This window comes from Numenius arquata, chromosome 10 (genome assembly GCF_964106895.1).
Source record: "Numenius arquata chromosome 10, bNumArq3.hap1.1, whole genome shotgun sequence".
Classification (NCBI taxonomy): Eukaryota; Metazoa; Chordata; class Aves; order Charadriiformes; family Scolopacidae; genus Numenius; species Numenius arquata.
This window is the reverse complement of record NC_133585.1, coordinates 51645176-51788831: the sequence shown is the minus strand read 5'-3', so window position 1 is coordinate 51788831 and position 143656 is coordinate 51645176. Positions and strand designations below refer to the sequence as shown.

The 143656-nt window shown below is 44.2% G+C and overlaps 1 protein-coding gene across 1 annotated transcript; it reads left to right on the top strand.

Moving 5' to 3' along the window:
* The first annotated feature begins 59669 nt into the window (after positions 1 to 59669).
* On the top strand, positions 59670 to 127312 carry STOX2 (storkhead box 2). The gene is made up of 4 exons (XM_074154739.1): positions 59670 to 59835; positions 113152 to 113304; positions 120223 to 122488; positions 127026 to 127312. Exons 1-4 carry the CDS (start codon positions 59670 to 59672, stop codon positions 127219 to 127221), a joined length of 2781 nt encoding a protein of 926 aa, XP_074010840.1. The 3' UTR covers positions 127222 to 127312.
* The last annotated feature ends 16344 nt before the right edge of the window (positions 127313 to 143656 follow it).

The following is a 143656-nucleotide window of genomic DNA, read 5'->3' as shown; positions in this document are numbered from 1 at the left end:
GGCTGGTCAGCAGATTTGGGGGTCCACACCGCAGCGGAGCTGGAAAGGGACTAGTTAAAGGAAGAAGCCAAGTAGGTGGATGACACTATGGGTTGTTTTTTAATCATTACAGGGTCTTCAAGAAGAAGGACAAGAGGAAATGGGCACAAACTGGAACATAAGAAGTTCCACCTAAACATGAGGAGGAACTTCTTTCCTGTGAGAGTGGCAGAGCCCTGGAACAGGCTGCCCAGAGAGGTGGTGGAGTCTCCGTCTCTGGAGACATTCCAAACCCACCTGGACACGTTCCTGTGGGACCTGCTCTGGGTGGACCTGCTTTGGCAGGGGGGTTGGACTAGATGATCTCCAGAGGTCCCTTCCAACCCCATATCGTTCTGTGATTCTGTGATTCTGTGACCCTCGTGCATGTAGGAGCTGTTACCAAACCCCTGGTGGGCTCCTGGAGGAGGCAACCTTGGTAACTCTAGAGCTTCCCATCCCATCTTACATAAAAGTTCCAACTTTTATTTGCATCAGTGGGGATTTTGCAGAGGCAGTAGGAATTAGATTGTGTTTCCAGTGAAATAAGAAATAGAGATGCCTCAAGCTAAAGGGAACACAGGAGAGAAAGAATATATGAAAACACAGACTTCATGATTTGTCTGACTTTCTTCTAATATCCATTTCCTCTCTTCTTGCCCAAGAAAATACGTTTTGCTGTTGAATTGCTAACAGATCAGCTTCTGAGGGTCCAGCCAGGAAATACTTTCTCCGTCTCCAGAAATGAGAGTGCTCTTTCAGAAACAATTTGCAGCTTTCATCGGGGCTGTGAAGATAACGTGAATAATGGCAGCTGGGTAAAACGGTTCTGTAAGTGCTGGAGCCAGACTCACCCTGGGCTCAGCAAAGAGGGGAGGTCACACTTTTCCATGTTTTTCTAGGCGAACTATGAAAGCTGCTGGTAAAGTTGAATATTCATGTTATTTAGTTGCTTGGCAAGAGTAAATACATTTTTCTATTATCTTCTGGACAAACTGCAGCTTTCTTTTTAGTGCTGTTAAGTGACTGGTTTCAGGTGAATTGTAGAAGATGTGGTGGGATAAAATCAAGCAATTCTCTGCTCATGTGTTCCAGTTATTCTGCTGGACACTTAAACAGTTCAGAAGTGTGTGTGTCTTAGCAATGTTTTGCTGCCGGTTGAGCGAGATTGTGTACCTTTCCCGATGGTATAACTCACACAAAATATGCTGCCCAAAGCATCGCTAGAAATACGGTATAGTGGCATTTGCAAGCCCAGGCAATTATATACAAGATTTTCTATATGTAGAAACTAGAGCTGGCTGGCTGACTAATACATTGGTAAGGGCATGCCTGACTTTATTAGATAGGAGTCTATTCTTTGGCTTTATTAGATAAGAGTCTATTCTTTGATCAAATCACTAAAGCTATTTTATTTTTTTTTTTCTGAGGAGCTGGCAGTGTCTGGGCAAGCTGTCTCACACTGTTAGCTTCTGACCCCTTCAAAGTAAAAGCATCATCCTTTTTCTTCGGAAGTTTCTGAAATTTGTTACTGTACATCCTAAACAGGGAAGGGGGAAATATAGACAGTGTGTTAAAAGGATTATTGCTGGTTCTGTTTGTATTTCCTTCTCTCGGTCCACTTGCCACTCATTTAAATGAAATCTCTCTTTCCCGTGCCATGTTTGTGTTGGGTGTCAGCCTGTGTTTACGGTGGTGGCCTTGGGCATCCCACCCTGGCAGTCATGACTGGACAACGATGAGAATGCAGGTGCACAACAAACGCAATTAAAATGTCTTTGTTCCTTTGAAGAACTTGTTGTTAGGTATGTTTAAATGCAATTTAATTACCTTTCTAACTGGGGTTGGGGATTTTTTTTTTTTTTTGGAAGGTCACAGCTTTTCCATTGGAGGAATTCTTGTGTATTTTTTCTGGCTGAGAAGACAACTGGACCAAAGGTTTTTGCTCAGCCTGCTTTAGGCAGCAGCCCAAATACTCAGGCATTTTATCTCTAAAGGATAGAAAAACATTTCAGAAACATACTTGAGTTGATAGCAGAAAGGTAAATAGAAATTGCAGGAACAAAGGCAGGAACTTAGGCTTCTTCTTTGATTTTTTTGAAACTTACAGTGTTTACCAGTTTGTTTCAGATTCAATGTATGATTTTTTTTCTTTCTGTAAACTTATGGTTTAAGATATAGAAAAACACCCTGAAGATGATGAAGATGAAGCTCTGGGGCCCCAATGTAAGAAGGACATGGACCTGTTGGAGCAGGTCCAGAGGAGGCCACAAAGTCCCTTCCAACCTAAACCATTCCCTGATTCTGCGATAGGATACCAACGTGTAACCACTGTAGTGCAGACGTATATTGAATACTGTGTGAAGTTTGTTTCCCAAAGCTGAAAAAATCCACCAGGAAAAAAAAAAAAAAAAAGAGGCATGAAAAAAGCCAGAGAACTAGAAAAGATGCTGGGAAAGGTAACAAGAATGCTCCAAAGCATGGAGCAATTATTTTGTGGAAGCTGGTTGAATTATGAGCCCTGTGGAGAAAATGAGTAGAGAAATGATGTCTTTTTGTCTTGCCTGATGTAAGGAAGCATGAAATTAAATTATTAGGAGGTAAGCGTGAAACAAATAAAATAAAAAAAAAAAAGGGCTACCTTTTCAGAAAACATAATAAACGCATGAGAAAGTAATGTTTTAAACTTTTAGCGTCCTCTGCATCTTAAATGAAGGATTTCTGTTAAAGCAAACCAAACAAAAAAACCCTAACGAAACAAAACTTCTCCCCCAAACCTGAAAGTTTCTCTGTTCAGAAGTGAAGTACTACATGAGAAGTACTTTGCCTGTGGTCTCGGAGCCGTGAGGGTTTGCCGTCCGCGGTTTGGCCTGGCTGAGGAGGTGGGCAGTCGGCACTGGAGAGAGGGAGCCCATCTCGCTGAAACCCAAGGCACGGGGTACATTGAGCGGGAGATCCCAGCCTGGAAACGCTGCCTTCGAATTCCTCGGCGTGGGTTGAAGGGGGTCAGCGCACTGGTATGCCGCCTATTGTACGATCTTCCTTCTATTCTTACAGACACATCATTTTTCTCATCTGATAATTTGCTTCGAGGACCAGAAAAGTGAGTCTGTGGTATTTGCCCCCGCCGCTGAAAGAAAAACCTGGGGACCTCCCAAGAGCTTATTACAGAGTTGTAAGGACCTACGTGAAGCCAGGAGTTCTTGGTGTCAGGGGCCCCTTACAAAAGGAGATATTTACTACAGTGCTCATTTAAAAACGGACTTTTTTACTTAAAAATGCTGAGCTTGTAACAAACTGATTGCAGCACGTTAGTGGTTTTTGGGTCCCGATCTCTGTAAATGCCCGAAGAGGAGATTAAATGTTTCTTCACAGGAGTAGTTAGAATGACTTCTGTGTGATTACTCATGTGAATATTTTCCATAGCGTGACAGCAAAGTACAAACATTTGGGATAACATGTAATCTAGGGAGGTCGGGGGAATTCTTTTGTCGCCTCTATTGAACAGCACCAGCAGAGAGCAAAGGTAACATAGTCCATTAATACCTCCAATAAAAGAGAAAAAAATATTTATTTGCTACCCTTGCCATGTGAAGCTATTTGACAAGTAAGAATGTACCTGCTGAATTCATAGGGTCACACATTTAGTATTTTTGCTCATTTCTGATTGTTGCTTAGTGTTTGGTGGTTTTGTTTTGTTTTTTTTTTTAATGTTCCTGGTGGAATAATTCAGTGTGTTGGATGCTTATGGTATCATCATTAAGACATCATTAAGATGGTATCACTTAAGACTGGGTCCGCCAATGTGAATGATTTCCCAATTTTGGCTTATTGTGTTGGGCTATAAGTAACAGGTAGTAAGAAGGAAAGCATCAAAAGCAGGTTGGCCAGCAGGTTGAGGGAGGGAATTCTGCCCCTCTGCTCCACCAGCTCTGGAGCCTCCAACATCAGAAGGACATGGACCTGTTGGAGTGGCTCCAGAGGAGGCCATGAAGAAGCTCAGAGGGCTGGAGCCCCTCTGCTGTGAGGACAGGCTGAGAGAGTTGGGGGTGTTCAGCCTGGAGAAGAAAAGGCTCCGGGGAGACATTATTGAGGCCTTTCAGTACTTAAAGGGGGCTTAGAAGAAAGATGGAGACAAACTTTTTAGCGGGCCCTATTGCAACAGGATGAGGGAAAATGGCTTTAAACCAAAAAAGGGAAGATTTAGGCTAGGCATACGGAAGAAATTTTTTATGCTGAGGGTAGTGAAGCACTGGTCCAGATTGCCCAGAGAGGTGGTAGATGCCCCATCCCTGAAACATTCCAGGTCAGGTTGGACTGGGCTCTGAGCAACTGGTCTAGTTGAAGATGTCCCTGCTCATTGCAGGGGGTTGGACCTGATGGCCTTTAAAGGTGCCTTCCAACCCATTCTATGAGTCCGTGAGCTGGGTCCTCTATCAGTACTGTAGGGAACACCAAGAAGCAAGATGCTCATTTGAGAGAGGCCTTTCTTACACCATCTTATGTGGTGGTTTGAGAAGTTGTTACTTCGAAATCTTTCTCTGCACAGATCTCCTCAAGGGGTGGTTTCACAGGATGCAGTGGACTGAATGAAGAGCTCATCAGCGTGCTCCCATGGCTTACCTTGCGTTGACATGAGCTGTTACGGGGTGTCCCCCAGGACTGCTGAGCCATGCATGTCCTTAATGTGGCAAAAATGCCAGGAGCAGTGGGGACAGAGGAAGGACTTGCTCCTGTAGATCGGGTTGTAAGGTCCAACCCACGTGGAGCGTTGACAATTTGTTGGGATAGTGAGTGGAAGCTGAGCAGAGAGCCCTTGGCTGCTGTACTTGTGTGCCAGACAGGTTGAGGACAGAACAAGTCATGCTGATGTTGGGGTGGCAGACTGAGCAGAAGGAAGAAATTTTTGAATAATTAGTCCTTTGCAACAGCTTTTCCTTGCTGTGGCGGCTTCAGCGTCATTGAGTGTCATCCTCAAAAGTCACATCCTTGTTTCTTCTCTCGCATCTTCAGCGTGGCTCAGCCAGGTCACCTCCTACAGCGGCAACGCGCCTTGTGAAATGCCACGTCCTAGGAGAAGGCTTTTGTATCAAAAGGAGGCGTTTTGGGATAACTGCTCCCATATGCTTCAGTCTGCTGGCCTACACTCAAACCCAGATGTTTGGCAGAGCATTTATTGCACTGATACCTGCAAAAGCAAAGTAGGGTTGTGTATTCAGGAGGATTTCTGCAAGGGAATCAGGCCTTTGAGATTAAGAAAACTAAAACTTTTGGAAACAAATCATAATGTTTTTTTCTAAACTATAATCAGAGTTTAGTCCTTTGCGTGACCCATCTGGCCCAGCCAGCCAGATCGGTGGCAGAGAGACAGCATCTCTATATGGGGACATGTCTAGAATCAACTCAGTGCTATGGAGAACAGAGGGAGGAGAGACTGGAAAGAAAGGACAGAAATAGTAAAAATGAAAAGAACAGTTGGGATATACCTTCATTTGGAGAGGAAAGCCAGTGTAAGTCATCCTATGGGTCTTGCACACGTATGTGTGTATATTGTGCTGTGGCGGTGACCGTGTGCCCTGACGTGGCTGAGGTTTCAGTGCTTTGACTTTCATGTCAGCAGTGTCTTGGAAAGACCCTCTGCCTTGAAGGTTTAGAAGTAATTTGTAAGCTTAATGTAATTTTGAATATAGAGTATTTAATGGTCAAAACTTGAACAGAGTAGGCAAGGAGTGGCTTCTTGAGGAGCTGGGTTTTATCGCTGGATTTAGGGTTCCCAGTATATCACTGGGTTCCTTGCCTTCCCAACTATTCTTCCCCACTAAGAAGCTCAGATGAGGTAAGATGTATGAGCGTGGCATCCGGTGGCTTTCCTTGCCATCAGGTAGGGTTGCTCTGCTGAGTATTTTGGAGGATTTATCCCCGTGTGGTTCTGTTGGCGTTATGGGTACTCGCCCTCCGCTTCTAAAATAGTGCCAGAGCTTTATAAAATAGGGCCTTTTGTGTTTGCTTTGGGTGAGCTTTTGTTTTTTTTTTTATTACAGGGCAGCAGTCCAGCAAAGCGCATCTCCCCTTGCACCAGTCTATAAAACGTAACTGGTTTTGCCCTCTCTCTTCTTTCTGTCTTTGTCCAGCCGCGTTGCCTTGTGGAAGCGAAGGTAGGTGCGCCTTGCTGGCTGACTGGTAAAGCCCAACTCGTTTTGCTCTGAGCCATTTCTGGAGTTTACGTTACAAAGGGTAAAGCCCTTTGACGCAGCACTATTACGGGTGTAATTATCTCTGCGAGGAATGCGGGGTGGTTAAGTGCTGCTGTCAAGCTGCTTTAGACCTCTCTGACAGGTGAAGAAGGCTAAGAAATAGCCATATTTTGCTCCCACGACCTCGTTTAAAGATGATACAGGACCTTCCTCCTCCTGCTTTTTTTTCCTCCTGCAGAATACACAGTTTTTGGGTAAGAAATGAGCTCACCAACATCTTCCCCCCCCTGCCCCCCGGTGCTGCGAGCAGTTTCAGCTCGAGGAGGAATGCTTGATGTAATCTTCGGAAATTAGGCATGTAGGTGTGTTGTCATTATTAACCTGCTAGTGGCCGTTTAGCTATTTTATCTCAGTTATAATTAAAAGCGTGTTACCTGGAAGGGAGCGAGAGGAGGTGGGTCGGGAAGCTGGAGCCGGAGCTGGATCCAAGGCGGGATGTGTTCGGACCTGCGGATGGGAAGTGTCTGGCAAAGATGGTGCCTGTAAGTGTCTTCTAGCTATCAAGCTACCTTTATACTGAAAAAGGAGATTTCTGGTCCCAAAATGTCCAGTTTACACTGTTGCTTGAAGAGGTTTTTTTGCCACTTGGTGCAAACTTCTGCATAGCTCTCCTCAAATTGCCCCCATCAACATATGGGGTGTTTCTGTCTAACCAAGATGAAGCATTTTCCTCCTGTAAAACTATTTATTTCCCCCTACAGAGGGGTGAGAAGCTGCGTGGAGTTTAAATGTGACCTGCAAGGCGCGTCTGTGTGGTTTGAAGTATTTTGTTTCAGGGTCTCCCACAACCCACAGCTTTCCTTGTGAGCTGTGACCTTGTGAGCTCCTCACGCCCCAGGGGAACGAACCGTGACTTCGTTTCAACCTCTTCCACCTACAAAATGAAAACAAAGTTGAAATCTTTGTTGCGTGCCCTTCTTCTGTTATGGTTTTCCCATGGAGTGAACTTGACAGGGACGTTGATGGAGAGCTCTTGAAAATGGCTGGTGTTCTCTGGCTCCCTGTTAATACATCCCTGGAAGATCTATGGATAGAGGATGCTAAGCAAGAGCAAAATCTCATTAAGATGTTGGGAAATCCCTTGTGTCTAATTCAGTGCATTTGAAATGGTGGAAATTTATTTGTAGGGGTAAAATGAGTAAAAAATTTAAGAGTAACTGGTAGAGTCATCAAGGGAGTGGTAAATGTTGCAGCATCCTGAAGTGACGAGGAAGGTAAACCAAAGCCTTCCTTGCCGAAGGCGTGCAGGAGAACGATGCCCTTTGCTTCGCAGAAAAACACCCAACCTTGTGGCTGCTTGTGATGGGCCAGATGTGACCTTCTGCCAGGAATCAGTAACGATTTAGGGGAGAACCAAAGTTTCTAACCAAATTTTGGTGCTGGAGCGGGTCCAGAGAAGAGCAACAAGGCTGGTGAGGGGTCTGGAGCACAAGTCTTATGAGGAGAGGCTGAGGGAACTAGGGTTATTCAGCCTGGAGAAAAGGAGGCTGAGGGGAGACCTTCTCGCTCTCTACAACCCCCTGAAAGGAGGGTGTAGAGAGGCGGGGGTCGGTCTCTTCTCCCAAGTCATGGGCGACAGGACTAGAGGAAACGGCCTCAAGTTGTGCCAGGGGAGGTTCAGGCTGAATATTAGGAAAAATTTTTTCACTGAAAGGGTTATCAGACATTGGAATGGGCTGCCCAGGGAGGTGGTTGAGGCACCATCCCTGGAAATGTTTAAAAGACAGGTTGACGTGGTGCTGGGAGACATGGTTTAGTGATGGTGTTGCATTTTGTTGTTTTGTGGGTGTTTATTTTTGTCAGTTAGGTTGATGGTTGGACAAGATGATCTTGAAGGTCCCTTCCAACCTAGAAGATTCTGTGATTCTGTTTGCCTCTGAATGGGGCAATAATGGGGTAAATGAGATTTTTGGATTTTTTGGGTTGGTTTTTTTTTTGACATGTTTTTATAGATTATTTTATAAGCGCCAAGTGAATTCTTCAAATAAAATCATGGACTGAGTTGTTTCTGGTAGAAAATGAAACCCCGTGTCTCTAGCGAGGGGGAAGGGAGCTGGGACAGTAGTGACAAACCCAGAAAGACACCAAACATCTGCAGGTTGGTCTCCGGTGAGGAAGGAAACCGGCTGTAGCTGTTGTCGAGGAAGGGGTGCCGCTTCTCATAACCCAGAGGAAAGGGTGTGAAACGCGGTAATAATTGTAGGAAACAATTGTCATCGTTGTTCTGCCCGGACTGCGCCCTACACAGCCTACGGGAATAAACACGGATCTCTCTGCGCCTGCGCTGGTTCGGCCTCGTGCTGCAACGAGAAAGGAAATCATGAAGTAAAAAGGATCTTGGCAGGCTTTGGTGTTCCTCTGCAGATGGGGTGGGAAGGCGAGCAGAGTTTCAATGTACCTTGCAAAATGGGTCTGTGTGGTTTGAAGTGTTTCAGGGCCAGGCAGAAGGCAAAACACATGTAAAAACTCCTGGCTTCTTGTGCCTGTGGGCTGCCTCTCCTTGGGGTTCTGGTATTAACACTATAGAAAAGTTTGAGTTTTTTTTTCCTCTATCTTCCCTATATTCTTTCTCCTGAGCATGAGGAAACTTCTCCTTGAACACTGATTTACCATCACATTTCTTCTGTTTCAAGATCCTTTCTTGGTCAGGTCAGTACCTTTCACCATCCACGTTTGGCTGCTTTGCTTTCAGCTCTCCTCTTTTCATATCCCCTGATCTTCCTTGACCTCTCTGGCTGTCCTGCAGGCATCTCTTTAGTTCAGTTCTCACCACCCCATTCCTGGGCTGTCCTACACATTCCTGTTGGCTCTGTTGTTAGTCAGACCCCTTACCTGCTGTACATCAGCTTCCTCCAGGGTCTCAGCTACTGTTGCTTCTCTCTTCTCCCTTGTTCATCTCTTTCCATTTAGCCTTTCATTGCCTTTCTCGTGACGTTCTTCTCTGCGTAGCTTACTGGTGGTGTGAACCATCTCCTTCGCCTCCCTCTCAGACACCCTTTCTTGATCATAGAATCATAGAATGCCAGATTGGAAGGGACCTCAAGGATCATCTGGTCCAACCTTTCTTGGCAAAAAGATGGTCTAGACAAGGTCTGGGCCATCTTGTCTAGACCGTGCTTTTGCTAAGAACGGTTGGACTAGATGATCCTTGAGGTTCCTTCCAACCTGGGACTCTATGATTCTATGTTTTTTGCCAGTCCCATGCCATTTGGGCACGTAATGAGTAGTTCTACAGTCCCTGCCTCTTGCTCATCCCGTGCATCTGGACTACGTACATGATCTTGGGCTACGAAATTTTGAGGAAATCTAATTCAGTCTTTACGAGCTCAGTCCTTTGCAGGCTGTAATTACCTCTCACCGTCATCGCCGAGACCTCCTTCCTGCTGGCTTACCTGACGCAGGAACGCACACACACGCCTACATATACAGCATCCCTCTTCCACAAGGTCTCTTTAGCCTGGGCAACCGTCGGATCACCTGCGCTGGATCTTTGCTGTTGCTGCCTCTTGGGCACGTCGCCTTCAGCCGCCCCGGGCTCTGCCCAATTTTCCTCCCATCTGCTGAGCCAGGTATCGTTCCCCACATTACCCATCCCCATCGAGCTGGCGAGGAAGAACTCATGTGTCTGCAGCATCTTAAACTGAAAGAGGGGAGATTTAGATGAGATATTAGGAAGAAATTCTTTACTGTGAGGGTGGTGGGACACTGGCCCAGGTTGCCCAGAGAAGCTGTGGCTGCCTCATCCCTGGAGGGGTTCAAGGCCAGGCTGGATGGGGCTTTGAGCAACCTGGTCTGGTGGGAGGTGTCCCTGCCCATGGCAGGGGGTTGGAACTGGGTGATCTTTAAGGTCCCTTGCAACCCAAACCATTCTATGATTCTATGATCTTTCTGGGTTGGCCAGGCCATATTGAAGTACCCTCAGTGGTTGCCTTCTTTGAATGCCTTCATAATCTTTGCATGAAGTTCTTTTTTCTTCAGCATCTCTTGCTCCTTATTAACACCCACTCTCACAATAACTGCTGTTTTTGTTGTTCCCTTAGTTCTCCTGTGGTCTCAGGCAGGCAGGCACCCTTCTAGATAAGGGTGCTTTCACGTTTCAGTCTGTCCTGAGAAGTGCACAGCATCCTATTTGGTACTGAATTATTTATTAACAGCTCTGGTGAACTCATCCCTAGTGTGACGTTGCCTGTCAGTGAGGTTAAATTCTTATACTGACCTTTGTAAGGAAAAAAAACCAGAAAAAGCGCTTTGGAAATAAATTGCGGGGGCGTCTGTGAGGGCATAAGAAGAAAGTAGGCTTTCTTGGAGAAACATCCTTTTGTCAATGTACCTACTAAACGCAGGGTGAACAGGCTGACCTGACCAGCTTTTAGTTTTGTTCTCTCTGAATGGGCTCGCTTGCCGCTGTTTCTTGGGTTAAATGCTTGAATCGTTAAAGTACAGAGGAGGAGAAGCCCCTGGATGTGCGGTATGAAGTGGGGTTGCTGAGTTCCCCCTGGCTTGGACGTGCTTGGCTGATTTCAGAGCCATCGGAGCAATCGTGGTACCACCCTCTGCTTTCTCCCTGCTTCTCCTCGGAGGCCCTCTGGCAGGTCTCCAAAGGCAGAGTTTGCAATCCAGGGTGCGTTGATCCTACGTTTGAGAGCAGAAACCTGGGGAAGTGTCATTTTAAATGTACAAAAGACCTCTGCGGATCCAACCTGTCAGCACGGGGCTCCCAGGTGAAGGCTCCCCTCTCCTGTCCTTCGTCCCTTGGTTCATTTTCCCTGTTTCACAAGAGCTTGGTAGACGTGAGGTCATGTTCTTCCAGCAGCGGGGCAGCAGAACAAAGCAGTTTTCTGAGGAAATAAAGACAGTTTATAGCTGGTTTTCATTTGTTGTTTTTGTTTTCCTTCTATTCGGTAAGCTGTACAATACTTCCTAATAAAAGGCTTGCTAGTTCTTGTATCGCAGACGCCGAATTATTAAATCTTAGAATCTCTGATTTTGCTAGAGAATAATTAGTGTGGGCAGTACCTTCCTGACACGTGCTGGAGATGTAATCGGGAATGAAGATGCTCATAACAAGAGCTTTGTTAAAGCGTACTTTAAAATATCGTCTTACCAGGGATGGAGGGAGCCTGTAGTCATATAAAAAAAACCAACAAGCTGAGAGGTTTGGGAAGGTGGGATCAGGTCTATGTAGTGTTAGAGACTGTGCTCATCTTGGTTAAATTTTCAGCATAGATCCTCATAACGTAGCGTCAGCAGAAACGCAGGCAGAGCTCAAAGGATTACTCCATTTAATGCGAGGATGCGAGTTTTGGGGTTGGTTTGTTGCATTAGAGCTGAAGGAGTCGTTTTGGGTGCTTAGCTTGGACTCGTGCCCACGTCTAACCATATGGTACAGCAGGGCGATGGAATGCAGATAATAACTTCATTTTCTTCGCTATTTAGGTTCAAACTTGTGCTAACAGGTCCCCCCTCCCAAGCTTTGTTGCAACCCACTGTTGTGAACGTAAGTCAGGAAATTCATCTCTCCCTGCCTCAGTTTCCCCGTACGGCAAAACAGCAATAATAACAAACTTCTCTTGTAATGCGTTTGGAGCGTACGGAAGAAAAGCACCAAACGTGAGCTTGCTGTTTAATTGTTGGGCTTATTGCTTGTACTCAATTTGCCTGACCGTGCCATGGGAACACCCGGGATTGGGAAATCAACTGAGACGATTGAAGAAACCTTCCCGCGTCTGTCTGGCCAGCATCCGGGCATTGGTGGCTCGCCTGCCCGGCTGGGCTGTGACCCACAGGGCTGGCAAACACAGCTGGCATTAGCCACCTGGCCACTTCAAAGGGCGAGGGTGGCGAGAAGGGAGTGAAAACTCAGGCGGGAGAAAGCATGCTTCCAACCTGAATAAAGCCAAATTTTTTCCTCTTCTGACCAGGGAGCCTGAGTACACGGCGGCTTCCGAGAGAATTTGAAGGGGTGTTAATATTTCAAAAGAGGAGCAGAAGTGAGTCAAACCAGCTAGCTAATCCACGTAAACTGGTGTCGTAGGTTATGTGGTGAAATCCACGTCCGTCAGCCCCGAGAAGCTGCTTCGTGGCGTTGGGCCAAGCCGTGTTGGGAGTCCCAAGTCCTACGGGAGCAACGGGAGTAGTAATTTCTCTTTCCCTAACGAACGGCTGATGAACGACCCTTCAGATTTGGGGGTCCTAAGGCACGCTCTGTGAAGGGGGAGAGCATGTCTTTACTGCTTTTTACAGGATTAAAATTAACGCGGGCGGAATCTGCTTTGGAAGGGACTTTGAAGTTTTGGAGGCAGGTTAAACCGACCCCTGGAGCACTGATGGTAACGTGCGTGCTCTCCAGACGCGTCGTGATCTTCTGGGGATAGGTACAGGTATTGTATGTATACGACATATTACACGTCTATTTTAAATCTTTCCGTTTAAAAGTAAATGTTTAAACCCTACGAATAAACCGGTAGCTTAGAAAAAAGGTAATGTGGAGCAATTGTACAAAGGATTGCGTCGTGCTGTAGCGTTACCCCAACTGTACCGAGGCTTATGCCTTGGCTTTAAGGAGTATATGGTGTGTCCTGGTCTCGCTGTAGAAACTGCGTGTAGGAGGAGGCAGTTTCAAGATGCAAGACCTGTTGTTATTAGTGATCCCTCAGTCTCCTCACTCTAAGGCCGCTCGACCTGAGAGCTTCAGGCCATCCATGAGGTCATTTTAAGGGGTTTGGAGCTGGTCTTCCAAGTCACGTCGTTTTTATGATGGCTTCAAGGAGAAGTTCTGATTGTGGGGTCAGATGTTACTCCATGAAAAGTTTGGGGAGCTGATAGCAGTCCAGAAGGTTTGCATAGATATAAATATGAGAGCAGTTAGGTAAAATGAATATTAAGTATAAATAGTCCAGAGTCCCCCTACCTTTTATAGGTGCTTTGCCAGCCAGCAGCTGATGAAATCTTCACACTCTCTTTCATTTTCTTCTCCTGTTGCCATCTTTTATTTGATTTCACTGTGCTTATCCGGTTTATGCCAAGAGTCATATCTTCTACTAACAAAGTTATGTCCTTCAGGTAAAACGGAGAGCCCTGATTTCTCCTTTAGGTAGGTGAGATACAAATTCATTGATGTGGTCTGAGAAAAATCTCAGTATCGGAGTATTCCTGGTGTCTGCGAGCCTGTTTCAGTCTAGCCACTTCCCTGCGTAGTGTGACCCACCAGACATACTATTTGCTTCCCTCTCCTCCCTGTTTTTCTCCTTTTCTGGTTTCATTGCTGTTTGGCTTTCCTGTTGTGTGGAGGTGATGCTGATGATATTTTCTTTCCTGCATGTGTAAGCAGCTTTCTTCCCTCCTCCCTCCCCGTATCGCTGCTGTTGTCTCTTCCAGCTGACTGTCCTCCAATGTGAAATGGAAGTTATTAAATGGTATCCCAACAGCACTTAAAAATTTAAGTACATGTAATGAAATTGTTTTAGCTGTAAAAGAGCAAGGGGAAAGCGTCCCCGTACTTGATTTTGATGCCATAAGCGATTGCTTGTTTGTCTGAATGGCCTGAGTAAGATCCTGCTAATGTGTATAGCCTGCAAATACCTACGTGCGGAGAATTATTTGTGCACCAAGTAGTTCACGATGACAACAAAAGTTTTTGCAGGAATGGTGTTAGAGTATCTCGCAACAACTTCTTCACGCGCCTAGCCTACACACACAGTGATTATTATTTTTTTTTTTTTTTCCAGTTATGCTTAAAACCCAACCCCAGGACTTGTTTTTCAATATTAGTTAAATATTTTCTTGGTGTGCAAGCTGTCTTTCTAATTCAGACTGAAGTCACTGTAGCATAAAATCACAGCGCAGAAAGCCAGAAATATGCAGGATCCAGGCCATTAGTTGTACCTGGTGAGGGAGGAAAACCCTGCAGCATCCCACACTAAAAACTCCCATTCAGCAAGCCCTTCAATTTAATACCCGATGTCCTCGTTTGGGTTGTGTGGGACACAGTTTATATGCCAAAAAAGTGGATGAACTTGCTCCCGACTTATTATTTGGAGGTTGAAAAGACATTATCACGTCTGGTTCCTCTGGATATGTTTCTCCCAATGAAGCAAGGGGTTATAGGCTGGTGGGGTGAGTGAGAAGTGGGACCGAAAGCTGCATCCCCAGCTGGTGGGCAGCTCCGTGCCTTGCTGTGGTCTAGACCAGATGTTTTTTTGGCAGATGCTTCCCACTGGTGTTAGCAGAGATGACGGTGAGAATGTGAGGCATACGAACTCATTAGTCATGTCACTTAGGTCACTACCGCTGGCCTCAGGAGCCCTCCTTTCTTGGCCCTGCCGGCCACCTCCACCTCATGGGAGAGGTATGTTGGGAAGTGCTCAGCTGTAAAATGGTAGGGTAGAGGCAGTCTAGGCATGTACTGTTTGTTGGGTTTTTTTTAAGAAATTTCTTTTATTTTTATTTTTTCCCCGTGCTTAATACCTCTTCCAATATTTTCCGAAGGTCAGGAGCTGCAGAAGGCTGGCTGTCAAGCTTGCACTTGTTCTGCTGCTTTTGAAATTGGAGCTAATTTTGCCGTCTTCCAGACTTCCCGAATGACTGCAGGTCTTGGAGGTTTTGGTGCCTCAGATCACTGAATAACTTACTGCTACTTGTGATGTATGACCCTGACTTTTGGGCATGATTCTGCAGGCTCGTTTCAATGTCTGCTCTGTTGCTGAGGGACGCAGGTTCAGGAGGCAGCTTTGGTCCTTCTCCTGTAGGAAACATCTCACGTGGCTCTCGGCGATGCTGTGAGGGGCTTGACGTGGCCAGCTCGGTGTTCCTCTACGGGGAGAATGAGTGAGGAGGTGAGAATTTGCCTTGTAGCATCTGTAATGGTTTGGAGCTGCTTGAACACGTCCCAAGACTCGCTGCCTTTTCAGGCCCTGAGATCCTGGGAATGGTTGCACGCTGGGAGTCCTATGGCATCGTACGGCAAACACCATAGTCTCTGAGAATCAGATCTAATAACGTTTGCAGCTCCTGCCTGGTTGGATGGGACACAACGTCTTTACAACTCTGGCTAAGTGCTGTGATAGCTGCTGGCAGCAAGGAGCTCTCTCAACTTGGGGAAAGAAAATCAAGTGCTGCTGTGAGAAGTTCTTTGTGGGTCTCCTCAGCCTGGTTGTGCCTGACCCTCTCTGAAGGACCAGCCCAGAAAAAGCATTGGGCTGCGAAGGATGTTGGAATGGGAGTTTCACCTCAACCTGGGAGCTTCCATGTTTGGGGCTGCCTGGGACAGCCGCTCAGGTTGACCATCTCATGGATGGACCACCTCTGAGCAGGCTTGGCCCAAGCCGCTGTTGTCACAAGGCCATTTTGCTGATCTTCACCTTCCATGGTGCCAACTACCTGAAGGCCATCCCTTGCAGACTGCTTTTGCTGAGGATGGATTTTGCTGGTGCTCGGAAAACCAAATGGGGAGTGTGATGGGATAAAAACACCCCCCTGAGAATGGAGCTGGAGCATGGATTTTGCACCGATTTGTATGGGTGGTGCTATCACCATGACCCTTAAACACTGCTGTTTCCCTGCTGCTGGATGTCATTACCTACCAGGAAACAGGTGGAAAAAATGTCCAGGAATAATGGAACAGTTTTTTTGCAATAGGCAGTTTGGGTTTTGGCAGCTGAGGTGAGCAGGGAAGTTTCCGTTCAGCGTTTTGTTTCTCCGTGCAAAATGGCAGGAAATCTGGTCTTTCAATCCCTTTGGCGCTTATCTGTGCATTAACTCAAATGCCCCAAATATTTCACAGATGAGATAACAACATCAATAACAAAATAAAGTTTAATTTCAGTATTGCAAAAATCTGAAGCAATGTTTTTTTGAGTGTTGCTCCCATCCAGACCGACCGTTGCCAAACCGGCACTCCGTGTAGCCCTGCATCCCCTGAAGTTGGAAAGACGCTTTGCCTCCTGCGGCCCTGTTTGGGTTTGGACACCCCTCGCGTTTCCCCGTAACAAATCTTTCTGGTTCCCTTAATGACGGGGGGGATGCAAGGGAGCTGAAGGGTAATGGCCTTTCCCTCAAATTTGTGCTAACTTAAGCCTGCTTTGTGTAACTGGCAGATGGGTAAGTTCCTATGGAGTCAGGAGTAAGAGGAGCGTGGGGAAGCTCTTGAGTTATGAAGACTGGTGGAACTTCTCAAGCTCTGCTCTCTGCTTCTGGATCGGGACGATCGGAGAGCGCTATCATTAGTGCTTAAGGCTCCTTGATCAAGATGAAGGTTAGGACTGCGCAGCAATGAGCCCCGTCTCATTTTAGGTATGGAAGGATGAAGCGGGCCCCTGGAGAGCAGGAGGGAGAAGGCTGGTCACCATCTGCCCTGCTTCCATTCTGTTGAGTATCTTCATCGATGACATGGACAGTGGGATGGAGTGCACCCTCAGCAAGTTTGCCGATGACACCAAGAGAGTTGGGGTTGTTCAGCCTGGAGAAGAGGAGGCTCTGGGGAGACCTTACAGCCCCCTCCAGTACCTAAAGGGGGCCTTCAGGAAAGATGGGGACAAACTTTTTGGCAGGGCCCATTGCGATAGGACAAGGGGTAATGGTTTTAGCCTACAATAAGGTAGTTTTAGGCTAGATATAAGGAAGAAATTGCTATTGTGAACTGAAAAGATTACCCCCTTTCTTTTTTTTTTTTTTTTCCTTTTTTTTTTTTAACCTGGTTGAACTGCCCTGGAGCGGAGATAAAAACTAAAATGACAACATGACAGAAGTACTCGGCAAGTGAGCAATTTAGAATTTCTTTTCATTTGTTTTTCCTTTTCTTTTTTTTTTTTTTTTCTCCTCATTGACTGCCTAATCTGTAAAACCAGCTGGAATGAAAAGCATCCAGCTTCACGCTTGGAGAAAAGAACTCTTTGGGTATTTTGCTGAGGAACTGCAGCAGCTGAGATTTGGAGCTGGCTGTAGGGCCCCTTTGCTGGTCCTGGGGACCTGCTGGCCAGTCTGGATTGACCTCAGTATTTATGGCATGGGCTGAAGGAAGAGGCTGGTGCAGAAACTGCAGGTGCTTGCTAAGCCTTCCTTCTCCTCCTCCTCCTCCTCCTCCTCCTCCTCCTCCTCCTCCTCCTCTCGTCTGGTGCTGCAGCTGAGCTCGCTGATCCTGGTGATCTACATGGCTCGCAAACGAGGGACCACTCCTCTCCAAAGAATGCGCTCAGGAACACTGGCCCTATTAATTTATTTTATTTGGCATTATTAGAAAAAAAACCAAACCCAACCCCAAACCCTGTGTTGTCAGGATTTTCTTTAAATAGCCAGTTCTGGCAACAGGAAATTCCTTTACCTCTGGAACGAGGAAACAGAGCTGACTATTACATATTTGTTTTAAATCTTTCAACGATCCGCTGCAGCCCCTCACCTCTGACTTTCTTTCCCCTGCTCAGCAAAATTCACTATTTTTGATGAGCCAGTATAAGACTCAAGGGTATGCTGCCACGGAATAATTCAGTGTATTTTGTTATAAAGCTGGCAGGGCTGACGTTTTCTTGTATCCACCATGTCCATTATATGTACGAACATAAGAAATTCTGTTCACTGAGGTTTGATACAGGGGTATGGTCTGATGACTCAATAAAATAATAAAAAAAGAAGGGAGAAATGAGAATTGTCGTCACAGAACTAAATGAAGGACAAGATTTTTATTTTTTAAATTATATTTTTAAGGCTAATAATCAGAGCCTACTGACAAGAAAAGGCATACCAGTGGAACTGGAGTACTTTTAGAAATCCAGGGCCAGAAGGGACTTCAAGGTATCTTCTAATCCATCTCCTTGCCCCCAAGAAGGATAGATGTTTATCTTCAAAACCTCTGATGAGGGTGATTTCACAACCTGTCAACAAATCCTCTGCCAGGCCTCGACTCTCCGTATACTCAGAAAGATTTTTCATAATACCCTTGAAACTTATTAGGTGTAGAGTAGGGTTTCGTTTGTCTTCATGCAGTAGAGCAGCTGATGACCGTCCTTTTCGTACAATTATCTGGTCTCAGGGCTGTATGTTCTCAGGAGGTGTTTGCCATCTCTGTAACCTTCTGAGCTTTTACTGATAGACCATGTTTCCAGATGTCTTATGGCTCCTGTTACTTGCTTTCTTGGACCCTATCCCAAATGTGCCTGACTTTTTCTTTCAGAAAGGGTTATTTCCCAGGCTGGGAGAAGTCTCCATCTGACGCCTGAGACAGCTGCTGAGCAGAGAGGAATAGCGGGAGAGGAATATCTCTGGCTGTGCCTGTGATATCCCCTCAGTCCTTGGTCTTTTGCCAAAGAAAGAGTGTGTCGTTGACCCCTAATCTGTGTGCAATCCTCTAATTTTGGTGCTTTGGTGGTACTGCTGCCTCCTTGCTTATTCTATTTATTCCACTTTTGTGGAATTTTTTTTTCTAAGCAGAGCACGGTGCTATTAACTGTCCTGGGAACGTGTTGGCTCTGAAGTAATCATAAGCGGGGGCCACTGTGCCAAGTTTTGGTTTAGGGGTAACTGTTTTTTCTGCTTCCAGGCCTTGATGTAGCTCCAGAAAAATCAAGGTGTTTACGGATGCTTTATGAACTAGCACCCTGGTTGCCAGCCCTTTGTAGCCGGCTCCCGGCTCCCGCAGGGTGCCGTGAACGTGCTCGTGCTGGCGGGAGAGTCCCTCTCTTGATCCCGTGGCCTTTGTGTCCAGACCTTCTCCCTGCCATGGTGGGGTGGGTTATTCTCAATGCCTTTTGGTAGCCTTTTGGTAGCCTTCTCTTGTGCACAGGGTGGGACTCATCCCACTGCAGCTCATCCCGCAGTCCCAGCAGACAATGTCGGCATCCATCTCATCTTCTCCCTGTTTGTAACCTTCCTTCATGCTTGGCTGGCTTTTCCCATAAGAGTCTTGGGAACAGGGATAGATGGGTAGTGGTTAACACTGATTTAGGCACAACTATTAATCTCTATACACCCTACTGGGCAGCCAAGCAGAAAGTAGCGTATCAAGCAGCCTTTAAATCCTTTAAAGCCTTTAAATTTACTGGTCGTCTTCAGTAAGCGACACCCACCCCACCCCACCCCAAAAAAAAAAAAAAAAAAAAAGTATCTAAGAGTTTTAATTCACTGCTGGTTAGTATAGAATGTATAGTATCTCGTTCATACTTTAACCAGATGGGCACTGCTCAGCCCTGCAGCTCCCACCGGGTCCCCGGCATCGGTCCCCTCCAGGACACCACCGCTTTTGATGTTATTATTAGCTCTCAGCAAAGGGTGGCTGCTCTCGGCAAAAGGATCCTAGAACAGTCGCCACCTTAGCAAGGAAATAAAACAAAACAGGAATAACTCTTTGTTTTAATTCCAGCGTAACGTGTCGGAGCAGTTTGAGTACGCTTTGGCACGCTGAGTGGTAATGGAGATTTTTTTTTTTTCGGTGGTGGTTAGTTTGAAGAATAGGGATCGATCGCAGCTGAAAGAAGAGAAACGTGTGTGATTCCCAGAGCAACAGCTTTGTAGCTCATGGAGAGTCTGCACAGCCCCCTGACCGTTCTGATACCTCCTTGTTCTGAATTAGCGTGATGCTTTTCCCTTTGAAACATAACCAATGGGAAAAAAAATAAGTTATTAGCCGCTAGTTGAAGATAAGGTTCCAGATGATGTCCCCAGAAATGTAAGGAAAAAGAACAAGAAATAACTTTTACTTTTTTTTAACATCCAAAATGGTAGAGTTACTAATTTTTGTCTCTGTCAAGTTTCTTTGGAGCCTCTCACGGTGTGCGGTTGAGTTTACCTGAGGTCGATGGGAGCCTTGCTGAGGATTTCATCATGTCTCGCTGCAGCTCAGTCATGGTGACAACTCATCTTTCCAGCTTGCTTGGGGAGCAAGTTGGGAATCCCGATTCCGATGCGGAGGAGTGGAGTAGCCAGCGAACCGGTCTGGCTGGGTGGCTTTGGTGCCGTCTTCCCGGATTGCAGAAAGGCAGCTGAATCCTTGAGTTTTATTCCGTGCCCCTGAGGCAGGGTGCCCTGTTTGTGCCTACAGTGGGGTGGCAGCTCTTGGCGGTGTCACCTCAATGGGTCTGCCGAAGTCATTTTGCGCAGAGGCTGAATTTACTACTTCTACAGCAATGATTTGCAGGGCACCTGACCATGTACGTGAGCTGGACTTGGGTGCTGTGCTTGCCCCGGCTGGCATTTCTTAGCAGCTCTGCCCGAGGATGTGGCTTGTAGCCATAGCCAAGGAGGAGAGCTGCTGCCAGACTCACCTCCCAGGCTGGCCAGACAGGCCTCTTGTGCTTCCTTCACCTGGGAGTTTTATTCAGGCCTCCTAATATTTAATTATTGCCATTACGGTGGTGGGACACTGGCCCAGGTTGCCCAGAGAAGCTGTGGCTGCCCCATCCCTGGAGGTGTTCAAGGCCAGGCTGGATGGGGCTTTGAGCAACCTGGTCTGGTGGGAGGTGTCCCTGCCCAGGGCAGGGAGGTTGGAACTGGATGGTCTTTAAGGTCCCTGCCAACCCAAACCATCCTATGATTCCCATCAATGTATACAAAGGTGCTGATCATTCTTCTCGTTTTCCCCAGGTGCTGGGCACTGAGCACAGCCTCTCGTGGCTGCAGCATGTGTTTTCCTAACGTGACATTTGTCTTGCTACAAATGATTTACCTGCATCAGATCATCATTATACTCCTGTTTGGTGGGTGAATCAGAGGACTCCTTCGGTATAAAGCATGCTAGCATTTTGCAGCATGACTCATATTGAAGGCATTAAGTTTTCAAGGAGTTATGTATATTCATGTGTGTTTGACAGTGAGGCATGTGAAAAATGGTAAGCAGGTTCCCTCTGCTGCCTTGAAGGAGACTTGCCTCTTTATTAAACCATGGATGCTCTCTACTGTCTGTCTTTTGCTTAAACAAACGCACAGCTGGTAAGCTTGGTGCTATTTGATTAGAAAACTATCTAATCTTTGGCCTGTGGCTTCATATATATGCATTTTAGCATTTACGTTAGTTTCTACAAAATAGGAGCAGCACATCATGCAAAACAGTCAAACTGCTGGATTTTGTGGAGCACGCTCTATGGGAGAGGGTGAGGGACAGGGGCTTTTTCAGCCTAGAGGAGAGATGGCTTTGGGAGGGACCTTATAGCAACCTGCCCCTACCTATGGGGAAGTTAATGAGAAGATGGAGCCAGGCTCCAAGGGACAATGGTTGCAAACTGGAATGGGGTTCTCTGACCAAGTTTTAAAAAATAAAATAAAAAAATCTTCATGAGGATAATTAAGCATTGACATCTTGCCCAGAGGTGCTCTAGGAACTCTGTCCGTGGAGCTTTTCAAGGCCCAACTGGACCAAGCCTATGTGACCTCTTGTGAAGTCAGGGTTCTCCTGCTTTGAGCAGGAGACTGGAGACTTCCCAAGGTCCCTTCCCACCTGAACAACCTCATTTAGTGATGTTACCCATAACACGTCACCTTTGGAGGTGAGCAAAATGCAGCGTGGCCTGAGCTTGCACTCCCTTTGTTAGTCCACTTCTAAATGGGAGTAAAAAAGGGATTCTGCTGTGATTGTGCTAAACTTGGTGTCAGCGGGAAATTCTGTCGCAGCAAGTGTTTCCGTAAGTGATTGATTGCTGCCTGCCTAATTGCATTCCCATGGAAGGGAACACCGGGAGGGCGAGTGGGGTGGTTATCTGTGATGCAGCAAATACAGCCCTGAAGTCATCCTAGCCTTCAGCCTCGCCGTTATCCCCCTCTTCCAAACTGATGGGCGAACATCGACAGACCGTTATGACTTGACCGAGATCGTGTTGCAAATTCAGGTTTTGTTGCAGGAAATTGGAAGAAAAATAAGATAAAGTCCTCCATGCTGGCTGTAGCTTGCTCGCCCCAAGCGTGCTGGTCCTCCAGTTTTTGGGGCTCTTTTTCCAGTGGTCAGGGGTTGGGCCATCCATGGGGATATGGCAAGCCCGTGGCAAGCAGGCTGTGGAAGGAAGCTGGTGTCTGGTGGTCCTGGGACCGGTGTCAGCAGCGTGGGTGGCAGCCGTGGGTTGATCCGCATCCTGGCCAGCACTGACTGGTTTTGCAGTTGGGTTTTCACCAGCTCCAGGGGCCAGTTCTGGAAAGTGAAGTCTGTGGAGTGCGTGGGGGACCCTGCGAATTTGTACCCTGTAGGGGTGAATATGGATGGCGTTCAAAAAGCCAGCAGCAGCAGCTCCTACATCCTTGGCATCTAGTTAAAAACTGCAGGGTCTCACAGTCAGATCCGTTTGGGGTTTCTCTTAAAGTTAAAATCATCTCAGCAGAAGGGGAGAGGGAGGTGATGGCATTGTGGTGCTCTGTTTTTGTAGGACCTTTGGCACCGGCAGGACTCCCTGGGATGAGCCCCACGTAAGTAGAGCTGGAACAGAGGTGATGGGTGTCCGTCCCACCCCAACCGGGGACGGAGGCAGAGCCCTTTCCAAATCTGATCTGTGGCTCAGCCTCAATAGATCCCATGTTTTGCACCGTTTTCTGTGAGCATTGGTCTTCCACAACATGAAAGATTTCATATATATATATATATTTATATATATTCATCTATAATTGAAAGTATTACCTCTGCCTTTTAACTCTAGATCATTTTATTCTGCCTCTGCTTGTCATGTTCTCCGGGAAATCTGCACCCCTTTAGGTCACTGGTACTTAATGTTATTCCCTGTTTTCATCTTTCTTGCCCTGTCCCTGTTGCCTTTTTGAGTCATGAGGGTTTTAAGGCAGAAATTGCTGGTGGTCTGAAAACTTCAGCTGCGTAAATTTATCATAGGGATTGTGTTTGGCCATTGCAAAGTATATTTGACAGCGCGAAGCTAAGTGGCTAAATGCCTCCCTGATTTATAGTTCCACTTAGGGCACGAACGTAGTTATTCATTTACCTCATCAAAACAAAGGAGTCCACCGTTAATGAGGATAGTTCATCACGGCTGGAGATGCCAGGATGGCGGCTGAGCTCTGGGAGCGGAGCCGGGATGCTCGGTGTGTGTGGGGATGGTGTCCCTGGGGGCTTGTCCTCTCCTCGTGACCTGCCCCATCGGGGCTTGGAGTAATTTCAAGGGAAAGGGAAGGGAAATACTTCTTTTTTTTCTAATATGAATATCCCTGGATATATTTTTACAGTTGTTGGGCACTGTCCTGTCAAGTATAGTGTACTTATAATGTATATTGTATATGTAACAGCAAGCATTATGCATTTAAAAAACTGTCCAAAGCTGTTTTTCAATACCAACAGTATTGAGGTACTCCTTCACATTGAGAAATTTTATTGAATTTTGGGCAAACACTTTTGTGAAAATGATAGATATGTAATCAGTTAAAACCATGATCGATTAAAACCGTGACGAAAAGCACGTTTTAGACTGTTCTTCCCTTTTTTACCTCCCCAAAATGGTATCAGTTTTGGGGTTTTTGTACGTTTAGAAAATCGTATTTTTCAATATAGATGCATTATTTTTAGACTATTAAGTACAACGGCGCCAGGATTGTAGTTTTGAGCTGAAGCTCGAGCTCCCAACTTTCTGCCTCACACTGAGACTTTGTATTTGCATTTTTAAGCTCGTAAAAATACCGGGGAGTTAGAAGTTCTGGCAAGCCCTGCTTCGGCATGTGGCAGTAACACTCGGGCTGCAGCGCCTGTCTGCACAGCTCCCCACCATCTGCCCGGCTCTTCCCCTCCGCTTTTTTTTTTTTCCCTTCTCTTTATATTGTTTAGGTTTGAATGGCTGTGCCTAAACAACAGGCGTTCCTGTACACAGTATCGTCTGCCGTTTTAAAGTCAAAGTTTACAGAGCAGCAGGAAAAAATGTTTCGGGGATGAGACGACTGGTGAAAAGGGAAGCAGAGCCTTCTTGATCCATAGTTTTTAAGGGATAAAAGATACATTTCTACTAGCTCTGGTTCCTGAGGGTTTTGACCCATCCTTTTACATCTTCTGATGATGATGGGAGGTGGAGAGAAACTGAACTCCTGTCCATCAGCAGTAGCCTGGTTGCTGCTTCTCCCATCCTAATTCCTTGGTCTTCAGCAGATGGGTTGTTCTTCCACAGCCTTTTTTGTTCTTTTTTCATTTTTTTAAGGGGCCAACTTCTGTTCCTGCCATATCTCTTCCTTCAAAGCTGCTCCTCCGGCTTTTCACAGAGCTGTCTCACACCGGTCTCCATCTCATAGAATTGTCTAGGTTGGAAGGGACCTTTCAGATCAAGTCCAACCATTAACCTAGCACTGTCGTGTCCACCACTAAACCATGTCCCTCAGCACCACATCTACCTGTCTTTTAAATACCTCCAGGGATGGTGACTCCACCACTTCCCTGGGCAGCCTCTTCCAATGCTTGACCACCCTTTTGGGAAAGAAATTGTTCCTAATATCCAATCTAAACCTCCCCTGGAGCAATTTGAGGCCGTTTCCTCTTTTCCCATTGCCTGTTCCTTGGGAGAAGAGACCTTTCCCCCCCCGGCTACACCCTCCTTTCAGGGAGTTGTAGAGAGTGAGCAGGTCCCCCCTCAGCCTCCTTTTCTCCAGGCTGAACACCCCCAGCTCCCTCAGCCACTCCTCAGAAGACTTGTGCTCCAGACCCCTCACCAGCTCCGTTGCCCTTCTCTGGACCCGCTCCAGCACCTCAATGTCTTTGCTGTGGTAAGGGGCCCAAAACTGGACACAGCACTCGAGGTGGAGCCTCACCAGTGCCCGGTACAGGGGGACCATCACTTCCCTAGTCCTGCTGGCCACACTGTTCCTGATGCAGGCCAGGATGCTGTTGGCCTTCTTGGCCACCTGCGCACGCTGCTGGCTCATATTCAGCCGGCTGTAGACTCATCTGTGACTATTCAGCACTCCAGGCTGTGGCACTGGTGCTTCTCTGGGCCTTGAACTCTTGTGGGAGCTTCAGCGTAGTGGGCTGAGACATAAATGTCCCAGTCCCACAAAGTGGGGGTAAAAAAAGCCATTTTGAGAAGTTTTTCACTGATTATCCAGCAGCAAGTTGGAGCAGACTGAGGCTGGGGCTCAGCTCTGATCTCCCCAGTGATGTCTACTTTCTAAAGCGCTAAGATAATAAACACAGAAAAACGTGCAAGAAAGAACCAGGCAAAGAACATCTCGCCTCCATTTCCATCTCTATGTCTAGCATGCTGGTAAGGTTCCTCTTTGACTGAAGAGCCTATAAATGATGAGATTTCACTTCTGAGCAGCCTGTGGAATAGCCCAGGGCAAGTCATTCCTAGAGGGTGCTTTCCCCTTCTTAAATGGGCCATTGAAGTTTGGAGCGAAGTGCTGCAGGCAGGGAGAGGAGAGAAACAAGTGGGGAAATCGTTTCCTGAAAGGAGGAAGAAAGAGCTGTTATTCGTATTCACTCATCTGTTCAGGGTATTATTAGATCTGCGTGGGAACAGCCTAACAAAGGGAGGAAGCTTGAGGGAAGCAAGCCAGGTGACAGTGATGTGCCTGGGGACAGTCCCGAGGGAGCCGGAGCCATGTCATCCTTGGGCAGAGATTTGGTCATTCTTCCCAAAGGAGGTTTCTTCCCCGTTTCCCATCTCCGTTCCCTGCCCCCTGGTCTTTAAAAAGAACCTCAACAGCTTTGATTGCCTCTGTGTAAGCGTCGGTCACGATGTTTGGAAGGAGCTCAAGGGAGGTATAGTGACGCAGAGCTGATCTTGGATTGCTCTCCAGGAGATCCCAAAGCCTTCACCTGCTCCGATGCCCTCTTCCAGGGTGGTGGGATTGAGCCAGTGGAGCAGGGGGGGCAGGTCTTGGCAAAGTGATGGGGAAAAAATGCAGCTCGTAGAGAGCTGGACAACCGCTCTGAACAAGGAGTCTGCAGGAGAATGAGCTCCCGCGGGGTCTGGTTTGAGGCAGGTTTGGAGAATATCAGAGGATTAGAGCTTGCCACCTCTTTTGACCTCAGTCAGATTTAATTACTTCAGATAGGTAATTAACAGGCACTCTTACGCAGTAATTAGGGGTGTGTATCTTTATATTCCCGTGGGGGGGAGAAAGTTGTGGCTGAAAAGTCCAGCTGGCAGCACTGCTTTCATCTGCCTGCTGCGTCCAGCAGCACGAGGTCCTCAGCATGAGAACCATGAGGTCCTCCCTGTAGGTCTTCGCTCCCTGTGGCAGCAGCTCTGGGAGGTATTGCTATAGACCACTTGTGGCTGGACTTGGGTTCTGTTGGTTTTTTTCCTGGTCACCTGAAATAAAAGAGTGATGAAATAGATCTTAAAAGATGATAGAGAGGTGGTGGATGCCCCATCCCTGGAAACATTCAAGGCCAGGTTGGACGGGGCTCCGAGCAACCTCATCTAGTTGAAGATGTCCCTGCTTATTGCAGAGTGGTTGGACTAGATGGCCTTTAAAGGTCCCTTCCAACCCAAACTATTCTTATATACAAAAAGGGCAGTTTCTCTATGGAATTTTGGAAATGCTGGTATTGCTTTAGCTAGCTGGCAAGGCTTGGGGAGGTGGGAAGGGTGTGCTGAACTTCTGTGGCAGGAGAACATAGTCAGTTTGATGGACATCTCTCCAAGCTTTCGTAAAATACTTGATCTCGGATATAACGACTGCATCAGGATGTAAATGCTACGTCTCTTGTGCTGTAGCTAAAAGGAGACAAAGTATATTAACGGGCAGCATGGTTTTGCACCTGCTTAACCAAATTATCCTTCCTTGTCATATTTCACTCCTGGAGATGCTTCTAATAGGTGCTGATGGATATACTGCAGCAGAAGAAAATAACATTTGCGTTGCCTGTTACGTTAGTTCCTCTGATAAAATGAGGCTACCAGGATGACCCATCTGACTCCCGTGATATTTTTATGAAGAACAAAATTGAGTACCGCTGTTATGGTTAGCGTATTAAAAGTATTAGGTTTGTTGTCTTAGCGGCGCTGTGTTTTCTCACGCTCGCTCTCCGGCTGATTGCTAATGACAGGCTTTGGCAGGAGCTGGCCTCGGCAAAGTCTTCCCTGTGATGGGAACCAGATGGATGGTTTTGCTCTGGCTGCTCCCTCCCCTGCATTATACACCAGGAATAGGAGAAGGGGGAGCCCTTTTTTGGGGGGGAAGAAAAGTAAATGAATGGCGGGGGACCAGTTCTTCTCCCCCCTCCGGCTTCTCTTCCCTTGAGGCTCCTGGTTTTGCCACTTTCAGCCTCACCCTTGGCTTTGACTTCTTGGCTTTCAAGGGATTGTGCTCTCTGCTACGTTTTCATTATTGGTACAATTGATGGAAAATCACATTTTATTATGTGAAAAATGCAGTGTTCTTGACTGTCAGAGCTCCATTCAGCTGGAAAAAATCTATGTGAGGCACTCTTTTATATTTCATGTATTTTGTGCATTGGTTGGAATGAAAAAATAATGAAAGGCTGTATTTTGTCAACTTTTGCATCTGCCTGACTGGCAGCACTGACTGATTTGTTTTTTAAATGTATTTATTTCTTGTGCTAAGCACTATTATTCTCCACCCTTTCACGATAAATGCAAATAATATGTGGAATGTTGGGAAAAGATAGATGCAAATTATTCGGTCCCCCCAGGTAGGTCTGCGAAGGAACTGGAAATGTGACTGCAGTGTGGAAAAGTACTGTCTTTAAAGGAGCTGCAGCAGCGATAACAGGGCTGCTGTCTGTCTGCTTTTCAGGTTTCTGTGGACACATCTCTTTGGTTTTATTTTTTAAAAAATATTTTTTCTTCTTCGCTTTTCCACTTTCTTAGAATCCTATAATGGTTCGGGTTGGAAGGGACCTTAAAGATCACCCAGTTCCAAGCCCCCTGCCCTGGGCAGGGACACCTCCCACCAGACCAGGTTGCTCAAAGCCCCGTCCAGCCTGGCCTTGAACCCCTCCAGGGATGGGGCAGCCACAGCTTCTTTTGCTTTGAATGGGAAATGGGGACTTTGAACATTTGAGGGACATCACTCTGTCTGTAAATTCATCCTCATGGGACCGCTGTGGCTCAGGAGTGATGTGCCCAAACTGCCGAGGTTCTTGGGTTGGGCGCTGGGAGGGAGCGAAACAACCTTGGTGTCAGGGAGAACAGGCAGATATCTCTCCCGAGAGCTGGACTGGCAGAGCTTTTAGCATGAATCAAGCTTTCCCTCAGGGGAGAAATGTGGCTTCCCTCCCTGCTCAGCCATGCGCCAGCTGCCTCGGTACATGGGCATGAGTCAGATGGACTTGGCGTTGAGAGATGCTGCAACTCTTGGGATGTCTTTGCAGCAGGACTAGCTTTTGTTCCTACCTTGACATCGCCTCACCGTGCTCGTGTCCACATGATATCAAACCATTCTGGGCGGTGGGATGTGGTCCCGGGCATCTTGGCCACGCTCAGGATGCTGGGGAGGACTATGCGGTGCGGGTGGCTGATCCATCCTACCAGCCACCGGGCTGTACTCCATGGTTCAGGCATACCGGTGATTCAGGATCTCTCCCCAAACTGAAACCAGCATTTTCTTTTATTAAAACAACAACTTTTTTTCGGTCTTCCTACCTGGATTGCTGTAATTGCAATTTAACGTGCGGAGCCTGTGAAAAGAGGTGTCAGGGTGCTCCTTCGCAGCGTAGTTTCATTATTGCCACTTGCAAAAATTCGCTCCCGATTCCAGTTAAGGTTTTAACGTGACACAAATTTTCACCTACTCTGCATACTAAAAAAAGTGACGTCTTTCCTCCTCCTAGATCCATACAGATTTTCTCTCAATGCAAAAAAAAAAAAAGTAAACCGAGCAGTAAAAGCTTAGAGAGAGAGCGGTAAAAGTAAGAGCTGACGGAGAAATCTAGAAAATCCTTCTTTATAGCTGAGACATTGTTTATTTCTGCACTTCTTGACTCCCGACCCTGTGTATGTTAGGAGCTCTTCAGTGGGGCTCATTAGGAGAACCTTGGTCTGGAGACCTTCCTGGCCGGAGGAGGGTACCTCTCTGTGCCTTTGTGGTGAATTGGCCACAAAATTCTTGTGAAGGTGCTGGGCTTGTGAGGACTCGCTGGCCTGGAGAGTAAATGGTCAGCAGCGTGTTGGTTTGAAGTGGTGAAACACCAGATGACCTGGGAGAAGGAAGCCAGAAATGAATGAGAAGGTCAAACAGAAGAGGATCCCAGGAGAAGTCAGGTGGGAAGGCACCTCAGGAGTTGTCTCTGGTCCAACCTCCTGCTCTCAGGCCAGAGCCAGCTGTGAGATCAGACCAGGTTGCTCAGGGCTCGATCCGGTGAGGTCTTTGAGAGCCTCCAGGGACATGGACAGCAAAGCCCCAGTGGACACTCTTGGTAATTTGCTGTTCATTATCATCCGGTGCTTTGAGCAATCAGAGGTGGTCAGAGGTAATTACGTGCTGCCATTCCCTCACTGTGTAGATGTTCCTGAGACTCTTTTTGTTTAGGAGACAGTGATGACCCCACGAGCCTGGGACGCCTCTCCTGCATGGTGCTCCCTGCCACAAGGGGATGTGTGGGAGGGATGAGGACCCGCTTTGTCCTCTTCTGGTGGTAGGTGTGGGGCAAGCAAGGCCATCCTGCCCATCTGGGGGGCGAGAACCAATCCAACCCCTTCCGTCCTTGGTTTTCCCTGACCTTTTTGCCATCTAATTGATGGGGTTGGGGACGTTGTAGCACCTCACCCGGTGCCCGAGATCCCCAGTGTAAGCCTTCAGAGAGGTGGGCACCCCCCGAAGCCTCAGTTGGGGACGGAAAGCCAAGCCTCACCGGGTAGGACGCAGCCCAGGAGGTGCCTATTGGACTCCCTGCACATTTGCAGTTTCTAATCTGCTGCCTCAAGCATTATCTTGCTTGCTTAGACAAGTCATTCACCACATCAGGAGCGTGTGGGAAAATAACCCAGTGAGTATAACCAGAGGAAAATAAATGGGTGTGTGGTTGGCCATTTGGAGCTGAACTAGCTTGGGATTTTTTTTTTTTCTTTTTTTTCTTTTTTTTTCTTTTTTCTTTTAGCAACACCCTCAAAAAAATGCAGCGTGAATGGGTGTGAAATATAAAGAGAGTTTGCTTCCTTCTCACATAGGCACGCATCCAAAAAAAAGGCAAAAGTAAATATACAGACAGCTACTCCTAAAGGCTTTGGTAGGGCTTTAGAGGATCCAGAGGCTGAGTGTGTTTGACTGGTAGGTAGGACACCGGATCTTCTCCACTCGAATTAGCTTTGAATAGAAGGGAAGTCTCTGACAGGGCAGAGAGGAGAAGCCGTGGTGATCACCTGGGGTGTTTCCCTTCTGATGCTCCGTCACCCGGGCTCCACTTCTCTTGATTCTCCACCTGTGTCTGAAGAGAGGACCCCAGGCGTGATGTGAGTACGGAGGGGCAGACCACGTCCCACGGTGGGGGCAGAAATATGTGGCTGCAGTGGGTCAGATCTGAAAAAGGGGCTGATGGTTGTTACCGGGGCGGGGAAAGAATAGAAAACGTGTCCAGGCAAAAATTCTCAATTCCTGCCTATTAAAAACGGGGTTATTTTGCTCCTGCAAGATGTAAACTGGATTTCACGGCTACTGTTTGCTGTTGCTGCTTAAGGGATGGCAGTGAAACAAAAAGGATAAATGCCTTCTGCTGCAATAGAAATGCCGGTGTAAATAATTTATTTGCTAATTGGTAGACATTGCTCTAATGACAGCCCTCTTTAACAACAGGTTATTTGTAGCGTAACAAGCCCTGTGTTCCAGAGGTGGCTTTTCCTCCCCCCCCAACAACCAATAACCAATAAATTGGGTGTTAATGCAGTTGTGTGGGTTAATCACACTGTAATACAGCCCTACTGCTCATGTCCCTGCTTGACTCTCGGGGAGCGGAGGCTTTTGGGCTTGATATTTGCAGGAGAAAAATCACATCCAAGTTTTACAAAGTATATTTTGGAAATAAAGGCTGAAGTTTAATTAAAAAAAAAAAAAAAAACAAACGAAACACTTTCTCCCCCCCCCCCTTAAATGAGGTCATGCAGCCTGATTGCCTGGCCCATCTGTTGCCGTTCATAAGTATGTTATTTTTTTAAAGGGCAATACTAAATGGTATTATGTAGTTATCTACTTTTGTCTGCCTCTTGGCTTGTCAAGCACTGTCATTATATCGACCGCTGTTCTTAAAACAGGATTTTGGTTAAAATAGTATATATACCTGCCATCTGGTTGAAAAATGTAAGCTTCCTACACAACTAAGTGGAGTTGTACTGCGGTATTAGGAATAGCTCGTGTTCTCTTGAAAATAGCAGCTGATGGCAGATTGCAGAAATCAGCCAGTTATCAGTTGTCATTAAGCTATTTGATATCTGACACACATGGAAAACATTCTATTTATAAGTATGCAATTATGTTATAGAACTATTCCTCTCTTTTTTCTTTTTTCTTTTTTTTTTCCTTCCCTTTACTCATTTGAAAGCGTTGATTTGGCTGGATGGGAAAGCAAAGTCCCCCTTAATACCCAGAGAATAGACGTGCTGCAGACCGAAGGTGTGCCAGACTCCTTGTAACATCAAAAAGCGGTCTGAGAGGGGGGTAGAAATAAATTTGGTGTTCCCTTGCTATAGAGCTATAGGTAGCTCTACCTATAGAGAGAAATATCAGCTGCTGGAGAAGGCAGTGGGGTGCGGTGATGCTGTGACCTGTTCCCTTGTAATGCCTTTGGAGGTAAATTACAGTCACAGAAAACAAGCCAGCCACAGTCTGCTGAAAAAGAGGATTAAGTCTTACTTCTACCAGTGGAAACGTGAACAAAAAGAGCAGTCAAAATAGGATGGGGTGCTCGAAAGGCTATTAATTTGGCTCAGAGGTGGTATGAGGAGGTATTATTTCCATGTGGGCTGGGGCTTAGACCATGATTAATCTGCTTCGGTGACATTGAAATCTTGTGAGCACATCCTGCAAGATTTTTTGCAAGATTTTTGTGAGCACATCCTGCAAGATGAGCCCTTTGCTCAAAAGGGCTATAAATAAAGGCTCACAAGATTTTGATTATATTAAACCAGAAATGTTTTGAGAACTATGAGGAGTTTGTTGTCCCCACTGGCAACCCCCCAGATCTCTTCTCCTATATGAGGGTTGACTGGAAAATTAAGTCTTTGCTATTTTGGCTTCAGCACAATGTAGATCAGGTTTGAATCTGTTGGTTTAAATCTGAAATCTTCTGGCTTTTCAAATGACATCTGAGATTCTGGTTGCGAAAGGTCTTTAGTAATTTTGCTTTTAAAAGTTACTTCACCCACAACCATCCATCCACAGTGAAAATGCATCCAGCTTCATAATTATAAGTTTTAGCGTGTTACAGTCATCAGAGGTATGTTCTAACAGAAAACTGGGTAGCAAAGGTGTAGGTAAGAGGTTGTGGTTTTCTTTTTGTTCGTTGAATTTTCCTCGCCAGAGGAGTATTTGGAAATTTTATTAGGGAGACTAATCGTGTCTCCCTCGCTTCAGGCTTTTGGAGACCTTCTTAGGCAATCAAAGCAACTTCAGCAATCTCAGCATTTTGGCAATGTTGTAGCTACTTTGACCATAAAAAGACTTGAAGCTGGTGCAGAGGGTACTCCCTGCAGAGGGAGGTTTGTGGGAGCGAGTGGTGCCCAGGAGTGGTTCTTGTGAGACCCCCTTCCAGTGCTGCCTCCAGCTTTGGAGCCCCCAACATAAGAAGGACATGGACCTGTTGGAGCAGTTCCAGAGGAGGCCACAGAGATGCTGTGAGGGCTGGAGCCCCTCTGCTGTGAGGACAGGCTGAGAGAGTTGGGGGGTTCAGCCTGGAGAAGAGAAGGCTCCGGGGAGACCTTAGAGCCCCTTCCAGTCCCTAAAGGCGCTCCAGGAGAGATGGGGAGGGACTCTTGATCAGGGAGTGGAGCCGTAGGACGAGGGGGAACGGTTTTAAACTGGAAGAGGGGAGATTTAGGTGAGATGTAAGGAAGAAATTCTTTCCTGTGAGGGTGGCGAGACCCTGGCCCAGGTTGCCCAGAGAAGCCGTGGCTGCCCCATCCCTGGAGGTGTTCAAGGCCAGGCTGGATGGGGCTTTGAGCAACCTGGTCTGGTGGGAGGTGTCCCTGCGCAAGGCAGGGGGACTGGATCTTGATGATCTTTAAGATCTTCTCCAACCCAAACCATTCTGTGATTCTGTGACTGTGGCTCTGGAGCACTCCATCCCAGGTGTGCACACACACCAGCTCCCTGCGCTTCCCTGCGACCAGAGCTGGTTTTCCCAAGGAAAAGCCATGGTTTGCAGGTGCTGTGGGGAAGCCTTCTGCTGGCACCCAGGGAAGGCTGGCAGAGGAGGGAGGGCAGAGACCTTTGCAGAAGTGAAAAATGCAGGCGTTTGACAGTTCCGGGGCAGTTTGGCAGAAAATCGCTCTTCCTCTCCGCTTCCCAGAGGGCGTACAGTTATTTGCAATTCCCAGCTGCTTATTCTCTGCCCGGGTAACGCTCCTCCTCCCCTCCCGGCCACCACCTCGCCCTCCTCCCTCACGTCTCACCAGCCGACGGGAGCAAATTTGCTGCCTTGGTTTGGTTCCCCTTTGGCTCGACCTTCGCAGCCCGTTCCACCTTCCCCACCCCGGCAAAAGGTTAGTGAAAGCCCATTTATACGCCTCTCTTTGGTCGGTTTGTAACTTTTTCTCGTGTTTATCTGCGCTAATACAGGTCCAGCAGATGGCTAATAAAAAAAAAAAAAAAAAAAAGAAAAAAAAATCAAGTAATTGAAGTTTTTCGCGCGCGTGTGGGGGGGGGTTTGCAGAGAAAATTGGGAGGGAGAACGAGCACTCGTAGGTCAAAAGTAGCAGCTGCATGTAGGCAATTTTACTGAAGGACACAACACAGTATGGTGTTTTACTTCTCACATATAAGAAAAGTTTTAAAACCACCGATTATGGTTGAAGAAGGCATTTTTAAGCATATCAAAACCCTGTAGAGACGGTCAGGAGTGGTGCGTGGTAAGTAGGTATCGGTGCGAGAAGCAGGCGGCATCCTGGAAGACAAGGATGTTTCTCCAAGGAGCTCAGTGGCTTTGCAAGAGCGTAATAAAGTTTTCCTTTCTCTCTGCTGATGCCGCTAATGCTGGATGTGGTGGCGCGTTACTCCCAGCATCTGTGCAAAGAGGTTAGGAAATGATGTAAGAACGCAGTAGCAAAAAGCAGGGTTTTTTTTAGATGGGTTCTGAGAATATTGCCTGTCCAAAGGAATTCATTGTGTCAGGTGCAAATGTGAGAACTTACTCTCCTGCAGTCCTGAACTGCTAAACTTTTCCCAGTAGAAACTTGTCTTGGAAATGAGCTTTTCTGGGACATCGTCCTGGTGACGTTCTCGGGTTAATTGTTCCAGGTCGATTTTTCTTGTGGCAGCTTAAGTCATTTTCTCACCTTCTCAAATTCTGACCTCTTTGCGTCAGTGGGGCATCTGGTAACACCCATATTTAGGCCACCAAATGCACTGTGTTATGAACAAATTTATTTTTTTTTTAACCTTTTTTTTAGGGGAAGCGGGGGGTGGGGGGTGAGGAACTCTAAAACTGGTTTTGTTTGCAGCAGCATTATGACTTGCCTTTGGCTTAGGGCAGCAGCTTGTCTTTGACTTGGGAAGTTCTGCTCTTACCGAGAGAGAGTAAGAAAGTGAAAATTTCCTTACCACGGCCTACGTCTCTTGAGAAAATTTTCGGTGTGCCAGAAAATACGTACTCTGTCTGACCACGCAGCCTCCAAAGCGGCAGCAGCCAGAAGGGTGCTGAGATTGCCTAGGAAATTGGGAGGCGACAAAGAGCTTCCCAGCACCCATCGTATACCCCGAGTACCTTGCTGAAGGGCACCAGGTGATGATAAAAGAGTCTCTCATCTTCCAGCTGGGATTTGCCCGGGAGCACCCTCCGGGCCAGCATTTAGTGCTGGGGAGGCAGCTGGCTCTTGTTCCTGCTTCCTGATGGAGCAACCACAGCCTTTCCCTACCATCTGAGGTTGCCCAAGAGCGGAACATGTGTGATGAAGTTCAGGATCAAGCCCGACAGGCAGTTGAGCTCAACAGTCCGACATAACCTGTCTAATCTGAAGATTTTTTTGGTATAGTTTAATTTTTTGATGGGCGTCGTGTAGTAGTTGCTGGTGCCAACAAGTATTCTGCATATATATTGCTGAGTATATTGCACAGAAAACCAGTGTTTTGGCTTAAGATGAAAAAAAAAAAAAAGAAGGAATAGCTTTTAAAGTCACTAAACTTGGCAGAAAATACTCTCGGGGGCAGCAGCGGTAGAGGCAACACGAGATCAGCCTTCAGGAATGAGGCCCATCCTGGCAGTATGTTCTGGAATAACGGCTTTCCACAAGGTAAGAAAGCAGATATATAGGGTTGTACGCTTATAGTGTAGGGCGCGCATATGCATGTAATTAGCAGCCTTTCTATTTTCCTTAAGACACCTTAGGAATTTATGTGCTAAAATCTAAAATTGAAAGCTCTGAAGGAGAGCGCTCGCAGCTTAAGAAATGGCAGATTTATAATTTCTGGCGCAACCTTGAGTTTTTGTATTCTGCTGCATCTGGGTTATGATGGACAAAGACTCTTTCAGGGCATGTGTATGGACCTTGCTCTCTCTGTACCGGAACATATATGACATTTTTCTGTCTCAGAGATCACAGAAGCCCTTTGAGGGAAGGTTCTGTTGCTGTTGTTGTTTTACAGCTGAGAACAGGAGAGAATATACGAGCAGGAGAGAATATATGGGGTATTTTTCCCCAGGATTTCTGCTTCGTATTAGCAATGCAGTAGGTGGATGGGGGAAAACACAGTGAGGGCCACTTGAATCTGGGCTGTTACCGTGGGAAGGGTGTCCTATGGCAATGCATTTGTGGCATTATTGCCTCGCCTCCAGTGTTCACACATCTTCTCACCAAGCGGGTATCTTCATGAGAAGATAGGGGGAGAGCTGGGAACTAACATGCTTTACCTGAAATTATGCAAAGATCCTTGTTAAACACTTCATTTTTGCTGTAGGGGAAACTCGTTTCGTGACAGTGATTATTATGTGCAAAAATAATGGTTGTGAAGTACTCGTCGTGCTCTGCTGAAGGGGATGGTTCTGGTGCGTGGGGTTCCCGTGGGCTCTGGAGGCAATGGGCTCATGTCTTTGTGCTCCCGTACCGTTCTTTGTGAGAGAGGGGTATTTCTCTCTCGATAGGATGACAGATAGCGGTTTCAAACTGGAAGAAGGGAGATTTAGACGAGATATTAGGAAGAAATTCTTTTCTGTGAGGGTGGTGAGACCCTGGCCCAGGTTGTCCAGAGAAGCTGTGGCTGCCCCATCCCTGGAGGGGTTCAAGGCCAGGTTGGATGGGGCTTTGAGCAACCTGGTCTGGTGGGAGGTGTGCCTGCCCATGGCAGGGGGTTGGAACTGGGTGATCTTCAAGGTCCCTTCCAACCCAAACCATTCTGTGATTCTGCATTAGATAATGCAAAGAATTAATATAGAGCTTCAAAAGAGCGATGTCCTTTGGATTTTTTCATCATGAAAATAGAATTAAAATTTTTCGTTGACTCCAGGAAGGAGGCAGATGTTCGCACGTACAAGTGGTGCATTGCGTTACCTTCTCGGAAGCCCACGCAGTGCTCTCCTTGGGGACTGACTTGGCTTGCCCTTGTATCAAGGTCTTGTCTAGATTAAAGGCTCAGACTGAGTTACGTGAGGTGCTGCGACTGCGTGCACACTCTTGGCTCATGACAAATGCAAGGTTATTTGACTTATTTTTACATCTTCGGTAAAAGCCCTGGGGCTAATAGCGTGGAGATAATGTTGAGATGATGCCTGGGAGCTTCATTATGAATCGGCTACTGCATTCTGAATCGACTAAAGCAGCTTCTGCTTTATTCTCAATGTATGTGCTGCTGGGTTGGTTTCATCGCGCTGACCTCTCCTCGCTGAAGCCCTGCTCGGTGAGGAGATGCAGGTTGGCTCCTTTCAAACAGGAACGGGCTGAATTCAACCAGCCGACGCAGATCGGAAGCAAGACCTGCCAGAGGCTTGATGGTTGCCCGACGTGCGAGGACTCTCAGCCCTGCTTTAAATGGGGATCTGGCATCGCACGTGGCGTTATTCCCGCAGCCCAGCAGAGATGCCGCGCGCTCACCAGGGCTGCAGGAGGAGCCGGCCTGGGGGGGCTCGTGACCACGGGGCAGAGCCCCAAGCAGCTCGTCTCACTTTGGATGGTAGGAGGAAGGAGAGATGGCAGAGGTCTTCCTCCTCCTCCACTGTAGTGCCTACCGTGCTCTTCTTTCTTCAGATAGACCCTGCTGGAGCCCACGGATTTCTAGGCGAAAACATATGGAAGACTTCAGGCTGGGCTATCTGATTTCCAGCTTAGCTTATGGGCAGAAATGAAAGAACCGGGAAGGAGGGCTCCCTCGCTTTTCCCCGGGGGAGGGAAGCCGGCAGCAGTGAGCCGCCTGGCTGGGCTTCCCTTTCCTTGCCACTTTATTTAAATGAAAAATGAAGGAGAAGCCTGAAACTTGGCCGGTTACAAAGATTCATAGGGCAGAGCCAAGCACAGCGATGATATTAGCTGTCTGCCTTGTACTCGGGCTGGGTAAGACAGAAAAAAGGATGCACGTATGAATTCTTCCCTCTTTTCCAGAATATCTCCTTCCGTTCCAGGCTAGAGCAGAGATTATCAAGTTTGGGAAAACTTCTTTTCTTTGAAAGAACTTTTCTACCGTAACATCTTCGTGCCAGTTTTTTGTTTGTGGAGACCTTGAATGTTTCGTGTCTCATCATGTTTTGCGTGTGACATGGCTGTTTCATGCAACACATATGCATGCAAATAACTTTTTTTTTTTAATGACCTAACTTCCTTGAACAGGTTTTCATCTTGATCAACTTTGTTGAATTTGATTTTTTGAGGCGAATGCTAATAAAGTAGTTGAAATGCACACGCTTTGCTTCTGGAAGATATTCCTAGTTCAGGAAATGGATCAGAATTCATAGTCTGCTGCAAGAGAATTTCTGTTAATCTTCTTAAAGGCAGCAGATAAGATTTCAGAATCAGATTAAATATTTGTATTCCACATTAGGAGACCTCCTGGGCTCCGTCTGACAATCGATAAATCCTCTTCGGGCTCGCGGTCCCTCCAGTCTGCCTCTACCTCTTTTCATGTGGCGCGCGAGGGACCTTTTACGGACCGTTAATGCACATTTATTTGGAAATCGAAAATTACATCAGAGGTTTGACCTTCCCTTGTGTTTGTTTGCCTTTGCTGTGGTTCTTTTAGCGCAGAGCAGGGGGAGACGGGCACTTCCAGCTCACTTGGGTTTCGGAGGAGTGGTGAGGGTGGTGTGTAGACCATGTCCCACCAAGATGTTCAGCCTTTATGGGTGTTTGGTGATTAAATCTCATGCTGAGGGTGCTGTACGCTCCCCCCACCCCGGCGCCCAGCCTCTCGGCTCTCTCTCAGCATGAATTTCGCCCCCCCTCTGCACTGTGTAGTCGTGGGAGGCGGGTTGACAGCTTGCTCGCAGACAGAACGCAGGGTACTAGACGGGAAAGAGGAGAGCGTACGAAAACATCTGCTCCGAGCTGGTACTGGAGATGTTTGCATAATTTATTAGTATTTTTAGAAAACAAGCGTAATTAAGGAAATAAATATTTGTCGAACGTTCAACATGTCGTGTGGTTGAACACGGAATGATGTCATCGCGGAGTGCGGCGGCGCCTGTTAACGGCTGCGTGCAGCAGAGGGCACTGCCTGGTGCTCGGCTCTAACAGGACGGCAAAATTCTGCTTTTTATTTTTTTCTTCATTAGCCGGAGAGCTGCCTTAAGAATACTTCTTGTGTGTCTCAGTTACCTCCTACCATTTTTTTTTTTTTTTGTGTGTGTGCCTTTGCCAGATTCTTTCCATCGTGGCCTCATAAAATCCAGAGGGATGGCCCATCCCAAACTGCAGTCTGTCAGCAGTTCTGTATGTTTTGAAAAAACAATGAGTAAAACACTCGGTTTTTTTATTTATTTTCTTAGTTCACCTGCAGTCATCCCTGTCACTACGACTCCTCATAACTTTCCAGGCATAATCATGATGAAACTGGGGAAGACCTAGACAGATCCCTCATCCCGCAATGACGATGTGGATGAACTCCTAGAAAAACAGGGTTAGAGTTTTTTTGAAGAATTTGCCAACCTGGAGCAACCACCGCAAGGCTGGAGACTGAAGTATTTTGATGATTTCTACAGGCAGGATATTTTGCACAATGCCATAACCGCTTTTCAACAGAAAAATAATCTAAAATAACTTTTCTGGAAGCTGTCTGATATAAAAATTGTGTGGGATGGTTTATTACAAGTTTCATAATCCTACACTAAAAAGCAGTTTATATCACTACCATCTCTTGAGCACATTCAACTTGCCTGGTTCAGAAATAAATTAAAATAAGGCAAGAGTTCATTATATTTAAATGCAACACACGGGGGATGAAAACGCTCTTTGCGGTAAGAGATGAGGAGGTGAACCGTTTCTTCTCTGAAGGAAGAGCATATTGTGGTCAGCCTTGACCATGCACGTTTGTGCACGCAACCTTGGTTATAAATCCCAGTATTCACTAACGCCGCTGCTGAATTCTTGCTACATTAAGAGTGACGCTATCCTCAAAAAAATCAAACTCTTTGAAGCGCCCAGTAGCCACTGTCCCATCAAATCAGGCAAGGTCAATAATGTTGTATAAATCCGTGCTAGTATGTAAGGACGACACAATCACGAGGTGCGATGACTTGATGCTTCAGCTGTTGCTCATCCAGGTATTGCTTGTTGTGGCCAAGATAATTTTGGGGGGAAATAAAAGCAGAGGGAACTGGGTTCAAAGGAAAGAGGAGGTGATTCTTCACGCCAGAGGGAGTAACCTGCAGGACTTCTGGCTGGCCGACGCTGTGGGTGCAGGAGGTTTACGTGGGCTGACGGGGAGACTGGGCAAGCCTTTGGCAGAGAGATCTCCCAGAGAAAACTCCACAGAGGAATCACAGCAAACCCTTTGAGCTGAAAATTGGGGGAGACACAGATTATTAGGGGGAGGTATGAACGCCGCCTTATCCTTCCCTGGCTGTGCACTGCCGGCCCCTTTAGGAGGCTGAATATTGGGCTAGATGTGTATTGGGGATTGCTGGGGCCTTGCTTCTATTTTAATGGTCTTATAATTTAAATTAAAAAAAAAAAAAAAAGAAGCTGTTGAAAGCAGTTCTTGTGCAAATGAATCATAAATGTAAAGCAGTTTCAGGTGCCTGACAATCTGCATTCATTGCTTGGCTATCAGAATGTAAATCATAGTTACAAACCCGTGGCCGTGAAAGGTTTCTGCTGTATTTATTCAGATGGCTTTCAAGCCTCACTTAAGAATGTGTTTCTCTCAGCATTTTCAAATGCTACCTTCTTTTATTTTTTTTTGTTGTTGAATAGTTTACTAAAATGGTATGAACTGCATAATTGCAATATTAGTATTTCCTCCCCCTGACCTCCCATATTTTCTTAGTTCCCACAAATAGATCTCCAATTTGCAGGGTATCGGAGTGGTAAGTTGAATAGTTGCTTTCTTTAATGTCTTATCCTGAGAGTTGGGGTATTTGTGAGCAGGTTACAAGGGCAGTCTGCTATTCAAGTGACCAAAATGAAGAATTCTGGACTAAATAAACGTGCATTCATGGCCACAGTAGTAAGGTCCAGTCTTGTCTTCTAGAAGAAAGGCAGCCAGTCCCGGCAGGGATGGTGAGGCCCCACGTTGAATACTGTGTCCAGTTTTGGGCCCCTTACCACAGAAAAGACATCGAGGTGCTGGAGCGGGTCCAGAGAAGGGCAACGGAGCTGGTGAGGGGTCTGGAGAATAAGTCTTGGGAGAAGTGGCTGAGGGAGCTGGGGGTGTTCAGCCTGGAGAAAAGGAGGCTGAGGGGAGACCTTCTCGCTCTCTACAACTCCCTGAAAGGAGGGTGTAGCCAGGGGGGGTCCGTCTCTTCTCCCAAGGAACAGGCAATGGGAAAAGAGGAAACGGTCTCAAGCTGCACCAGGGGAGGTTTAGATTGGATATTAGGAACAATTTCTTTCCCAAAAGGGTGGTCAAGCATTGGAAGAGGCTGCCCAGGGAAGTGGTGGAGTCACCATTCCTGGAGGGATTTAAAAGATATGTAGATGTAGTGCTGAGGGATATGGTTTAGTGGTGGACTTGGCAGTGCTGGGTTAATGGTTGGACTTGATGATCTGAAAGGTCCCTTCCAACCTAGACAATTCTAAGATTCTATGATTCTATGAATTACAGCTGCGTGTCCTGCACTCCCTCCATCTCCATCCAGCAGAGTATGGCCAGCATCAAAGGCCATGGCTCCATGGCTTTGAAGGGTGTCTTTCAATTAGTCACAGTATAATTTTCCTGGGTACCAGGATGCTGTGGATGCCTGGGGCAGGTGGGCAGTGACTCCTGGCGAGGAGTGCGTGCCGTGGCGTTGCCAGCCTCTGGAGGAGCCGCTTTTCCCTTGGCTGAGTTTTGCTGTGGCCGGCTGGCTTGCTTGGGCTTGGGGAGAGCCCTCAGAAGCACGCGCTTCAAGGTTTGATCTCCATGGCTTTCATCATCCCAAACGAGCCAGTCCTGTCCACATGCAAATACTCAGGAAGCGTCGAACTGTGCCATCATTTCGCGTTTCATTTAACAGTTTTATATTTTTCTTAGTTTGGCAACTGTTGTGTCTTACAAGACTCAGAAAGACCCCCCTCGCTTGGGGCTGGCCCTTTGGCTCATTTGTGTGTGCGGATCACGGAATTCAGATTCAGATCACGGAATCACAGAATTGTCAGAGTTGGAAGGGACCTCTAGAGATCAGCGTTGGTATTTCAGGTCCTGCTTTCCCCTTCTTTCTGGCTCCGAGCAGTAAGTGCTGGTGGTGGGACTGGTGGGATGCCCTAGAGCAGGCAGGGATGCCCGCTGGGAGCTGGGTTGAGGTGGGGCAGAAGGAGTTGTCAGACACAAGCTGATCCTGATCCGCAGCATGAGCCTGGGGCTGGTGGGGCTTCCTCTCACAGGTGAAAGATTTTGGTGTGGTAATGAGCCCCGTGAGCAGTCTCCCTCCTTCTTCCTGCCTTAAATCACTGCTACGTTAAAAGTATGTTCCTTTTTTTTTTTTTTTTTCCTGTGCCATTCTTCCCCGCTTCAAACAAAACGGTTTTATCGTAAGGCTGAGCAAAAAAAAATAAAATCCTTTTAGTTATTTTTTCAGGGGACATTGTACAGATAGTTTTGCATCAAAGAGAAAGGAAAGATTGGGATCGTTTGTGTCTCTCAAAGGCTACGCTGTCCTTCTGTCTGTGCCTGTCAGCGTAGGGACAGCTGACAGATAGCCCACAGGTAATACGTGCATGAGGAACATATTTGCATTGAATCATGGAATGGTTTGGGTTGGAAGGGACCTTTAAAGGCCATCTAGTCCAACCCCCCTGCCATGAGCAGGGACATCTTCAACTAGACCGGGTTGCTCAGAGTCTCCTCCAACCTGACCTGGAATGTTTCCCGGGATGGGGCATCTCCCACCTCTCTGGGCAACCTGGGCCAGTGTCTCACCACCGTCAGCGTAAAACATTTCTTCCTTATACCTAATCTAAATCTTGCCTCTTTTAGTTTAAAGCCTTTACTCCTTGTTCTATCACCACGGGCCCTGCTAAAATGTTTGTCCCCATCTTTTTGATCTCTAGTTAGGATGCAAGGTTGGCACTAGGAGATACAAGTGCTGTTCTATCTCTGCTCCCTGCACGGGATTGTTCTGCTTTAGGACTCTCAGTTGGAGCCTGCTGGGAACTCATTTTCTCCTTGTTTTTTTCCGGGATGCTGGAGCCCAGCGAGAGCCAAAGTGGCCACATTTGCAGTTGTGGGACTTTGGATTTCTGTGAAAAATAAATTGACAAACATTATTCTCTTCACTATGAAAGATGAGGCAAGTGAAGACACTGGAGAGCTTTTAAAAATGGAGAGTACTAGACTGTGTGCCTCTGTCTAACCAACAGTCGTGTCTCCCAGAGCGCTGGGAGGCTATTTCAGTTACTTGCATTCCAAGCTACAGAAATGCTGTAAGTGATATATTCTCTAATTAATAGACCACACTGTCGTGTGGGATTAATAAACCCCTCTGACTTGACAACCCAAGTACTTGGAAATTTTTTTATTCTTTTCATTTTAAAACGTGGATGTGAATAGGAAAAGGATGGCTAGTGATTTCGTGTATTTAGAAAGAAGAGGTTTTTTTCCTGCTCTGAGGTTTTCACTGCATTTGCATTGATCTATGAAATTTAGTGTTCTGTCTTCATAGTAGAATGAACAAAGATGCCACAGAAAAAAAAGTTTTCCTCTGTAGACTTCATGTTCCTGTACAGATGTCAGTATTGTGCATACTTATGCCTGTTAATTTTTATTGAAATAAGAGTTTCTTCTAATTAAACTCCATGCTGCCACAGAATTTCTTTTTCCTTTTTTTTTTTATTTTTTTTTGAAAAGAAGCAGCGCGAGCAAATTCATTTAGAAAACCAAGAGCAATGTTGTGGGAGACGAAAAGTACGTTTTGACTTTGTTTTTCCTTCACCGCATATAGAAATGGAAAATGTAGGATTGTATTAGTGCACGTAGACCTATCTCAGACTGTTAACACGCCGGAGGGAGGGAGTCGAACGCTCCAGCGAAGCAGATGGTGCTCATGAGTCTGTCTGTGTAACACTTCCCACACCAGGCAGTGGGTGGAGGGATGGGAGAAGACTTCTCTACGCTGGCACAGAGCCGGGCTGCCTGGCACCAGATGTAGATGGGCCAGATGTGAGCCTTCCTCCACCGTACCTCCGTCCTTCTTCAGGGCTTCAGTCTCTGGACTGATGCTGTGGGATCTGCTGGACCCATGGTCCTGCTTGAAGTCCTTGGGGTTGCAGGGGTGGTTGTCGCAAGAGGAGTTGTTTGGAGCTCAGTGGTTTATTCAGAGGGGCTCCATCCCCATGGTTATATACCTGTGGATGTGAAGAGGATCTGATCCAGAACTGGCTGGTCCATGCAGCCATCCTGCGGGGATCTTTTCAGATAAGCACGTCCTGCATCACAGGTACATCCTGGTAACTCAAAGAATCTACCGAAAAATGCCTTGCGCTCCTTGCCACCAGGTAAAATTACACTGACTGCTTTTAATCCTTCACTAGCCGCAGTTGCGGTAGGAGAACGCAGTGAAACTTTGGCTGGTGGGAAAATAATGCAAAAGCTCTTTGTCCAGAAGACACGGGCGAGGAGGTGGTTGCCAAGAGGCTTTGCAACTGTGAGGCTGGTTGTTACCCGGAGCTGAGGGCAGCAGCATTACTGTAACTGCAGGCGGGAAAGACTTTCTGGTGATTTTTCAGGGGGTTAGATGGCCACACAGTGACCTTTCCTGATTTTCAGCAGCTAATTTGTCAGCCGAAATCTTTCAATTCTTTCCCCAACACTGTGTTTATACCTAATTGGATTTTATGTGCTCTGAACGGTGGCGTTATTTTTCTGTGCCCAGAAGATAATGAGAACAATTAAAGAGAAGATAACGAGAACAATCCTAAAGAGGGGGTGAGATGATCTAAGAAGAATCTGTGTTTTCAAGGACGGTTCATATGACAGGGCTCGCTGACACACAAAACAGTGCTTTTTTGCTTCCCGACCATATGATGGTGGTTTCATCCTGCATCACGCGCAGGGTTAGCGTCAACAGGGGGCTGTGACCAGGCAGAGGGTCCTGGATGGTTTAAAAGGTATAGCCAGTAATTAAAGGCTCAGTTCCCTGCCCTGGAGGACCTGGAGGAGGGCAGCTGTAACTCTGCCATCCCCTTTTAACCCCTTCTTGAGCTGTGGCGTTAGACACACTGGTCACTTAACTCCTTGCCCTGGAGGGGTCAACTGTGACTTTTGTCTCTGCGGGAGAACGCATGGTAATTTGAGGGTATATACTTGATCCCTTCATGCTGTGTGTAGGTAGCGGTATGTACTGTGTCTATAATATATACATAATATATAATTAACATAAGGAAAGTTTCTTTTTTGCAAATATGTGAGTAAATAAACAAGTTCAGCCCACATAAGTCATCAGACCGAGAGCGATAACTCATTGGCCATCTGCTTCTCTCTGCGACGTTGTTTTCCTTGCCTGCTTTTCGGATACGAAAATGCATCGCAGAGAGCTTCAGCTTGCCATCTTCAGATCATTCAGTTGTCGCAGTCGTCCTTGGGAAGGACGGGTGACTATGTTTTGTTTCTGACCATGGAAATCATGACATCCAAGAAAAAGTTCAGTTGACTTCCAGAAAAGTCAAGGAAACCATGAGCTCATACATGATTTATGAACTTTGTCAGAATAACTGTTTTGTTACTGGAGTTGTTTATTTTCAATCTAAACCCAGTAATTACCCTTTTTGGTACATGTGGAACCCTAACTTGTGCAGAAATCGGTTCAAACATGGGTAAACAAAATGAAGTTTCTTCAGGAGCATTCAGTACCTAATAACTTGCCTCCATCACCTGGGAGATGTTCCTGCTTGTAATACCTGTAGTAATTTGTATTCACATTGGTGGGTACATTTGCATAACTGACTCTAAAGCTGCCCATCCTGTTTTGGAAAGGACTTGTGCAGTTCTTTCCATTAAAGGTGTGTAACATCACCTTTTTTTTCCTTTGAGAGGGCAAAGGTAGTTTTCTGAATTTGTTCTTGGTTTTGACCACTGGATTTTCTCACAGTTGGTAAGCTCAGCTCTCTTTTCTTAAACATTATTTTATGAGTTAGAAGGTTTGAATTTCTTACCTAGTTGTTCCAGGGGTGGTGGAATATTGTTATTAGAAGATGGATATCGTGAAATATGTGTTTGTTCTGAGATTGCCAGGCTTTGCATTGATTTTCAAGGTGTAGCAATCAGGGGGAATGCAGTTTTCTGAAGCGGTAAAGTTAAATAGGAATCTGTTCAGACACCCTCTGAATCAAGATCTTGCCACTTTCCAAGTGGCCTGCTCAACATCTCAACCTGCTAAAAGAGGAACCTGCATTATTGTCATCATGTGTTCACAGATCAGTGTTCTTCTTTGGTTTGTGTTGGTTTTTTTTTAAATAGGGAAAAAGTAAAATGTGTTGGAAACTTCTCTAACTGGTTATGCCGAAACAAGAAGTAGAACTAAATATCTAAATGAGTTGTTGATAGCATGGAGTTATGAAAAAAAAATAAATCATACTTTTATAATGTTAGTGGTAGATGTCTCATTAAAATTGACAAGAAGTCTTACTCAACAGAAATATGTGATTTTTAAAAAACATATTAATACTGAATCATTGACATTCCTTTGCAACTAATGGGTGGTTGGTTATTTTAGTTGAAGACAGTGAATACTAGTAGTTTTGTTTCCTACTGATTTTTCTTTTTTTCCCTTGGAGAAACCAGGCTGACTGACTGTAGTTGATATTCAAGCAGTGTGAGCCAAGGCAAGCCTGGACTGTGCCTGTGAATCACTGCTTCTGACTCCTAGGACATTCCGTGGACCTGATCTCCTCTAACAATAAAATACCTACCTCCCAGGGTTCCTCTAGGGACACTTTTTTATAGCTGCACACAAGCCTGGGTGCCGGTTACAGCCTCCTGGAGTTTGTTCGTGCTTGTTTTATGGGGGTAAGGAGTCCAACAGACGGGCAGGGATCACTGTGCATCTTGCGTTGATTCCTGCCACGAAGAGTGAGGATTGAGATGGAGGAGTGTTTTGCCTGCCTGTGTCCGGCCGTGCCTGTTCTCCAGCGCACTGGCAAGTCTTTGTACCACTTCACTGGCCAAAAGCAGGGGGTTTGGGCAGGGTCTCCGTTTCAGAAGATCTCCCCCCTCTCCGTCTTCTTTCAAACTGTTGACAGCCAAGACTGCCTGTGCGACTGAATTACCGAGGCATGTTCTTCTGAGTGCTAGTTTGGCATGTTATAAAAGATGTCTGTGATCTGTAATCATAGCTTCTGTGCTTGTTTAATCAGCGAGGAACAGTAATTCTTCTGCTTACCCTCCTTTGCCTTTCATCCTCCTCCATCCCACCTTGCCAAAAGCACGTGATGTTCCTGAGCTTGCTGTAACCTTTCAGTCCTCTTCTGTAGCTGGAACGTTGCTGTGAACAGGCTTTCCCTCCTCTGAAGGTACCCAAATAATACACTTATGTCTAGAAGCAGCTTGTCAAACGTGCACGTAGTCACAGCGATGGCAGTTTCTGTGGGCTGGGCTACACTAATTTGCAAAAAAACCACCCCAACATTAAACAGCTCCAATAACTTCAAACTGCAGTAGCCTGGTTCTTCAGGATCCCCAGTGATTTAACCACGCGTTTACTGCTGGCTGGAGCGCTTGCTTCCATTAACCACGTCATCTAATTAAAGGGGTTTTTAGCTCTTGGTACCTTTCATGAGACTGAAGTCCGAAGGCTCCTCAGACAGTGGACATCACTGTGGCAACCGGTTATGTTCCTTCTCAACTACACGATCTGTAAATCCAGACAGGGATGTTTCCATGGATGTCTGGTGGAGCATCTAGCCAGAAGCTAGTATGGGCTGGGCTCGCGAGACCTTACGAGACGGGTAAACCAAACACAAGTTATTCAAAATGAATGTACAACTCATTTTTAATGAAGAAGGAGAGGCATTGAGTGTTCAGGGTGGGGCAAGGGCCAGAAATAAAACTCCTACCACCTTGTTTACCTCCAGGGGAATGGAAGCGGACAGGAACACTTGACCACCTACCAACAGTTTGAACAACAAAGCTCATGGCTTCCAGCTGGGGCACCATTGTGTTTGCCTCCTCCCCTACCCTGCAAGCAACTCTCTCATAGTTCAAGCTGACAGTTCTTCTTGGCAAAGCTGGTGTGCTAAACTGATTTTTTTTTTTTTTTTTAACACCTACCTTGAAAATCCCATCCTCCTACGTAATTACCTGTATTTGTTGAGAAAAATTGTGGTGGAGAAAAGGGTTGTTAGTTTATGGGATAAGAGGGGATAAAACAGGTCTCTCCATCCTCCTTCCTTTTGTGTGCACCGGAAGGCTCTTGGCAGAAAGATAGCTGGATTTCCAGTGCAGCAGGGAACCACACTGGCTTCTATTGAAATAACTGGGCAGATGCTACAGAAGATTATGCAATAAAACCTACACCTTACTTTTAAGTGGCTGGGGTTTTGATAATTGCTGTAGGACCATTTATTTGGCAAATAATTAGTCTTTCCAGATAAGAAGTAGGATACAATATACACTGGAGAGATTTATGGGAGCTAGAAGGTAACACACGCATATATTGGCAGCTGTTTCCAGGGCTTATTTGTGTCTTTGATTTCATTCCTGAATTTTATTTCAAAAGCTTCAGACAAGGCAGGATTGAGAATATGGTGGCTGAAAGCAAAGCAACTGAGAAATGTATTTGAAAAGCCTGCATATGATATCCACTCCTTTCATAAGGAATATTTCCTTTATGACCTCCTCCTGCTTTGTATTTAACATTTCAAAGAACTTTGGGGGACTGTCTGGAGGCTGTGTCTTCGTGAAGCCAGTAGCTAAGGATTTAAAGTATTGTCATCGCTGGCCTGGAGCAGAAAACTGCAGGCGGTTTTAATCTCGGGGTGTGTGCGGGGGGTGTTTAAACCCAACCTTTTGTGTTCAGATTAGGAGTGCAGGAGGATAGACTTAAGGGGTGTTAGTGAGAGTTTTTTCATTGGCAGCTGGGTAATAGCATCAGGCTTTGGAAAGACTTTTTTTCCAATTCTTTGTTATTTCAGTAATTACTACGTGGTGGGTAGAAATCCTTAGGGTTTGTGGTTTTTTTTTTTAAGTACCACAGCAATGACACGAGGATGTGGGCAATAAAAAGAAGTACTTGTTTTTATAACTTTTTACTCTTCGGACGACTGAGGGCACTTAAATGCTTTCTCAGATAGTCTGTCATTGCTTCAGTCCTGGATGTCTGTGTTTTTTTAGTCTTGGTTCCATCAGCGGGGATAATAGTAAGATCCATCTTTGGAAAGGAAGGAATTAAAAAAACCCCTAATTTGGCACTGGCATCGTGCTCTGACAAATGTGACACCTGCCAGTTGTGAAGGCAGATTGCCTAATCTACCTTACCCCGTGTGGGAGATGGAAAGGTTCCCAAACGTCTCCCCCATCAAGAAAATGATCGAAGGCGAGTCTCTTGAGCACTTGCATCTGGAGTTTCTTTTACTTTCTGTTAGAACCTAAGAAATACTTGTCCCGAGTATTTGCTGATTCCTGGAATAGCTGAGGGTAAAGAGCACTTGAAATCTTTAGGTATGGAAACGTGGTGACTCCTGGCAAGAGTTTCTGAGATGAGCACCGTAAACTAGTACGATTTACCCCCGTTGGCTTGTGAAGGTATTGAGTTCAGCTCAATAGTGATCAGTTTTAATGAAGACTAAAGACTTTCTAGCTCTCCATTTTGCACATGATTCTTTCAGACAGAATTCTAATGCTAGGAAATTTCACTTTCATGTAAATTATCTCACTTAAGATGTTTGCTTCTTTTGAAAAAGATCTTTTTAGATTTCCAAAAGTATTAAGTAGAAGTGGTTCTCTGTGCCTCACAAAAATTCATTATAATATGAAAAGCATTTTGAAAGAAACCTTATCCTATGCCAGCGCCATTCACATGCTTTAAAGGATGTAAGTACGCTTTTGTGGCAGGAGTGAGGAGTATGCTTTTCAGAACTACAGAGTTTTTTTCTTTATTTTCCTAATTTGATTTTAGTTTACTTTTCTTAATTTCGCTATTTCAATATTGCAATGATTTTCCTTTGTAATAAGGGATGTTTTTTCTTCATGACATCTACGTGATGCACTTGTTCTCAGCCTTGACTCTGGTAGGAAAGTTGTAGGCTGAAAAATTCACACCAGAGACTGCTCTTCTCTCCAGTGTGACCCTCAAGTGCTGTGTTAGAAGCATTTCGCTAAGGTGAGGCTTTGGGTGCTGCTCCCTTCTGCTTAGCTCCGCAGAGGAATTAAAGATCTTGCACTGACCTTCAGAAAATCTGGGAGATAGCAGTGCTCTGCTGGAGTTAAGCCCTTCTTCTTATTTAAAAACAAATGAATTAATAGCACAGCAACTGACAGCCAGCTGGTAATATAGAGGGATGTACAGAAAAAAGCAGCAGAGCTCCCTGGGGTTGGTACATTTGCTTTAACAGATTGCACTGTTACGTAGGGCGTCACTTCGTAAGACAAAAATTATTTTGTTGGACTAGTCCCCAGCTGAAGAATTTCACGTTCTTCCAAGGTGATGGGAGAAGTTTGAGACGCAGTGATACAAAATTCCTCTGCTAGAATACGCAAATCCCTGCACTGAGGAGAAATGCTCAGAACAGCTTCTACGGAGAGGCAAGTGCAAGTGGTGCCTGCGTAAAGCTTTGTCTGAACAGGGCAATGGGAAATTGTCTTGGGGGGTCACCGAGACACACCGATGGGGAATGTCGGAGCTTCAAAAGCCAAGGGGAGGGTGGCACCGAGCTGTGGTGACCAGGAATAGGCAGGGCCGCTGTCCCAGGAGTGGACCCTTCCTTCTGACGGGCGCTACTGCGGCATCAGAAGAGAACGGAGAAGCTCCGGGTTCCCACTGAAAACCAATGGCTAAAGAGTACGTGGGGACAAAGTGACTCTGCAGCGCTGGGGTCTGGTCCGGAGAACGTGCAGGCTGATAGCTTTGCACTGATTTTCCAGAAGCCTTTGGGTCGGGTGTGTGTTGAGTCACCTCATTTCTCTGCGTGTTTATGACTCTCCTCTAGGGTTTTTTCCTGCCCAAATACTAGTATATGCCAATGAAACAGCCTCTGAATCTAAGGCTGTAATAAAATATCCAAGAGGTAATTGAATTACATTTCTGTGAGGTGATGAATCAGTGCTTTTTCATTCTTGGGTTTGTCTCTTGCTTGCATTCTTTTCAAGCTGAGGGGTGGGAACCATACATTTTCAGTGCTGAACCACTACTTTGGAAGCCTATTTAATGTCGGCAGAGCTTCATGCACATATGGAAGTAAATTCATGACAAGAGGTTGTTTACAAAGGGTGGAGTAGCCTATTTTCAGGCCTCCCAACTTTTCTAAGGTTTTCAAGATCTCTCTGCCTGTTACACATGCTATATATATATATATATATACATCTATAAAATATACTTACTATATTGCACAGCTGTATAAGCAAGAATTTTGAGAGTGAGCTTAGTACTGGGTTGTCCAGCAAATGCTCGGTGGAGTTGTAGCAGCTGCTGGGATTTAGTTCCCTTGGTATGCTGCTTTGGTTTTTAGGAGTGGCCATCAAATATCCTCATTGTCCCGTTTGCAAACACGCCTGCGGTGCTTTCTTCAGCTTTGAGTATGGCGAGTAACTCTTCTAGACTAGAATTTAGAGTTTAAGACGAATATATTGATAAATAACGGCCATGCCGCATGCAAAACAGTGCCCACTCGCTACAGCCAGTGGCTTTTCTTTCTCAATGGATTTTTCCTTTAAAAGTACCTACCAGACATGCAGAATCTGCTCGTTATTTGTGTTGCTGTAGCACCCTGGGGCTCCGCTCGTGCTAAGTGCCCCCTCTGCAATCTCATGAGCTGCTCTACGAGCACAAAGCAGAAACGCAGGCTCGGGGCGGGGGGGGGGACACAACGGGAAGAGGCGCAGAGATGTGTGAATTAGTCTTTAAAAACATAATCCGTAATGGCTTTTACTGCTGGTAGGCTTTATCTTGGATACTTGCATCTTGCTCTCTATTTTTTCAGCTCCCAGAGCAGAAGGACAGGCTGTCTTTCTACCTTACGGTACAGCTGGCCCCCATATATCAGTGAGTTACTTAAATACCAGGGTACTAACGATACGTGACACCAGTGGAAAACAAGAAAGTTGAGGCCAACATTTTTGGCACATCTTTTACTGCGATATCCTTTGGAAGAGCAGCCAGTGAATGAACTGAGTTGCCGTCACTTGCACTTCTCCAAGTTTTTGATTTCTATTATATGTGAGAGGTTTAATAAACGCTTGGCTGCGTGAAAAATCAGTGCAGGATTTGGGGCTTGCCTCCCTCTCCGGGTAGTTTTGTACACTGAGGTGTTGCAAGCCCAGCTTCCATCTGGGCTTGTAACTTTAACTTTACCTTTTACTCTTTAACTAACCTGCTTTGAGTCCATGATAATAGGAGAGGAAAAACACGCGTCAAAGCGAAGGCTGTGTCCTACACCCTGTGTTCCTTTCCTTAAGTTTTTAGGTCATCTTGGGTACCCAGATTTAAAACCCTTCTGCATCAATTGTCTTCTGCGCAGAGGAAGCACAAATTCAATCAGAAGGCCTGGCATGAAAAAAAAAAAACCACCCGACAACAACAGGGGAGCCTTTCTTCTCCTAACGGAGGCAGGTTTTTCTTAAAAGTCGGGCAAGTTAAAATAAATAGCGCAGCGCATAAGCCAGCACACAGAAAAACGAAGGGGTGAGGTACAGCATGTGTGCAGCAGCAGCACTGCATTCCTGTCATCACACATTCCCAGAGCGTAACAGCAAGAGAAATACGACCCGCAGCCGGTTTAAGAGGTGCTGTAATTAAGCCAGGATTACTACCACGCTATAACACAACCTGATAGTGCTCCGGACTTAGACTGAAGACTTCCTTGTGATAAGCTTGGAAACTTTTTCCTTTTTTTTTTTTTTTTTTTTAATATTTGGAAGTGTTTTCACTTGCACCTTTGACCTTGGGATTTTTTTTTTTTCTTTCTCTTTTTGGTGGAGTTTCTCCGACGCTTTCTCCAAGGAGAGAGGGTTGTTAGAGCAAGCCCAACTTCTTCCTCGCCAATAAATCCATTAAGAGAGGCTGCCTTATTTTGTGACCTGGACCACAAGCCTAGATTACAAGTACTTGGCTTCTCTCGCATATCTGAGTACTAGTGAGAGGTGACAAATTGATAGCGTTAGTGTCAGAAGGCTGCTGTGAAAGAGGATGTGCTCCATCACGACTCTTCTGGTTTGTTCTTGCCCGTATATCTGATTACAAAGACCTGGAAGGGAAGACTAAGCGCTTCCTACAGCCAAGGACAGTTGCAGCCTGTTGCCAGATCTCCTTAACCAGTAAGGAATTGCAGAAAATCAGCTTTTTTTTTAGAGCCTGAGTTCTGTTAATACAGAGACACAGGAATCCCCGTATGAAAATGGTGAGTTTGTGCAGTGGACAATTTTCCCCCTTCATGGATTTATTAATATTAGAAATGCAGTAGTGTATTTTCTCAGGGAGGCGATTATTCAGAGCTGTAGATATAATAAAACAAGATGTTGCCATGGCCTGTGATGTTATACCCGAGTTTGGCGTTTTCCTCCAGTTCTTAATTACAATTTTCCCACCTCTTCTTGCACTCAACTTTCCTTTCCCCTCCTCTGCTTTACTGCTTTCCAGCTGCTTGTACTAAAGGCTTTTCTCCCCTCTTTGTTTTATTTATTCCTTTCTGCTCGCCCTCTCCCTCTTTTCATTACCTTCCCAGCATCTTGCAGCATCCTATCTCCACCTTTTAAAAAGTTACAGAATTCGACGGTTTGGTTTTCACAGGCTGCAAGATGACCCCCTGCTCCCTATTTCAACTGGCTGCCAGTGACTGTGGCCTTTGTTAGGGCAAAGTCTCCCCCACTGTCCCAGTAATACCAGTGGTATTCGTAGTTTTTCATTCTGAAGCTGGTGACCGGGACAGGACCCTGATCATAGACCTGCAGAGAGCGAAGCCACTCGGCATCTTGACAGCCTTGCTTCTTCTGGGGGTGTCGGGTGCTTGTCAGACACCAGCTCAGTCGGCAGTAATAAATGCTTATTTCATTTAAAAACCTCCTGCAGTCAGTCCCCGAGCCAGTCACGCCGAGGCGGTGACGCCAGCCCACCCTGCTGCTGACGCCTCCCGCTCTCCCCTATGGAAACTTGTTTGTCCTGGGGAGGAAAAAAGCAGTAGCCCCGACTGAAACTTGAAATACCACATTACATGCGAGCAAATACCATATATACACACGTGCACAAGCACGCATGCACACACACACGCAGAGAAATATATACATATAAATATATACACACAGCTTATCATACTGTACTCTGCTACATAATTATTAATTTCGAATTGAGGAAAAACAAGCCTATGAAATGGAAGCTGGGACCCTGGAGTTTTAAGTGTATTTGCCACTGATTTCCTGCGCTCTTCTGCGCCAGTTTTGTCCTTTTCTTTTTGCCATTTCTATAAAATGGGAACAGACCTGCCTAGCAACTAGGAAGTGAGTGTTTATGAAGATCAAATGCCACAGATATCCTTAGTCATATTTGTTTTCTCGCTTTTTAAGAAGATAACCCAGAAGGTTTTCAGTGGCTAAGATTTTGAATTGCTTCCCCAAAAAGCCTTCAGGACGTGGACTGAGGTAGGACTGAGGTGACTGAAAGCTTGAACACATAAGAATCCTTTGCAATGTCTTATACGTAGTTAAGACTCTTTTTTTTATATTCATCATGGCAAACCAGTGCCTTTGAAATGGCTACTATTATGTTGCCAATTCCTGATACGGAATTGTTAGGTTAAAAGGGAGGCAGGATGCCTGGTTTTGGTTTAGTTCAGACTTTTTGTTCCCAAGATCTCTACGGTCCATTCATCCAAGCGCCTCACCTCTCCCTCTGGTAATTCAAGAAAGAGATGGTGCCTGTTGGACTTTAAATACCAGATGATAAAAATAAATGTTTTATTTTCAACAAAAAAGCTTCTGAATCAATGCTTTCCCTTAATTAAAAAAAACAAGCTGGGGGTGAATACCAAAAAAAAAAAACCCTACTAAAAAGCTTTGAAACTGTCTTTTCATCATCAATAGCAAGTGATCAGATTCCCATCAGCTCAATTTATTGCTTGGAGAAGTATTTTCCCTTATTCCCAGCAAGCTCCATCAGACTTTTTCCGTATTTCTTTTTACAATTAGGTAAAACTCTACCAATGTGTCACAGGTACGCAAAAATATTTGTAAATTAGAGCAGAATTTCCCAAGTTTCAGCCAAAGAAAATTATGATCCTCCTCGCCCCTGTTGGAACAGTTGGATTAAACAGCATATTTTTATTTATTTCAAACCATGCTTATAGGGGTACTGTGCTATTGTTCAGCAAGCAGGACAGCCATTTATAGCTGGGAACTACTTCTTTCCCTTCCCTGCTCTAACATATCCATATGAATCCAGACATTTATTGTCTTTTATTAAAAAAAAAGAAAAAAAGTAATTTAAAATGTCTAAGAATAGAATGTTGTGGAGTTTGGTTTTTTTTTCCAAAGCCCTCAAATTTTCACAATCAGATCATATGAAGAAAATGATTTTATTTCAGTTTGGCCACCAAATCAAAAAAACAATTACAGTTCTAGCTCTATTTCCAAAGAAAACAGCCCAAACTTAAACTTGGTCTTTAATTATATATTTGATTCATCCCTGTAACAACAACGCTTGACTTCAAACAATGCAAGAACAGGAGGAAACTTGCTCCGAATTCCTCTCTTCAAAGAGAAGAACTCTTTCAGATACCGTGTCAGAAAACTTTCAGCTGAAACCAAAAAAGATAACTGTGAGAAGACTGAATAGGAGGAGTTTTATCTCGCCACAGGAATAACGTCTCAGTACTGAGATGAGGCCTCCAAAATATTTTCTAAACAAATCTCCCCACCTTTGGGAAGGGAAAGTTGACTTTGCTAGATGGATTGCTTATTTCCCTTTTCCCCTCTCTCTGCCTCCCCATTTTAATATGAAAAAAACTTCTCATAGTTGTAGGAGCAAATTATTATTCGCTCAAAATTCTCACACAATGAAAACGCATCCTGTTACCTGTGCCCCAAACTCTAAACCAGTCTGATTCCTACGATCGATCAGCAGAAGGTACCATGTGTTAATCATATGCCCTGCACGACTATCGTGACAATTCCTGCGAGTGTCCAAATTAAATCCATGAAAACTACTCGAAAGACTTCCGTGCGCTGTCACCCGTTCATTAGTGCACAGCAAATCACTGGAAAAGAATTGGGAGACGTGTGCTATCCCCTGGGTTTCGATTTGATACTGGTGAGACTAGCTCTGAAACTAGACTCAAAACATTTCTAATTGGGAATAATTATGCAGAAATCCAGTGTAAGGACCAGTGTGGTCTTGTTTGTTCCCCCCCCCAGCTTTGTTCTGTCTTTCTACTTCTTGACCTCATTTTTCCTCCTCATTGCTTATTCCTATTTGTCTCTCGTCTCAGATTATGCCTCTTGTTCTCGTGTCTTTTTTTAATGGAACAGATTGATATCTGGGGCTGTGTCTAGACTGAGAGAAAGGTTGAGTTTAGTTCAGCTGTAGGTTGATGTGAGCCGGCCAGCTCCATTCAACCGCTTCTTGACAGCCAGAAACGCGCAGCCATCAGTTTGTCTAGCTTCCAGCCAGCGGGATGAGAGTTTGCGCTCCTGATGAGAACTTAATTTGCTTTTACATCTGTTAAAACCGGTAATTTCTTTAGGTTGGGCTGAGCTAGCCCATCCATCCCAACCTCAGCCTCCGATGAGAAAAGTTGAGCCATTCTAGAAGTTCTCCTTACGGTTTTTCTGGTCCGAGGGTGAAAACGCGCTATTATAAGCTTTGCGTAGGCTGATGAGTAAATTGCTGGATGAGTAAGTTGCATGATGGAAAATATATTTTTATTAGTGGAGCTCTAGGCCATTTCTTTTGCTCGTCTTACTTTTTCCCCTTGGCTACCAGTATCCAAAGTATCAATGGAAACAAGCTATTCCCGATGGCTTTTCATACGGTTGGAAGGAGGTGAGGCTGATAATGAGGAAGGACCCCATAGTATTTCATTTCCAACGATCTTGCCGGGTTTCATTCATATGATTTCTACTTGTGTGAGAAGGGTGCGTGCATAGGAAACGTGGGACGATTCTTTGGTGCGTGCCGAGGTAGGTGCTGAGGCGATTAACCCAAAAGAAAACCCAAAGGTGATTAACCCAAGAGGGATCATTTCTCGAGGTCCCTTGGCTTTGACGTTCAATTCCTTCACCGATGGTCATCCTTTTACTGGTTGTTATGGTTTGAGGAACCCACAATAATTTATCGTCGTTTAGACAATTATTCTCTTACCCAGTGACCCCTCCCTACCTGGGAAGGGGAACTGGGGAAAAAAACAAGGAAAGCTGAGGGTTGAAATATAAACAGATTCAGTAGAATAAGACTAAATAATTAACATTAATAGCACTAAAGAACCAGTATTGATCCCAATATCAAGAAGCTGTGCACTCCCAGAAGGGACAGCCAATGTGGGACACTGCGAGAGCTGCGGCTTCGGGAGGAAGGGAAGGGCTCAGGGCTCCGGTACTGGGGCAAGAAGCTCTCAGGATGGCAGCCGTCAAGAGAGAACTCCTCAGCAAATCTAATTTTTATTGAATGTGCCATTCATGGTATGAAATGACCCTGTTGGCAGCCTGGGTCAAGTGCCCGGGTCTCGCTCCTCCTCATCCCTGCGCCTGGCAAGGCTCGTAAACACTGAGACCTTGGAACCCACACCCCAGAGCTGGCTATAAAGCAAACACTTTCACAAACTCAGACACCAGAGTCTTCTAAAAGTGCAGGTTTCCCCAGCATTAGAAGAGACCGTACTGCAAAGTGAAATTACTGAAAGAGAAATTAATCCTGCGTCCCTCAAACCAGGACACTGGTTCACCACTGGTAATGCTGGCACCACCAGGCGTGCTCAAAGTGGAGGAGGAACTGAGTCCCTTTGTGTGGTTTTGGTCAACCGCAGTTCGTAAAACCCTGTCTTTTACGGGCGGCCTGGCCTGGTTCAAGATGGCGGGTGACCTCCTTCCCGCCGGGCGCCACGTTTGTTTGACATGGTGGTGCGACTGCCCAGGCCCTCCCGGTGAAAGCCGCTGAGGGAGGGTGGTGGGTGAACCCGGCCGGCTCCACACTGGGGTACAAATCCCCCCTTGCCCCCCTCCTTCTGCTGTTCGCCTCGGGGAAGGGGCCGGTGGTTGAGGCCTGGTGGGCCTCGCCACCATGGCCGCCCTGCCCTTCCCCTCCTTCCCATTGCCCCCTCCCCACCGCTCCCCCACAGGAGCGGGAAGGAAGGAAGGACGGACGGAGGGACGGACGGAAGGAGGCGGAGCGGGAGGGGGCCGGGCCCCCCGCGGTGCACGGTGCTCCGTAGGCGGCTGGCTGCGCAGGGGAGCGCGGAGCCCGGCCGGATCCGCAGGCCGCTCCGGGGCTAGCATGAGCCCGGGCGGGGTGGCCAGCGGCCTGTCCCCCCCACTCGCCGGCCGCCCCTAGCGCCGAGCAGGGCGGCGGGTCAGCGCCGGGGGAGGGGGGGGGGGACGAGGCCGGGGCCGGGGATCGGCCATGGCGAGGCGCGACGCTGCTAGGGGCCGCGGGCCGCGGGCGGGCGGCCGGGCCTGAAGGGAGCGGAGGGGGGGTCGCGGCCGGGAGAGGCGCCTGCGGGCCCTCCCTCCTCCATCTCCTCCTCCTCCTCCTCCTCCTTCTTCTCCTCCTCCTCCTGCCGCCGCTGCTCCTCCCGCCGCGCCGGGAGCTGCCGCCTGCCTCCCCAAGCGCCGCCGCGGTCGGGGTCGCGGGGTTTTCTTTTATTTTTTGGGTTTTTTTTTTTTTTTTTTTTCTTTCCTCCGTTTGTTCGGGGCCTTTTGTTGTGGCGGTTGACAGTTGGCTAAGCACGGCCGGGCTGAATCGGGCCATTGTTGGCGACCCCCCCCCCCCCCCCTCCTCCCAGCTCCCACGCTGTACATCCCTCCCTCCCCCTCCTGGTCCCCCCACATCCTCATCCCTTCTTCCAGCCCCCCTCCATCCCTTCTTCCACCTCCCCTTCCATTGCTCTCCATCCCTTCCAGCCCCCCCCCCATTGCTCTCCATCACTTCCACCCCCCTCTCCATTGCTCTCCATCCCTTCCAGTCCCCCTCTCTATTGCTCTCCTTCCAGCCCCCCTTTCCATCCCTTCCACCCCCCTCTCCGTTCCCCTCCATCCCTTCCAGCCCCCCTCCATCCCTTCCAGCCCCCTTCATTCCCCTCCTTTTTTTTTTTTTCTCTTCCCCCCCCCTTTTTTTTTTTTTGCTGAGAAGCCACAAAACGTGCCTTTCCTCCACGCGAATCTGGGAGCCGTAAGCCGGACCGATTGCAAATGAAGTGTAATGCATTGTGGGACGTGTGTAAAATTGGATCATTCGAGGGGAAAAAAAAAAATAAAGGCAGGCAGGGACCTGCGGCTGGCGTCCCTAGAAGAGGCAGCGGGGAGATGCTGGCAGGTCGTGCCCGGCGGTAGCCGCGCTAGCCTGATGCCCGGTGGCCAGCACCCGGCCAGCCGCAAGGCCTGACCCCATGCTGCGGCGGGAGGATTAGGCTCGGGGACATCCTCAGGATGAAGAAGACGCGGAGTACGACCTTGCGGCGGGCTTGGCCTAGCTCCGACTTCTCCGACCGGGCCTCCGACCGCATGAGGTCCCGCAGCGAGAAGGACTACCGGCTGCACAAACACTTCCCACCGGCTTTTATTTCCCAGGCATCACGGGGCTACATGACATCAGGTCTGTAACATAATTTGCTTTGTGTGTGCCGGGTGCGGGATGTGTGTTTGGCCGGGAAGGCTGTGTCGGTGGGTACGTACGGAGGGGAGCCTGCGACCGGGAGCCTAAGTTGTTATGAATAATGCAAAAAAAAAAAAGAAAAAAAAAAAAATAGCATACATCCACCATTTTGTACCTCTGCAAGATTCACAGCGGGGTCCTTGCAATATGGTGTGTAAAATCTCTCGGTGGAGTGAAATAAAGGCAGGAGAGAAACGGTCGTGTCTCTCTGTCCTGAGATAAAAATGACTGGGTGCGCAGAGCATGGAGCCCTTTGCTCCTTTTGTGCGTAAAAGCATGTGCTGGGTATTTACTGCTGCCCGACACGTTCCCCTTTAAATGCAGGTAACTCCGGCTAACTCAGCGGGCTTTCATGTTTTGTTTTGGTTTTTTTTTTTTTCCATTTTGGAAAAGAAAAGGGTCACCTGTGATTGCAAAGGCTCTCGCCCTTCTTACAGGCTTTCCGGGATTCAGCTGCACGTTTCTTGCAATGGCTTTGGCAAAAATGACTGTAAACACGTTTGCATTTGTTATTTGAGGTGTAGAAGGAGACCGGACCCGTGTATGTGGGGGGAAAAGGCACACACGTGCATGTATGTTCGTCTGTCGATGGCTTTCAGGGGAGGCCGCGGGGAAATAATGGACACTGCACCAACGTGTTTGTGCATGGGAAAGAGAGAGCGCAAACAAAACAACAACAACAACAACAAAAAAAACCCAGCGCAGGGAAAAGGCAGGCATCGGGGAGAGGCTTGGCCTCCGACGGAGTGCTTCTGCGATTTGGGAAAGCCTCAGTACCGCTAATGGAAGCTTGCTCCATCCTGAAATGCGTCTTAATGGCCTCAGAATTCAGACATTTCATAAACACCCCAGAGAAGACTTGGGAAAATGCTGATGGGGAGGGGGCCGGGGGGCAGAAAATCCTGGAAACCTCCTTTGTTGTTCTGCCGCCTGTTTATTGTGGTGATCGGACATAACGTTTCATTACTATGACGGCAAATTCCAATTTATCGTGAAGGCACGTATTCCCTCTGAGGCTCAATTTAGGTTGAGTAGGCAGATTCCTTTAAAGGAGAAAAAGAGGGAGAGGGAGAAAACGAAGGTATTTATGTACTACTGAAAACGTTTCCAGCCCTTTCCCCCCGCCCCCCATTTCTGCTGCAAAGGTTGAGCCAAAGATTGTGGTTGTCAGTTATATGCTGACTTTCCTATCTCTGGCCCTAATAAACACGTCTCTTTAGTCAGGATTGGGTTCTCATGTCTTAAAAAATGTCTCGTGACTGGTCTTTCTTTAACGCCCCAGCACAAGGAGGGAAAGAATGTGCATTTTATTGAAAAATCTGCCCGTGTGAGAATGCTGTGCTATTTTGGCAATAGCCGCTCTGATTTATTTATTTTATTTTTTTTTTCCCCCTTTCCTGGGAAGCCACATATCGAGAGGAAATGACAAGGATAATTTATGCTTGAACAGCTGAAGAAGAGGAGAATGGTGGTGGCGGCGGAGGGGTTGTTTTGTTTCCTGGCTGCTACAGGACCCGACAGCGGCTGGAAAGCCAAATCTGTCCGTCCTGCCAGGACTTCTGTTGTTCTGCAGGGAACATCCCGATATTCCCACCGTAAGATAACGCTGTGTCAGTCCCGTTGGAAGTCAGTACTTTAAGGCCTTTCTTTCGGCGTGGAAGCCCGTATTTAAAAGAGAAGGCGCTCACGTGAGCGTTTTGTGCCAAGCGGTGTGGTTTTTTTTTTTGCTTGTTTTTAATTCTTCGGGGAAGCAGCCTGGCTGGGTGAAAGCTTTATCTTGGCAAGGTTGGTACAATCCAACCAGGCGCTCAAACACCAGCGATCTGCAGAACGGGATGTGTCACCCTGCGTTTTTTTGGCAGATATCTGCGTCCTTTGGAGGGCATAGGTTTATAATCTGCTATAAATGTTTTAAAGCAATCCCCATACCCCCAGAATGCCGTGTTTATGAATATACAGCACATGGATTTCAATAGCAACAACTGAAGAAGGAGGACAAATGTCATGTTTAGTTTGAGTAATTTGCTGAAGTTGTTGGAAGGAGAAGACATTGAAAATTAAAATCAGCAAATGCTTGTTGTTGTTGGTTTGGCTTTTTTTTTAAAAAAAAAAACCCAACAACAAGTTAGTAGGCTTTCAGCTGGAAATGCAATTGTTCTCTCTTGATGGATAGTTTCCACATTCGTTTATTTTTAAAGGATCCTTGTCCACTGCCTTTCCAAATATTAGTTTTGGGAGGAATGGCTTCTGTATCTAACCACTTCTAACTATTTGAAGGAAACTCTCTTCCTCTCAGGAAATCTATAGGAAGTCCTCTGGCGTAAAAGTTGTGGGGATCAGGAATACAAATGCTTTCTTTGTCACCCAGAATGTTGTAGGGGAGAAAGTGTCCTGAAACACATGGGCTTTTCAGAGGGCTGCATTCTGTTTATCCAACCATTTAACCTCATCACCATTAGCATTGTTGTGGTTCTCTTTTAATTAAATGCCACATTGTTTGGGATGGGGGGTGGAGGGTGGGAAAGAAACCTTGGGGTTTTGCCTCAATTAGGCTGCTTAGGGAAATACGAAAAAGCAGACAGTCAAACAGCCTTCAGGAAGATGCTAAACAGCTTGAAACGTTAATATTCGAGTGTGCGTGAATGGGGCATGGAGAATCGTATATATATATTTCCTTCAGCCCAGAGAAATAGCGAGTGAGTTGCGGTCAACTCCGTGGTGTTTTATTTGGGGAAAATAAGAGTCTCTAAGCAGAACCACGTTTATAATGGAAGTGCAAAACCTCATGCGAGAGCAGTGGAGCACACCCGAGTTTTAAGCAGCCTTTTCAGTAAATCTGAGTAAGGACCGGTTTGATATTTGCTTGATTAGAAGCAGCATTGGAAGCACATTTTCAATACTTGGGGAACAGACTGCCCCATAATTATAGAAAATTGATGCAGATGCAGTTCATCTGAAATTTAAAGATCGTTTGACAGATGAAGGGAGATGGAAGTAAGGAGGTGGGGGAAAAAAGCAGGGAATTTAGAAAATCACACATTTTTCCTGCTGAATAATCTCTTGATACATGCTATTAAATCGGCTGTACTCCAGGGTTTCTTTAGGCCTCCTAGCAACCGCTGGGTTCAAAGGCCACGCAAGGAGTTCATTGTTCATGTGGAATATTAATTTCCCAGTGGAGGACTGACTTGGAGAAAAAACCCTGAAAAAGAAAACTACAACAATGTAGAGCTTTGACCTTGCGTGAAAAGAGATGTTGGAAAGTTTGAATCCAATAAAATTCGTACACGTTACTGAAAAAGGGAAATGTACTTGAAGTTTTTGATAGATTGCTGCTTAATTGATGAGAAAATAAATCTTATGAAACTGCCAAGCAGGATAAAACTTAATGAAACTTAGGAAGGCTTCACACAGTCACACAAAATAATATTTAGAGCTTTTGAAATGTTGGAAGCTTCTTGCTTTTTTCCCCCCTTGTTTCCCTTCCTAAATAACAAAGGCAAATCCTGGATTTTGTTTTAGCAGAGAGAGGAACTGCACCCTGTGGTTGACCCAGCCGTTAAATGTTACCAGAACTGAGTAGCTTTCTGGAAAGAAATAAATTTTTTTCTGCAGCCTTTCTTGAGCTCCTGTAATTGAGGATCTGGGTGTTGGAGGTAATGTGTCGGTTTGAGATGGGGGGTGGTGTAGGGTAACAGCCCACGCAGCGTGAAGGAATGTCTGAAGAGCTTTCTGCAAGGGTAAAAACTTAATTCCAGAGCACGCTTGTTTGAAGGTTACCATCTGAAAAGTTTGCAGTTACTTTATTGCTCTTTGCTATAAAAATTCCTTGCAGAGGTTTCAGTGTTCTGCAGTTGAAGGGTACAACTCAGTCGTGGTGTCACCCTGCTGTTACTGGGGTTTGATTACCAAGTTGAAGCAGGAGGGAAAGGAGAGAAGTACGTAACACTGCTATCCAACCGATGGTATCTGTGTGCAAATTAAAATTTGTAGGAGGAAAAGATACCCTAGGACTGCCTCTTCAGCATCCTTGAAGAGTAAGAAGGACCTTGGGAGTCATTTGAGCAAATTGGGGAGTCCTGAGTATTTTTCTTTTTTTATTTTTTTTAAGCTTGGACCTCTATCTCTAATCAAAATTAAGGTTGGGAGATAACCATGCATGATCTGAAGAACTCAGTTTAACATAATTGAGAAATGACAGATACATGCAAAGCCCTGAAGCTCGTTCGGTTCTCCTGTCCCTTAATTCAGTTATCTAAAGGAATATGTTCTAGCTTGAAAGCAGCTGCATTGTAATTAATATTTAATGGAATAATCAGGATTGCATCACCTTCTTTTTCTCTCGGTGTGGTATTAAGAAACACCTTCCAATTCATCTGCTTAACAGTAATGTGATCTCTTTGCCTCCCTGAATTCTGAGTAGGTTTGGGCTGTCTCACACCAGACCCATTAGTGGGACAGTAGGAACTGAGAGCGCAGAGGTGTCGATGGCTAGCAGGGCTACCCTTTGCCTCTTGGCTCCTGCTCCGTCTCCTTTGCTTCAACCTGTGTTGACCTGTTGGTCGCTCCCTTGAGCGACTTCAGGGGCTGTTCGTGCTTTATTGCTTGGGAAGTTGCTCCCCGGCTTACCGTGCCATCCAGTCCCTTTTGGTCTCTGCGGCATCCTCTCACCTTGGCAGAGGAACAGGAGCTTTCACCGCATCCCAGTCTGGGGAGAGGGTCTAAGCATGCTCTGTCTTCAGACTGCAAACTTGGTCCAAGTTCATGGACCAGTCACTTTTGCCCAGTTTCTAGCTCATTTCATTTTTCCCCCTGGTTTCTTGTTTAAAAGAATACAGAAGACAATCTCTCTCCTTCTGTAGAACCCTGGTTTTCCCCCCTGTGGTTGCCTGTGCAGCACTAACTCACGTACGTGTCTGTGTGTCACACCACAGCCTCCACGCCTGGTCCTTTCCCACCAGGGTATCTTCTGCATATCCATGACTTCACTTTTAGACCACGCTGTGGACCGCGTCCTGTGTATGACTTGGGCATTCAGCTGCCCAAACTGCGTTTGGGTACCCACTGTTCTTCCTGGCTCCTGTGACCAATGAGCAAGGGCATCCAGAGTAGCTTTTTTGTTTATGGCATTAGAAGTAAAATCGAAGAGGAACGAACGTAAGAAAGAAACCGAAGTTTCTGTGAATGCCTATCTTACCTAGACCTGTTCATGTTTCTGTCTCAGTTCTAAATTTCAGATTGTTTTCCCTCTGCAGCCTCCGTGGCTGCTTGCATTCAAAGTCCTTGCGTTCTCTCCACTGGTTTGCTTGGACCTCTGGCCAAGTCGGGGTGCTCCAGGATCAGGTCACCAAAGGGTGTCATCTCACTGGCTTTTGCGCGGAGGTGTCAGTCTGAACCCGAACAAGTTTCTAGGTGTGTTTTCCAGTAGTCCTGTGGTTTAAATAATTTGTTATATACCCACTAGACATCATGATAGCCTGCTGAAGATAGAGGAAGCTCCTCTTTCAGGATCAGACGAGGGTTCAGAACAAACGCAGTACTGATTCATCACAAATAGCTCCCAGTCTTTCACGGGTGTAGAAGTTATACTCTGTTGGCAACGTTTGATAAACTCGAAGGGTGTTGGATGTCTTGCCATTTTGGAATTGAATAGCAGCTACGTCTTTGGAAAAATGCATTACTTGTTGGAGGAGGCTGAAATGTGAGGATTTTGCCGATCACCTTGGTTTAGCCCAGTGACCTGCTCAGTCATGAGCGACAATAGGCCTTCATTTGTATGCAGGAGAGATCATCCCAGAGTAAACTACCATCTTTGTAACGCTCTTTGCACAGTTAAAAGAGATATAAGTACAGTATGCTTTTACCTGGTTGGAAGACGCCAGGCGGTATTAAAGCCATGATAAAAAATTTGTTGGCTAATTTAGAACTTGTGTAAGAATTGCTAAGTAATACAATATTAAGTGTGGTTTGTTTTTTTTTTTCCTTGAAAAGCATGATACATTACATTATTTTAAATAATAAAGATACTATTAAGTTATCAAAACTGGATATTAGATGTTTTTGGTGGAGTAGATGTAAATCTGAGCCTAGAAATATGGGTTGCCCTTTGTAAGAAATATCTAATGAATACTTCATGCAATTCTGCCTAACCATTGGGTTTCATTTTCACCAGAAAAAGGGATAGTAACCATCGAAACTGAGATTTGGATGCCTGAACTTAACCAGAACACTTTCAGTTAAAGGTCTTTCTTTTTCTAGGTAGATTAAATCTGAGGACAGGGAACAGAAACGAGAGTTAAAAGCTTCCCTAAAAGTCTCAGGAAACTGTGTACTTCTGTACTTGTCCTTGCTATAATTTTTGGTATCAAGGCCAATGGTGACCAGAGTAGTCCTAGGGAAAATGCCTGAATATTGAAGCTGCAAAACTCTCCCAAACTTGCTCCCAAGTGACTGCCTGCAGCTCTGAAGGGGGTATGGAAGTTGTTTATAGCTACTGGCTTGCCTTTTTTTCAGCACGTTTTTCGAGTTGGCTGCTCTGCTGATGCTGTTTTGTATCTTACTCTTGGATAACATATAGGTACTGGAATTATCTTGCTCAAGTAGGCTGTGGAGGAGAGGGGAAAAGGAAAAAAAAAAGGAAGACCTGGCTTTCCAGGAAGCATATCTGGGCGTGCAGCGTGATGGAGTGGATAGAGCTGTCTAGTTTAGACAGAGCCCTGAGATCCATTGGCAACTTTTAAGCAGTTTGCAAAAGGTAACCGAAACAAGAAAACTTGATTTTCCACAGGCTTGAATTCATTATGAAAAGGATAGCAAGTTTCCCTTGCCCTTCCTCCAAAGAGAGATTAAAATCGCTGAGTTTGAAAGTCAGGAGGAGAGGGAGGTGTTCCCAGTCGTGTCAGTGGTCATCTTTGTTTTCCGGGGCAGTTGAGCTGTTTCTGTAGTTTCCTATGCTTAGATTGTAAAGTGTTCAATAGGAGAACCGTCTCCTTTTTTTTTTTGCTGTAATATTGCCAATCACAAAAAAGGCCTTGTCTCAACCCAGGCCTTGAACTGGTATCGGTGGGTAAGAGTGAACATCCAAAAATAAGTGTATTCCGTATGAACAGAACGATCCTCGTTCTGCAAGTGAAATCAATCCTGCGTTCAGATCAACCTTTGGACGTCACGGTGTTCATAACAAGTTTCCATCTCGCCTTCCTGCAAGCAGAAAAAGAAAGCCTGTTTATAATGCCAGCAGTAAATGATGTGGAATGATTGTTATTCTGTGCTGTTATCGCTTCTACCTTGTCAACCAGCTCCTCACAACCCAAAGGTAGTTCTGTTTTTCATCAAATCGTAGATGACGTGATTCCTATAATTTTGAAAGTGTAGGAGTGGTTCTTGTTACCTCAGTGGGAAATGCTGTCTGTGGGAGATAGCTACAAATGCACAATTTATTAGAAATTTCAAGTTGTGGTGTTGAAAGAATGGATCTTGGTGGTTTTATTGGGTCTGATAGGGTGTGAAAGCAGGAGACAAAAGAGGAATGAACAATTTATTTGAGGAACTGCTTTTAATTTGTGGACTTTTATGTGGACCTACGATTCTTGAGGGTAGGGTTGGCCTGTGTTATTGGACATGGATTTTGGGTATTGTGGAAAAGCATGAGTGAGAAGTTGATCATATTTATACTGGGTCTTTTTATTTAATGAAAGTAGCAAGAAGAGAGATAGCAGAGGCACCTTGTAAGTCTTTCATTCTGTATCTGTCTTGTAAAGTTACTCCGAACTCGTTTCTCTGTGATCCATTGTACGTATTGGTAGGTAGGCAGTACATGGCACGTTTTAGCTTTCAGCTGAAATAATTAAGCAATAATAAACTGCTTATGTTCAGCAGTTTTTCTTTACAAAAATTGTCCAGATTGCCTAGGTGACCTGTAGCCCCCTCTCTTCCTTATGCTGTATTGACCAGGAGATTTATTTTGAAAAGTGTGTCTAACGTTAGAGCAGAACAGACTCCTGGACACTAATCGTCATCTTCCCAAACAGGATGGAGAATGCAGCTGCAGTTTGGCTGGGATGCTGGAACTGAAGCAATACGAGAAGCTTGAGTTTGGGTACCAACTCGCTTCGCGGGCACACGAACCACACTATCTTGCACGCCCGTTCTTGGGGTGCTGGTAGAGAGTGGAAATCTGCATTTAGTGATCTCAAAATACCTTTTCCAGCTGCTATTTTCTTTCCCAGCTGTATTCTTCAAAGTAAAAAAAAATGAATGGCCCTTTGTAGTGATTTTGACCTCAAACATTTTGAGGCCCGAAGAGTATAATAGACAATTCAGAAATTCTTTCTTAATGTGGCCTGGAAAAGGCAAAGTTCAGTGAGAAAGTTTGAGTTCATCATAACACAGGAAGCTGTGCTGGGAGAACCTAGATTGTATAAACTAGTTTTCTTGCCCATTTGTGTTCTTTTAATTTCCTCCATAATTTCCTATGAATTTCCTGTTGATGACCTGTGACCCAGTTTCAGAAGATGAACTTCTGACCATATGTGATAACGTTTTAAATGCTATAAATTGGACCGTTTATCTCATAAGCCAGGAAAGATGGTGTACTAAATTTCATTGTGGTACTTAACTTTGCCTCTTAAATTTTCACAGCATTTTTAGAGCAAAGTATCAATCTTCATTTTCATAGGATGTTTTAAATTCTGCTCTCCTGAGAATTTACATTCTTGGATCATACAGTGACCTTGTTTTACTGCACGTAAGCCTTAAACTAAATATTTTTTTAAACGGGGTGAAGTGGAAAGATTTTTTACAAGGTTTTCTTAAGATTTCTGTGCTTTTAGGTGTAAATGCTGCATGGCTGGCTGGGTGAGTAAAGGGAACAAAATCTTCAGAGGAAAGGTTTATTGGCTTTAATGTTAAGTAAATTGGGCATATCTGCAGCACATCTCTTTTGAGAGATGGAGGGCAGGTACCACTGGCCATGGAAAGTTCACCCAAGGTCCAAGTGGTCCCTCAGCCTCTGGTGGCAGCTTCATGGTAGGTTTCCTGATGCAGAGATGGGATCGCAGGTTTGTCCACGCGCCGTCTCCCTCTCTTTGCACTAGTCCAGTCCAAAATCATGAACAAAGGAAATCCATCTTAGAGGAGTATTTAGGGGGTTTTGATACGTTCCTAGGTCATTAGTCTCGGCTTTCATTGTGGATTGATGTAGTTACTTTATCTTTAGATACAAATGTTTTAGACTTGTACAAGTTATATTGGTTTGTGATGGAAATTATGAAAAATCCTAGGGAAATTATGGGGAGTAGTATATATCATAGAATCATAGAATGGTTTGGGTTGGAAGGGACCTCAAAAATCATCTAGTTCCAACCTGTTCGAGTGTCTTACCACCCTCACAGCAAAGAATTTCTTCCTTATATCTCACCTAAATCTCCCCTCTTTCAGTTTAAAACCGCTACCCTTTGTTCTATGACTCCCCTCCCTGATCAAGAGTCCCTCCCCATCTCTCCTGGAGCCCCTTTAGGGACTGGAAGGGGCTCTAAGGTCTCCCTGTAGCCTTCTCTTCTCCAGGCTGAACCCCCACAACTCTCTCAGCCTGTCCTCACAGCAGAGGGCCTCCGGCCCTTGAATCAGCATCATGGCCCTTCTCTGGACTCTATATGTATACATTTAGTCAATAGGATCACTGTATGAAAGTACTGTGAGACCAGGGCTCAGTGAAAATCATCTGGGCTTCTGTATGGGGCAAGTGTCCTCCCACAGGCATTGAATGTCAGCAGTGAAATCTTGAAATCATATTTGCAAGGGATTTCTGCATAAGAATGGATCTGGCTGGAATATTTTCATGGAATACAGAAGCAAAAAATGGTTTCCCACCTTTCTTTCCAGCCAGCTCTAATGAAATCTCAGCTTCTGAATAACTTTTTAAAATTTCTTTGGAAAGAGATACAGCCATCTCTAAATGAAACATTTTGCAGTTGATTGTTTTTGTTTGTTTGTTTGTTTGTTTGGTAAAGATCACAAGGTGTTTTCCTTTGAGTCAATCTTAAGTTCAGTCTGTATAATTGTTTTAATTGCAGAAATATTCTCTAGTAACCATGAGCGTAAAATTAAAGCATCTTTTGGAAACCTTGTTTTAAAAGCCACGTTCTTAACAACCTCTTTTCACAGGAGGGTGAAGTAGCTATGTAAGGTATAGTTTTAGTGCTTTTCTTTACTAAAGTAACTTTTCATCAGGTACCTGCTCTGCCACATTGCCCCGTGCAGCGCAGTAAAGCATAGTTAATGGCAGTTTATTCAATTTTATGTGTTGCAAACCTGCCCTCGGTGCGTGTGTGCTAATGGTTCTATGTGAGAATGCACAGAGTCCCCAAGGGTCCGACTCTGTCCTTCAGTGGGAAAAGTGCACAGTTTTGGTTGACTGTTCAGGTCCCAGCAGTGTTGCTTCCCTGAATAATGCGCGTACCCGTCCCTCGTGCAGGTAATTCTTTGCCTACATCAAGGAATTGGAAAGGCTGAGGAGGGCAAAGCTGTAACTGCTGAGTAATGCTCCCTTTTAATTGAAGTCTGCCTTTGAATAAGGGCCGTAGAGTGAGAGAAACTGGGGCAGGTTTACCGAAAACACGGGTGGGAACAAAACGAGGAGTCGTGGGCAGAGCTGCTGTTCTGCCCCAGCAGGGTTGTGCTCTTGCATCCCGGCCACGAGAGGAACGCTTCCCCAGCTCCCCCTTAGATTTCAATTCAAGTCATTTAACTCTCCAGATTTAAATCAGGACCATCGCTCCTTCACTGGCATGTCTCTGAGCTCACTTCAAAGGTGAATAATTGATACAACCTTTTTTTTTTTTTTCTGCCTGCCAGGTGATAATCTCACTCAGTTCTTATCCTGGTGCTGATTGTTCCAAGTAGAGCAATAGGCACGCAGCGATACGGTGCACTCAGCTTTTCATGGTTCCCTTTTCTTCAGGAAATAAATGAAGTGTCTCACTGTAGCTTGCATCCAGAGTTAAACAATAAAAAGGTAAGCTAAAAAAGTTGAGGAAAAAAGCTCTACCTGCTTGTGTCATAATTAATTCACTAGTTAATGGGGTGGTTGAATGGGATGATGTATTTCAAGTGATGCTAAAGCATTCAAAATGATGATGACTTTTGGATTTTTACTGGTGGGTTGGTGTCAAACCAAGCTCTGTCAGTGCTAGGTGTGGCAAAATTGCCTGGTGGCACAGCTGCCCTGGATTGTGAGGTCATAAAAGAGGCATTTGTTAATTATTTCTGCGATTCCACTTACTCCTCCTTTTAGTTAGTTTTGTTCCCTTAGTTCCTCCCTTTCCTCTCTGAGTCCTGGGCGTCATGAGCCATCTCATCTCAAAGGTGACACATGCCTAGATGAAAGGCTTGCATTAAGCAGGAGTTTCTTGTTATATCAACTCTTGACATTCCAAAAATGTCACCTCCTGATTCATGTTGCAGACAGGATCTGGTGCCAAGGCGGTACTCGTTTCCAAATCTTCCACTTATTAATCAGGCAGAACTGCTGTTTCAAGGCAGAGTTGTCCCAAGAAGATACCGCAGAAGTGGATCCTAGCGTTTCCTGTCTCCAAGTTATATCCCCTTTCCCTTATTTTGAAGGCCTTGCCTGGCTCACCAGAATAATAACCTGGGGTGAGAGGTAATTGTTCAGCTAATAGCTGAAGGCCGTCACTTTCCCTCATGGCTTGCTGAGCGTGTGACATATTGGATGTCTCAGTGAAAGGGCTGAGATTTGCATCTGGGCCTGAACTGACCCCATCCATCCATGTTCTCGCTGGGTAGTCTGCCTTTGGAAACGGTGGCAGAGCATAGAGACCTGTCCGGTCACTCATGGGGAGTCATCTTTTTCCTGTGTGTGTGCAAAATAACTTCACTCCACATGCCAAGTGGCATAATATAGAGGTTATATATAATTTTACCTTATATTTATGTTCTTTTAAAGACTCTTTAATCTCCACCCTTCTACTGAAGTTTTTATATTCTGCTTGTTAATAGAGCATCAGAGCACATCCATTTCATGTACTATATTTGGAGAGACTGTGTTGTATACCAACATGAGTGTATTTTGTTTATGCTTTCTGTACATCCGCAGGTGTTTAATTTAGAGGTGCGTGCTGTTAGTAATTGTAATTGATGTTGCAGACATGTTTCCTAGCAAGACTAAAATATAAACTTTGGAAAAACAATGCAAATGGTAGAAAACGTAGGATGCAAAACACTAAAAATGGTAGAAAAGTGATGAAATTTTGGTAGTAGAATTCAACGTTAAAAAAAATTAAAAATTCACTCTCAGCAGTCTTTGAATTTGTCACTTCTTGTTTCATCTACAACAGTGTTTTTAACCACTGTTGTAGCCCTGAGAATCTCACAGGAGACCAATTTTTAATCTACTCCAGTCCATCATCTAATCTAACCATCTAGTGGGTGTTTAATCAGGGTAACTCCAAAATAGATCATTTTAGAGTCTGAAGTTACTATTACATACTAAAAAAAATACTCATTTTAAATTCTAGTGCACAATAAGAACATATCAAATGTTCTTTACAGGATCTAAAGCCTTCATTTTGTGAGCTTTTGGAAAAAAAGTGTGTACTTTTAATCTGTATTAACTAATCTAGAAACAACAGCAAAGGTCAAATGTTAAACGCTTAATTTGGCTTCTCTAATTTTGTGGGATTATTGAAAATGACCTGATAGACCATGGAGTCAGATTCTTCTTTGTATGCCCGTGCAATTCTGTTGATTTTTAACTGAGTTGTTTCTCGTTTATTGTAGTGTGAGAGCAAAAGCAAGGCCATTGCTGGCAAAAGTAGAATAAGTTCTCTAGATGCAGAGCCAGGTAACGAAATTGGACTTAACTTAGAATCATAGAATCATAGAATGGCTAGAGTTGGAAAGGACCTTAAAGATCATCTAGTTCCAACCCCCCTGCCATGGGCAGGGACACCTCTCACTAGAGCAGGTTGCTTAAAGCCCCATCCAGCCTGGCCTTGAACACTTCCAGGGATGGGGCATCCACAACTTCCCTGGGCAACCTGTTCCAGTGCCTCACCACCCTTACTGTAAAGAATTTCTTCCTTATATCTAATCTAAATCTCTTCTCTTCCAATTTAAAACCATTGCCCCTTGTCCTGTCACCACTCTTCCTGACAAAGAGTCCCTCTTCAGCTCTTCTGTAGGCTCCCTTCAGGTATTGATAGGCTGATGACGGTCAGGGAAGACAAAGCATCAATTGCAGTATGAAAATCAGCACTTTTTAGTCCTCTGTTTGTTGGTGGCGCTGCTTTATTCCTAATTGTCTGATTTGAAGGTGGATATTCATGGTCGTATTAATGCTGTCTCTTTGTGGTAGTGTCATTGAAATTAACAGCGTTACTGCTGTGACAACAGTGAGCTCTGCCTGGTCTTGTGTGTGCATGTAGGATGGTGATCCCCTGCTTGCACAAGGGGCTAAAGTGGATCTAGAGTTCCTGGTGCTCAGGTGGAGGTGAAGAAGACCCTGGGGCACTTACATCAAAAGCATGTAAGGAAGGAGAAGAACTGGAGCCTAGAATGGTTATTGCTGAGTGTTACTTGCAGGTAATCCTAAAATCAGGGCAAGGTACCAGCTTTTGTGGTGAGATGTCATGCCTTGCTGAAACGTGCTATGGTGTGACACCACAGAGTTTACCTTTCCCTCCTGTGATCCTCAGCTGCACCTTGTTGTCATTGCAACGGGACAGTCCCCCCCTCCTTGATTTTACCGGTAGTTCGGAGGGCAGGGAGCTGGACCAGAAGCTGATATTTAAGTGAAGTAAGAGTGAAGCAGGATGTAAATTCATATGTTGAAAGGGAGATTTCTCTGAGTAGAGGCTGCAGGGTTCCCCCCATAGTTATTCACAAGTAGCTGTTAAAGTGAAGAAAGCCACAAGTTTTTGTGAGCTCTGTTTTCCCATCCCTTTCTGTCATAGAGCTTCTCTCCCCTTGTGGGTGCTCTGATGTCTCCTTGTATGGCTGAGCTTTGGCTTTGGTTTTTTCCTCAGTAGACCTTGTGATGGGCCACCAAAACTTGTGGGGACATAAGACCTTTGAGACTGCTCCCTCTTTGTCAGGTTTGCTTGATGCTGTCCAAGAGTTACAATGCAGAAGAACCGATAGTGCAGTGCTCAGAGAGACAGTAGTGTCACACCGGGGGCTCCACCATGAAACCAGACGAAAAAAAGGTTGATAAACAGATCTCCAAGAAATACATGGGGGGCCCTAACTTCAGAGTGCTTAATTTACTTAATAGTTAGGTTATGGGAAAAACTACTGTTAGGTAAACCCAAAGCATTTTATTAAAAGCAGAAGTCTTGTTAATCCCAGTTTCAGAGCTCTTCACAAACAAATTCTTTTAATATCCCAGCCCCCTGGCCCCTGGCTCTTCAGCAGTGAAAAGGAATAAGGTGGGTGACTGCTGGGAACCTGGAGGCTACGCTCTCTGTTGCAAAGCGTAACTGCCCCGTTTGGGTGCTTTGGGGTAAGATAATTTATTAAATTCAGCATCGAGGTGAACCCTGGATGTGTAAATATGAAAGGAATGGGCCACAAATACAGTTGGAAAGATCAGCAGTATTTCACAACCCTGAAACAAAATATATGAAGTGCAGCGTTAGCAAATGTTTATATAAAACATTATGCCACGGTATTACATTGAACAATTATACCTCTCTTATCTCGGGCACTTATCTCTAGCTAAAGCCAAGTGGCTTGCAGGTTTAAATTGCTCAGTATTTTTTGAAGTCAGCGTGGTAATGAAATATGCTAAGCAGCTGGGTTTTATGTGTGAGCATTTGGGGTGGTTTTTTTGGCCTGGCTGCTTTTATCTTTGAAGACGCAAAAATAATGTAGTCAGAAGGAAAAGGCCAAAGTCTAATGAGTTTAATTGCAAAGAGCTGATGTTTGTAGTTGCATTGAAACCTTCTCTTTAGAACTTGCATCTTGACTTCACCGTTTTTGGAAGCCTGTTGTATAGAAATATTTATATTATATGAGGGTGAATCCTATGCCTCTCTCTTGTCACCTCTTTCACAGCCACAAAGGGCTCTGATGGCAGCGGGGTTGCTGTTCCCGTGGTCAGGGGCAGGGTGGTGGGACTCTTAGACCTTGCACAAGGAGACGATGGCCTGCCACCAACCCTGTCTGCCCAAGCATTTGTGAGTGGTGTAAGCTGATTTGTGGGAAGTCTCATGGCTCCGGCTGTGTTATGTACTTGTAAAAGCTGTCTGAACCCAGCTCAGAGCAGCAGTGAGAGCATATCGAGGCACGGCTTGTTTTTAGAGACCTAGAAATCAGTTATGCTCAGATCTTTCTTGGTCCATGTGGGTTCGTTGTACTGCTTTGTTTGTGAAGAGCAAAACCTGCTTTTGTAGCTTGCATTCAGATAAGAGGTTCATGTTTGCTGTGTAGTTTAAAGTGGCAGAGATTTATTTTTTCTTTTAGTGTGTGAACCACAAAAGTTGGGATCTAGCATTGCTTGTCCTTACTTTTGTGATTATAGAAGACAATATCATCTCTTGTTTGCAGTGATTGTGATTGCAGCTATCTCTTACATGGAGGAACAGCATTAAGGAACAAATTAATATTGGATTTATAGCTTTTCTTCAGATAGTTCCTCACACAAGACCAGCGAGTTCTTTACGTGACATTAGCTAATGCTCTGTGGCTCACCAGTAGAGCAGATCTTGGAAATACCATGGTCTGGCTCTGGAGGTCAAAGGTGGGATGTGCTTTCTGGTGGTTCTCAAAGCATCAGCACTGCGGTATAAGTGGAGGTGTGTGGGGTTTTTATGGTCTTAACAGTAAGCGCATGTGCTTTTAAGTAGTTTCTTTTTTATTTCAAATCTGACACTCCTGAAGTTCCTGTGCTTCTCATCTTGACTAATCAAAGGTTAATTTTTTTTTCCCCCCTTCCCTTACTTCTCACTCTCTTCACTCTTCCATTTCACTTCCCATGTTACAGTGGGGAATAACTAGAAAGTTCAGTGTCAGAATTCCTAAATTATACTCTGTATTGGGACCAGTGAAGCCAAAGAAGCAGGTACTTCTTTGTAGCCAAAGCGCTTGGGTCCGATAAGACATTTTAGAAATTTTGATCGTGCCACTGGCTCTGGAGAGAAACAGCTCAGCATCAGTTTTACAGAGGGGAGTTGAGTCCACCTGGAAGGAGCCGAGTTGTGGTACGTAGAGGAGCAGCCAGACAAGTAAAAGTAGAGAAGCAGCTCAGGAACCCTGAAGTTGAAAGCACTGATGTGTCAAGGGATTTATAGGCTGTGTTTTTGCAGGACTTAACAGCCATTTTTTTTCTCACAGTGTCACTGACAAACCTTCCTCACACTGAGGAAACAAGTTATATTTCAAAGATTGTGTCACCAAGAGAAAAAGCTTGCATTTTTATTTATATTTCCTTTATTGATATCTTAAGGTGTCTTCTAAAACACCTTCAAACATCTCGGGACCATTGGTGTCCTGACAGTGAATGGCTCTATTCGGAGTTATTTCCAAAATAAAGCTTTTACCTCTTCCAGCTGCAACTTTCACATAGTTTCCTGTGGCGTTTGTAGGAAGTTTGACCTGTAAAATGTAAGCAAGAGCTTGAAGTACGAGGCTTTGGAGGTTTCAGGAAGCCAGACCAGGTTTGAACAGGGGAATCAAATCAGAGCTCTGAGTAATCAACATAAGCAAGGTATCAAGACCTAGTGGATTTTGGGGCACAAGTAATTGCTCTTCAAGTTACTGTGAATATTGAAATACTGTAATTGGAGAGAGAATACTTATGACTTTTTTATTACTAAGTGGTGTTTATATATGTGTTGTCTCCATATGGATACATTTACCTGTGTCCAAAAGTGGTGGTATTTCCCTCACAGCGAGTCAGGATGTTTTACTGGGATCTGTACTGTGCATTCAGGCCAAACTTAATGCAAATCGGAGCATCTTATCAGTAAAGATGCAACAAGAAGTCATAGCAAATTGGATATATTTTGAGTTTCTTTGGCTACCTTTTCATTAAAAAAACAGCTTAATTTAAAGATCGAAACCAAATGTTGTGCACTGATCATTGGCATGGCTCATTTTCTTATTTGTGGGTGAGTTGTTTTGTTGTTTTTCCTGATCGGAAGCCTTAGGGTTCAGGGCAGAGATAAGGTAGTCATCTTTATTTTTCGCAGGAGCAATGTGATATTTTGGTTTCCAAGATGACAGTGGTATGTTGAAGTAACAGCTTAAAACTCTTTAGAGGGAAACACACGCTTGTTGTGTAAAAGTCACTAGCTAACAACTGTAGTAAAATGATCTTGAATTTGTTGATCTGACTTTATATAGCCCGTAGCAAAGAAACTTCATCCCAGAAATATAAATTCAGATGTTAAATGATGTGGTGTGCTACCTTTTGCCCATTCTTAAGCCATTCATTACAACAAAGGAAAAGAAAAAAGAAACCAAGAGTTAAGGATGAAAATACTCGTGACTTTCAATCCAGTTATTCTTCTAAACAAATTTTTAAAAAACATTTTTTTTTAAAAGCCCACGTGGCTCACTTATGTTGCACTTCTGTTCCAGTGGCAAGAGCACTTGTTCTAATTCAGAGCATTCAGGATTTTCAAGTAGTTTAGTCAGACTTTTATATTTGAACTAAAATAAATAGGCATATGGCAAGTGGAAGAGCATGTAATCACTCTGCCGCCTCAAAATTCTTTTGAGGTCAAGAATTTGAAAACAGGAACCTATAGTGCGGCTTGTGAACACAATAGGAACAGCTGGTGCTCAGCACTTTTGAAAATGAGGTCACTTTATTCTTGGTTGAAATGTGCAAAATGGGTCATCTGGGCATAGGCTTAAGACAAAGGCTAAGCACATGGCCACTTGTAACCAGGTTGTCCACATTTCCAGAACTAGTTGGTTAAAAGGATTCAGTTAAACAAGGAATCGCTGGGCTGGGTCTGCATTTTCCCCCAACTTTTGGAAGCGTAGCTCCCACTGGGGAAATAAATCGCTCCCATATAGTTTCAAAGATCTGCTCATCCTGAGGATGACATCATCCATATTTTCCACAGTCACCCCTCCTGCTCGTGCCTTTCTGCTCGTCCTTTGCATAACCTACTTTAGGAAACACTGCTCTATTGTGCAGACCTTGGGAATGCTGCCTCTCCACCAGTCTCAGCCCTGGGATCTCCCTGGTCCTGCCAGCAAAACAAAGGAGGAAATCCCAAACATGCACAAAAACCATAGCATCATCAGCAAAATCTAAAGATGCGTTAAGAAAGATAACAAGAACTCTTCTTAGATTTGACTCTTGAGTTTTCATTAAGTATTCTGTTCAAAATATACATAAGTGGATAGCATTAAGGCCCAGATTCGGCACTTCTGGTTATTTGAACTGCTGTTGCTGACACATCCAAGGTGATGGTAGGAGTCACAGGGTGCAGGTTTATCGGAGTTTGCAAATTTGAGACCTGATATTGATCGCTGTTGACTGTTGCCTGACATGCATCAGAAGTTTAGCGTGAGAACTGATACGTATTTTCAATAGGAGTGCGCAGGTCTTGGATTCCAGACCCTGCTTTCAGTCATCCCAGTAGCCTGGACAAATTGGCATCCAACTAGACACCGTGAGGGTCAAGATCATAGGAAGATTCAGATTGGAAGGGATCTCAGGTGATTCTATTCCAACCTCTTCTTTATGAATACAGGCTGTTCCTCTCAAGTGGAGTCGAATATTTGTCCACAAATAATGTTTTCTAAATTAAAGTAGATTCTGTTGATTTAGTTGGGGAATAGTACACACAAATCACACTGGCCTTAAGTGAAAACTCGAAGCCCATGCTAAAATAAACTGCACCCCTAATTCAAGGACTACCCAGTTTTGTCACGAATGATCTTTCCTGGAAGTATATTTTGTTAATCTAGGCCTATGGTATGCCATTTCGTGCTTTAATTGCAAAAATGCTGATTTTTTTTCAATTACACCATACTTCTGTATCTTTGTTCTCATTTTTTTGTGCAGTTTTGTGCCCAGTTGATGGAATAATCCAAGAAAGTAAGTGCTGACATTACCAACAATAAACAAAGCAGAAGGAAAAAACCTTGTTCTCAGATCCCTGTGCATTTTGCCTCCTGAGGTGGAGCTGTGCTAGAGTTAGCCAGGGCTGCATCTCATAGCTAGCACCGGATTTCAGATGTGCCCATTTGAATGGTTCTCATTATTTTATTGTTATTGTAAATTTAATTTGCTGAGGCAGGCCTGGTGATTGCCTTCATACAAGTGAGGTAATTTGCCTGTCTAAACCAAGCTTACATTTTGGGTAGTTTTTAACAAGAGCTGTCAAAAAGAGCATGGAGGAGGATGACAAAGTGGCGATAGTAGCAGTGCAATGAATTCCAGACTGGAAAAGCAGAGCGTAAGGAGGCAGCTCCGTGGTTGGCAAAGTGCAGCCAGGGATGAGCTGGGATATCAGCACACATCGTCACACAACAGTGTGTTGCCTGTGTGATGTGTTTGTTGTAGGTTTGGTTTTGAAAAGTGTTTCTCTTCCATCGAAGAAACTTTAATTGAACTATATATATGCTGTGAAAGTATTCAGTGGGAACTAAGTAGTTAATATGAAGATGCATAATGGCTTGGGTTGGGTTTTTTCTCCCTACCACAAGGTCTTGGATATCTGTCAGCAGTCAGAAATACTATCTTGCGGTACCACGTGGCTTTACTACTTTCAGTTTCACCGGTAGAGGAAAGCACTTGAAAAGCAAAGCCTAAGATTCCCACAGCATCTTTCTGTTTCCAAGGTTTGCCTGGGATGAATTGCTGCACGGAAGGGTGATTAATCATGAGCCGGGAGATGGAGCAAGGGTGACGGGCATAGCAGACAGAAGTGAGATTGTCTGCTGGGTGCCCAGATGAACGGGCTGTGTCTGGAGGAGCAGTGGCGGTGGTGTCTGTCTTGTTTTCATGTCGTGAATTGTGTCTCCCTTTTGACTTCATCCCGAGTTCTAGTAGATGGCTTTCAGGTCACAAGGGAGACTGCTGCAGCTTTTGCAGTCACTGTAATTGATTCTTGCTTTGCAGAAAAGGTATTTAAAGGGTAACAGCCGTATTTACTAGTCATTCCGCAATGCATTTTGTATTTCATTTCATCCTCAGTTGAAACTGTTGCTGGACTAATAAATGTAACGCTCCGTAAGTTAATTCTCTGGGATTTCTCAGGTAGTCATTTCCGTCCTTGCAGGAGTTGCGAGCTAAAGAGGCTGTGTATGGTGTGGGTTCCATTTAGAAAAGAATCATTTCTGGCATCCCTGCAGTATCTTTCACATGAGCATGTTTTTCTTTCTTACTCAGAGCTGAAAGGTTTGTGCCTGTGTTATATGGATAAAACTATTTGTGTGCCCTATAATCATGCAGCAGTGATTTTGGAACTTTATATTGTGTTATACCTTTCCCTTGAAGTGGGTAGTTTTCTTTTCGACTCTCTGCACAGCCAAGACTTGAAAGCAACCCTCCATCAAAGTGTAAATATCAATACAGGCAGGTTGCAAGCCAGTTCTAGTTGTGCTTTAAATTAGTCGTGGAGAACATTTAGGCTGCACGTGTCCCCTTAATGTGGAGCAAAAGGAATAGTGGGGCAGCTCTTCAAGCTCCGATCTGCCTGGAGGAAAACCATCCTCAGTGCAGAGACCGGAAAGCAATTTTAGGGATGCCTTTAGGGGACAATGCACAAGCCCTAAATAGGGCGATTATTGGGGAAAAAAGAAGGTATATTCCTGGATAAGACTAATGCTGTGGCGTTTCAGGGAGAGGGTTGTAATCAAACCCTACTAAGACCACAGGGCGAGGGGGGAAGCCCAAAGGGGATTCAAAGTTGCCTTCACCAGGCTTGGCGTTCTCCGGTAGGCAGCAACGAGAGGAGCCCGGAGCATAACCTAGTGTGCTAGATGCCTGTTCTGCAACAAGAGAAGTCCCCTGGATTATAATTTTATACATTTTAAACAGAAATGAAACGAACACCTTGCCCACCAGCTCTGCCCAAGTCATACTCCGGGCTCTTTGCTTCCTTACGTACCTAAGGCTGCGTAACAGCTCTGGTGTCTTCCCCCTGAAATGCAGTATTGCAGCTTGCCATGCTTGGTGTTGAGTGATGTGTCAAGCCCCTTGAATTAAACAATGTTCAGGGCGTAATTAAATTTGTCTGCACTATTTTAGTTTTAGCTGCCGTAAGAAATGGTGCTGAACATATTACCTGTGCCTGAAGTCTTTCTCACCTGCCCCAAACCTCCACCCCCCAACGCTTCTGTCATCTGTAGAAGAAAAGTGTATTCACAAGTAATGCATGTTTGCTTCTAGGCATATATATCACAAATATATTTTTTTTAACTTATGTGTGCTTGTTCTGTTCTGTACCATTTAGTTTATTTCAACCCAGAATATTGAACACTGTCTGCATCTGCTTTGTTAGCTTTTTGTAGTGTTTTTACATTTTTAAGTGAAAGCCGTGGGGGCCTATATAGATTCTTTGTCATGCATATGAGCACATTATGCAGGCTTACATTATTCTGTCTCCATGAGTCTTGCTTAATTGTTTTCTGTTTGTCTTTTGTTTTTTTTTTTGCTATGGGTTAAATCACATACGTGGTGCTTTTGTTTTGATTCTGTGGACGGATGACTCCCAAACTCTGAGACCCTTTGTGATTTTCCTGGGAACGTTGTCATTATGAACGCTCACACGCATACATGATTTTTACAAGCATTTACTATGCTTTGTGTCTGAGCAAAATTCAGTTGAAATATTCTTGGAGATCAAATACAATGTTTAATATTGATATTGCTACAATGGATTTTCATTCTTATTTCACTGAATTAATATGTTTTTGCCAAAGAGTATTATTGAGGTCTTCAAATAGTTGGTGTCAGATACTTTTGTCTCAGTGTTTTTTCAAGAGTATTTTGGCCAACAAACTTGAGCCTTTGCTGTTTTAAATAACTTTCACGGTAACTTGTAGTTATATCTCACATTGTGAAAATACTCAGTTGATTGATTCTGAAGGGAAACGGGAAGGATCCAAGGAGACAATTTCTTAGGACCTATAATGATGGTGTGAAATTTTGGTTTAGCCTGACCTCTGCTGGGTAAGTCTTGGACTTGACCCTTCCTCTCTGTCCCAACCCAACACAGCTCTCCCTTTCCATTGCCAATGACCTGCCCGTGACCAGAAATTCAAGTCTTGGTTCTGCAAGCACAGAGACTTCACCAAAGTTCACATGCCTGGTGTACAGCTGAAGAGGAAATGCTGATTTATTCATATCGTAATTATTCATTTGGTTTGCAGTTGGGTTCCCATTGTGCTGGGCACTGAAAATAAAGAATTGTAAATATCGTAAAGCCTTAGGCTCTAAAGAATGTACTCAAAGAGAAGGAAGATACGAAAAAAGATGGAGATGCAAAACATATGCAGAGTTAAATATTATCCTATATTTTATACTACCAGAAAATTCTGTTTGTGAAATAATAATGCAGCAAAGAAGAATCCAGATTATTAACTATAGTTTGCAAGTGAGAACTCACTTTGGAATTTGGGGAGTGTGGAATAAATCATCCTGTGGGAGCTTTTATTCCCTTTTTTGCAGCAGAGTCATTACCTTCCCTATCCTTGCAGTTATGCACAGAGCAGCAGAGTTAAAAACAACCTCCATAAATGGTGCATAAACTGAATTGATTTTTGTTTAAAAAAAATATCAACAAGAAAAAGAAAAGACAGAGGAGTGATTCTTAACCTTCTGTCATTCAGCTGTTGTCTGATGATGAGAACTTGGGTGTGGGTGAGAGTATGTATATAGATGGAGAAAACTGGTAACGTAAACAGAGCCCTCCATTCTGAAGTGAATGGTCCTGTCAGCAGTAAAGATGTAGGATATTCTTTTAGCATTTAGGTCACCTCTCTCTAGTGGATTGATGTTAATCTCGGTTTTCCAAGACGTTGAGAAAGCAGAAGGCAAAATCAGGGAATTGCGTGCTGGCCTCCAAATAGCGGTGGCTACCAGAATAGCCAGAACTGTCCTGGCACAGCAGCTGGTGGAGTCCTCTGCGACGTCTGCAAGGCTGGACTGGGAATGCTCAAGACACAGCTGGGTTACAGACCTGCTACCTGTCATCACTGAGGCTGGGAAAAGCGGGGAAAAAGCCAGGAATGTGGGGTACCATATTCTCACATGTCAGCTTGGCTCGAGTGAGCAGCGCTGTGAAGGGAATGGTGTGCATATGCTCTTGTGGCACACGTTCCATATGGATCGCCGCGCTAGGTGATGGGGACGTCAGTGATACTTGTTTTATGGGATTTTAAGGAACTTGGAGAACTTGTTAAAAGCTGTGACTATGACTTGCTGATCTCTTCTTTCTTTTCTGAGCACTGACACCCATAGTCTGTGAAACTAACCCGATTTGTTAACCAGCCAAAGAACTGGAAGGAAAAAAAAAAACCTTAATAAAACTTTTTAGGTCATTCTAGCTGCTTGTACTCAGTTGTATTGTGCTTCAAATATGTAAAATAAAGGATGGCCCTATTGCATGGGAGAGCAGGGCTTCTCGTTTCTAACCAAGCTTATATTTCTCATGTTGGGGATACAGGCCCTGGTATGAGGAGGACAGGGTTCGTGGAGGCAAAGTATAAAACCTGGTTATGTATTCATGGGAGGCGTTATTTGTTGCCGGTGTAACTGAATGCGTAACAAGAAGTGGAGGAGATTGGTAACCCATGGGGGCAACCACTGGAAAATTAATCTACCTGGGGTCTCATAAACTGTCTTGAGCTGCTTCTTAATGAAGAGTTCGTGGGTGATACATGCCTAGACTGGGAGAGATTATGGGTGGATATTAACAGGATGTTGAGCTAATCGCTGACACAGAGCTGGTTCCCATTCTTTCTTCACTTTGAACCTTAATTACATCCTGAGAATGGAGAGTGAACCAAGAAAGAAAAAAACCACCCAAAATCAACCAACCAAAAAAAACTCCAACCCAAAACAGAGTTCTTGGGAATCGATTTTTGAATAGCAGGTCATGGGGATGAAGTGAGGAAGCTACTGCCTGGAAGGTATTCTGATTTCTGCAGTAACCTGGGTAGAAATCCTTCCTCTCTGCACCAGGTTGGAAGTGCTGAGCAACAGTCGTAGGCTGTGGATTCCAACTCACTTCCAGTTCTGCCATCCCTCAGGCCAGCAGCCTGGCTCTGTATTCAAATAGATGCTTGGGAAATTTGTTCAGGATGCTCAGCCTGTTTTGAGGTGCGACCAGCCTAGGGCTTCTGCCATGGCTTTCATGCACCATCCCCAAAGAGCCAACCCTTCATTTCCAGGTAAAGAGCTTGTTGGTTCTGTCTCTTTGGTCTTCAGCAGTCAATGGAACCATTGTGCTGATGTTGTTTGCTTGCTTATAGATCTCCCCCGATCGTAGACTTGTACAGTTTTTCTTTGAAGGAAAAGCATTTTCCAGATGCCTTCCTCTTCAAATGCCAGGGCTTTGTATCGGATGGTGTCACCATCTACTGGTAACCCCCTCAGAATAGGTATTTCTCTCTCACTTTCTCCTTTACATCTTTTTTTTTTTTTTTTTGTCTTCTAGCTTAAATTGTAAAAAAAATTACATCCATTTCCCTAATGCTGCAGGTGTTTTTTTCTCTCAGGAATTTAAAAACTGCCAGTTTGTCTCCGTTTTTTTTTTTTCTTCAAAACTCATCAGATCTCTCTTTCCCCTCTCCCTTTCTTCATCTCCCCTCATTCTGGAAGAGTATTTCCCCTTTCTCATTATATCGTGTGTGCTCTTTTGCTTCCCCCCATCACCATCAGCACCCCCCATCCTTTCAGGCAGGATAGAGTACACTTCTAATCACCCATACTTTTTATCTTCTTTCTGAATCTTAAGCAAAGCCTGTCTGATCTCTGTGTGTGTTCTGGAGCAGAACACGCCAGGATCGGGACAGGGTGAGGCTGAAAGCAAAATCACTGGAGCAACGGTTGAGAGTGATCTTGAAAGCAAGAAGTTAACTTTGTGATTCATTATCTTCTTACCAGAGCTAGAAAGTTCTTTCTGTGTTTGTACATTTAAAGTGCTTGCATTTTGAATGAGCTCAGGAGGTTTATTTGAAGAGGTAAGGTATTGGGATGAGAGTCTTAAGTGCATTGTGCAAGCACATTTATGTGTTTTAGAGTCTGGCATTTGTCACATCAAAACATTTAAATTGTTCTCTGCCTTTTGGGGAGATTTCTGTTGTTGGTTTTTTTTTTCCTCTCTTTTTAAGGGGGGTGCGGGGGGAGCAGTCAGAGAATCAGGATAATGGCTTTAACAAACGGAAATAGTTTGTGTGAATAACTCTACTAGCAGCTCCTCATTCAGGCGTAATTAGAAACACATTTTAAATCACTTTCACCCATAGAGTTTTGTGTGCATCCTTTGGGTTTGTAATAGAAGGCGGGACAAAATGAACTCCCAAGATGAGAGATTCTCTTCTGAAGAGGCTGTGTGGCTTCATCCAGGGTATTATTGAAAGATCATAATTTTTTTAATTCTTTTTTTTTTTTTTTTTTCCCCCTTTCCACATGCTCAAAATCTACCTGTATTTTTGTGGCAGCTCTCCACAAGGTATGAGATCCAGTTAGATAAAGTACAAGTTCAGGATGAAGTTTCTAGCTGAAATCCTTTTCTGCCTCTTAAAGTTGAGCTGTGTCTTAGTTTACTGCGCTTTCAAAAAGTTGGTGTTACTTTTTAATGGATTTTTTATTTTTTTTTCAGCCAATAGCTCGTTAATAAATAGCCCTGACTGTTACAAGAGTGATGCATCCAATACAACAGAGGCATGGGGACATTCCCAGTGGTATGTCTGCCTTGTTTTGTGAGACACTATCCATCACTAAATTGCCGTTTAAAACAGCTGGTGTTAGGTGCTCAGCTTTGTGAGAGGCAATAAGAATGTCATAGGACTTTCTCGTTTACATCTCAGTAATAGATAATTAATATTAAATAATGCTCTTAAAGATCTGGGCTTCAATAAGAGACAGTATAAAGACTCACAAATAATCTATATTCCTGACCACAGAGCTCAGGCATAAGATCACAGAGATGACAGACAAATACCTGAATGGTTTCAAGAACCTGCCCACTAGTTAGATCATCTTTTCACAATGTTTGTTTATTAATGCTCTTTGATATGTTCACTAGCAATGAGAAAATGCCAGTTTTCGTGGGCTTTGAGCGTTGATGAGCTTTAAGGCAAAACCACAGCAGATCTTTAAAACAGTCTTGGGAGCTTTTTCCCCATGCAGCAACCAAAACTTGTTTTTCCAGAGTATTTTTATATGCATTAGAAATCAGTGACGCAGAATGTTTCCTTGCTATGATTTGCTCACTTACAGAAAGGTTACCCTTTCTGATCCCTTGAACGTCAAAGTAGGAGCAAACTGAGGGCTGGGAGTCCTTTTCCTACAGAAATGCTTGGTTAGACACTCCAAATCTTGTTCCCAGGAGCAAATTGTCTGTTCCTGAGACTCAAGTTGCTTCATCTGCAGCCTTGTACCAGGTCCCAGCCTGACCTGAAAAACCCTGCTGGCTCCACATTCTTCCAGTGGGATCATGCTCTTCCAGCAGCAAGCCCGGGCTGCTAAGCTTGACAGTGTCCTTCTGAAGCTGATAAGCAACTCACAAGGTGGGGGAGGATGAAATCATGCTCTAGACAACATCGCCGATCTGGTTCCTGTGCTTGGGGCTTCTCTTTATCACTTCAGAATCAAGATTTGAAATTAAAAATAAACATTTCCAAAGTAGTCCTTCTGCCCCGCAGGGGTTTGTCTTAATGCTTGCTCCTTTGTAGCCTGGCTTCGAGGTATTCAGATGCTTCTCCAGCCGACACCATTCCCACAGCTGCCTTCTGGTAGGGGCCTGAACCTGAAGACACGTGCGTTTGGGGTCTTTTGAGTCCCACCTCTGGCTACTGCTGCAGTTCCTGTCTGAATTTTCTGCTTGCTGAAAATGTGCTGTTTTCTGGGTGACACAGCGTGAGCGTCTCCCCCAGCATCCTTGCTGCCTCTTCTGCCTAAACATATAGCTTAGCATTAAGGTGGTGAACTTCTGTGATGCAAAATCAGGTGTTTTTTAAGGTTTACGTTTTAGATTAGAAGAATTATTGTGACAGTCATTTACATTAGAAGCTGACTAAGCCTTTGGAAATAATCTATTCTATAGTTTATCAGCTGTTTCCTTTTGGTTTCTTTTCAGTTTGTTTTCTCTCTGAGTGTGATAGACAAGATCTCTGTCTCAGGCTTAAAATATTCCTGCTTTCTTTTTGAAACATTTCTTCGAGCTCTTTTTTTTTTTTGCATGCATGAAGTACTTAATGCCCTGCAATCTGCATGAAAATGTTTTGTATATAACTCTAAAAGCTCCCTTAGGACTGTAGACTTTTTTTAAATCAAACAATTTAAACATTTTCCACACAAATGGGCACTTGGGGCAAATGTCATTGTAAAAATTTTAAGAATATTTGATAGATATTTTCACTGACTTTTGGTGTGGGGTTTTTTTTTTTATCCTTTAAGACCTGCCTCTCCAGTCACAGTCAAAATTACAAGTCAAAGAGAGTCAGCGTGATTTCTGTTACTGGCAGAGAAGTAAAGAGTTTGTAAGGCTGAGAAGTTAGACGTTAATAAGAACAATAGACGGTCTCTGCTTCAGTCAACATGGTGCAGGTGTTGAGGCTGATGTAATGGTGTTGCTGCTTTCCTACTCTGGCTTGTACATACATATTTATAAACACATGCAAATCAATCAAGTACTGCGTTCGCAAGATAAATTAACAAAACAGGGACTGAGATACAGAACAAGGCAAAATCAAGTTTTTTTTCAAGTTCAAATCCTGCTCAGACTGAATGAAAGTTTTCATTTGAAACTAATGTGTTAAGGTTCTCAAGTTTCGCATGAGGAAATAAATGATACTGGATATTCTTGTAAGGACATATGTTGAAACTCACGTTGTAAAACTTGAGGCTTACATGGTAGACAGAAGCTCTATTTTGTGGAGTTTTTCAGAATCTAAGGAAATTGTTTTCTGATTTGAAACAGAGCTCCAAAGTAGTTGAATTTCATGTGGAAGAAAATCCTAAACCCAATATTTTTACATCAGATGAAATACTTAATTCCAGCAGGATCAGGCTGTTTTGTTTCAAATTTGACTGTTTAAATGTTTTAGACATTGCTCTACCTAATGCAGACTTTCAGAACAAAATAATTTGAAGGGAAAGAAAGAAACACTTCATGTAGGAATGCAGTAACAGGAAGTTCTGACATTTGTCAAAATATTTCTCCCTCTCTCCAAAAATTAATATTTCACAATATCAGTGTGGTTTTCTGATACATTTTTAGTATCAGTGGAATTGTATTCTACACAGTAGGTTGTCGTTCATGTGAAGCCATTCTTTGTGACTGTCATCTGTGTTTTGGGGAGATACTCCAGCAGTGAGTGGAGAAATGCAGGATTCTGCCAGTCTTCTCCTGCATGTTTTCCATTCCATTAGAATGGTTGATATCTGATGTCTAGTAGACCGTATTCCTTGGGAAACTCAGTTATTGCTGGTGATGGTTTTTAACAGATCCTTGGTACTACTGATGAAAATGGGTACCTGCTGTTTCTGTCAGAACAGCACTATTTTTAACCACATTCTTGGAATATGTGCTTGCTACTTATATCCCTGTTTATTCCAGCTACATGTCCTTACTTTGTTGAAGTCTCAATGGTCTGTTGGATATGACAAACTAAACTTGCTTTTGGAAAACTTGCCCTTTGTAGATAAAACCAGTGCTGATAGACCCGAACCCAGATGCCGTTAAAATGGATGGAATTTAGTCAGCCTTTTTAAAGCCCTTTGAAACTTCCAGCTCTCATACAGACTTGCTGTTCAGGGTAGTGACTGTGTCTGTCATTTTTGTGGTGAGTGGCCGTATTACAATGCAGTTTCATGATAACTGAACAGTTCTTATATATAACTAGTGGCCCCCAGAGCAGGAGGTCCTGCTCCTCCATACCTGCATTGCCCGTGGGCTACTGCCTCTTACTTTGGGCCTTCTCAGTCCTAACAGGGCACCCAGTCAGGATCTGGCATAAAGTATTCAGGGTTTTTTGGCAGAACTAGCCTTCTGCTGGGTTAGCTCCCTAAACTGGCTCATGGGGGAGGATCAACCATAAATGCTGGGGTGGGTGAGGAGAGCAATGGTTAGCCTTCAGATTGGTTAAGTCTATGATGCAGCTAGGCATCTATGAATGCTTTGGCAAACGATGACTTCTCTGTCTAAGGACTTCCAGTTTCCTATGAACAAAGGGGAAAGACCACAAAGTATCGCCGGCATGGTGATGGATTCCTCATGCCATCTGAAGGAGCAGTGATGATGTCCAGTCAAGAGCATTTGCAGTGTTAGCCTAGAGGATCTAACTGAAAATAGTTGTTAGCGATGGCTTTGTTTTCTGCTGTAGGTCAGGCTGGAATGGTTTGGTCTTTTTGAGGCTTACCCAAACGTACCCATTGGTACTGTGGCTGAACGAGCGCCGAGTGCAGTGAGCTGATTTTGAGCACACAGCTCAGCATTGGTTTCTCCAGAGCTGCAGAAGGGAGTTTGGTTCTGGTTCCGCTGCCAGCTTAGATCTTTTGCCTGTTAAAAGCACCTGATTTCCTTGTAAGGTTTAAAGCACAGACAAGACTGTGTGATTTCTCATGTATGCGTCTGACATGAGTATTTCAAGGGCAATATGGGTACGTATGGGGCTTTTTAGTGCCTGTTTAATCCTATCTCTCTGTTGTAAATGGAAGATTTCTGGCATGGGAGGGACCATTTTGCATAAACTGTTCAGTAAGATTTTCCAGATGCTTAGATTTCAAAATAATAATTAAAAAAAAAAAAAGTCTAAAAGGGCCTAACATATGGCTAGGATATGCTGAGTACTAAGCATGACTTCATTTTGTATAATCAGCTCTGTTAACAAGAGCAGTATAACTGCTGCACCACGGCATTCAACACAAACTGCAAAAGCTATTTGAACATCAGGGAGTTACCCCAAATAAAGCTGGCTCAGGCACATTTCCATCAGTTCCAGTCACAGCACCACAAATGTGTCAGGTAGCTTTACATCATCTTGACCACCCCTTGCTTTTGAATGAAAGCTGTTTTCCTGGTGCTTTTTAGGGAATCCTGATGATTAGCCCGCAGGAATTAGGTGTGCTGGACCTGTCCTGGAGCTTTTCCTGGTGGCTGGAAAAATCCAGGTGTGCTGTTTGAGGATCTCCTCCTGGAGTTATTAATGGTCAGTGCAGGTCCTCAAATTTGGTTCTTGCTGTAACAAATTTGCTTGATGATTATCCGTTAGTTCAGTTCAGGTTGACATTTTTGAACCTGCATCTGAAAAGAGGTGGGAAGTTGGAACAAATTGAGTGCCTGCCCTAGTTTAATCTTTGCCATCATCTTTCCTTTTTAGCAGTGAAGGAGAAAAGAACAAAAACATTTTTGCTTCCAGCAAAAGTCCGGAATTTTAGTATCTGGGCAAATCCTGTATGTGGAGGTAGTTAAATCATTCCAGGCTTCCAATTATCAGAAACTATGTGGAGAAAGCTAACAAATCCTTTGCTTTCAGATACTGCATAAATATGTGAGCACCAGATTTTTCCATATTTTCTTTAAATACAAACGAGATGCCAATAGAAATGATGGCCTTTAGTTGTAGACATATCATCCTTAAGCTAAGAGTTGTGGCACATCTTCTATGGATTGTGCAATTTGGTTGAGCAGTTGCTAGTTTAGCTGTAAGCTATTGTCAGTCATCTTGTCCTCCCTGGTTGTTTGCCAGGTTCCTCCTCCTGTACTTGAGGAAAAAGGCAATTGCGGATGTTTAATAACTGAAAATACGTGGTTGGTCCCAAAGCCAAATACTGAAACTGATAAAATCATTATGAGCCTTTTTTCCCCCTTCTTTTTTTCTTTTTTTCAAAGGAGCCTTTTAAATATAAGTAATTGATAAGTATGTAATGCTGAAGATGCCAAGGAGGAAGTGATCTCATGCTTCCATGGCCTCATAGATTGTATCTGAAGCATGTTGGCTCTGTCTGAACTAGGCTGTGAACTCCTTGGGGCAGGGCCGGTCTTCTTCCAGATCCTGTAAAAGGCCAGACACCGCTGATATCACCCAGTAGAGAACTATTTCCTTGTCCCTGACCTGTAGAGGAAGTAAGGGGTTTCAGTGGCATTAGTGAAGTAAAGACAATTGTCAGCATTTAAAGGTCCCAAAGATTAATGGTAAACAGAGAAGCCAAAGCAATGCTATGAGAAATCAATGTATAGGCAAGAAAATGCTTTGGACACGATATGGTCCAAAGCCTTTTTATGGCTTTTTTATGGCCTTTTTAAAAACTTTTGCACTGTCTTGGTTTGTAGCTTCAATGCTGAACCTTGGCATGAGATTTTCTGCATGCCAGAGGTTGCATGATCGTAGGAATCATCTGCTGTTCCTTTTTTTATACTGCCTGCATGGGGAAATTGGATTTATAGGGAGGTCTGGGTTGGTTGTTTTTTTGTTTTTTCACCCTTTCAGCTATTTGTTTAGTATGAAAGGGCTGTGCCAATGATCTCGTGGATTGTGTGTGTGTTTCCAGTGTGTAGTTGCAGGGCCAGGGAGATCTTCACACTTGTGCTGCCATGCAGCAGATCTCAGGCTTGCTTCGAGTGGTGGCAGTTGCCTTTCAACATCGGTATTACTCTGCTGCGTTACCTTCTTGATCTTTTTTACCATTGCTCAAGCAGAAAGTTTCAATTTCTTTCAAGTTAGCCAGCTCCAGTAATGGGTTGCATGTCAAAGTCTGGAATAAAACCATTTGTGCAGCTTCCTTTAGTAATTCAAACGACGAGTGAGCTCATAAAGGGAAGAACATTGAAATTCAGGCTGAATCAGTGGTTAATTGGCTGCTAGTCCATTCTCAGCTTCCCTTGTGCCTGAGCGCTGGAGGAGGATGAGGTCATGGTGCTGATTCTTGACCGCTGCCGACCTCCTGTGTCTTACCAGGGCTTGCATCAGCTGCATCCCAAACACCGAGTTACTGTGACACGAATAATGATTTAGCTTTCTCCTAAACATCCATCGGCTTGGTGTGGTTAGGCTGTACGTGTCGCTGATTCCCGTGGGCCGTGAGACACACCAGCTCTGAAAACCAAGGTGCCCATTTACTCTTGTGAAGAAAACCTTCGGCCAAAGTTCAAAGCAAAGTTCAAATTCATAGCAAGGCACCTTTGTTACCCTGTGATTTGCCTTTATAAATTAATTCTCTTGCTTGCTTTTGATGCCTTTTTTTTTTTTTTTTTAATACTATATAGTCAGAATGTTGTTTGTTTTAACTTTCAAAAGCTGTGTTTTGTTTTAGCTTTAGTTTGTTTTAGCTGTTCTGCAGCTTCGGTTTTCAGCGTGTGTGTTGATCACTTTTTACAAAGCGTGTTTGGGTCATGGCAACTCCTGCATCTATTCAAGACATAGGTTTTGGGTCTTTTTACCCTTCTTGCGGAAAAACGTTTCCTTTATGGTTGTCTCTTTAGATGACAACCTCTTTTTAAAAGAGTAGAAAATTGGCCTAAGTTTGTGTACAAATGTAGATTCTACCTCAGTAGCAGCCAGAGGGGAGTATTTTGCTGTGGTCCTTTATTTTACCTTCTTAAACTTAAAAAAAAACAAAAACAAAAACAAAAAAACCAACAAAAAAAAAACCACCAACAAAACCTTTGCATCAATTATGAAGCCATGCTGAGTTTAAAAAGTCGCATGTAGTACTTGAAGGGTTTAGCCTTTTGAAGAAGGGAGGGGATTTGTTTGCGGTGACTGTTCAGACCCACTAATGGCGTCAGCAGCACACGTCCCATCATGCCGCCGCCCTCGGGGAGGCAAAGGGGTTTTTCCTGCCTTTACTGCTTTTTTTTTTTTTTTTTTTTTGGAATACCCACTTCAGATGGGAAGGTTTCTCCTGAGGAGAGAACGCTGATACAGGACTTGGATGGAAATCTGCTTTACCGCCATGTAAAATCCCCAACCTTGAATGAAAACACAAAAACCCCCACAACCCCAGGCCCAAAACACCCAGTCAACAAAATTTTTTTTTTTGTTGTTTCTGAGCTTTTCCTGTCTGGGACTTGTTGTGTGTCTAATGGGAACTGCTCCCTCATCCAAAATGACGGGGAATGGGCCTTCGCTGAAGCAAAATGCCACCCCCCCGGTTTGGGTTGAAAACGTGAAAACGCATCGTGCAAAGGTGAGGGTAACCTCGCACCTTCGAACTATAGGTGAATAGTTGCTTTTCTTCCTTGTTTTGGGGGGCCCTGAAGCGTTGCCAGGCTTGTGAAGGGAGATGCTGGGGACTGGGCCGCCCACGTTGCCGCCACGCGTTGCCATGGCGACGGGCTGGGGTTACCCCCCCCCTCCCCTCCACGCGCGGTGCATGCCGGGGCGGGGCGGCCGCGCCTCAGCGCCGCCGGGAGGTGCCGCCGCTGAGGTACCGCGTCGCCGGGCCGAGCGGGGCCGGGGGAGTGTTTCTCCCTCCTCGTTTGACTTCATTACGCGCTCTGCCGCATCATAAAGGCCCCGTCGGCAGCGTGGGGGAGCCGGGGGGTTGCGTTGAGTCGAGCAGTGTCGGTTGGCGCGGCCGGTGGGCGGGCCGGTTGGACCGGCGGGGCTGTTCATCGTCCCCCGGGGAGCTGGATGGCGCCTTGCCTTTGTATTCGGGATTAGCTGGGGGTGTGCTGGCGGTTGAACGTGCGTTATGATCTACAAGAGGCTAAAATATTGCCGGTTTAGTACAGGCCGTGTGTTTCTCATCCCTGCAGGTTTAAAGGGACGGCCCGGGTCAGGCCCGGCCGCGGCCCGTTTGAAGGCCGTAGTGTCTTACAGCACGGCTGGCTTCCGCCGATATTTACAGGCCTAGAAAGCTGTAGAGAGTTAGTGGCAGAGCGAGTAAATCTGGTATATCTGAGCACTTCCTTGGAGATCCTTTATTGCTGGTGCTGGAGGGCAAAGAAACAAATATGTTTTTAAATAGGTTACAAAATTTCAAATGTCTTATCGGTCTATGTTATTTCTTCTTAATGTTTTTAATAGTTGTCCAACTGCAAAATAGAGCTCTAAATGTTCCAGACTGGTGGGTGAGACTCCAGGTGAAGTCTTGGTCAGCTACTGCAAAGTTGTCCAATCACAGAGTGGTGTGGGTTGGAAGGAACCTTAAAGATCATCCAGTTCCAACCCCCCTGCCCTGAGCAGGGACATCTCCTGCTAGACCAGGTTGCTCAGAGCCCCATCCAGCCTGGCCTTTGACACCTCCAGGGATGGGACATCCACAGCTTCTCTGGGCAACATGTTTTTCTTCCAGTCCTAGAATGGAAATTGGCATTAGTGCCTACACTTATAATGCTGGCAGTCTCTCCTTCCAGCTCCAGTTAAGACTCAAGTAGGCCCTTACTCAAAATTTTCCTGAAGTTGCAAGATGCTCTCTTGCTGTACAACTGCTTTATGGTTGCATCACAGCTCAGCTTGCAAATTACAAACCAGGCTGTTTTAGGATTTTTAGATCTTAATCTTAAAATCTGGGACAGTCCCTGACAGATAAATTATGCATGCGTGGTACACCTGATGTGTTGGACCTGCTGCATATGTGAGATGAGTCTGTATGCATGCAGTAGCTAGTTTCCAGACATCAGGCAGCCTGAGTTGCCAGGCATCTGGAAAAGTGGGCAATTACTTCAAAAATATGGGAAAAGTGTTTTCATGTGCAAGCATGCATGGGCATAGGATTTCTGTGAATAGCGTAGTAAGACTGTTCTCAGCTGGTATCATCCTTCTGTTCATTCCCCCCTCCTCCGATGGACTATAGCTACCTTTAAAAGCTGAAACCAAATTAACTTTTACTTTGTGCTCTGGATAGTTGCATGGAATCCTCAGTGGTTCCTTGAGGGGCCAGTAAGCATTTGTTGGGTGATTGCATTTGTGCTATTCTTGATTTGCTCCATGGTGAGGAAGTGGGGAGGTAAAAGTTTTGGAAGAGTTTCAAACTGGTTCTGGAGTTCTGTATTTTACGGAACTTTTAAACAGGGTATTCACTGGGGAGTAAACCAGATATTGTTGAAAAAAATGAACCACTAAGAGTGTAATGAAATTATTTGTACAAGTGCTTTATTCTAACAGTAACGTTTGTAGTAAAGTTTCACGTGACTGCAAGTATATTTTGGAGGGAAGATTCTAAATAATCGCTGTTTCTTGCATTTTAAACAAGTATTTAAAGCACTAACTTACAATGCATACTTTTTTCAATCTTTCTTGGGAACATAGACTCTTGGTTTGGAATCATCTTCACAATTCCTTGCCTAAACAGTAAGGTGGGTTAAGGCAACATGTTTCCAGACTTCCTTTTCTATTTTTTTTTTTTCCTTTTATTCCTTTCTGGAACTTATTGCCAGCTTTGAACACTTGTGAATAAACTACCCATCAGACACAATTTGAGGATAGTGGTCTGACTGCTGTCTCCACTTGCAAAATCAAATGACTGAGGAGTCAAAGATACGGAAGTTGTTTCAGGATTCAGCTCCCATGTAATAGCTCAAGAGGCAGCCTGCAGTTCACTCAGCTACTTGGGAGCTGTCAATGCCATATCTTATTTTACAGTATTACTGAAAAAAGGGTGCATGCCAGACAAAGACAGTTTACAACCCATTTATTTTCAGCATTCTCCTAATTCCCATTGTTTGAAGTAAAACCCATCTTCCTGACAGACCAGCTTCTTAGTTCCCTTAATCCTGCAGCAAAGTGATAATCCTTTATTTGTGACCTCATAGGCTGTTGCTACAGAGAATGCTGTGATACCACAAAGCCAGGACTGTGACTTCACTGTTGGTGGAAGACATAGTTGAAGGAGATGGCCTGTGCTCTGCAGGCCTGGGGAATCCATGGATTTCTGGTGTTCTGCAAGCACTTCCTAAGGAGCAGTATCTGGCAAACGGGCTTGCATAATGTCTGTCTGTGTAGGTGATGAACAATACAGTCAGAGGCTGCGTATGAGCGGAAAGCTTGTGGTGATTGTGTTTGGCAAGATTACTCCTGCCCTTGAAAGAAGTTACGTTATCAGGAGGAGAATGTCACTGGGAAATTACACAAGGCTTTCGCATCCTCAGTCTCCAAAGGTATCATGAGGAAATGATTCTGAACACTGGAACTATTTTCTCTAAAACCAAGAACTCCTTACTCTGCACCCCTCTCTTCTTTTTCTCTAACTTCAGAATATAATTTTGCAAACCCAAAACTTTTCTTGGAAACACTAATTACATCAAAACTTCCATCACAAGGCATAAGACCTGTAATTCACATTCAAACCTTTATGCCCTAAAGTAAAATTTTAGGCTCTTATTTATAAAAGGAAGCATGGAGATGTGTTACTTTGGGCCAAGACTTTCAGATATTCCCAAATAGCTTATGTACATGGATTCTTCTCATGTTCAAGTCTGTGCTTTTATACCATCTTCCAGAAATGAGTGCCTAAAATTAGGCTCTTAAGTCAGTCCTGCTTTTCAGAAGTACTGAGAGTACAGCAACACTCAATGGAGATAAAGGGAAGTGCAAATCTGCATCAGTTTTGAAACTCAAGCTGTGAACTATTAGAAACAACATATGGCAATAGGAACCAAATTTGGCTCCTTTAATATCTCTGCCTTTCACCATAACAGGAAGTTTTTAGAGAAGTAGTACTTGAGACTCTAAATGTCAGTGGTTATCTACTCTTCTAGAGTGAAGCTATTGGAACCTGGAAAAAAATATTACTAAAAGAAAAGGGTAATTCCTTTGTTTTCACATTTACTTTTTGAATACCTTAGGGAGCATATGATTGAACAACAGGAAGACATATTTTTGCCTCTAATAAAATTAGTATTTTATTTTTACTATTGCTTATTCTGCTTTTAATTTTCACTTTTTAAATGCGTGATATGAAAGGTCACACAGAGTAATCTAGCAGGATTATGCATGTACAACTGCCCCCATTGATATAACTTTTGGAGTTGTATAAGCTAAATCAGGTTAAAAAAAGCACTTACCCCAGAGTAAATGGGGATTTACATAGGTATAATTTACACCAAGATAATTTTGGCAGTAAATTAGTCTTTTAGACCAAAGCCCTGACTTTCCATCTTAACTCTGTTACACAGATGTTCCCCAGATTGTGTTCAGATAGTGTACCAAACTGGATGCTGTGTCACAAATCTACATTGCAATATCTCAATTAAGTGTAGTACCGGAATTAAAATAAAATACCACAAGTTAAAGAAAAATATCACAAGCCTCATGCAGAGGCTTTGAGGGCCACGCATGGCGCGCAGGATGCACTTTTGGCAGCCCCGCGTTTCCAAGTTCTTGTGGTTACACCTTCTTTCTAGGAAAGTACATGCGCATGTGTGTTTTGAAGAGCTTCTCCTAAAGCAGCAGAACACTTCTAAAGACAGTATTGGTGATGACATGCTTAACTGTTTTCACCTGTTTTCATTCAAAACTGCCCAAACCATTAATGTGCTCCCTCAGAGGAGTGATGTCGCATGTGTGCCTTATTAGTATGCACAACACTAATTTACTCCCAACTTTCTTGACTCTCCTGTAAGCTCCCAGCCTTCCCCTAGCTTTGATCTTTCACCATAAAATCTTAGGAGCAACCCTTTGGAGAACAAGTTAAACGTTTCTTTTTGAGCTGTTCTGCCTGTCCCAAACACTGGGAGGGCTTGTTCAGAGCCACTAGAGGAGGCAGGTTGCCTTGGCCAGAGCTGCTGGGGATGCTCCCTCTGCCAGGTGGCTGGCACTTGGGCTTAGGCTTTGGGCTGCAGCCCAAGATACATTTCTTCTTTCAGGCTTTTAATTGAGATTTTGAACAGAGGCTTTCATTGAATCCTTTGTGTGGCACGGGGTGAAGGTCAGCCGAGAAAACAAAACAAAGGCAAGCACCGAGTGAATGCGGAGCACATGCAGATCGACCTTCTCAAAACAACTGTCCTTTTGTTCACCTCTGTCTTCACTGATACGTGCAGCCGTTCCCACTTTGCTTATTCCAGCAGTCCTGTAGACCATTATATTTTCCCAGCTTTCCTGCAGCTGGAGGTACTAATTTTATTTCTTACCATTTGGTTACTATTTCTGCTTCCGTTTAGCCCCGCTAAGCATTTGGATTCTTTTAACAAGTCTTCTTTCATCATTAACATCACATATGCTGCATCGCCTGCTTTAGGAATCAAACAAAAATCATCTATTTCCTTGCATTTCCTTTTAACCTTTCCTGTGTTTTTTCTTATATTGTTTCTTGGGGTTTTTTCTCTCCAGTCTTCTGCTGCTGCAAATTCAGTCTTTATAGTGTAGTTTTTTCTTTAAGTAGCTCCTACATAGAATCATAGAATGGTTAGAGTTGGAAGGGACCTTAAAGATCATCAAGTTCCAACCCCCCTGCCATGGGCAGGGACACCTCCACTAGACCAGGTTGCTCTACATCAGCTCTATAAACAGGCAGGAGGAACAGCAGAGGCTTCAAGAAATACTTTTTAGGAATACTGATAATCCCCTGCAGTCCCAGCCTCCCAGAGGGGGGTGGCCAGGTGAGGAGTGGAGCATGCACCATCCCCTTTACTACGTGCAATGCAGTGTTTGCTGATGATCAGAAATACTTTTGAAGCAGATAAAGCCTTGTCAACCTCAGGCTCTGACAGAGGCGCTTTTCACCCTTCTAAATAGGAGTCGTGTGCCCTTGGGCCCATAAGGTCTGGGTGAGTTAAAGCACTGCCTGTGGGGGGTAGCTCGTTGAAAGAATATGGCAATAACTATAAACCCTTTTTTCTTATGGTCCAGAATATGGAATGACAACATAATGACAAGATAAGGAATGACTTTTTTTTTGTTGTTATTTTAGTGTGTGTTGAGAAAATACTATCTTACTATGGCATAAAATGCCATCATTTGGAGCTTAGATTTTTACATCCCCTATGCTTTGATCTCAAAATTTTGTTACATGTGGTTTTTGTCTCTGTGGCCAGTGGTTACTTGCCAAATTTGTTCAAGAAGTTATCCCGAATCTCTCCTTTTGCTACCCTTTTATTTAGCTCAATGTAAGTTGAGATCACGAGCAGCTCCTGAGATCATCTCAGGAACCTAGTCTTCAAATCCTAATTTAGGTCTCTATACTGAATTAGAGGGCAAAGACACAACTATTTTTATGTGCTCTCATCTTTCAGAAAACTGGGCCATAGCGACACTTGGGGAGCACGAGGACTCTTCCACGCTCTAGTGCTCTATAAATGCTTGGTGAAGGTCCAAGAGAAAAGTCTTGTCGAGCTGTGTTCAGAATACCGAGGAGAAAAAAGAAAAATGGCCAGTTCCAGTCCCTGGAAAGAGTTAACAGTATCCTGTGCAGCAGAGATCAATACCAAATGTTTGGGGTTTAATAGCTATATTAAAAATCTGAGGGATGGAATGGATAATGAAGTGGTAACTCTATCTGTCACATCACAGTTGTTCATTAAGGCTGCTGAGGAGGACTTTGGAAGGCGCTAGTGGCAGCTGAGTTAAACAGCTGAGCAATTCCGCAAAATAGTGACATCAGCAACACAGTGAACAATGACAAAATAGTGGTCAAATGTGTTAGGTTTCATACTGTTTTTTAGGAGTGTGGCCTGCACGCTGCTTGAGTCAGTGGTGAGCATGTTAGATGAGTGGGAGGTGGTATTTAAAAGCCTAATCATAAGACTGTGTAAATTAGGACATATGTAAGAAGTCACGCCATAGAGGTCTGTCTGCAGAATTGATAATTTCATCCTTGTTTTGGATATCGTGTTTGGTTTTATGGCTCACGTTCAGGGAGATTTTCAGATTCCTGAAATTTCACTTAAGAGCAGGAGGTAGGGAGGTGTTGCTGTTGTAATAGTAGTAAAATGCCTGTTGTTGGTTTTGGTTTACTGCTTCCTGTAATAAAACAAGCGCTCAATAAAATTAAGAAGCAAAAACCGTGTGAAATGGACAGGAGGAAACACATTCAATTTAGTATGTTGTTTAATTGTGGGAACCTCTGGTTCAAGGTCCTTTATTTGAGGAGGTAGTTTTTGATTGCTGCATTTGGTGGTAGTCACACCAATTGGGAGAAAAAATGAAAATCTGCCAGTCCTTGAGGATCGTAAAAGAACTGTTTTTGTCTGGAATGAGGGCGTTTTCTTTTAAGATGCAGTATACGCTCATGGCAGTGTGTGCAGTTGGTTTTCTAGTGCTTCCTCTAAGGTGCTTGATCAGTGTGAGAGAGGCAGCAGATCTGGTGAGTTGCTGAGCTGTTGTGCCATGGGATTTCCCATGTTCCCATCCTCACAGCTCATCCCCACACAGGGGAGACCAAAGGACAGAATTTGGAAGTATCTTGAGCTGTTGTGGGAAACAGGGGCCACTGCATCTACTCCATGCAGGTAGAGCATAGGGGCAGAATATCCTAGTATAGCTCCTTCATGTGTTAGGGTGTAAGATGTTTTGATTTCATGAGCATTAAAGTATGTCTTCTTAAATCTACTCCAGCCATAGCGAAAGCTCTGCTTTCCAGCATAGAGGAAAAAAAAGAAAAGACCCATTAAACTCTCAACTGCTAAGTCTTCGGAGTGTCTAACCTTTTCTGTTTAAAACCACTTCGGCACTATTTTAATTGATTCCATGCCTGGTGTTTTCATCAGTTCTCTCCTAGCCAGGAAAAACTGGGCTGTTAAAGGCTGCTGCAGTACCATGGGACTTGTGTTCAGTGTTGCAGGTTCTTATTTTAACCTGAAGTTATCTGCCAGTCATCACTATTTGTTTGAAAAGCTGTAACCACCACGGTGTCATCTTTGGGGTGAAAATCCTTCCATGGTTGCAGCAGTCAATATAAATGAGAGAGGGGGCACTATGTCATTGGATTGTTTTGCTAATCATCCCTTCACCTTTCAAGAATTTTAGCTGCTGACCAGACTCTTGCTGAAGGTTTGCTGCAGCATCCCCAGCCGTGCTGAAAATGCATTCTGGCTAAACTGAAGAGGCTAGTGAAGAACATGTGGCCATGACAGGATGATTGTTCCGTTTCAACAGCCATGTTCTGTGCTTTCAGGAGTGTTTGCAAAGGAGTATTTTTCTCTGCCTTTTTGAAATATCCACCCTAAAAGAAAACGTCTAGGTTTATCGTTGCCTTTTTTTTTTCTTTTGTTATTTTCATGTGTTCACTCTCTTGCCAAATCTCCTCTAGTGTCAGATTTTTTTAATGCGTCTATCTTTCCTTGCATTTACTGTTTGCTGCCAGAAAACAGGCAGGCTTTGTTTTTGAGGGGGTAGGGTGGTGGTGCTGTGGTCGATGACAATGTAGCTTTAACATTAATTTAATTAATTTAATAGTAGCAGCTTTCTATGCAAAAGAAAACCCCACCAAACCCTCCTCCCTTCCCAACCCATGGTCCTAGCTACAAAATCTGTTAGAGAATTATTCTGTGTGGTTTAAAATATCGCATACTTTCAAGTGAGCTATAATTTAAAGAAGCCTCTTACAGTAGTGGAATTCTAAAAAGACAACTGTTTTACCTACTGGGCTTTTGGGGGAGGGAGTTTTGTGTGTTGCTTTGTTTTTCTTGTTAGGACTGATGGGTTCATTCAAATGCTGCTTACTGGGTTGTTTTATTAGCAAGTGTGGCACGGGGTTATGGTTCTGTCCTGCATTAGGCAGCATTTACAGTATTGTTTGGTTTTAGTTATGTGACTCTTTTTAGCATGTGATAAAGTGGGGATGCTTAAAAAAATGCATAACAAATAAGAAGAATTGGGTGGTCGAAGATCCTTAATCATATCCACGGAGTGAGATGCTAAAGTATAACGGGCAAGATCGTGGCCTTCAAACTCGTTAGTTGTAGGCAGCATAAAAAAGGTATCTGGAACCGGTTGTTTAGTTGTGGGGTGATAGTGACCCACCAATGTAGTATAGCTGCAAGTTTCAAAAACAGGTTTCATTCTTATTATATATAGGGCAAGGTATTTCCACTAAAATGATGCAAATTTCCATTTCCTTGTGCCTGAGGCAGGTGAGAGGTTAGCTGGAGTGCTACAGTAGGGTGCAGAATTCTGGTTGTTGCTTTTTAAAGAAAAGTTATTTTCTGTAAGTTAGAGTAAATGTAGAGGAGTCCCCTAGAAAGATTAAAGGGACAGGAAGGGCAGACATGAAAACACGCTAAAAGAGTGTGGGTTTTTTTAGAGCTTGTGGAATGAGGTCTGAAAGAGGAGAGGTGTATTCTCTGCAAATACATTGGGGTGTGAGCAGCAGGAGGGGAAAAGAAAACGAGTATTTAAGCTCCTAGACAACATTAGCACAAAAACAGATGGGCATTACTTGTTGGGTTATTGCTGAATTTAATACTCTGATCATGTTCCCTCTTGTGTTTTCTTAAGAGATTTTTTTAAAGAACCATGAGAATTATTCAGGTAAGCCAAGTGGAACTCATTAGCATACTGCAAGTAAGTTGTTATTTGTGCAGCACTAATATGTCAAAATTTGTAGCAAGAAGAGATTTCCTAAATAAATGTAAGTGTAAGTTTGTATCTTTCTGATGTTTCTTAGTCTGTTCTTCTGGGGCCACAGGATTTATGGGCTGTGTTCCCAGTTGGGTGTTTGGGTGCTTTCTGCTTTGTGAAGTTGGTTGTTGTAGAAGTAATGATAATGGTAGGTGTTCCATATAGTCTCTGCAGCTACAGACTCCCAATGCTGACTGCTGGTGGTTTATTTTAGCCTCCGAAATTCAGGATCCACTGAAACTGGTGCAGGCTAGTCTGAATTTTCTCATGCTCTTGATAACCTTCTTGGCATCTTTTGGCAGTATTCTTTTTTAACCTTTTTTTGTTCTCTGCCCCTCTATTTGAGCAATTCCTTTTCTCCTCTGGAGTTTCCCTCTGGTGATGGTGAAAGGGCTGTGGCAAAGGAAGGGAATCCCAGGCCCTGGATCGGGAGGGCTCGAGGATGTCTGCAAGCTAATGTGGAGTTTCACAAAGGAGTCCGTTCAACTCCAACACAATGCACGTGCAAAGGAAGAAAGTGGGATATTTACATCATCTGCTTTCTCAGAGACGGATCTCAAGACATGCTGTATTCTGTACTGGTCTATTCGGATGCGCGTGTATGCGTGGAGTTATACAGAGAGAAGTATGTGGTGTGTTCATGCCGTACACCATCAATAAGGCAGTGCTTGTTTCAGTACCAACTTCTGTCATGTGCTGAGGGTGGGAGATGTGGGGTGGAGGAGCAGAGTGGCTGCCTTGATTGGCAAGTGCATGTGGCATTTTGGCTAGGCCTTCCTCCCTCGAGGTCACACTGCACGAACATCACTGGTGATGGCGGCACTGGTTTATCCATCAGCCTCAGCTCTTCTAAACATTCCCGTTGACATGGAGACCTGGGAGTCCTGGTGGACAACAGGAATACCATGAGCCAGCAATGTGCCCTTGTGCCCAAGAAGGCCAATGGCATCCTGGGGTACATCAGGAAGAGTGTGACCAGCAGGTTGAGGGAGATTATCCTGCCCCTCTACTCTGCCCTGGTGAGGCCATATATGGAGTCCTGTGTCCAGTTCTGGGCTCCCCAGTTCAAGAAGGACAGGCAGCTGCTGAAGAGGGTACAGCAGAGGGCTACAAAGATGATGAGGGGCCTGGAGCATCTCCCTTATGAGGAAAGGCTGAGGGACTTGGGTCTTTTTCGTCTGGAGAAGAGAAGACTGTGGGGGGGATCTGATCAATGCCTGTAAATACTTAAAGGGTGGGTGTCAGGAGGATGGGGCCAGTCTTTTTTTCAGTGGTGCCCAGTGACAGGACAAGAGGAAATGGGCACAAACTTGAACATAAGGAGTTCGACCTAAACATGAGGAGGAACTTCTTTCCTTTGAGGGTGGCAGAGCCCTAGAAGAGGCTGCCCAGAGAGGTGGTGGAGTCTCCACTTTTCATTCAAAACCCGCCTGGACGCGTTCCTGTGCAACCTGCTCTGGCAGGGGGGTTGGACTAGATGATCTCCAGAGGTCCCTTCCAAGCCCGTATCATTCTGTGATTCTGTGTGGTCCCCCGCTGCTGGTCTCTCCTTTCGCTTTTGCTCTCTGCCGTACTTGAGGTATCGGGCACTTCTTGCTGTTCTTAATTCTGATTAAAGGGGTGCATAATGGTGCTGTGAATGAATTTGTGTAAAGGCATACTTAGGTGCCTGTGAACACGAGATGTGTACACATGTGTACATACTCCGTGCATTCTAGGCGTCTCTAAGGCATCACACGTGCAAGAGTTGTTGTCTCACTCAAAGAGTGCAGTTGTGTTAGTCTGCTCAGAGAAGTCAAGCTGGTCCCCAGTATGTAACTTGGGTTCAAGTGCTAGAGAAATTTGTTAGAAAGGGTATTCAGGTCGTGGTATTACCTTTATCTTTCTTCTGCCAGTACATTAACTCTGGTGATAGTAGCGTGGCAACTGCTGCAAAAACTTGTGCATGTGTGTGAAAGCACACACAAGCCCAGCTATTTAGCTTTGCATGAGCATTGTCTGGTGCAAAGGAAAAGCAGATTGCAGCTCTCTTTTTTTTTTTCTCTTTTTTTTTTTTTTCTTTTCTTTCGGTAGGTGCCTGTTATAATTCACTGTTAAGCCCACAGACGTTTTTTCTTCTTGGAATGAGTTTCGTTGCTGTAAAGTGGGTGTGGGCTTAGCAGACAAACAACCAGAATTTCCGCAGGATGATCCTGGGGGACCCAAACATCGTGAATGCCAAGTTGGATTCATTAGAGGCTTTGCGGCTGATCCTGCAGCCCCAGGGAAGGCAAAACTCCTGTAAAGTTGAAGGAAGATTTCCTGGAATGAGGCCTTTCAGGGAACACAGAAATTGATGACTGTGTGTATAGCAAAAACCCAGCTTTTAATGTTGAGATCTTGGCTACTGTGTAACTGCAGGTGTAGCAAAGCACCCAGCTTACTTTAGGCTTTTTAATTAGACTATTTATAATATGGCTTTGCTGCATAACAGTCACCATAGACCTGTAAACAAAAGTGAGGTCTGTTAGTTGTGACACCCAGCTATTTACCTGTCCTCTTGAAACACATAGAGCTATTTTAGGTTGGCTTTGACTCTTTCACTGCCAGGGTAGTTGTAAGGCCAGGGCTTGCAGCATAAGAGATGGTCACCTTGTATTTAATTCAGTCCTGAACACCTGGTAGTGTTCATTTAGGGGAGAACCTAAGAGAACTGCCTGTTCCAGCACAGCACAGGTGAGCCCTGAAGTGCTATGTTTCAGGATTTTATGGATTATGTGCCTACTATGCTTCAAACCATTTCAGAGTGCTTAAGATACAGGAGCCTAAAAGTGGCAGCACTCCTGTTTTTGTTTGCCCCTCCGTTTCTGCATATCGATCTCATTTTGATGACTAGATCACGACTAGAAATAGTTCTTTTGCAGCAAAGGTGATTGTAAATGTTTTCTTCTCTTAAAAGAGAATCCCCAAACAACTAAAAATGTTTCTCCGAAACAGCAGTGTGATGAGTCTCTCATCACGCAGTATTCCTACCTCTTCTTCTGTGTTTTCCTGATGCTTTAGCTTAGCGTTTCCTCACCAGGAAAGGAAAACCTAGCACTGGGAGTGAGATCCTGACACAGTGACCTCGTTCGGAGCGTTACCTTCTTTGTCAGCAGCAGCAGAAGCCGAAGCAGCTCCGCTGGCTCTCAGCACTTGGAGCAGTTTGACATCTTTCTGTCTGGCAAGGTTTCAGGGCTCACTTTGTTTTGAGCCCAAATGGTGACTAGGATGATGAAAAATGAGCTTGCAGGAACTTGTCCACTGCTTCTAATTTTTTGATAAACAGTTTGCGGCAGCACAACTTTGATCCAGTGTGCAGCAGAGCTGTTTGTTACGTGCAGATCTGCAGCATTCTTCGGGACTAACAAAGGAGAGTAAAGCTTTCTTTTTTAATCAATAGAGTAAAAACTGGTAAGTGCCATGCTAAATAGTGAATACTTGAAGAAGATATTGCTCTGTGGAAGTGTGTGTGTGCACGCAGGTATGTGTGTGCCTTTGTGGGTTTGTGTAGTGGGGGGTTGTGTATTACATCAGGCAGATAAATTAGGGGTTAATTTTTTGTCTTGAGTAGAGAGTTAAAGCTTTAACTTGTCTTTGCTAATGCATGTAAATAGCTTTCTTGTCCACTTAAGGAGGAGGCTGGCTTGTTATCCTGTACAATGCAGCTGGGCACCGTTCCAGAAGCAGAGGCACTTGGTTTCAAAGACAAAGAAGCCAGCTCAAACCTAGGGAGAAAACCTGGAACGTTGCGCCGTGGATGATTTTTTTATTTTTTTTATTTTTTCCAGAGCGATGACTCATTTCAGTTCACAAAGGATTCTGGGCAGGGTAGTGAGAAGTCAGGTTGGCTGATCCATTCCTATGACTTCACTTTGCAGAGAGAGCCAGGGAGAAGAGGAGTGACACTGCAGAATCCTGAGGCGCTGCAGTGGAGAGGTGCTTTGCTAAGACTGTGAGTGCCTTCGGAACAGGGGGTGGTGTCAGAATGTGATTCCAGCCGTTCCGTTCCATGGAATTAGGGCAAAAAGGAGAGAGATATTTTCAAAACACTGTGTGGGAGTTATATTTGTAGTCCCCTTTAGATTCTCTGCCTCCATCTCCCCTGTCATTTCTTAACCATTTATTTCTTGTACTTCTGTGAGAATTGTGTGAGATAGCATTCCTTTCAGTGGACCTGCATGGATACTGCATTTTTTTAAATTTCCTGCTTCAAGAGGTGGGTGTTCAGCATATTACTGCCTAAAAGCATGCTTTGTTTTTCTTCTTTCAGGTCCTGTGGCACTGACCTATGCTGCAGCCAGCCAGCTCCCACAGTGATATAAAGCCCCAGTATGCACATTGTTGTTACAGCACAGCTACTCTGGATACTGTACTGGAGCATGGAACCAGACCATAGGGGTTCAGGTAAGTCCCCCTTTTTTTAACATATTGTGTGCCAGGAATATAGACACGGACATTTATTAAAAGAAGCATTTGAAAAATATTGTTAGAGGAAACACGTTCTAAAGCACACAATATATTAAAAAAAAACCCCACAGTCCCACCCTCCTCTTTCTGAGGATAAGCAACACCATCAAAATCTCGACTGAATCCTCTGGGAAAGTTCCGTGCTCCAGCAGAAACTTTTTATGATCCTGGTTGTAACACGTGCTGGGATATATCACTTTGGATCAGGAGGCAGCTGGCCACAGGACATGAACAAAGAAAAGGAAATTTAAATCACAGGAAATGCCCAGGATTAATGCATGTAAGAAAAGTTTGCTGGCTGTGGGCAATTTAGCACCTGTTCCTGAGAGTTAGTGGCACTCGGTGAACCTGGAGATCGTGCTTTTAGCTGGGTCTGAACAATTAAAAAGGTCAGTTTACATGTTGAAGTTAATAACTGGCAAGGGACTAGAACTTCGTTCAGAAGCAAGTGTTTGTCCTATGGTTGGTCACTATTAAAGGTTGCTGTCTTTTCCTCAGGCGGGTTAGAATTGGAGCGGTCACATTCCCAGGTCACGTTCTTGAAGTATTCGTGACCTGTGTCTGCAAGGGAAGGTATGTTTTGGTGTGCGTGATTTCGGAGGTGCAGAAGGAGCTTGCTGGTTAGCAAATGTGTGTTACTGCATTTGTCAAGCCTTTGTGTAAGCTGCCCTTAACTGGACAAATCTTTAATGTTTTTTTTTTTCTTATTGTTATCAGTTCTCTGATATGTGTAACTGTCTAGTAACACAACCTGAAGCTTTGTTTGTAAAGTACTCCAGGAAGTGTGGTTTAAAGGGGGGATTTAGCTATGGCTGAAAACAGTGCAACCAACATACCTTCTAATTTTCTTTATTTCAGATTTTGCCAGTAAAATGTGTTCTTTTCTGTGTTAGTGTGCTAGTGCAGATCCAAGGTATTTCAGTGTAATCTGGATAATTTGACAGAAATCTGCATATTCTTCCTGTTCCCTCCTGTTGTTTAATCAGATGGAAATGTTTTCTGGTTTAAAATGGCAATTACATATCATTGTTGTGAGTTCACATAAGAAAGGTTTTGTTTGCTACATCTATGTAAGTATTTTATAATTAGTGATTCAATCATGTTGGGGTTTGAGGGGAGAGGGGGTAATGTGCAACCCAGGCTGGACACGTAACTGCTTCAGCATCAGTCCCTTCTTTAAGTAGATCTGAAAATGTGCTTTTTCTGGAAGAGACTTTTCACTGACAATATCCTTGAAAAAAAGTGATAATATGAAGAGCCCTCTTTTTGCCCATTAACAGTAGGTTTGGTTTTGTTAGCTGCCTTTTGTTTGTAAAGGACCTTTCTGTAGTTCTTCCCAGAGTGAAATCATAGGTGAGTATTGACCAGAACAGGCTGTTGGCATGAATTTTTTTGTAGGGGAATTGCTGTTGCAACCATGACTTTAATCATGAGGTGCCATGAAGTTACTGTACTCTAGGTTCGTGTTTTCTGATTAATAACGTGGTTCTGTAAGCAGTGAAAGTAGTGACATCAGATTTCTCTTGACAAGTGTTTTTTGAGTGGATTCTCTCCTGTGTAGTGGGAGGTGGCTGTGCCTGAAGCTCTATCCAGATGGAACATGCATAGCAAACACTGGTAGAATCTCTGTTGTCTAGTGAAGCTCGGCATCTATGGCACATGCAGTCACACAGACTTTGATTGTGCAAGCCTCATTTCCTGTGGAAACCAGGCTAAAAATCCTTTTTCAAGTTTTTCTTCATCCATAGGAAACAAAAGATTAAAAAGGTGTTGAGAGGCGGGATGAAGAAGAGAAGCTGGGCTTTGGCTTCCTATATTTCACAGGATGCAGAGTGTAATCAGGAGGTCTCTTCCCCATTGAAGGGAAACAGTGTGTATAAATTCTAATAAAGCGTAGCTTTGCACTGTAATTTCCTTAATTTTCCTTCACAATGGGTGTACTGAATTGGTTCCATTTATAAGTCAAGAGGTGATTTTTTCAAACAATCTTCATGCAAACTTCATGAGACAGGGAGTTTGACTTCCAGGTCACTTCTTTCCAGCAGCAGAATCACTAATAAAAATTCTGCCGTGTAGTTGATCATTTAATTGCTGATACATGGTGCAGAATATCGTCTACCTCATTTTCTCTCGAGGTGGTGGTGCCCAGACTTTCAGAGAGCAGAGGCACTAGGAAGGAGTCGGGCTGCCGTGGGTTCAGGATGTGTCAATTTTCATTCCCAGCTCTGTTATAGACCATACCTTTCTCATCTGGTATGTTAAAGATAGTTATGGGTTACCCAGTTCTTTAGAATGTTTTGAAATCCACTGAAGAAATGTGCTGTGTAAGAGCTAAGTGTTTATTTTATGTGCTACATAATCTTTTGTTCTAAGTAACAATAATTACTTTTTTCCCACAGAGTAGCACAATAAATCCCCAAGGCATAAATGAGGACAAATCCCATTCATTGTTTGTTATGTATTTACACATTTTTGAAAATTAAGTGCCACTTACAAAGTCTAGAAAACTTTTTTTTTTAGTTCTTCAGAGAAAAGTTTGGAAAGACACTGCAGAAACAGAGCTAAAACTATATAAACATGCAGTCAGCTGGTGAAAACTGTTTTCTGAGCTCCAGTTTTCAGTTAATTAGAAACACAAACGTATGAAAGTCAAGGATAGTAATTTGATTTCAAAAGAAAGCTGCTTGAGACAAGCATCAGTCAGAGCTAACAGGAGCCATATGCTGGATGTTTTACTTAAGTGATGTGGTCTTCCAAAAAAAAAATTAGGAAAAGCATATTTGATATTTTTTTCAAACAGATCTTTTCCTAAAGAAGTTGTAGTAAACCTTCTGTTCAACAGGCTAAACAGTATTTACGTGCATAATTGATGTTAATATATTAAATCATAAACGCAAGATCTTTTCTGTTGTTGTGCATCAAAGAAGTCTGTTCATTTAACTATAACCACAGAGTGCTTGTAATTTCCCAGAGCCAAAGGATAGTTAAGATAGGGAGGCTCTAATTTTCCAAGTCTTAAGTTGAGGGGATTTGGCTTTCTGTCACTAGGCCTACTGAAAGTTTTACAGAGGCGTGCTAGCCTTTTTAAACCAAGAGCCTCCCATTATCTCCAGCAGGTGGTTGTGGACAACAAGCTATGGAGGTAATTCTGGCACAACTGAGGTGAAACAAGTTCTCTTGTCATAGTGGAGGACGTTGAAAAGCACTCAGTGGAAAAGAATAAGGCTTAACTGGTGATAGTCCCTTACAAAACAGAACAGCTCTCACATAAACCAGTGTTTGTTGGCCATTTCTATTGCATTTAAAGCTATTTATATTATGATTTTATGGACAACTGTAGCCTTTTTTATATTTAAATTAAATGGTTATTAAGCTCCCAAATATTTGCAAGCAGGATGTATGTTACCGTGGCGTACTGACTATAACATGCTTTGCTAGAGTTCCTTAATGTCTTAACATTAAGGAACTAATACTGAATGTATGTTTTATATTGATGAGTTATGTGAAGTATAGGTAGTATTTCAGTGCAAACTCTTGGCTTGTTCCTGGTGACAAGATCCCAGCTGGCAGTGGTCAGATGTGCAGATGGAGTGTTTTCTGCACGCTAACCTAGAAAAGCGATTCCATGCTGGAGGAAAGATTGTGCAAAGTGCAAGGTTACTAAAATCCAGATAAACTCTATTATTCCTTAACTTGTACTTACCCAGTTTTAAGTTAAGAAGGCCTGACTGGGACTGATCCCAGAGGTGGATCTCTGCAGGCTCCTGGTGGTCAGGGGAGTGGGGTGGGCTGCTCCCAGAGTAACTGGTTTGAGTTTGTGTCCGAGCATTGCTCTGGGGCCACCGGGAAGCTGCAGAGCAAACCTGCGTAAATTAGCAGCACTTGCTAGGCTTCATGTATAACCCTCCTTGAGTCCCTTTCCAACTTCAGCGAAAAACAGGATAAAACAATTCAGGAAGTTACTGCCCTTCAGCTGGATGCCCTTAAAGCTACCCAGGGAGCCCATTTCAGTGCCCAGTGAACCTGATTAAACTTCAACCGAGGGCAATATACGCCAATCTGTTTGACATTGCACTGAACTGAACCTAGTGGTGCTCACAAGGGCACCCACCACACAGATAATCTCTCTGTGAAGGACAGTAATTTCTTAAATTGCTTAGCTAAATCTGCATAATTCTTGTCATCATTCTGATGCTTCTTAGACATGAAACTAATCATTAAAGAAACTGATCCCCCTACACAAAGTGCACAGTGACCGTTGATCAAAGTTGGTAGACTTGTGTGTCTGGCTGATTACAAAGATTAATCTATGAACAAGTTTAATCTGACAGCAGGCATAATTACTATTTAAAAGTAATATAATAGATGTGATGTTCTCTACGCATTCTCAAATGATGAGGGGACAAATGGTGTTTGCTCCCAAGTCACGTGAAAGTGTATTTCCTTGTAAGCTGCCTACGATCTCTTGATTGCCATTGTCTGTAAAGCACGCGTGGCAGGAACTTTTCAGGTGTATATGAATTTAAAAAAAAAGTGTCCTGAAAGGTTATATTTTCAGGTCATCATTCTGTGGTCGGATAAGAATGAGGAGGATCTCGGGGTGCGCTGTATTGAAGCTGGATTCGGAATGCTGCTGTGTTGGGATTGTGGCATTGATCTGGTCAGGCGTGATTAAGCAGGAGCAATCAGGAGACAGCATAGCACAAATGTGTATTTTAAATCATTGTGTCTTGGGTAATGTGTGTCACTGTTGTACAACAGACTGTACAGCTGGTGTATTGAAAAATATTGCTCATAAGTCTAACTGAAGCAGTTACGCAATTTGCTACTCCCAACAATTCTTTTTTTCTTTTATTTTTTCAAAGTGCTGAGTATAATGCAAGATTAAATGCATTTTGATAACCAGTTTTAGAAACTGCTGTTCCTGTTTAGTAGACGTAATAGGAATATAGAATCAATAGGGCAAATGTGAGATCCTCTGAATGGTGGAGGAAAGTTTGAATTTGAATTCATTTCCAGTAATTTGATTTCTGATTTGGTCACAATGTGTTGGTCTGTGACAACAGAAATAGGGTCATTTTCCTGAGATTTCAAAGCTGTTTAGGTAAAACTTAATCCCTGGCTATTGACTGACCTGTGACCGGAAAAGGATTCGTAGTCAAGCACCTCTAGTTTTATCTGTTACTCTTTATTATTGCTTTACCACCGGCAAAGAAAATCTTTTAGCCTGCTGCTTCCCTCTCTTTGAGATTACTGGGAAACTGTTAACACTTCAAGAGGACAGACCAGAATCTAAAAGCATTTCTTTATTTATATGAAGTATGTTAAAATGCACGTGTATATTTGTGCAGTCATTTTAGTATTATCAAATTGTAATTTCTCTTATAGCTTTCATTTTGAAGATCTTTCAATTTTTTTTTTTTAAGTATGGGTTAATGAATTTTATAGACAACATGAGAAAAGTTACAACAAAGTTAATTCCAGGCCATCCTAGAACTTAAAACTTCTCTTCCAGAAAATACATAGTCCATACAAAGACATTTGGCATGTAGATCCAGGAGAGATTTATTCAGAGTATCAATCTTAAGGCCTCTAAAGAGTATGCTGCGCTTTATCAGCTGAATGAAAATGTTATTCATTAACTTAGTAACGAGGTTTTTTGCTGATCTTTGTTACTATTAAGAAAAAATATTCTATCAAGTGTAAATGGTGGGCGACCCGTAAGGGGATCGCCCTTCGAAAGGGGAGTGAAATCTCCCCTTTTATGTCCAGAGAAATGAATACAATTATTTTGTTTGTGCGGTTACCTAGTAGGATATTCCAGCATGAGGTTTTGCAACCGTAAGTGCTAATTTGTAGGCATTTTTCTGAATCTGTCTACTGCATCCTTTGAGAAACTCTGTCTGCAGTGTGTATCCCCCGTTTTCCAAGGTTCACCATGTCTAAATAAGCCGTTGGATGGTTCTCCGTTGTAGGAGTTTTATCCCCAGCTCAGTACAAAGACTGCAGAGCTGTGTGCCTCTTCTCCGATTGCATCTCTACATCCTTGTTGCAGGAGCAGATTTTGAAACAAAACGCTTCATTGCACATCTGTTGTCTTTTTTACAGGTGATGTATCACCCATCAGCATGTCTCCCATCAGTCAGTCACAGTTTATTCCACTTGGGGAAATCCTTTGCCTGGCCATCTCAGCAATGAACTCTGCCCGAAAACAAGTCACACAAGAAGCACTAATGGAGCACCTGACGACCTGCTTCCCAGGTAACTGGACATTAATAAATCATTGGTCAGATGAGCTCATGTCTGTAGAAGGGCAGTTAAAGAATCGGTAATCCCTGCCCAAATGGTTGCTTTTCTTTTTGGCCTCCCTAAAAGAGGGAGTTTTGGTGTTTGGTAGTCTATTTTTCTTCACTCTTCTGGATGGGATTATTAATTAAACCTGAGCTGCTACCCAAAAGTGAAAGAAGGCTTTAGGATTCTAGTCTTACACCCTTTTCTTTACTCTTAAACATACAGAGAATCGAGTTCTCTTTGACACGGCCGTTCATGTGGGATGCATTTTGCAGGATTAATTCCTGACTTTAGGTAAATATTAAAAATTACTTGAGGTACTGAACAGCAAACTATCGCATGTTTCTTTTTTCAGACTGGTATCAGAATAAGCTTGTTTGTGATTTTGCTCACAAAATAACCTTCTTTATCATCGTAGTCAAAAGAGCTCAGGACTTCTTCAGTCGTTGTGGAGAACAAAGCACGTGTCATAGCCAGAGCAGACTTATTCCACCTTGTGCCTTTCAAGCCAGTTGTAAGCTAACTCAGAAGAGCTCTGCTGACATCATTCAACCAGTTCAAGTGTCATTGTCCAGTCTCCCTGGAGATAATCTCATGGAGATCTGTGTGTAGAGCATTCTCTCATAAAGAGCAGGTTTCCTACAAACTGCATGTCTTCCTCCACCTAGGACAGGCTCTAAGAACTGGTGTGACCTGATGCAAGTAGTAGAGTCGAATGACAATGATGTGCCTGCTTCAGGGAGAGGTTATATTTAAACTGAAAGGAGTTTGTCAGCCTGGTTTTCAGAGCCTTCTTGGGCGCAGTTGAAAATCTTTAAATACATGTTTGTTTGGGTTTTGGGGTTGGTTTGTTTTTGGGTTTGTTTTTTTTAATGCAACAACACTCTGCATGACTGAAGGTTTGGGGAGCCACTTGCTGTGTTCATAAAGGCTGGTGTTCAGAAGATATTCTTGTCAGCGTTTGATGATATTTATCAAATGGTGAAATGAAAATATCTTGGACTGTAACATGGAAAAAAGGAAACTTGTGTTAAGAATGTACTCATGAATATGCTGCTTCCCTACTGGCAGTCTGTTTCTGGAGTTGGTAAATCATGCAAAATGCATTTGGTAGAGACATCTAAAAGTGTGGTGTAAAAGCATCGGGCAGAGGTTTATGGTGAAGAGAGCATAATTTTTTTCACTTGTGCTTTGTGTGATCCTGGGCAAGGTGTTTAACTGTTCTGTGCCTCAGTTTACAGTTCTCTAAACTGGTTGAGAAACTTCTCCATTGTACGTCTTCTACGGCTGTAAAAGTCAGCTAATTAAAAATGCTTCAGTAAGAAAACTACTGATGCATAACCATAGTCATGTTTTGATGTCTTGAATTCTTTTCCTTACCTTTCAGAGCAAGAGTTACTTAAAGCCTTGAAGGTTACGTGGCTATTGCTATAACTGGTACTAAGTTCTCAGATTTTAAAATATGATTCTGGATCAAGAGCTATGTTTGAAATAAACAATTCTGTCTGACATTTACTAATTGCACTTTGGAAAAAATTACCGCAAGTGTATTTTGTAAATACTGGCTTTCTGTCCCAATTTGTGGTTTTGTTTATCAGAGGTTTTTTCAGTATGCTCGGCTGATTTTGAGAATAGTGGTAAAAGTTCTAAGGGATAGAATGCAAAGAAGGCAAAGTTCACAATTATAATTCCGGTTTAGTTCATTTTGATGATTTTTTTTTTTTTTTCCCAAGCTACGTTTCCTATATAGCTATGTACTAGAAGAGTTCCATAGATTGCAAGTATTTTTCCGATGATTCCATCAATGTTTTTATATAACCATTATTTCATGGTGGAAATGATAATTTACTGGTGGCATCCCTTGGGTTTCCTGGGAGCATGATTATCAGTTGACTTGGTGTATTGTGCTGTTCTTGCTAGACAGAACCATACATCAAAAATAATTCAACAGGCTGGATTATTTTGTAGACTCTTCTCAGAAAGAAGCCCGAGGCAAGTTAGCACACAGTCTCCTACTGCTGCTTCTTTTTCCACTAGCCATGAACATGTGCATTTCTCAAGTATGAGATATAAAAAAAAGGAGGGCCTTGTTTTTGCTATCTCACTTCCCAAAACATAAAAAAAATATTTAGGAAAAAAAATAATCCCCCCTTTCTTGTCCCTGTTTCCCCCTCTCTAGAGAAATGTGTTTGTCTCCCAGCCATGACGTGTTTAACATAGCAAACATACATGTCCTGTCAGTGTATGAGGATTATCCAAAAATTTTGTCCTTTCCAATAAACAGAACCTCGTCTTGTGCTGAGTGATATTTTTCACTCGTCTACCCAAATTCTCATAAATCAGCCACAGCTTTTTGAGCCCTTGTGTTCACTGTGGCTATTTTCAAATATCTGATTTCCCCCCATTTTCTGATAGTTTATTTTTCCTAATTAGGTGCTGATGCTCCGAGAGAGAGGAGAGCATCAGCAGTGTAGCTGTATCTGTCACGGTCGCATAACCTCTCTGTATCTCACCCTGTAGCAGCACTTGTCTGCCCTGTGTTGTTTGTGTTTTAATGAACAGATGCTTCACTGCGTTTCGTGGAGTGTATAAATTTCCTAAGACCCCAGATGCTATTCTCAAACTGCCTGAGAATAATAAACCTCTTTCCCCAGTGCGGGATCTTATACTTGCAGTCTAGCCCTCTAGTTTGCTGAGCCATTGTGCAGGCATAAATCTGGGCCATGGCTCTATCTGAAATAAGGTATGCTAATTATTTATAACATCACATAGCAACCACTCCACATCCTTAACTAGTATTTCATGAGCCAATCAGAGTATTTCTTTTATCCCTTGTTAAGCCTTAGCATCAGCTCAGGAGAAAATAATTTTAGCAGATTTAACACCATTTAAATACTACTTCAGATGTATTTTTCATGAATTTATTTTATTGAAAAAGTTTGTAATGATAATGCATGTCTTATTTGTGGCTTTTGTTATTTGTCAGGTTTTGAAAAAAGTGAGAGGGCTCCAGCTGCACGTGCTCCCATTATTCTAACTTAGAATTAAACAATGAGATGTTTGCACAGCTCTATTTTATAATTTATTGACCATGGTTTAAATCCCATACATTACATGTAAGTCTTTGAAATCCAGTATAAGGAGTTAAGAATGTAACCTCTGCTCCCATGTTTGGCAGCCAGACCCTCTTATCTGAAGTCTTCGTCTACGCTGACTGAAGTAATGATTTTTTTTCTTTTTTTTTTACTTCCCCAATTTTGTCCACGTACTTATTAAAATCAATTTAAGGTGTTCAGAATTTCAATGTAGAAAATACTTGTGTGTATTGGATTAGGTTGCTTTCCAACCCAATGGTTTTCTGAAAGCTGGCAAATTTCTCTGACATGCACCTTCATAACTGTTCGCTCTTTGAATATGTGAAATGTATATGTAGCACTTAAAATAAGTGTCTTACATTAACTGAGTTCACTCTAGGTCAGTGTTCTTTGTGAGCAGCAAACAAGACATAATCTTCCGTCTGGAAGCTCGGTGGATGGCATAGTGTAGACTCTCTTGAGATGCAGAAAATGTACATGTCTGATGATTCAGTGTCCAGACAGTTTCTGCTTTTGAATTATTAAACCACTACATAATCTTAAATAACACTACTGCTGTCATGCAATATTTTATATGCTAGTCTCTAAACTACTGGGTTTTTTTACTCTTCTTCCAATTTAATGGAGGAAGGGAGACCATAAGGAGACTTTTGAATACAAGGAGGGTACATTACATATCCCCATGATGTGGCCAGGTTGCTGCAAAGAGCAAAGTCTTGAGAAAGACAGGAAATCTGTATTTAAAATAGCAACAGTGGGAGCCAGAGTATTGTCATTGCTCCTGTCCACTGTGCAGGAAGGCCTAATTGGAGTTTGGGCCTGTTTCTGCTGTACCTGAAAGGGATCTGAACAAAACCCGTAGCTGGCGTTAGCTGGCAATGCCGAGCTCCAAAGATCTGCATCTGCCATTGTTACTGCTGGCTTTGGAAACCACAGGGATAAAAGTGATAGTCACTGACACCATTAACTTTTCAGCGTCTTTGACTGCCCAGGCACCCTAATTTATATTTTTTTTTTCTTGGTGTTTATCTGCACGTTCTGTATTCGCAGGACATAGTCAATTAATGTAACTGCTGTGCGTCCAGCGTTTAGAGACTCACTTACCCAACACGTTGTAGTCATTATGGCTTACTGGGAGAAAAACGCATTTTTTTTTTTTTTACCATGTATTTGCAGCGCACTTTTGCCTAAGTTAGTGTAAAACATCAGAAGGTCCATTTCAGTCTCTTTGCCGAACTTTTCTGTAAACTCCCAGGAGAACGTTTCCCTCTCTTATTTTTGTTCTGCTGTTTCTGAAACAGTATGTTCAAAAAAGTCTTTAAGTAAAATAAGGATGAAGGAGCAAGTTCTCACAGACAAAGGTAGGTATGTGTTGAGGTATTTAACATGTAAGCTCCTGGAAAACGCAATGTATTGGTCAGGTTGTTTGTGTAGAGGCAGGAAGAGGGATTGGCTGCTGCACAGCAAGTGTGTCTCGGTTGGACTGGGATGGGACCCTGCAGTGCATTTCCAGCACAGGATGGAGAAGCACGTGAGCTTGAGTTCAAGGTCATCCGCTTCTTGTGATGATGCAAGGCATAATGTACAAGGAGGGGTCGTCCTTTTTTCCCCCCTGCTCTCTGGATTTTAGCTTTTCTCAGCTGTTGCTATTTCTGGCATGCCTGCTCATGCAGAAATTCTGGGGGGTCTTTGTTACTCTCTAGGATTATCACAGAAATTGTAGACACCCACCTGAAAAGAGGAGAAAATGCACGTTCTTGATTCTCCATTTCATGTGTACATTCTTTCCAATTTTCAGTCTCGTTTATTCTCTCAAATTATATCCTTTACCTCTTTTATTCCCTGTGTCTGTATTGGCCCCAAACTTTTTCAGCTCTGTGGACTGTGCATGAAATATATTGACTGCCCCCATGTTCTTCTCCCTGGCACCTTCTCTGTTGTAACTGCTTTCACTCGTGTGTCCATGTTATTCCTAACACTTTGCTGTTTCCATTGTAAGATTTTTAGTTACAGATATTACTGGATGTGAGCAGTGTGGTCATGTCTGTAAATTCAAACAACATTCAAAGCCAGACATAGGAATACTTACTATGTTGCCTGCAACCCAGTAGCAAGGAAGAGGGTGAGTTAAGGAATTAGTACGACGTCTCTATTTCTTTTTGCTAATTTTTTTGATGGGCTGTTGGTCATAGTACCAGAGCCCTTGTTGCCATCCTTATGTTTGCTAATACAAGGAGATCAGTGAGCTTGCAAGCTCCAGCCTTTCACATGTGGGAGAAGAGTCGGTGACCAGACACTGTGTGCTACTGACGATACTGTGTTTGTGACAGGTATACCTGTTTGAAAAATTTGAGATTTTTCCATTAAGTATTTTTGTGAAAAGCATATGCTTTGGTGAAATGTTTTCGCATGCATAATTCCATGGAGTTTCCGTTCTTGAAGATAGCCAGAGTTTGACTTGGCAAGGCCCTGACCAACCTGACCTAAGTTGGCCTGGCTATGAGTAGGGGCATTGACCAGATGACTTCATGAGGTCCCTTCCAACCTAAATTACTCTCTGACTCAATTTTTTTTCCTAAATTAGTTTTGTTGAAAAGAAAACTAAGACCCTGAGCAAGTAATACGAACTTCTTCAGTTTAAAATAGACCATCCAAACTTTTGAAAAAAATTTTTCTAGTTCTAAAACTGTAAACCGGGTCAGTACCCAGCATTAAGTTAAAATTAAAATGCGTTTTAGGTCAACAGAATGTTGATTGAAGATAGCTTTTTACGCTGATTTTTTTTTAAAGGTTTTTGTTTCTTACTGAGCATAAAGATTTTTTTTTTAAAACTAGTTTGGGAACTAAACTTCTTGTTCCCTTAGCTCTAGATGGAATTTATTCCTATGCACAGCATGCTCGCTTGGTATTTTATCTAATAAAGTATTGAAGGCTTAGTTCTGCACCACTGAACCCAGCAGAAGTACTGGTGGTGAGAATGACCAGGCTCACAATGCCAGGTCTGCCATGTGGCATTGATGCAGGGTTGTCATGCTTGTCCCCCTCGCGGTATGTGATACATGCACTTAGGGAGTGTCCATCACATCTCACACAGAAGGCAGGAAACTCTTAGAAGCAAATTTTTAGGAGCTAAATCTCTTACCTTCCAGCATAGTGGAAAAGTCTGGATAAGATGAACTGTATCATTCAAGGCGTGAATTTTTTGGAGCAGCTGATGTAGTTGAAACATGTTTTAATGGTAGAGGAAGTCAGTTTAATCAAGTTTGTGATAAAGGGCTTTTTTTTTTTTTGTGTGTGTAGTATTCTTCTGTGGAAGAACAACTTAGGCATCCGAAGTAATAAATAACCACTGGTTTATATGTGACTGGGCATTATAATAAATAGTTCTGGTGAGTTGGGATATAAATATTCAGTTGGAAGAAGAATAAAAGTTAAATGTTTCCCCTGACAGCCTTTGATTTCCAGTGATTCCATCTCGTAGCTTAAGGTCACCTGCACAATGGAAGTAACTAGAAAGTCTCTTTTTTTTTGTTTGGTTTTTTTTTTGTTTTTAACACTCCATTAATGGCCTCCTTTCTCTTTAATTAATAATTGATATGTCTGAAGTGTAGGAGATAAGTTGAAAAACAAACAGAGAAGAGAATGCCTAACAAAGTGCTTTGCTGGAGTTGTTTGTTCAGCATATTCCAAGCTTGCACATTGGAGAAAACAGCTTTTTTGTTGGGGAGGGGGGAACCAGAGAGTCCTGCATGATTTTATGCACTCCCTGATATGTGTTTACTGTCATTTCTAGGAGTTCCAACACCCAGTCCAGAAATCCTTCGGCATACCTTGAATATGCTTGTACGGGAGAGGAAAATATACCCGACTCCGGATGGTTATTTCATTGTAACCCCGCAGACTTACTTTATAACACCATCTCTCATAAGAACTAACAGTAAATGGTACCATTTGGATGAGAGGATACCCGACAGGTCTCAATGTACCTCTCCACAACAAGGAACTATAACTCCCTCCACCTCGGGATGCGTCAGGGACCGAACACTACCCAAAAACCACTGCGACTCCTGCCACTGTTGCAGAGAAGACATGCACAGCATGCATGCCTCTACCCTACAGAGGAAATCAGCAAAAGACTGTAAAGACTCATACTGTCCTCCTTCATTATGTCAGGTCCCGCCTACTGAGAAAAGTAAAAGTACTGTCAATTTTTCTTACAAAGCAGAGACGCTCACAAAGCCGAAGGATGTAGAAAAGCAGTCTAAGAAATTTGGACTCAAATTATTCCGATTAAGTTTTAAGAAGGACAAGACAAAACAGTTGGCAAATTTCTCTGCCCAGTTTCCTCCAGAGGAGTGGCCGCTAAGGGACGAGGACACCCCCACCACTATACCCAGAGAGGTAGAAATGGAGATTATCAGGCGCATTAACCCAGACTTGACTGTGGAAAATGTCATGAGGCACACTGCACTAATGAAGAAACTTGAAGAAGAAAAAGCTCAGCGAAGCAAAGCAGGATCTTCAGCTCACCACAGCGGACGAAGTAAAAAGAGCAGGAATCACAGGAAGTCTCATGGGAAATCGAGGTCACACAGCAAGACTCGGGTGTCCAAAGGAGACCCATCAGATGGCTCTCATTTGGATATTCCTGGTGAAAGGGAGTACGAGTTCTATGATCCCTTGACTCGATCCCCACGGGAAGGCTGTTTTATAATAGAGCACAAGGGAGATAATTTTATAATGCACAGCAATCCTAACATGATTGAATCTCACTTTCCCATGACACCAGAGTGGGACGTGTCTGGTGAGCTGGCCAAGAGAAGAACTGAAATGCCTTTCCCTGAACCTTCCAGGGGAAGCTCCCACTCCAAGGTCCATCGGAGCCACAGCCATACACAGGATAGAAGGTCGAGGAATGAGCGGTCCAGTAAGGCTAAAGAAAGATCTAGGTCCATGGATAACTCCAAGGGACCTCTGGGCTCGGCTACTTTAAGCACACCTGAAGACATAGGTGAAGGCTGTAGCCCAGATGACCAAACAACTAGCCAAACGTACATTGATGATAGTACCTTAAGGCCATCTCAGTCGCTTAGTCATCAAAGGGCTCTGATTTCATCTGCTGGCTACAAAGAGACTTGCATCCCTGAAATAGCTAGTGGCAGTGTAGAAACCCCCAGTTCCTGTAGCCTGTTGGAACAAAGCAAGCCTACAGAGAACTTGCCATCATACAGTGAGCTCAACTCCTGCACGACAAAATCTGCTGTTGACGACTATTTTCAGTGCAACACATCCAGTGAGACCGTGCTTACTGCCCCGTCACCTCTGGGAAAGAATAAAGAGGATCACGATACGCTGACAGGGACAGATGGCCTCAAAAAAATGACTCCCGTAGAAAGACAGTCTCAACACATTGCGAGGGAGCCCGGGGTGCACAAAGAGGAGTCCCCGAAGGGCCCGAGCAGTGGTTCAGCGGTTTCTGGCCAAACTCCAGAGGTGATTGCGAACGGGCGGCTGGTTCAACACCATAGCGCTGAATCCAGCAGCCTCGATAAAAGGAAAGAAATATTTAGCAAGGATACGCTCTTTAAACCTCTGCACAACACTCTTTCTGTGAATAGCTATCATAAGTCTAGCACACCCCTGCTAAAGCCCCATCAAAAGACCCCCTCTGACACGTTGCCAGTCAGATGTGAGAAACTTGAACAAGCGATAGTAACCTCAGTCACACAGGTCATGCCCGTTTCACAGAGACAGCAAGAGACAACGGGGAACCAGGAGGCCTCCTTCGACTACTACAACGTATCCGATGACGACGACTCGGAGGAAGGAACCAACAAAAATGCCGAGGAAGAAAAAAACAGGGATGATGTCGGCACGATGCAGTGGCTCCTAGAGAGAGAAAAGGAGAGGGATCTGCAGCGAAAGTTTGAGAAGAATCTTACCCTTCTCACCCCGAAGGAAACGGAAAACAGCAACAACCAGAGAGCCACCCACTCGGCCCGCCTGGACAGCATGGACAGCAGCAGCATTACTGTGGACAGCGGGTTCAACTCTCCACGGTAGGACTGTCACATTCATTGCAGCTTTACAGACTAGAAAGTTCCGTGTTTAGTTATATGTGTGTGTGTGATATCACTGACGGAACCTAGGGCCGTATTAAACCATTTCACACATTTTCAGACAGTGTTTCCTACAGCTCTGGAATCTGGAATTCCGATGTGTGGGTTTCCCACCATACGGTGAGCAACCAATGACCATTTGCGGCTTTGACTCTGTATTGGTTTGTTTTCTGTTTGCTGAAAACCTCCCTGTATCCTTTTTTTTTTTTTTTAAATGTATTAAACTTGTGTTTGCATTTAGAATAGAAGATATGAGCTCCTGCATACTCCCCCCCCTTCCCTTTCCCTCTAAGATACCATCAACAAGACTAATGAGAAGACTAGACATGACTAGGTGGCATAGTCTTTGGCTCAGACCAAGAAAAAACCCACCATGATGATTGTTGGTGGGTTTGGGCTTTTTTATTTGTTTTCTTCAAAAGTTTTGGAAGTGTATCTATCACCATTCCAAACTGGTGGGACCAGAGCAGCCGTTTTCCCCCTACGTGGCTGAAAGTGCTCAGGATATTTGAACTTCAGAGGTGACCCAGCACTGCATCAGCAGAGAGGGGTGTCTTGCCTAAAATACTTGGGAATATTGTCCAGATGTTTGTGTGTGGTGGTGCTGGTTAGGCATTTCCATGCCAGGAATCTCAGAGACCTAGGGAGGAGAGAGTTGCTGGTGCGTTCCCCGCCCTGAAGGTTTCACAATTAAGAATTCCCAGGTTAAGAATCCTTCATTCGAGCCTTCTTTCTTCTCTCTCTGGCCTCTGACAATCCTAGGTCCCTGCTGGAATGGAGCTTGCCTGGTTTTGTTTGCCCTGGATAGCAACCCATCAGAGTTCAGAGCAATGACTCTAAGAACACAGAAATAATTTACAATGGTAGTTCTCTTATAGTGTCTTACTTAAGCTTAAATTATTTATTGCCTGTGTTTAAAAATAAAGCCTCCAAGACTGGATTTGTATTAGGTGAAAGAAAACAGTTTTGGGGGCTTTTTTGTTGGCTTTTCTTTTCCCCTGTAAAAGGTGTTCTTATTCCTCAGAATTGTATTTTTTTTTTAATCTATAGCAAAGGCTCTCAAAAAAGCATGTGAAGGATTTCCTGCTTCTACTCAAGACTAAATTTCATTTTCAGTTAAAGTCATGTCACTTTGGAATAAATTCTTTTGGATTTGATGGCTACTCCCACTTGATGTTAATGACAAGGAGGTAATTATTGGGCCTGCTGCAGCGTGCAGTGATCGTCAAACTAGAGCAGGCTATTAACATATGTATAATTTTTCCGAGTAAAAAATCTGAAAAAAAGAAAATTTAAGTAAATTGTGCCACTTACATTGAGTCCAGCTTAAAAAAGAAACTTCAGAAGGTTTTGAATTTGTTCCTGTTATTGATTGTTCTGCAGGTGCTTGGCATCTTTCTCACATATGACTGTTGTATGAGGCTGTTTGCATTGTTCTTTTTTAAATGTAATCTCTTTTTTTAGTTGAAGTGCTATATTTGTTGTCAGTTTTTTGGGGGGGAGTATATGATGGTGTTTACTTCTTGCCCAGCCTGTCTCACTCCACAGAGTGCATTTCACCTCCAGGAGAGGATGTCAACTGGATAAAAATCACTTTTTAGACTACTTTTTTGCTAGCTGTTTGCTAGATGAATATCAAGCTTGCGTTTCTGGTTAGTGCAAAGGCAGACGGTTCCTTCCCTGATTATTTACACAAAAGCTAAAATTTCTGTTGATGTTAATCTTGAAACTTATTTAGCAGAGAACAGAACACAGGGAGCATTCTGGATTTAGTGCTGCTATACCACTTTGGTTAGATCAAAAGGGAAACAGATGAGTAATGATTGTGTTCCACACCTCTCTTTTTTTTTTTTATTTTGCTGTTTACTTATTAACAAAAGTCTTTTTTTGGCAAGGCCACATAAAGTAAACTTTAAAAAAAAAAAAAAGTAACATTCTGTAGGGTTTTCTTGTGTATTTTTTGTAAGACCAGCATATAGTCTGGATATTTCAAAGGCTTTTTGATGAGCTTTGCATCGAGATGATGAAATTGGACGATTTTGCTGAGTTTTGGTCGCTCCTCAGTATAAATCTATAAAAATAAATCGAGCTGGGGGTGAATTCAGCCCTTTGGCTGTATACACTGTGCTGATATTACTTGCCTACCTTATAACAAAAAATATGCTCCACAGCCCTTTTCCAGGAAAATCAAATAAGCTCTCTAGCATCCCTCTGGTGAGATTCACCTAGATGTGACAGTGTCCGTTAGCAGATCCCTAGGGAAGAGTTTAGGAACAGGACACGATATTCCTCAGGTTGACTTCTAACCTCCACTGATGTTCTAACTCTTGACTCCCTGAGGCGTGAGGGTATCTTTTCATTTACACTGAAGTGCATGGTGTTGCTTGGGGAATCAAAATTACCAGTTCTACACTGTGAAAGAAAAAGTTTATTTCTTTAAAAGTGTGACAAATTGAAAAAAAAAAGCGCATTTAAAAAAAAAAAATCCAGGATGTAGTTAAGGAGATTTGCAACGGTCATTTGACTTCCAGAGTATTTTGTGTGTGAAAATGGTGAACACGTCACCATTGGGAAAACAGCCTTGCAGTATTTTGTTCGTTGCTTTTATGCAAGTTGTATATAGTAAATGTTAGCTGTCGGTATTCATTTTGTTCCTTTATTTTTAGAGCTTATATAATACCGCTGCTCTTTTGTCACCTGAAGAAAGAGCTAATTTTGGCATTAGTCTGCATGCAGAATTCTCACTGCAGTCTTTGTGTATACGTACTGTAACGGTCAGTTTGTAACATCAGAATTGAAAATGTTTGAAGATCTGGAATCCCATAAAGAATGATACAATACCGAGTGATCTCTGGAAAACAAAGGTTGCATCTGTTTTCGTAACAAAAGCAGAGGGAGAGGAATCAAAACAGGAGCAACAGGAGTGCAGCCTAGGTCATTGCAGCTCACAGAGATCTCCTGCTGTGTGCGTCACCCATCACAGCTGTTTGGAACGACTGACAATAAGGTGATAATTGGCAGATGATGATCAATACCATTTTGATAAATTTAAAAGATCTACAGGATTTTTCCTAAAAGCATCATTGATTTTCCAGATTCAGTCAGTTTACCATGATTTAAATCTGCCCTTCGACTAAACAAGGTGTTTCTTCCTTCCCCCATGCCACACGCTTACACATTTCTCCCCTGCCACATCCAAAGCTGTGCATTCCTACTATTGCCCTGAAGCTAGCACTAATTAATCTTTTTCTTTTTTTTTTTTTTTTTTTGTCTTCTTAGGGCTAGTGTTTAACTGAGAGCGGTCCCTGATCTGGCTGGCTGCAAGGCTCAGCAGCAGGGAAGCATCAGGAACATGTGGCAGGGTCAGGTCCACACAAGGCAGGCAAGAACTGCCCCTTTCAGTAGCAGGTAAATTTAGGTTGACTTTAAACCAATTACGAAACTCTGTCCTTAGTACCTTTGTTTCTAGTGCTTATTTAACAAAGAAGTCCTCTAAATTCCTCTGTAAACATCTCCATAGCAAGTGGGGATGTCATTTTGCAAAGAAGTAGGGATACAGGTGAAGGATTCATAACCAGGGACCACATGGGTATTTGGAAACCAAATCTCTTTCTGCACAAGAACACGTTCTTTGGAGATCAAAAATAATTAAGAGCGGAAAGAGAACAAAAGGAGTAGTAGTGTTAAAACGAGCCCTAGCATATCTTGGCTGAGTTTTTTAAAAGGCTAAAACACAGGCTCCTCTATGTTCATAATTAGATGTATCATTAGAAGGCTTAGTCTTTAAAAGTGCCAAGTGTCCTGTCACTCCCCTGGATAAGTGATATGTTGGAACTAAAGGAACGTTGTCCATTTATGAATGAAATAGCAGCACTAGTTGTTGTTTAGGGCATGATCCCAAACCAGTTAAGATTTCCCAGCATCTTGTTAGTTGCAATTGTCTCCGCTGCAAAGCAAAATTGAAGTGTTGTGTTTAGAAACATTGTGGGTTTAATGTAAAGTAGCATTTTTAGTTAATATTTTGTGTAGAAAGAGATAGGTAGAAGAGGAGACAGCAGAGGCAGCTGTGTTATGTGATTACTTTCCTGGCTCTGCCTTGTCACAGAGCTGAGTTGATGAAGTTACTTTGTGCAAAAATGCACCTGGAAAGAAAATTAACATGTTCCATGTGCAAGATGGAAGCTGTTTCCTTGGGTGGAAAGTCCAGATGCTTGGTACTGGTTCAGCTTACCGTTTGTGTGACAGCTTCAGCCCTGCTTAGTGCTGTACCTGCGTTACAGTACGATGACTGCCGAGCACCTCTGGAACCCGCTTTGGAGGAACACGTGTGTACCGTCAAAATGAGACGGTTCATTGATGTGACGTTACCTGCAAACACAGGAAACCTATTATAAAACTCCATTCTCCTTTCCTGTCTGGGTGATAGATATATAGGCATGTCATATATGAGTGTGTATATATTTCTTTTCCATTCTAGTACTCGCGAGAGCCTGGCCTCCAACACTTCCAGTATTGTGGAAAGCAACAGGCGTCAGAACCCTGCTCTGAGCCCTGCACACGGTGGCGCGGGCCCAACGTTCAACTTCCGAGCCGCCGCGGACCCGCCGACCAGCGAAGCTGAGAAACTGCAGAAACCTGCTAATTGCCTGCAAGCTTCTGTCACTAGTGTCTGACCGTCACCCTGCCTCGGATCTTCTGTCTCATCATACACAGCAAAGTTTACGACACTGGGACTGATGTTTACATCTTTGGGGAAAAATGAGGAAACAAAAAAAAAAAAAAAAAAAGAAAAAAAAAGCATCTCAACCACAGTTTTAGTGTTTACTTAAACTGTGCTGCTATGTAGACTAGGGGCAACAAAGAAATCTTTATTTCAAGGTATTGCTTTTCACATTTGCGGCTCTGTAGCAACAGAATAGCAGTAGGGATAATATGTACACTTTTTGCTTCACTTAATTGTAACTGAGCACATATATGAAAGTCTAGACACTGTAAGTGTAATCTGCATTTTCAATGTCCATGCAGTTGCCAACTTCGTTTTAAAAAAAAATGCCACAGATGTGTGATGCCCCCGGTCAGAGGCTAAACTCTGCTGCAGAGTTGATCGCTTTTTTACTTCAAAAAAACTGAGCCACTGCTGAAAGTAACCAGCCAGGATCACCATGAGGAAAAACAATGCCAAACACGACAAGTGATGACCTCAGCTCTATCTGTGAATTATTAATACTAATCAGTCATTTTCACTGTGCGTTTTTGTGACACAATTTTGCAGATACCTGTTGAAGCGAGTGAAAAGGAGGGTTGGGTTTTGGTTTGGTTCGGGTTGTTTTGGGTTTTTCTTTAAGTGGAGTGTGGGAAGGGAGACGGCTTCTCCTTATGTGTCTCAAAAGTATGAGAGATGTTTACTTAAGGAGACTTGTTACTTGACCTTCCGTAGTCACAAATGAGGAGGTGGGCTTTTGCGTAGAGGGGGGAGTGGGGAGGGAAGGGAAAGTTATAACTGTCGTGGAGCCACAATGTGGAGTGACACAAAATATAACAAATGTCTTCAGTATAAATCAAGGATTTAAAAAAAAATAAAAAAATCTAATCCTTGTGTCACTTCTGGTATTGCAACTTGCCATTAATATAGGAATCAGGATAACTAATTTCTTGGCACAAAAATTATTCTTTATGATATAAATGATAAGTATGGCCTGAAGAATTGATTTCTTTCTAGTGGAAGGACATAAATCTATTTTATGTAGCTTATTAAATAGAGTGCCTAAATTAGGCTATTAAAAATAGCATACATTGTAGTGATTATCAGAGAACAAATTCAGAGAATTATAAACTTCTGGCCTTTTTATTCAGTGGATGTTATTTGCAATCTAGCATTTTATGGACACATCTAGTTTCTAGAAATTAAGTGTGTCCACATGGTTGGCAGTAGAAATCTGAATTCTCTAGGTATGGTATATCCTAATCGCTCTCCCCAAAACTGTTACTCCAAAGTAATTGGTCCTGTGCTAATTACTGCAGAGTATCTTGTAAGGATAGTTAAACTCCAAGAGTAATTTTTAGGTATAGGGTCACATTCTGCTCTGTTACTCATGCAACCTGGTAGTGCAACAAACTGACTTCAAATTTAACTCTGTTTTTATCAGAACAGACGAATTGGTGGAAGAATAACAAAGATACGAAGATGTTCAACAGCCCAAACTGTTGCATAGAAAAGGGACGTTTACAATGTCTAGCTCTTGTAGTACACAGGTATGAAAACCAACTGTACATAGTAGAAAAACCAGTTATTTTCATCAGGTTCTGGTGACGTATTACTCTGTACACAAAGTCATTTGAGCTTCACTCATGTTCTCTGTTGTCATCAGAAGTCTTTACTGAAGATTCAGCCTTATGTTACGCAGTTGGATATAGTTCATTTACTTAGCAAACGGCTTTCTAGCTCTGGACACAATCAGACACCCTGGACGCAGTTTCCAGTTGTGTCAAGAGCACCCAGTCAATGCCCAGGTCTGTTTTCCTTGGTTTCAGTGTATAATTTCCATTTCATAGGAGCAATAAGACCTTTCAGTGCACATAAAGGAAATTATTGTGCTTTTGGTTGGTTATCAAAGTCACTTGGCCTTTAGCCTTCTGCCTTATCATACCTTCCAAGATGTGCTCTAATTACCCTATAATGCTTTGCATGATGCATCTTACTATTCAATATGTAACTCCAGCCGTACTTATTCCATGCGAACTGTAGAGTCAGAGTTTTTGTGGGGAATTGTCATATACTATGCAGTGGCTGACTGTGATTTTGTTCTTGGGATGAGCTCTGACATCAGTAGTATGTATCAATTCAGTAAATAAAATACGTCGAAAGGATAAAAAAAATTTACAGTGATGATCTGAAGCACTAGCGGCAGTATCAAAATGTGAACAGCAAAAACAAATTTCACCTTTTGGGGAAAATACTTGTTTGTCAGAAACTAATCAGAATTTATGCAGGCAGCTGGTTGTACAGAAGACATAATTCCAACAAAATACAATCATGCGTACCTATAAACTGTATAGTATGTTATTTCCTGAAGTTCCCAGAGACCAGCAGACAACATAAATGTCATATTAATGTTGACATGGCACTGTACCAATATTAATGTGACTCTTGGAATATGGAATGTAAACAGAAGTTTCAAATAGAAACGTTCTAATCTTGAATTCTTTTTTTTTATTGTTATTATTTTTCCTTTTAAAATCAACAATGGAATATAAGGAAATTCCATCTTGAGGTTCTGGTAACAAAACCACGAGAGTGGAGCTTGAGTGCTTTATGTCACCCTAATCCTTTGATGAAATCCTAGCCTTGTATTACATGGTTGCTTATCTATCATTATTCTTCTTCTAATGTATCAATTTAAAGGTTTACAGAGTTAGATTAGGTTGAATCTGTGTTGTGTACAACTGTAAAGGGTCAACACAAATCTGTCGGCATTTTGCACACTTAATATGTATTATTATAATACAACATGTTACTTTTATGGTAATTTTTTTTACACATATAACTACCTCCATGAATTTGATGAAATGCAGCAACATGAAAAGCGTATTGTACAAAGCAAGGTTCAAAACTTTGAAGCATTAGGTCATGGCGTTCTCTTGTGTGTCAATGCTTGCGTATGAAGTCATCATGTTTCCATTGCCACAATTTCCTTCTACGATATTAAAAATCTGGCTTTCAGATGAGTCACTTGAAAGACTTGGACAAGGCTGGGTAATTGGGGTAAAAGTAAAAAGGGAGGCTGAAACCTTCCGTCCTCTCCCCCGGTTACTGCGAAAATTTCTGCCTGGTAGAACTTGAAAATGTATTTGTAGTTTAGCAAATTAGGAACATCTACAGTCTGTGAAATACGATGGACGGTTTGGGGTGTAACAGAAGACACTCTGGGTATTTTCTTGGCAGCCTTCAAGTACTTTGGGGCCCCGTTCTGCCTCTGTCTTTGTCAACATATCGGGTCCTTTAACGATGCGCACTCTGTTCTCTGCGTTGTGTGCATCTGAAACACTCGCTCCTCTAGAAATTACCAACGGCCTTTAATTGACTTGGCCGGGAGCAGGATCAGGGGACCCTACTCAAGGTATGTGCCTCTTGTTCCAAGAACGTGGGCAAGTTTCCAAGGAAAAGGAAGCTGGCTTTTGAAAAGTCGCCAGCTGCAACAAGCCACCTTTCGAGAGGGAAGAAAGAAAGAAAGAAAGATTTTTTTATTTTGGGGTTTTTGTTGTTTTTGGTTTTTTTCCAAAAACCAAAGGAAGAAAGTGGCAGTTGAACCTAAGCAGATCACGTTTAATATAAAAAAATCCCGGTTTATGAACACCTCTTTCAGCAAACCTAGTACCATTATCCTGATGCAAATTAATATACGATCACCAGCTAATTTTGCCGTTTTAAGTATTTCAGTTGGAAAATGAGAAGAAAATCATCAGCCATTTGACTCCTTGCACCACTGTAAATTGTCCGTTATATGCGAAAAAATGTTCACTCAACTTTAAAAAGTAAAATGTATTGGAAAACAAATATTTTAATGAAAACCACGGCCTTAAGTGCTTGCCAGCGGTAGTTGTTTTTTAGAAAAGAGACCAAGCAGAGCAGTATTTAGAGGCCATCATAAACGCGGATACTACTTTGCACTTAAATCATGGCTTTTCACCCCAAGGCCTCGAAGCACTTGGTACCAGCAAAGCCTCCAGAGCCCATGCGGGTGGGCAGAGCTCACAGACCCGCCTCTTGTGTCCAGGAAAAAAAAAAAAGGCTCAGAGTCTGCCGGCAAATTTATTAACCAGTTGCTTTCTTAAAGTTTCTGGAAAAAGTTTAATAATTGACCAAAGTGTTTGATGTTCATGCTCTGAAGTTATTTTGATGCATTCAGCTTGTTTTGAGAGAGAAACTACTTTGCGGTCCTGCAGAGGCTCTTGGATTAGCAGTGCCAAACCCAGTCAGTTTTCAGTTAATACGAGTCCTGCCAGCGGTGGTTTTAGAAAACAATTGTTTTAATTAAAAATTTGTTTTTCGGATACATTTCGCAGAGCTTTGCCCGACACGATTCTTCGAATTGGTGTGCTGAGAAAGCAAATAGCGCTCCCAATCGGGTGTCCCACCCACAGTTTACAATTCTCTTTGCTCTTCTGAAGAAAGCTGTACAGTATTAGAGAGAAATGTTCTATTTTTTACAAAATCCTTTAAAAAAAAAGAGAAGAAAAGGTATATATCTAAAATGTTCCCCCCCCCGACCCCCAGCATAAGTAAAGTGCATCGTTAAACTGCATGAGAAAGATGCAGAGGACCCACCAAAAGCCAAGCTGGTGCTAGAAGAGAAGGGGAATATGGGGCTTCTTCCACTCCCAAGGCTGGGCTGGGTGAGGTGGGTGCCAACCCGGCGTGACTCCCCCCTGGTCTCCCACGGCTCCCAGGGAGACGGGGACCGGGTCCTTAACTCCATTGAAGCTCCGTTCCGAGCTGAGGGTTTCCCTGTTCCTCCCCACCCCGACCCCAGACGTTTCAGAGAAGGAGCAGAAGGCCGTGCAGATGGGCTCGGGTCCCTGGTGACACCCACGGCCACCCAGCCCTCCTGCCCTATAGCCCTTAGAGCCACGCAAAGGACACCCACCCCACCCCCCCCCCAAGTGCAAAAGGGCCCTGGGAGAAAATTGGCGCAGATGTTACTTTTATATGTGGAGGAGACTTTTAAGTTTAAAGGGATCATAAAGTCTGCAGGTAATTTTTCTGTGAGTGACTGAATGTGGCTGTTGCATTAGGTTTAAATGAGTTAATAAATGCAAGTGGGACTTACTGTATGTTAGAAGGGAGTTTTGCAGCCAAGACTGCCTTGTATAAATGTGTTTGCACTGAAAAAAAAAAAAAAAAAAAAAAAAGTTTAAAAAATTACTTGGTCTCTGGTTGCTGTAAAGGTCATCCAAGATGGATGTTCTGTTTATATTGTATAGTATTTCATATGAAATAATTACAGTTCATGAAATGTCTTCCCTAACGTTACTGATTTATAACAGCACATTTGTAACATGGTTTTTATTGTGTCGGTGTACCATATTGTAAATGATGATTACTTGTCATGCTTAGTATAATAATTTAAAGGAAAAAAAAAAAAAAGGACAGGGATTTTTGTAAGTCTATATTTGAAAGTCCCTCCATATGGTAATATTGTGTTCATGTTGTTTATGTAGTGTTGTGTGAAATATCCATTTTGGATTGTGTTACTTTTTAAGATATTAAATAACATTTGGTTATATGTTCTAAGTGGATTCTTTGCCCCCTTCGGTGGTTTTTAGAGAAAATACTGAACATTTCCATTTAACGCGCTGTTTCCCTCCTCTCTCTTAGGAAACCTTGAAACAACAAACCAGCAACCCAAGGGTCGTCGCGGCTTGCTGAGCCCATGAACACTTCGTACAAGCTCTGTGAGCCCTTCTAGTAAGAGCACAAGGGAGAAAATTCACTGATTTTTGGAACATCCTAGTTTGGGTTGGACGTGGAGGCGATGGGTGCAGAGGGGATGTGTTCCCCCCCCAACGCCTGAACAACCAGCTGAGATGTCCCGAGCTCTGGGGAAGCAGAAGTCGAGGTCATCTCAACTGCCTATGGCAGCACCTTCTTCCAATAGATGCTGCTTTGGTTTTTATCTTGCAAATCCTGTAAATACTCATAGACAACCTCTAGTTCCAACCCCCTGCCCTGGGCAGGGACACCTCCCACCAGACCAGGTTGCTCAAAGCCCCATCCAGCCTGGTCTTGAACACCTCCAGGGATGGGGCAGCCACAGCTTCTCTGGGCGACCTGGGCCAGGGTCTCACCACCCTCAGAATAGAGAATTTCTTCCTGAGATCTAATCTAAATCTCCCCTCTTTCAGTTTAAGGCCATTACCCCTCATCCTATAGCTCCTCTCCCTGACCAAGAGTCCTTTCCCATCTCTCCTGGAGTCCCTTTAGGGACTGGAAGGGGCTCTAAGTTAGTCTCCCCGGAGCCTTCTCTTCTCCAGGCTGAACAACCCCAACTCTCTCAGCCTGTCCTCGCAGCAGGGGGGCTCCAGCCCTTCTGAGCATTTTCGTGGCCTCCTCTGGACCCGCTCCAACAGCTCCATGTCCTTCTGATGTTGGTGGCCCCAGAGCTGGAGGCAGTGCTCCAGGTGGGGTCTCCCCAGAGTGGAGCAGAGGGGCAGAATCCCCCTCCTCGCCCTGCTGGCCACGCTGCTGGGGATGCAGCCCAGGATGTGGGGGGCTATCTGGGCTGTGAGCGCACATTGCTGACTCATGTCCAGCTTCTCACCCACCAGCACCCCAAAGTCCTTCTCAGCAGGGCTGCTCTCCATCCCTTCATGCCCAGCCTGTGCTGATACCAGGGGTTGCCCCGACCCAGGTGCAGGACCTGGCACTTGGGCTTGTTGAACCTCATGAGGTTCCCACATGCCCAACTTCTCCAGTCTGTCCAGGTCCCTCTGGATGGTATCCATCCATCAGGCATGTTGAACACTCAGCTTGGGCTGAGGAAAATAATTTTACCTTCCAACTGTAGTGTTTTATTTCTAAGTGGTAGCCAGCAGACCCTGGATATTTATTATTTATTTATGATGAAGAACCTCAAGAGTCCTCAGACCTGAGGCAGCCAATATATTTATTGTTCCTCCTTAAAGGTAGACCCTTCGCCTGTTATGGTTTTATTGTTACCTATAGCCCAGTGTGGAGAGACAGTATTTCTCATGCTTTGCTCTTAGACAGCAGGTAACGGTTTCACCAAATCACAGCTTGTACAGAAAAAAACCAAACCAAACCAAAAAAAAAAAACCACCACAAAAAACCCCAAAATGGAAATCCACTTATTTTTGAAGAAAGAATTTTTAAAAATAAAGAATCCCAGAAAACTAAAGCTTTAAAGACTGACAAACAGTTTTGAACATCTCTCTCGCTGCGTTTAAAACGTTCGCCTGGAGACGAGTGGACTTTCCTTGAACCAGAAACTAATAAAAAGACCATTGCCTTAAAATATTTAGACCATTGCAGATTCCAGAACCGTTTCTCTTTCTAAAAATTGAGCCGCTTGGGATGTTGCTGGGGAGGAAGCTGCCTTTTCGACAGCGGGTTAGCAGCAGGGCTTACTAGCCACCAGGTCTGACCAGTCGAGACCACCAGCTTCAGCCTCAAGAGAGAGCGGAGGGACTGGGCCAGTCCCACATGTCTGGCTAAAAAGGAAGACTGTTGGCATTTATTTTTTTGATTAAAAAAAGGAGGAAAATAATCTCATCTGCATTTATCATGACTGCTGCCTTGTGCCGTGGATAGTGCAGACAGTGATACAGCCCTGGGTCTCCATGGACGTGGGTCAGCAGATGACCAGCTTTTGCCCAGATTTCTTCCAGATTGGGGCTTCTGCAATTTAAGGGGAAGAGAAGGAGGGTGGACGTGTTTCCCCGGAAGGAGAATGAGGGAATTGGGGCTTAAAAAGTTGTGAGATTTCACTAAGACGAGGAGGAAAACTCAAAAAGAGGGCAGAGGAATGGGAGGGTGTGCTTCAGTAGCAGGGGAGTCCCTGCCGGGACCAGGAGCTGGAGAAGAAAGATGTCAACTGAAGACAGAAGGAAAAAATCTTCACAGTCCATAGAGGTAGAATCATAGCATTATAGAATGGTTTGGGTTGGAAGGGACCTTAAGCATCATCGAGTTCCAATCCCCTGCCCTGGGCAGGGACACCTCCCACCAGACCAGGTTGCTCAAAGCCCCATCCATCCTGGTCTTGAAGGCAGAAAGATCCTGGGTTCCCAAAAGGCAGCTGGGGCAGGGAACTACATGTGGTTTGTACAGACCTAAAATAAAGAGCAATGGATACTGAAAGTTCTGACGTGTCTGGGACTGTGCCCTAAGGATATGGTGTCCCTGAGCAATGTCCAGCCGGGACCCTGGGACGCAGCTCAGCCACTGGCAGCCAGGATTGGGATCCTGGAAAGGGATGGAGAAGGATCCTCCTCTCTGCTGCCCGAGTGCAATGGCCCTCTGTACTCCTGCTTAACTCCTGGCCTGAAGAGCAACTTGTCCTCCTTCCCCCTTGAGGTGTTCCCCTCCGCTCAGACACCCTCCTGAAACACAAGTCCTAATTGCTTGGCTCAACCCATCATCCTTCCCCCTCCCCACATGCATGGGAGACTTCTTCTCATGAAGGTTTTCCTCACCCTCAAAGCTCCCACATTCATCTTGGAATCAAACCTTCTCCCTTCTTTCCCCCCTGCCACAGTTCCCATCGTACGTGCAATAACCTGCTGTTTGTTCCCTTCCAAAGGCTGCAGGGCTCCTCCGAGCTCAGTCTGTGTCCAACAAAACCATCTCCTCTCTCCAGCAGGAGAAGGCCCATGATGTGTCCCAGATGTTTGCACGTGGCAGCAGCCTCCAGACACAACAGATTAGGGGAGGGAGATGGAGAAACAACAAGCAATATCTCACTGGTGTGTGAAACCTTTCCAACGTCACTTGGAAGCATCCCTGTTTCTAGCTGTGGTTGTCACGAGGAACTGGAGGGGGGGGGGGCTGCAGAACAGTTTAAAATCGTTATATGAGGTTCATCTTACATCTTCTCTTTGCTTACCGACTGCCAGCTCCAAATTAGGTCCATTAGCTCCATTCCCATCCCTTCAGACAGAAGAAAAGCGCTGGCTGAGACCGTCTCTGCCCTGCAGCTGCCGGTGGTGTGCTCGGCTCTCTCGGGTGGTCTCCTTCTTCCCACCCTGGCAGGATTTCTGGCCAAACAGGGTCTCTGTGCTGCAAAGCTGACTGTTGGGGCTGTCACTACCTATGCTGGGGCGAAACACCAGGGCCAGTGGGGGGCTGAACGCAGAAAGAGAGCTCCTCTTCCATGGAAAATTCCTGTGCTTCATCAACACCATGCTGGAAATAGGACCAACAAGAATAAAGTTGTGGGTTTGGGGTTTTTTTTTTCCCAAGAAGTGTCTTAAATACTCAGTTTCATAGAGACAGGCAAGGGGCTGAGCAGCTCCTTCCTAGAGATTTCTTTCTTTTTATTTAGAGGTTGAAACTGGTGTCCTGGTTTGAGTGAAACAGGACTAATTTCTTTTCTAATGCTGGGGAAAACTAAAGTTTTAGAGACCAATAATGGGAAAACCACCACCATTAATAATAATAATTATAATTATAATAATAATGGTAAAAGAGTACACAGGACTCAAGTCACTCTCAGTGCCTGGTGAATTGGTTGCCCAGACTGACCCGAGAAGACACCTGCCCCGGCCAATCCTCATTTATTTCCCAAGTCTGACACCTATGGTATGGAATATTCCATAGGCCATTCCGTTGTCCTGTCTATGCTCCCTCTCAGTTTCTATGGGAAGCTGAAAAAAAAGTCCTTGACTAGTACAAACACCACTTAGCAACAACTGAAACAATATGCGTTATTGACATTCTTTTCATACCAAATCTGAAAACACAGCAACCACTAGGAAAGAAAATTAACCCTATCCCAGCTGAAACCAGGAGAAGAGCCCATTTGTGGGCAGCTCTCCAGGGCACGGGGACGCGTGGCTGTCACAACTTTACCCATCCCACATGAGGAGGCACTTCACCCACCACGGAGCAGCCCCCTTCGGAGAGCAGGTCCTGTTTCTTTCGCCTCAGCTCCTACACCATTAATTCCTCCGTCCTCCTCCTTTGCATTCATTCCCTAAGCTGCTCCGGCTGTCACATCTGCACACTTACCAGCTGGTTTCCCATTTTTAATTGCCCTCAGAGGGCTTCGTCAAGAGCCACACCTGCTTTTGTGGGGGCCCTAATTTGTCACTGTCCAAACTGGAGCAGCAAGCATTTAAAACTCAGCCTCTAAGACTGCGTTGTGTATCTTCAAATGCGTGATTAATTGCTGGGCCTTTACAGGCTGCGTTCAGCTCTTCCCCCGTAAAACCGGAGTCTGTCTTTTGCTGGGAAGCTCCCCACATCATGGATATTAAATATCTCCTTGTCAGTGGGACTTGCGTTTGTTCATCCCATTTGTTCTTGCAGAAAGAGGCTGTATGAAATGCAAAGAAAGCTCGGGGCTCTCTCGACTTTATTCTGTTTAGAGGGGGGGAAAAAGTTATTTTTCTTTGTCGAAACTGTTCTTATAAGGACACATTTGAGGTGAGGGCAGGAGGGGAATGTTCCAGGTCATCCCACCCATCCCCTGCAGCAGTGTGAACAAGTAGGTGGTATAATCCAGCTCATAAACTGCTTGAATTCCACCTTAAAACATATTAAGCTTTTTTTGGTCCGCCTTCACAGCTGCCATGGGAAGGCTGCTTTAAAAACCTTGGTTTTAAGCCCAAAGTGATTTCCTTATTATAGCCATACTCAGAGAAGGCCTCCATGGCTGGGCAAGGAGTGTTTCCCTCTCTCTTACAGCATCTTCTCAGATGAGATGTGCGGGATGTGGCCAGCCAGGGTTACCCATCTCCTACCCCTGGGATCCTCAGGGACAAGCAGGGAGCTGCAAGCTGAAAACCATGGTGCTACCTACCTACTCTGGCAAACACAGAAACAAAGTCTTCCCTCAAAAGGCCCACCAGTATGGGGAAGACATGGAAGGAGTAGCAAGGGAGAGAAAAAATAAGGATGGATGGATGGATGAATAAATACAAAGGTAGGCACATAAGCACTTTCAAAAATTAATTTTGAATTCCCCAGAGCCTCCTTCTGCCCATGTAGGGGTCACGTAGAGGGTTGGAGGCTCCTCTCAGAAAGCAGGAACAGCCCCCTCCTGACTCACTCAGCACGGCAGGGGCAAAATGAACCTGAACAGGGGAGTGCAAAGCAGTGATTGCCAGTGCCCTGGCTGCTTTAATAACGTAGGATGGGCTGCACAATGGACCGCTGGAGAAAGTCTAAAACTGCCTGTTATGGACATGTGGCTTGGTTTTATAGATTTATACAGCCAGGAGCCCTCGCATGGAGGCAGGCTGGTGGGAGCCACAGGTCGGATGGGTGTTTGGTGGGGATTGTGGCTGATTCCCCCCACCCCGCAAATCCTGCCTGTGCTCCACATCCTTTGCCACCGTGGCCTCCCTTTTTCTATCCAGCAGGGAAGCAATGCTGGTGTCTCCAGCCCATTTTGAGACTTAATTAATATTCACCAAGCGATACATATATATATATCTCTATATATATAAAGTGCTGAGTAATGTTTTAATGTATCTTTAATTTCTTGAGAAGAACAGAAGGCTGCTCAAGAGCCATCAGTGCCCACTCCCGCAATCCCAGAAAATCAGCCATGTGGAAGATGCCCACGCCAACCCGGGGGAGGGTGATGATGTTTGGGGGCTCTGACCCCTGAGCACAGGACACAGGGGCATCTCCTGTGCACACACCGGTGCCTCACTCCCAAAAAACTGCTACAAGCCTGATATTAAAATGCCTTATTTGCTGTGGCCAAGGGAGGAACAAAACAAGCTCCCCGGAGCTCAGCTAAACCCTGATCCATGATGGTCCGGGAGGTGGGCACCACATCTCGTCCACCTTAGCCCTCCCCGCTGTTTCCTTGCTGTCTTTTATTGCTTTTATCAGAGTCCCCCTGAGGTGATGAAGGCTGAGCGTCCTCCTGAGCATCACTACCTAACATTGTCCATCACTGATGCTTCCCACTCCCCTCTTTTCCATGGGTATTTTGCTGGATCAGGCTTTAACAACAACAAAAGCAGTTCCAGATGCAGCCCAAGTCCACTTAATTTGGAAGTATATCCAGGTGATTCCTCTCAGGGATTATTAAGGGCCACGTAACCACCCCACATCTCTCCGAAGACACTCATCCTCCTACTGAAATGAGGGCAGAAGCAGGCAGGAGGCAGTGCAAGGAGGCTCACTCAGGAAACACACATGGAGGCAGCGGGTTTGGGGGGGGGGATGCTGGTGGTGTGGGAGGGGGCAATCAGCCATAAAGGGTAAAAGAATGAGAATTAAAGGGAAGAAAGAGAAAAAACTCCAATGAGAAACACAGAATGAAAGAAAAATCCCTGCCACCACCGTGCCCCATGAACGGGGGGTTCCCCTTGTCCCTGGCACATCCAGCACCCAGTGGGAACCCACACCTTTGCGTGACACCCAGCGGAGTGGTGCAGTGACAGGCCTGATGGATGGATGCCATCCAGAGGGACCTGGACAGACTGGAGAAGTTGGGCATGTGGGAACCTCATGAGGTTCAACAAGCCCAAGTGCCAGGTCCTGCACCTGGGTCGGGGCAACCCCTGGTATCAGCACAGGCTGGGCATGAAGGGATGGAGAGCAGCCCTGCTGAGAAGGACTTCGGGGTGCTGGTGGGTGAGAAGCTGGACATGAGTCAGCAATGTGCGCTCACAGCCCAGATAGCCCCCCCACATCCTGGGCTGCATCCCCAGCAGCGTGGCCAGCAGGGGGAGGAGGGGGATTCTGCCCCTCTGCTCTGCTCTGGGGACACCCCACCTGGAGCACTGCCTCCAGCTCTGGGGCCACCAACATCAGAAGGACATGGACCTGTTGGAGCAGGTCCAGAGGAGGCCACGAAGATGCTCAGAGGGGCTGGAGCCCCTCTGCTGTGAGCACAGGCTGAGAGAGTTGGCGTTGTTCAGCCTGGAGAAGAGAAGGCTCCAGGGAGACTAACTTAGAGCCCCTTCCAGTCCCTAAAGGGGCTCCAGGAGAGATGGGGAGGGACTCTTGACCAGGGAGGGGAGAGAAGGTCAAGGGGTAATGGTCTTAAACTGAAAGAGAGGAGATTTAGATTAGGTATCAGGAAGAAATTCTTTGCTGTGAGGGTGGTGAGACCCTGGCCCATGTTGCCCAGAGAAGCTGTGGCTGCCCCATCCCTGGAGGTGTTCAAGGCCAGGCTGGATGGGGCTTTGAGCAACCTGGTCTGGTGGGAGGTGTCCCTGCCCAGGGCAAGGGGTTGGAACTGCATGATCTTTAAGGTCCCTTCCAATCCAAACCATTCTATGAGTCTCTGATTCTCTGAAAACAAGATCAATACCACTGAGTAGGTTTGGAGATATTTCTGTTAAATCAGTTTGTTCCAATAACATCGTTGTTGGTTTGTGGAGCTTAAAGCGGGAGTAGGGCCCTTTGTCCTTGAGGCCCTTGGTGTTGGTTTTTGAGGTCTCGTTGCCATTTGCACCACCCCATGCTGGGAAGTGGGGTGTCCGTGAAGGCTCCAGAAAGCCCAAACCAACGGAACCCTGGTACCAGTGATGATGCAGCTGAGTTTGCGCCAGCAGCTGATGGTACTACGGTGGGCTTGGGGAAGCGGGGCTGGAGAGAGCATCCAAGACTCACCTCTCTTCTTAGGAGAGCAAAATGGTTTGTCCTGTCCATTTGCTAGTGTGAAGTACACGTCCCTGGATGGATGTTCCAAAGGTTAAATCTTGAAATACACCTGGAAAAAAGGACTGCGTATACAAGCTACAGTGTCTCGTGTGGTGTATTTAATGTCCCTCATTTACATGCTGACAACTTTGCCGTTTCTAAACAATGTTATCATTCATCTTTCTGATGATTAATCAGCACAAGCTTCAAACACTGTTTATCACACTTTGATGCAGCAATCAAACAAGAAAGGCAAGGTGTTACAGAGGTGTTGGCTTTTTTTTTTTTTTTTAAATCTTACAGTATTTACAAAAAAGATGCATTTTTTTTTTTTTCTAACAGCATTCTTAGAATTATTCACTCATTCACAATCAGTCATTGTACAAAAACATCACTCAGAAACAGGTTTTAAAATACACCCACCCCCGCTGCATAGTACACAGAAAAATAGGCTGGAGTCAAGGCACTCGATTTCTGAATGAGAACGTGAACTGATTCAGAGGTACGACATTTCCGAGGAAGAAAGGTGCGCTTCTCCAAAAATAATTACCTGTGGTTCTCCTGAAGCTAATGAGCTTCTTGTAGGGCTACCGTCAAATTTCCCTTTCACAGTTCAAGTTATCTTTTGAGGTGTAAGCACGATGCTGGCCTTAAGGTCAAACAAATCATATTGCAATGAAAAGATTTATTCTGCCGTATTTGCGTGTGGACACGGACACAAATGAGTTACACAAAGTAATCCCAGGGATCAGTGTGGGCTTCCTGTGCCACGGCCCATCCCTGGAACAACTCAATGGATCCCATTTGTTATTCCCCGTTTCTGCTCATATAATTGAGACTCTGAACATAGCCTTATGCTTTCTGGATCTCTTCTTCTCTAAGAGGACCTTGGGTTCTGCTCACTGTAAGAGTTAAAGTGACAGCCTGTGGAGGGACTAGCGGGCGCTGACTGTACCTAGCCCGTTGATTTTCAAACAAAACTTTGTAATTTAGTCATTTGCTTATCTTGTTTACTGGTAATTTTTGCTCTTTAAAAATGTGCTCCAGTGAATTCACTGAGCCTGGTCCATTAAAGAGCAACAGGGAACTCTGAACAATAGGTGCTTGTTTTACAGCTACGGCAAATGCTTCGAAAGCACTAAATTGCCTTTTATACCGAACAGTCTAATAACAAAGACTGATTTTCTCCCTTTTTTTTTTTTTCCCCCCAATTGATTTGATGGTTCACTTGAGCTTTAAAAACACATTACATAAATCTTTACAGCTATTACAGAAGTCTTTTGTCAAGTTTAATTTGGTGCTTGGGTTTTTTTTTTTCCACGGTGTAATCACTCACCCTTAAACTCACCGTACCACACATACCTGGATCGTGCTTGACTCTGGATCCATGGGAATCAGAAGTCCTAGAGGTTTGGGTGTTTTTGTTTTTGCACGAGGAGGGACATAAATCCTTCCAAAGGCAGTTTGTCAGGGAAAGCTCCTGGTTGAGAGGTATATCAGAAAAAGAACTGAGCGCTCCCAAAGGCATTGCCGAAGGCCACAGCCTCCCGAAGAGGAGAGGACACTTTGCAGGAGGAACACCCTGTCCTGGTTTGAGGACTACCCAAACCACAGCAGACCCTTACAGCCCTGTTCTAGATGAGCTTATTTCACAGTAGAAATGTAATGATGGAAAAATGACCCACCACAGCATCCATCCATCTATCCATCCATCCCCGTGTGTGACACCAAGGGCTGTGGCAACTAGAGCATTAAACCATTAGGAGTAATTAATCCTCTGAGCTAATAGACCGCGGTGCTGGCTTTGCCACCAGCCCCAAGGTGGATCCACGGCTGTGCTGGAGTGAATGAGTAGGGCAAAAAAATCAAGTTTTTCAAGGATTTAATATATCTGCCATGTTGACGTTTTCAGGATTACATCATCCATTTGACTTAACCGCCCGAGGCATTACCTCCGACAACAGCTCCATCCTCTCCTGCTGTTTAACTTTGCCGTTTCAACTTTGTTTGGCCTTGATATCCTGCAGTGGAAACCTTAGCTGGGATTAAGGGAGAGGGTGGGAGATCCATCAGTGCAGACCTCTCTCCCTGCTGCAGAATAAAAGGGGATGTGCTGCTCGCCAGGCGGAGGAGTAGAGAGCAAGGGCTGGTAGAAAAGCAATGAAGTGTTGAAAAAACCCTTCAGAAACGCATATGGGTACCAAAAAACCCCCAAACCTGAGCAGATGATATTGTCTTCACCAGGAAAAGCAGAGAGGCTGTTAAATGCCAGGTTTCCTCATCCTACTTTTTCCCGACCCCTGGGCTGTTTCCCTTTCCTCCTCGTTTTGAAGTGGAGGATTTCTATGGCTCTCCCCTTTCCCAGCCCTCTGCCCCACTGCGGTCCATGAGGAAAGTCCAGCCCTGGAGACGTGCTGGGCCAGGGCTCACTTTGAGGAAGAAGGAGGAAAGGCTGAGAGAAGTAGGATGCTCTTGCTGTTCTCCTGCCGATCCGCCTCTCTCAGCTTTATGATCCCTCAGCAAAGCGCTTGGCTCTTTGAAGAACGGGTCGGTAAAGACGGGGCTTGGCTGGGACTGGGAGGAGAAGGTAGAGATGGAGCTGGAGCTGAAGGAGTGAATTGGAAAGAACCCAGTTAGATGCACAGAGGTCCGTCTCCACCCCTGAGCTTCTCGGTACCAGGACCCAGGGTGAGCCTCTCAGTTAAAGATGCTGGGATAAGATGTGTTTGATGCTCAGAGATCTCCACTTGAAGCCACCACAA

Bases quoted from the DNA above. Each gene is read 5' to 3' on its own strand.
- STOX2 (XM_074154739.1), top strand. From the start codon at position 59,670: ATGAAGAAGACGCGGAGTACGACCTTGCGGCGGGCTTGGCCTAGCTCC. The intron at 59,836-113,151 runs GTCTGTAACATA...TCTTTTTTACAG, and splicing joins ACGGGGCTACATGACATCAG to GTGATGTATCACCCATCAGC. The intron at 113,305-120,222 runs GTAACTGGACAT...TGTCATTTCTAG, and splicing joins CCTGACGACCTGCTTCCCAG to GAGTTCCAACACCCAGTCCA.